This window comes from Podarcis pityusensis, assembly GCF_964106645.2.
Source record: "Podarcis pityusensis genome assembly, chromosome: 8".
NCBI lineage: Eukaryota > Metazoa > Chordata > Lepidosauria > Squamata > Lacertidae > Podarcis > Podarcis pityusensis.
In genome coordinates, this window is record NC_138033.1 from 14,192,006 (window position 1) to 14,297,627 (window position 105,622).

At 46.3% G+C, this 105,622-nt stretch overlaps 4 protein-coding genes across 11 annotated transcripts; 2 read left to right on the forward strand and 2 right to left on the reverse strand.

The window, feature by feature from the left end:
• Nucleotides 1-15,578: 15,578 nt before the first annotated feature.
• LOC308484145 (uncharacterized protein) lies at nt 15,579-32,232 on the reverse strand. Its single transcript, XM_081018777.1, has 7 exons — nt 32,084-32,232; nt 24,726-24,839; nt 23,546-23,692; nt 22,443-22,586; nt 21,929-22,063; nt 19,312-19,470; nt 15,579-18,596 (listed from the first exon to the last, which is right to left on the reverse strand). The coding sequence occupies exons 1-7, from the start codon at nt 32,130-32,132 to the stop codon at nt 17,179-17,181; spliced, it is 2,166 nt and encodes a 721-aa protein (XP_080874903.1). The 5' UTR covers nt 32,133-32,232; the 3' UTR covers nt 15,579-17,178.
• Nucleotides 32,233-51,166: 18,934 nt separating this feature from the next.
• Nucleotides 51,167-71,185, reverse strand: LOC308484158 (heat shock cognate 71 kDa protein-like). 2 transcript variants are annotated; one of them, XM_081018830.1, is made up of 9 exons: nt 71,027-71,185; nt 65,907-66,116; nt 63,620-63,825; nt 61,476-61,628; nt 60,148-60,703; nt 56,533-56,735; nt 55,437-55,635; nt 53,894-54,126; nt 51,167-51,613 (listed from the first exon to the last, which is right to left on the reverse strand). In XM_081018830.1, the coding sequence occupies exons 2-9, from the start codon at nt 66,109-66,111 to the stop codon at nt 51,422-51,424; spliced, it is 1,947 nt and encodes a 648-aa protein (XP_080874956.1). In that variant the 5' UTR covers nt 66,112-66,116; nt 71,027-71,185; the 3' UTR covers nt 51,167-51,421. The 2 variants fall into 2 exon arrangements, with proteins under 2 accessions (XP_080874956.1, XP_080874955.1); XM_081018829.1 differs by lacking the exon at nt 71,027-71,185 and adding an exon at nt 70,896-71,001.
• An 8,629-nt stretch (nt 71,186-79,814) lies between these two features.
• LOC308483639 (interferon-inducible GTPase 5-like) lies at nt 79,815-85,985 on the forward strand. The gene is made up of 2 exons (XM_081017693.1): nt 79,815-80,200; nt 83,069-85,985. The coding sequence occupies exons 1-2, from the start codon at nt 80,192-80,194 to the stop codon at nt 84,302-84,304; spliced, it is 1,245 nt and encodes a 414-aa protein (XP_080873819.1). The 5' UTR covers nt 79,815-80,191; the 3' UTR covers nt 84,305-85,985.
• Nucleotides 85,986-94,061: 8,076 nt separating this feature from the next.
• On the forward strand, nt 94,062-102,379 carry LOC308483640 (phospholipase A2 inhibitor and Ly6/PLAUR domain-containing protein-like). 7 transcript variants are annotated; one of them, XM_081017697.1, is made up of 7 exons: nt 94,237-94,678; nt 95,579-95,694; nt 96,351-96,487; nt 96,816-96,929; nt 98,213-98,371; nt 100,493-100,633; nt 102,087-102,379. In XM_081017697.1, exons 3-7 carry the CDS (start codon nt 96,430-96,432, stop codon nt 102,323-102,325), a joined length of 711 nt encoding a protein of 236 aa, XP_080873823.1. In that variant the 5' UTR covers nt 94,237-94,678; nt 95,579-95,694; nt 96,351-96,429; the 3' UTR covers nt 102,326-102,379. The 7 variants fall into 7 exon arrangements, with proteins under 7 accessions (XP_080873825.1, XP_080873826.1, XP_080873823.1 ...); XM_081017698.1 differs by having other exon boundaries at nt 95,584-95,694; XM_081017696.1 differs by lacking the exon at nt 95,579-95,694 and having other exon boundaries at nt 94,238-94,678; nt 96,356-96,487.
• Nucleotides 102,380-105,622: the final 3,243 nt, after the last annotated feature.

The following is a 105,622-nucleotide window of genomic DNA, read 5'->3' on the forward strand; positions in this document are numbered from 1 at the left end:
AATTGGCATTGATTTAAAGCCATTTGGTTTTTTCGCCTACCTCGTAGCAAATCATCACAACGCCTTTGGCTTGGCGGTTAGGCATTGGTAGGGGTATTATTATGCAGATGAGTTGGGGGGGAGGAGCGCCATCACCTCCCCCAAATATTTAAGGGGTAGTCCAATAAAGGATTCCGGGGAGCGTTGCCTCGTCCGAAACCTATAAAGGCTAGGGCCTAAAGCATGCCCCCAACCGGTGACCCCTTGGGGAGTGCCTAGGGATGTGCATCTCAGGGGCTCCCCCTGCTGGTGTTAACCCTTTCTGGTTCTCATGCCAGATAGTCTGATAGGACCAATGCCTAAAGCCAATACCTGTAACCAATAAAGTTGTGGCCATTTTTCACCCATTAACCTAAAATTATGGTGTCCTGTGTCTTTATTTATTCCAACTGGTGGGAGGCGGGAATCGCCACGCAATGGAGTCTGAATCTAGTGGGTTCCCTGCCCCCTATCTCAATAGTTTAGAAACTTTTGCCTTTTGTTAACTAAGCAACATTTTAACTGTCCGTGCATGTTTCCTGGCTGCTGCATGAAAAGCACATGAATCTGACCTTTGAACAGTTTTGTAAGTAAACCATTTTATGTTTTAGTAAACATGTGGTCTATCTCTGTACTAGGGAAGTGGGAAAGCGACGAGAATTTAAAAGGGGATATTTTGGGGACTTACTCGAAGGGCACACTTTAAAGGTTTTACAGATATTTTCACGCTTTTCTTTGCTGCATGTTTTGTAATGCTAAATCTCTGCTGGAGTTCTCTCCTCAAAGAGTGTATGGCCCAAATCTGAGTCTTGGCTTCCAGGATCCAACACAAATATGTACCATCCTTGCATGTTATTTTCATCAATATATGCATTCATACACAAACTGTATGTCTCTGTTCCCAGCAAGAGGACACTCAAATGCAGTCAAACTGAGCAGGATTGAACCCTCTGCTCACCAGCTGTGTTTGCCAGCTGGCAAAACTGCACTTAGCAGGATTGATGCTCCTGCGCTCTGAAGTGTGGGCAGTATTGGGGAAGGAGACCTGACCGTATGTTTTAATAGGGTTTAAATGAGAGGACTTTGAAACATACATATCTATTTTTATTGGATTTTAAGTTATATAGAGAGTTAAATTAGAGTTGAATTTAGGATTTATTCAGGATGTACCAGCCTACCCTATGTGCACATCTGATTTTGTTTTGGGTTTGCCCTGCTTTATCTATGATTCTATCCACCCTTAATGGAAGTGTATGGGCCAGACCCTCCAGCATTCCACAGCCGTTTGTACTACAACTCCCATCAGCATGTTGGCTGGGACTAATGGATATTGTAGTCGAACTCAATACCATCTGGAGGACACCAGGATGCAGGAGGCTGTACAGCTGAATCTGGCAGGCTTCCCTCCAACCTTCTTTTCTCACCTGAGTTGCCTATGAACAACCCTCAGGGATTGCAAGTCACATTCCAGAGAGGAACGTCACCGGGGTGGGCCAAGGAATGAGGCCGGGATTAGAGCAGGTATCTGAACGGGAGCCATGACGTAATTCGGGGGCTGAACAGAGAGGTGTTTTCACCCATCTCATAAGCATTTAAGGAATTTGCTGTATCACAGTGCCGAACCCTTAAGCGCCTCCTTGGTGGTTTCCAAACTCGCAGCTAAGCTTCCTAGAGTGCAGGAGAAACTACTGAATCAGAAAATAATGGGACTTCTATTATTTTTTCTTTTATTGATTGATTCCATTATAGCCCACCTTTCTTCCAAGATGCTCAAGGTGGCATACATGGTCCTCTCCCTCCCAATTTCCTCCTCACAACAATCCTGTGAGGTAAGGTTGGGCTAAGAGACAATGACTGGCTTGTCCTCTTATGTTCTTAGAGCCACAGCTTCCTCAGCCTTGGACCATACTGTTTCATCTGAATCCCTTTTGCTGGAAAGCAAAACCCCATTTCTTCCACTGAAGTGGAGTAGCTGCAAAATCCAGGAATGGCATGGTGCCAATGGTAGTTGCCTCCAGATGCCCTTTGGGTTTGGTGGCGTTTGGCTGCCTCTGCTGGCATGAGGATTGGGGGAGAAAATAGGCTGGTTACACCAAGCATCGTCCTCTTTCTCAGTGTCTTCAGATACACATGATCTGAGGGAAAAACAACAACCAGCTTGAATTAATCATCCTTCAAACTTCACCCTTCCTGGGGAGACTGATGGCTATTCTGCAAATGTTTCAACATTATTACTGGAAAGAGATGGCCGAGGTCACAGTTTCACACACCCATATAAGGAGGGGATGTGAGCTTTAGCCATTTGTCAAGTGGCATTCATAGTGCACTCCTAAGCGTATTTGCACTTTCCAAAGCACTTTAAACAGTTACAGCTTTCTGGAAATATTCCTTCAAGCTGTAGTTTGTTAAGGGGTTGAGAGCTGTTAGCAGACCTCTATTCCCCTCACAGAGGTACCATCCCCAAAGCGGTTTAACAATCAGTCCCTCTTCCTGGGAACTGTAGCTCTGTGGCGAGAACAGCCGTCTCGTAACAACTCTCAGAATCCTGTAACAAACTATTGTTCCCAGGATTCTTTGGGGGAAGTTATGACTGCTTAAAATGTGCGATACTGCTTTAAGTGCAGAGGGGGCCTCAGTTGAGCGTGTTTTACTCCCTAGCTAGAACTGTATTTAGAAATTCAGCCTTACTTTAGAATCTCTCTTTTTTTAAAAAAAAAAAAAATCTTTTTATTAATTTTCAATAAGCAAACAGAGGAACAAATGAACAGTACATAAAAAAAAGAGAAAAAAGAAAACAAAAACAAACAACAGAAAACCTAAACAGACCAAAAAGAAAACACATGAATTGACTTCCCTCCATCTCGGTTTTGGATTATATAAAATTGTAATTCCATTCTGCAGTTTTCATTTTATAGCATCTATGCATCGCAAGAATTATATTAAACCTTTTTTTTTTTTTTGAAAATAATATTTATTATTTTTCCAACAATTTAAACACTACAAAAAAAATGGACGATACAATACAATACAAAAACAGTTTAAAACCCATCAAACAATTTCAATATCTTATCTTTCATTCACTTATTTCAATGACCTCCTCACACCTCCCTTTTTATATTCCACTTCTATTAATTGTTTCAGCAATTCCTTTCCATCTTCCTCTGCTTTCTATCCTATAATTATCTTAACACGTTCTAACCTTATTTTTCCCTTTAATACTCTATTAATCTATTTATACTTAATTCCTTATAACATTTCTACTAAAGCCATATAACTTCATTCCAACATTTTTCTAACATTCATTAATTTTACAGTATTTCTGTAAATAGTCTTTAAACTTTTTCCAGTCTTCTTCCACCGACTCTTCTCCCTGGTCTTGGATTCTGCCAGTCATTTCCGCCAATTCCATATAGTCCATCAACTTCATCTGCCATTCTTCCCGGGTGGGTAAATCTTATGTCTTCCAATACTTCGTGATGAGTATTCTTGCTGCTGTTGTTGCATACATAAAAAAAGTTCTATCCTTCTTTGACACCAATTGGCCAACCATGCCCAGGAGAAAGGCCTCTGGTTTCTTCAGGAAGGTATATTTAAATACCTTTTTCATTTCGTTATAAATCATCTCCCAGAATGTCTTAATTGTTGGGCATGTCCACCAAAGGTGAAAGAATGTACCTTCAGTCTCATTACATTTCCAACATTTATTGTCGGGCAAATGGTAAATTTTTGCAAGCTTGACTGGTGTCATGTACCACCTATAAATCATTTTCATTAAATTTTCTCTTAGGGCATTACATGCCGTGAATTTCATACCTGTGGTCCATAACTGTTCCCAGTCAGCCATCATTATTTTATGTCCAACATCTTGTGCCCATTTAATCATAGCTGATTTCACCATTTCATCCTGAGTGTTCCATTTCAACAGCAAGTTATACATTCTTGACAGATTCTTGATTTTTGGATCTAACAATTCTGTTTCCAATTTTGATTTTTCCACCTGGAAACCAACTTTTTTGTCCAGATTGTATGCCTCCATTATTTGATAATAATGGAGCCAATCTCGCACTTTGTTTTTCAGTTTTTCAAAGCTCTGCAATTTTAATCTGTCTCCATCTTGTTCCAGAATTTCCCAATATTTCGGCCATTTGGCCTCCATATTGAGTTTTTTCTGTGCCTTCGCTTCCATTGGTGACAACCATCTTGGGGTTTTCTTTTCTAACAAATCCTTATATCTTATCCAAACATTAAACAATGCTTTTCTAACAATATGATTTTTAAACGCTTTATGTGCTTTTACCTTATCGTACCACAAATATGCATGCCAGCCAAATGCATTATTGAAGCCTTCTAAATCCAACACGTCAGTGCTTTCAAGAAGCAGCCATTCTCTCAGCCAGCAAAAAGCAGCTGATTCATAATAAAGTTTAAGGTCTGGCAGGGCAAATCCACCTCTTTCTTTAGCATCAGTTAATATCTTAAATTTTATTCGAGGCTTCTTGCCCTGCCAAACAAATCTGGAAATATCTTTCTGCCACTTCTTGAAACAGTCCATCTTATCCAAAATTTGCAATGTTTGAAACAAAAACAACATCCTTGGCAACACATTCATTTTTATCACAGCAATTCGGCCTAACAATGATAACTTCAAATTTGTCCATATTTCTAAATCCTTTTTCACTTCAATCCAACATTTTTCATAATTATCCTTAAATAAATTCACATTTTTGGCAGTCATGTTGACCCCTAAATATTTCACTTTCTTAACCAATGTTAGTCCTGTCTCCTCCTGAAACTTCTCTCTCTCATTCACAGTTACATTTTTCTCTAAAACCTTAGTTTTCATCTTATTCAACTTAAAACCTGCTACCTGTCTGAATTCTTGAATATTAAACCTACTGTGATTTTTAAATTTCTAGAATTTGTTTCCATATATGTTATAAATTTGATCCAATCGTCAATAAACTTTGTATCTTTTTGCTGTCTGATATTCTGCATCATTTTTGCCAGTTCTAAGTATTCAAATAGTTTAATTTGCCAATCTTTAACGGTCGGGATATTAGGGGTTTTCCAATTTTGTGCTAGTAAAATCCTAGCGGCTACAGTTGCATATTGAAACATTATGTAGTTTTCTTTTTTAATCTCGTCTCCGATCATACCTAGGAGGAAGGCTTCGGGTTTTTTAACAAAGGTGTATTTAAGTATCTTTTTCAATTCGTTGTATATGGCTTCCCAAAATTTTTTTATTTCTTCACACTTCCACCACATATGATAGAAACTGCCTTCTTTGGATTTACACTTCCAACACCTATTATCCCTGGTCTTATACATTTTTTCTAATTTCACGGGGGTGATGTACCAACGGTACATCATCTTTTCCATATTTTCTCAAAGGGTGGTGCAGGCAGTAAATTTCATACCTTTATTCCATAGCCTCGTCCAATTATCATAGTCCAAATTATATCCAATGTCTATCGCCCATTTTATCATAACTTCCTTGACCTCCTCGTCCTTAGTATCCCATTCTAGTAACAGGTTATACATTTTGGATAGAAGTTTGGTTTTACTTTCTATAATCTCTACCTGGAACCTAGATTTTTTCTCATTCATCCCAGTTTTTTTGTCTTCTTTCCATAAGGCATTAATTTGATGGTACTGCAGCCAGCCTGTTAATTTGTCTTTTAGCTCTTCATAGGGTCTGATTTTCCATCCTTTTTCAGATCTTTCCAGGAGGTCTTCATAGGTCCATCTCTCGCCTTCTATATTTGTTTTTTTTATGGTTAAGATATCAATGGGTGATAACCACCAAGGGGTGTTTTTCCCCCAACAATTTCCTATTCTTTTCCCACACCTCTAACAAGGATCCTCTGATGATATGATTTGAGAAGCCTTTATGCACCTTTTCCTTATTCTGCCAGAGATAGGCGTGCCAACCGAATCTTAAATCGAAGCCTTCTAAATCCATCAGATCTATGTTTTTTAAGACAATCCATTCTCTGAGCCAACAAAGGCACAAGGCTTCATAGTACAATCTCAAATTTGGGACCACAAATCCTCCTCTATCATTTCTGTCCATTAACAATTTAAATCTAATTCTCGGTCTTTTACCTTGCCATATAAATTTGGAGAGAATTTTTTGCCAGTTTTTGAATATAGAATTTCCTCTAATCACCGGGACATTTTCAAATAAAAATAGAAGTTTCGGCAGTATACACATCTTAATTGCTGCCATTCTACCTGACCAAGAGAGTTTTATCCTATTCCAGATATCTAGTTCCTTTTGAATTTCTTTCCAGGTGTTTATGTAATTATCTGCCATTAAATTTATGTTTTTCGTGGTTAGCCAGACTCCCAGGTATTTTACCTTTTTTGCTTCTTTGATTCCAAATTGAGATTCCAACTGTCTCTTTGCGTCTTCTCCCAAGTTCTTAACCATCATTTTGGTTTTGATTTTATTTAGTTTAAAGCCTGATACTGTCCCAAATTCCTCTAATAGTACTAGAACTTTGTCAACACTTTTTTGGGGTTCCTCCAACGATATTACCATGTCATCAGCATACGCTTTCAATTTACCGTATTTTTTGCTCTATAACACTCACTTTTTCCCTCCTAAAAAGTAAGGGGAAATGTGTGTGCGTCTTATGGAGCGAATGCAGGCTGCACAGCTATCCCAGAAGCCAGAACAGCAAGAGGGATTGCTGCTTTCACTGCACAGCGCTCCCTCTTGCTGTTCTTACTTCTGAGATTCAAAATATATTTTTTCTTGTTTTCCTCCTCCAAAAACTAGGTGCGTCTTGTGGTCCGGTGCGTCTTATAGAGCGAAAAATACGGTATATTTTTTCGGCCCAGTTCTGATCCCCCGTATCTCTGGTGTTTTCCTTATCTTGTTTGCAATTACTTCTAGTACCATTATGAATAAAAGCGGCGACAAGGGGCAGCCTTGTCTCGTACCCTTCAAGATCGCGAATGAATCAGTTAAGTTATTATTGATAATCAATTTAGCTCTTTGACTTGAGTAGATCGCTTTAATTCCTTTCAAGAAGGCACCTTCTATCCCTACTTCCTCCATACCCTTTAATAGAAACTGCCAGGATACATTATCGAATGCCTTCTCTGCATCGATAAAAATTAAAACCGCAGGGATTTAATTCTTCTTTTCCAAATATTCGATAATGTTTATTATGTGCCTTACACTGTCTTTTAATTGTCTATTAGGGAGGAATCCAGCTTGATCCGTGTGTATTACTTTTTTAGATATTTCTTGAGTCTATTCGCCATTATTTCAGCAAATAATTTATAGTCATTATTGAGAAGTGATATCGGTCTATAGTTTTTTACATTCAGTTTGTCTGAGTCCGCTTTAGGTATCAACGTGATATGCGCTTCTTTCCAGGAATCCGGTATCTTCCCTCCCAGTAGTATATTGTTCATTACATCGCATAACACCGGGGCTAAATATTCCTCCAAGACTTTATAATATTTGGCCGATAATCCATCTGGACCCGGTGCTTTCCCTGGTTTCATTCTCTTTATTGCCTCCTGGACTTCCTCTATTTTTATAGACTCGTTCAATTGGGCTTTCTCTTCCTCTGTTATAGATGTTATTCTATTGTTTTCTAAATATTTTCCTATTTCTATTATATCTTCTTCTCTTTTATATAATTTTTCAAAGAATTTAAGAAAGTTTTCCTTTATTTCCTTTGGGTCTTCCACAAGTCGATCTTCTATTTTTATCATATTAATCGCCTTTTGTTTCTTCCTTTTTCGTAGCTGCCACGCCAAAAATTTCCCGGTTTTATTAGCTGATTTGAAAATTTTTTGCCTCATTGATTTAATTCTCCATTCAACTTCTTGATTTATTATCATTGAGTATTGTGATTGGAGCAATCTGGAAATCTGTTTACTCTGTTCATCACAGAGATTTTTTATTAATTTTTTCTCACATTCTCTTAATTGTGACAGGATTCCCTCTTTCTTTTGTTCTCTTATTTTTTTCCTGTAACTGTTTTGTTGAATTAGGAAGCCTCTTAACACCGCCTTACTGGTGTCCCAAACTATATCAATATTTGTCTCTTTATTAAGGTTTAGGTCGAAAAAGTCTTTCAAGGTGTTTTTGGCCTTCTCGGTCACCTCATCATATTCAAATAGATGTTCGTTCATTCTCCACCTGTACACCCCCTGAATTCCACATTTAATTTCCAGAGTTATTGAATTATGATTCGACAGCGTTCTGGATTGTATTTCACATTTTTCTACTCTTGTTGCTAGCTCTCTTGATGCCCAAATCTGATCTATTCTTCCCCAGCTCTGATGCAGTTCTGAAAAGTATGTGAATTGTTTTATCAGCGGGTTTTTATATCTCCAAATATCAATCATATCTAGATTTTCTTCGAGGTTTTTAAACGATCTTGGTAATTTCCCTTGACTCAATTTTTTCCTTTTTGCACTTCTAGCTAGTTCTGGACTTGGTACTCCGTTTAAGTCACCGAGTAAGATCAGTTTATGCATCTCTAAGTCTAGTAGTAATTGTTCCAGTTTTTGGAAAAATTCTGCTTTATTCGTATTTGGGGCATAGACAGTTACCACATTGAATTTTTCTCCCTGATGATTAATTTGTATTCCTAAAATTCTCCCTTCCTCGTCTTTGCATATTAATTTGGGCTCCCATTTTTCTTTAGCATATATCACTACCCCTCTTTTTTTGTTAGCATCTGAATTAATAAATTCCACCCCCAACCTTTTGTTTATCAGAATATGTTTATGTTTTTTGGCCACATGTGTTTCCTGGCAACATATCACATCAAAATTCTTTTTCATCAAAACTTTCGAGATTTTATTCCTTTTAGATTTGTCATTTAATCCATTCACATTCCAAGATATAAATTTTAGAGTCATTGATATATATATATATATATATATATATATATATATATATATAACAATGACTCTAAAATTTATATCTTGGAATGTATATTTATACTACCCACGTTCTCAGGCTTATAGTCTAGTTTTCCTATTCCTTGTAATTTCTTCCTCTTCCTCTTCTTCTCCTCCCACAGCACCTTCTTCCTCTTCTTCTTCCTCTTCCTCCTCTACTTCTTTCCCTTTCTCTTCTTTCTCTTTTTCTTTCTCTTTCCTTTTCTTTTTCTCCTCAGTAATTCTCTCTCTTTCTTCAAATCTTTCTTCCACTTTTCCAAGCTCCTTCTCATATCTTCTAAGAAATTTTTCCACTTCTTGGATATTCATCAGTCTAAATCTCTTGTCCTTGTAATAGAAGGTAATCCCTTCTGGGAATTCCCATCTATAGGATATAGCATTCCTTTTCAGGACACTTACTATTTGTCTATATCTGTCCCTTTTGCGCAGGAGCCTGATTGGAATTTCTTTCAATATAACAATAGGTCTTCCTCCAATTTTTTTTTTTTTTATACTCGTTCTTAGAATCATATTTTTCATTTCAATTGAGCTGAAGACTACTAGGCAATCACCAACAAGTTTTTTCGATTTGGTTTGTTGTGTTTTCCCTCTAATCCTAAATGCATTATCTACCGTGTAAGCTACCTCTTCCTCTTTCAATTCTAGCCATTTAGAGAGCTCTCTAATCATTTTTTCTTTTACATTCTCATTTACTTCTTCTCCAACTCCTCTAAATTTTAAATTGAGCTGTTTCTGCCGCATTTCTACCATAGCAATATTATCCGACAGTTGGTCTTGTCTATTGTTCCATTCTCTTATTTCCTCTTTTATTTTTTTCTGTCTCTTTCTTTTGTTCTTTCATTTCCTTTTGGATTTTCCTATTTGAATCTTCAATGGATTTTGACCTAACTGTCAGATCTTGAATCTTACTAGAAAGTTCTCCTACGGCCCCTTCTATTTTCTTGTCTATCCTGTCTTGCACCTCTCCTAATTTGTTTTCCATATGTACCTCACTTTGTTTAAATTCCTCCTTAATCTTTAACCACAAAAAATCTAAATCTTTGATTTCCTCTTGTCGCAATGCTTTCCTTTCCCCAGGGGTCCCTAGCACCTTCTTTCCATTTCCCCCCGACATTATCCGTTAGTTTTTTCCCCAATTGTCAATCTTGTTACCTAAACTCTCCCTTAGAGGGCGCACAATCTCTCTCTCTTACTCTGACTAGATCCCATACTTCCCAATATCGTCCCCCCCAAAATTTCAGACCAGAATGTAACTTTGTTGCCAGTAGTACGTAACAGGGCAGAACACAGTCCACTCTAAATAAAAAGCATCATACAAGTACAGGAACAGATTATTTCATAATTTCCTCTCTAAATCCAATGGATATCTACTAAAGTTGAGATGTCTATTACCTTAAAGTGCTTAATATAGAGGTTGTATTTTACTTCAAGGCCTAAAAAATTAAATTAGAGTCTTAGCTTTGGAAGGCATCCAAAGTAAGTGTCTTTTCTCCGGCAAAACCCCCAAACCAAGTCCTCTAATAGGGCTTGACTTGTTTCCCTGATTAAACCAAGATGCTTTTAAACTTAACTGAGAAATAGACCTGTTTGCATCGTTTTCCCAGAAAGAGCGAATAGCAAAAAAAAGAAAAATAAAATTGAAGAGAAACAGTTTTTTTGCCCATAAGAAATAATTTTCAGTTAATCCTAATCAGTCTTAGTCAGCACTAATCAGTTCTGTTATCATCCTCAACTTGTCGTCTTAATCCATCTTAATCCAGTTTAGATATGGAGTCTTCCACGCTTATTATCTTGCCCAGGCCCAAACAGAAAACCTCAAAGTGTAAAGTCACGATTTGTTTTCACTACTCAAAAAACAAAGAGGTCCAAATAGCCAAATGCCCTCAGAGATCAAAGTCAATAAGTAAATCCAAAAATCATTCAATCTTGTACGGTCAAATTAGGTTGGTCAGAAAGAGGGATTTAAATTGTAATGAAAGAGGGGAGTTCAAAATGAAGTAACACGGAGCAGGGTAAATAGCTGTAGTTACCAATCATAGTCATTAGGGACAAATCTTGAATTTTCCTTCTCTTTCCAGCTCAGTCCATTTCAAAAATCCTCCTACACAGCCAGTCCCAGTCGCTTCAACAATTGTAAAAAAGTTTGGGAAGTCCCTCCAAGAGAAGAAAAGGCGATAGTTCAAAGTACCACAGTGTTGCCCTAATCTTTAATCTTATTGAGAAGAAGAGAATTAGCAATGGTTTCAACTACGACCTATTATGTAAGCAGATGGAAAGGTAGTCTTTTGTGAGGTCTTTATACGCTTCCTTCTTTTATCTGTTTAAAGTCCTTTGAAGTCCTTTGACAAACCTTATGCGTCCCCCCTCCAGAGAGGGTCTCTTTTAAACACACACAAACAAAAAGGGAGGGCAGGTTTTCATTCGTCCGTTCAATTCCTTCACTTTAGGACCTTCTCAGATCTTTTCACAGTCTTCTTAGCTACAGCTCTTTGAAGTGAGCGGACGTGGAAACTTTTAACTTCTTAGCTTTTTGCCTTCCCGGCTCTAAAGATATACAAAGTCTCTAAACATCTCCTTATTAATTACTTTATGTTTAGTAAGTCTGTCTGCCTCAGCAAAAAGTTGCCGTGGACTTTTGTTTTGTACTCAGATAGGGAGAAAGTCACTTCCTTTCTTGTTCTTGCAACTTTGTTTCCTGCACCATTTTTCCCCCCTCCGCCGGAGATGGAGATCTTACTTTCAATCTTTAAACATCTGAAATTCCCTTGATGTTTTCTTCAAGCTTTTAGCATGTAAATCTTCCACTTTCATCAGGGAATTCTGTCATCTGTCTCTGGAAATTCATCTCGCTTCTCAGGGGAAGCTAGAGGCATCGCAGCATAGGGTCGGTGCTTTCCCACTTGTGTTCGCAGTCTCGTCATCCTCGAGCTCTTCCGAAAAAAAACCCCGAGAAGACAGTAAAACCGCTCCTCCGCTGCTGGGTAGCCTGTCCCTCAAGGATCCCCTCCTTGAGATTTTTGGGGTGCGCAGTGCCTTGCAGCTCCCCCAAGCCCCCGTGCTGCCCAGGAAAACCCCACCGAGGTTTCCCTTGCTTCCTCGCTGTCCGCGAGTCAAACCGGAAGTCCTAGCCTTACTTTAGAATCTCAATATTAAACGTGGTGGAGACTCTTGTGCCTTTAGAAATAGAGTGGTGCCTCGGAAGTCAAACGGAATCCATTCCTGAAGTCCATTTGACTTCCAAAACATTCGGAAACCAAGGCACGGCTTCTGATTGGCTGTAGGAAGCTCCTGCAGCCAATTGGAGGCCACAGAAGCCCCGTCGGATGTTTGTGTTCCAAAGAATGTTCACAAACCAGAACACTCACTTCCAGGTTTGTGGCATTAGGGAGCCAAAACGTTCGACTTGCAAGGCATTCGGATCCAAGGTACAACTGTATGGTTTAATTACACATATTTACACCTTTAGTCTACACAGAGTGAGTTACAGCATGGTCATCTCAACAGGGGCTTGTTCCCTACAGTGGATAACTTAGTTTTGACACACACACCCCATATTAAACTGGGAGGTGTGAATCAGATCAATTCAATTCAAATGGGAATTTGTAAATATTACATTCCTCAACCATTCCCACTCTCTGCTAACACAGCTGTCTTTTCGGGGGTTGTTGATGTTTAGATCTTATGGTAAATATGTGCAGTTTGGAGTTGGAGCTTGGTACCACAATAATACACCCACACACCTCAGCAACAAGTGCTCACACTACAAGCTAAGAATGCCTGTGAAGGACTTCAGTTACACAGGTGCATATATGACTTTTGTCTAGATCTAGAGAAAACTCTGTTTGCTGCAGCACTTGCAAACTCATTGAAAGCAAGGGTTCTATAATTAGCAATCCGAGAATTTAGCTGGGTTTCCTCCTCCCTAATTTAAGTTCATTCCGTTATGGAAAAGCCTTGGAGTTATAAATAAACAGAGCCTAGTTTTGTCCCACAGCATGGAAACTGAACTCGTTATATCATGCGACAATTGTAAATTAATTAACGAAGATTGAAGTAGGGAAATGCGGTTGTGGTTCTTTTCCTTAGGGCAATGGGACATGAGGCCCCTATGCACACAACACATTTATTTATGCCAATTTCAGAGTCGGGGTTCCTCCAAAGGAGCTACTGGGAATTGTAGTTTGCTGACGGCACAGATAATCTCTGTCTGAGATTTGTTTAGATTGTTGGCATCTCCCCACGAAACACTCCTTTGCAGAGGTCCCTGGGGAAAGGGATTCACGATTAAGCCAGCTTAACTGTGGCCTTGTTGCCATGTTTCACTGAACACGGGTTCAGATTGTGTCTATACATGGAGACGTGTTTGCTTGAAAGAGTGTACACTTGCTGATTTGTACAGCTTAACTGTTATGTAAAGAGGTACACAGATTGTACATAGCTACATGTCAAAAACTGTATGAAGAAGAAGAAGAAGAAGAAGAAGAAGAAGAAGAAGAAGAAGAAGAAGAACCACCTAATTCACCATCTCAAGGAAATTTGCACATAAGGTAATTAAAACAGTTACAAACACTAAAACAAAAAATAAATTTAAAACAAGGAGACACTCATGGTAAAAACCCATTTATCCTGCTGGAAAAGCCCTGGCTGCATTTTAAACCAGTAACGTGTACACAGCTTGAATGTACAGCTCAACTACCGTATTTGTGTGAACAGGCATACAGACTGCACACTCTTTAAATGTAATTTAAACATAGCTATTTCCTCATAGAAGTCAAATTCCCTGGTGCGTAATAAACGTGAAGTAAATGGAGTTTGGTTGAGTTCTTGTGCCGTCTTGTGTTTGTGGCCTTCCAGCTGTTGCTGGATGCTGTCTCCCATTGGTTCTTGCCAAGGTGGCCAGGAATTATGGGAGTTAGAGTCCAGTAACATCTGGAGGGCCACAAGCTCCCCATCTAGAAGATTGCTGAACCTCTTGGGCTTCCAGAAGTTTAAAGAACCAATAGGAAGCTAGAGGCTAGATTTAAGCTCCTGGATCCAAAGTGGTTCTGAAAGTGCTGCGGACCATCTTACTTTAATTTAACATTTCACACACACAAAAAAAAACCTCAACAATTTTTGTGTTCAGATTTTCACTTTTTGAAATATGGCAACCCTACTACAATATCCATATTGAGGCCCAGCACTAGCAACCTCAGACAGCACCATGGAAGGTTCATTCACTGACACTTGTTCTGCCTTCTTTTTTAAAAAACAGCAGCAGCAGCAACTCTTGCCAGCTCCCAGTGGCCGCCATCTTTGTTTTTGACAACATCCTGAAAGCCACCTGAACTTCCAGGGAACTGTGGAACTTCAAATTGTTACGCACAATTAATTGCATGTGACTGGAGCATGGGTCGGATCCAGTCTTCAGTTGGTTCTCATCCCACTTGCACAGTCAATTTCCATATGGCAGCCAATGGGGCAATGGATGCTCTACATTGGAAAGCTGCCTTTTCACATGTCCAAATCTATCATGCACCAAGGTACGTAAGGAAGACTGTTACATTCCCAAGGAAAGATGCCTGGGCTGTGTGCAACAAATTGGTACATATTTACGTGAATCTGCCCTAAGATGAGTCATCGGGGGAAGGCCCTCCCTGGGCTTTCAGCCATTCAGTTGTGGCAAACCAACCAATAATTTTATCAAGCTGCTCCTCTGGGCAACGCTTTGACAGATGGCAGCTGTGTTGCAATAGCTCTTTTGATGACCTAGAAAACGAGCACGCAATCGTTTTAATTGCAGTGTTAGCGTGTTGTTTTTAAAATAACATTGTTTCTTAATTGCAAGGGAGCTTGAATACCCTGCCCATTACCAGGCAATGGGCAAGATGTTCTGCAAGGTCAAAGCTAGAAATGGGACGCTCCAAAGGCATCTGTGTTTAGGTTAGATCCATAGCAGTGAGAAAGGTGAGGCCTGCAGGTAGTGCTTAGTTAGTCTGTATCCACATCATATATTTAAAGCACTGTTATATGCCTTTGAACAGTCATGGCTTCCCCCAGAGAGTTCTGCGAGCTGTGGTTAGTTAAGAGTTTTGTGAGTCATTAGGAGACCTCTTATTCCTCTCCCAGCACTGCAATTCCCAGAGTTCCCTGTGAAGAGGGTTTGATTGTTAAACTACTGTAGGAACGGGAGCTCTGTGAAGGGGACAGATACGGCTGCCATATGTCTGGAATATCTGGAACGGTGAAATTAGCATCCAGGGGGGGAAATCTTAACAAGTTTGTGGTTGATTCCCCACCCCCACCCCCAAAAGCTCAGTTTTTGTGTCTGGATTTTTACTTCTTGAAATATGGCAAATATGGCAACCCTAGGAACATGGGCTGTCACCACAACTCTCAGCACCCTAAACAAACTTTGTTTCTGTTGGGGAGAAGGATTAAGGGGTAGTTTGTGCTCTGGCTTATGCACAAAGCGGGGATGGGAGGTGGGTTCCTCAGGATATGTGTCACATTTTGGATTTGGGTGATTTTATACCTCAGTACCACTGTGCAACCAGAGCTCCCCCCCCCCCCCGCCCCCTCGACCGGCATTTTATCGCAGGTGTACTTTGCAACATGCTTTTGACCCAAGAAAAGTGCCTTAGTGGTAGGTTCATTCTCCTTTATTAGATATTTCGCAATGCTTCCCCAATTCTACTACATGATTGCTCCTCGGAGGGACCACAGTGCAACGAAAATTGGTACAAAAATAAACCAGAACATTGGTGATATAAATAGTTAAGTGGTTTCACCAGGTAGTTACAGGATATGCACTGATTGGAAAGGAAGCTGTGTGATCGCCCTAGAACTTTTGCATGTACAAACGGTACTGAAAGCAAGATCATGTCAGACTGCCCTGGTAGTATCCTGAGCACAAGCCATCATGAATGCAGAATAAAAAATCATTTTAAAGCCGCCCCCCCCCCAAGTGGAATATGAATGCTCCTCTCCATTTGCTGTATTTTGCAATTAGCCTTCACAATGCCTAGATGGGACTGAATTGACCCTGGAGCTCAGAGTCACCTTCCTGAGCTTGGAGGAGCCCTGAGTTTTGCTTGTGACCGACTGAGCTTTGCTCTGTGTATCTGGAATATATATATAATTGTAAAACAAAACAAAACATCCCATTGTAGATTTCCTAATAAATATAGTGTGTGTCAATGTGTGCTTGCAGTTGCCCGTCGCTGCGCATTATTGGCACAGCTGAGTGAACTGTACAAACCTCACTAGCAGCATATGAAAACAAACAGACCTACCAATATGTTATGGGTTAACTGCTCTACTTGTGTATCCTGTTGGTTATGTGGAATATATACTTCTCTAACTACATGTTAATATGGCACCCCACCTCCCGAATCAGTCCAGGAGGAGTTCCCAGCTCAGCCTGAATATAAGCAAGACTCTTCTTTCAGCCAAGGGTCTTGTAGGGTATATGAAACACACGGAGCCTCATCCCATTTTTCCTACCAGGAGGGAGCAAGATGCCATTTGTTTTATTCATTTGTGCATATTCTCTCACACACCCATGCATACTTTCATGCAAAACCCAAGCATTCCAAATTTTATTCTGGATTACACTTCTCCTTTAAACCCTGTGTGGGTTCGAATGTTCTTTTACGAAAGGAAATGGCAGTAGATCAAGGGGTGGGAAGCTGTACTCCTTGATTCTAAAACCGGTGCTTTTTTCTGGGGGGACACAGGGGTACGTGTACCCCTAAACATTTTGTGAATCTAACAGAAGAAGAAACTATTTTTTTTAAAAAAAATAGTTTCTTCTCTAGCCCAGTGAATCATCAGTTCCATTGCTATGCCCAATGGTGGCCTCATTTCCTGTCACGGTGTTCCCTGAGCCTCAGACGGAAGTGAGTGTTTAATGTGTGAAGTAGGAGTTGGAATCTAGCACGGTGATTGGTCAGTTTCATTGTTACCACCTCCAATGGCAGCTTCATTTCTGTTCCCGGTGTCTCCTGAGTCTCAGACAGAACCTCATGCCAGTGTGGAAGTTACTGTGAGTTGACAGCTGTGTAATATGAGGTAATCCATGTTCTTTGTACTTTTGTCCATTTACTGTATTTATTTTCCCCTATTTGAACTATAAAATGGTGGTTTTCTTGAGTCAAAATGAGAGTACCAAAAGATTTTTTTTCAGAAAAAAGCATTGTCTAAAACAAATCAACAGACCTAACCCCAATCCCAGCCTCTGTGGGTTCAATGCAACAGGGCAGCCAACAGGAGAGTGAAACAGAAGAGGCCCAAGTTGGAGACAAGGCCCAAAGCCCCATTGTCAAGGCTGCCTTTCCCCCCTGCATTGAGCTCCGGATGCTTAGCATCACTGAACAATGAGGGTTCAGGGTTCTTGGTGGCAGTGTCTTCCACGCCTCGGCTCTCAGCTCCAGGTGCAGATGCCAGGTTCACGCCGGGTTGGCTTTGGGGCCTGGGCCGCTTGCATGGGATCTTCTTCTTGGGGCGTGGAGTGCCAGCTGCTGCTCCAGAAATGAGGACTGCTCCAGCAGGACTGCTGGTGGTAGCTGGTGCGTTGGCGGTGATCACAACAGGGGCACCTGCCTCCACCTTTCCTCCTGTGGTGGAGCCACTGGTGGCATGGCCTGGCTGGGGAGTGCTACCGTCAACGGTGACATGCTCGCCACTGGCATCTCCGTGATTGCCACCGACAGCAAAGGTTTCACTGCTAGTAGTAGCATGGCCAGTATGGTCCACATTGGTGTTTCCTGTGGTACCGGCAGCAGGAGAGTGAGCAGACCCATGTGGCCGGGTTTCACTTTCGTAGAACACACCTGAAGGGTGGGTGGCGGCCGAACCTTCACGGTTTGCCTCCTTACTAGCCATGAACTGCTGCCCGGTGCTGATGGCCTCTTCTTCTGCCTCACATTCTTCATACTCATCATCGTCATTGCTGGAAGCCACCACAACCATGTTGCCGGCGCTTGTTTCTGAGGAGGAAGAGGAGGTGGTGGTAGCAGTGGCAGAAGTGGCATTCTTCTTGGGGACTACGACGGGCACCAGCACAACAACACTGCCATGATTGCCAGAAGAGGTGGCGTTGGTGCCAGCGTTGCTCTCGTCCAAGTTTGTGGCAGCTGAGGAACTGCCTGCTGCCATGTCCTCAGAGTCTGCGGTGCCCGCAGGGGAGACGGTGTGGCCCTCTGTGTGATCACCAACGATATTCTCATTGACAACGTGTTCGCCTGCAGTCGTTGAGTGGTTACGGTCGCCTTCATTGACCAAAGACTCACTCCCTTCCTTCTCATTGACCTTGTAGGCCGTCTCATTATCAACATGGCTCCCAGGAGACAGGTCTGCACCAGCGGGGACGTGGGCAACCGCAACGCTGTCTTCATCCTCATCATCATAGATGCAGTCAGGATTTGGTGCAGTGCCAGATGGCGTGGGGGTGGCGCACTCTGCCACCGTTGTGGTGTCAGCGCTGTCCGCAGAGACTATGCGCTGCGTCACCACGCCATCCACGATGCGGTCATTGCAGAGGTTGCCTTGGCAACACATGACATCGGCGTTGTCCAGCTCTTGTACCAAAGCCAGGAGAGAGCTCTGGCACATGGCTGGGGAGGCGCAGCCTTTGAAGGTCACTAGGCCCAAATCCCTACCAGCTGCAGGTGAAGAAAAGAAAAGGGAACAGAGACAATTAGTCAAAAGGGTTTATTGCTCCCTACAAGGCTGTTGTGGTTACTCTCCCCCGGTGAGTGTGAACTGCAGCCCTTGTCGCACACCTTAAATCTCATATGACGTGTGGCTGGAAAACGATTTGGAGAGCTCCTACAATTTCTTTTAGAGTGACTTAACCTTTGCAGGTGGGTTTTGGTGCCCAGTGCATGCGACAGAACTTGCACACTAATCTCCTGAAACTAAAGCACCTCATTCTTTTGGTGTACCTAAACATTTAGCTCTGCAGCACATCGAACAACTCAGAGTTTTTCTTCTGCACCTTCTCCAGAGTGGCCCTAAGGGCCAATCCTCAGTGTCTGACTCACCCCCCCCCTTGCACTTTTTTGGACTGTAGTCAATGCAAAGGGTTGAAAAGACTTCTTCCCAGTGACTAAAAAATTCCCATTTTATGCTGGTTGGGCAGCTCTCAGATGCTGGAGACAGGGACCCTAACACAGAAAGAGTAACAAGTCTTCAACCCCCACCCGACCTCAGACTACTACACCTTTGGATACGAGAAGGGGGGGGGCGAGTGTCCTGCCCACTTTTGACTCTGGTTTTGCTGTTTCCGGAAGGAAACAAAAAAATGCTTGCCTCCTCTGCCTAACCAGAATGGCACCGGAAACTTAAGTGTAGGGAGTCTTGCAGATCAACACTCACCTTTACGGCTGTTGCCAACCCCCTCCAAGCACATGTTGTGGATGCCTGTGCATTGCACCTTGGAGATTGATTTTTTGGAGCACCCGGACCCAGAGCCGTTGTCATCCACACAGCTATAGCATTCTAGCCCGTTCGTTGCCTGGCTTTGGACATGAAGATCTGAAAGGAGAGAGAAAAGTGAAAGAAACAGCCATGAGGCATGCCTGCGTCGTAACAACCAGGAATCCTCCTGCCATTTGCACAAGCAGCAGGTTGTGGACTGGACTCGCTTCCAGCTACAAGGAGTGCATGTTATTTCCTTGCTGCAAGAGTGGACCTGGATGCCTATTTTCTACCAGACCAAGTTATTGCGTCAATTCACAAAGCCCTAAGCAATGGGCACAGAGTACCCAAAAGACTGCCTGATTCCTTTGTCAGTTTGCATTTCTTAGTGCAGAAGAAATCTTTCCTATTCTGATTAATTCAAGAGGGTTCCGGAAGCTTCTCTGTGTGGAAAAAAAAACAAGCAGAAGGTTCATGATGTTTAGGTTATTCCTTCAGAGAAGCTGAGTACAGCTGGCTTAAACTGGTTCTGTTATCTCTTCTTCAAGGTCATGCTGACTATAAAAGAAGGATCCTGGGTTTTACTTTCTCTATCTCTCTTCCTTCTGGTGTGGTGTTCTGTATATGGTGTTACGATTTAGACCTATTATAAGTTATTGTAAGTTTAAGTTAAGTCTGCTGCAAGTGGACACTGCCAATCATGAATGTATTAGATTTGTGACCATTATGCTCATTTGCTTTCAGTAGCAGTAAAGCTCTGCTGGATGAAATACAGTTGCCTCTGGTCTATTTTTTGGGAATCCTGCAACGTGTTTAAGTTTTTAGTCTGCTAACTATACATTGGAGTTCTGCTCTGGATCAATACTGAGTAGAATTCAATGAGTAGAATTTATGCTGAGGATCACCAAGATCCTCTAATGGAGCAGGCATGCTGCTGTGGTTTGGCTGACCTTTGCCAGTGACCAAGACTTCTGTCTTCACCAATAGAAGCCCAGCAGGAGCCACCCTTGCCTTCTCTGCCTGCCATGGTCCTGACAGAAATCACCAATGGATGTTCTGCCTTGTTTGGCCCAAAGAGACAATACATTCAAGGCTAGCTATACAAAAAACAACAAGACCAAGGTCACCTGTAGAATATACCAGTGTCCTAAGCATTTGACTGCATCCCTCATCTGTAGTCCTCTAGAAGTTGCTAGCAGCAAGATTGTTTATGTATGCAACAACAGCAGCAAGAATTTTATTAGCACAAGTATGGGAAAAAAGAGAAAACGCCAGCAAAGGAAGAATGGCAAACCAAGCTTATGGACTACGCGAAACTGGCTAAGCTGACAGAGAGGATACAGGAGAGAGAGAACACTGATTTCAAAAAAGAGTGGGAACCATTTATAAACTATATAAAAAGATAGTATAAAGTTTTGACTAAACTTTCACAACTGGTCAAACCAGCAGGGTATAGAAATTGTTGAATAAATCAGTACAGAAATACGGGGGAAGCCAAAGGGGGGGGGGAGAGAAATATGGATATATAAATTGTTTAATTAAGATTTGTGGAAAATTTGTTGTTATAATTTGAAAATTCAATTAATATTTTTTTTTAAAAAAATAGAAGTTGCTAGGCTACAACTCCCATCAGCCCTGAGCGTAGACCAGGTAGCCTGGAAGAAAAGGGGGCTAGAGGAAAGGACTTGCTCGTTCTCTCCTAACACTGGAACTCATGGACATACAAAGGAACTGAAAACTGGAAGATTCAGAACAGGGAAAAGAAGGTTACTTCTTCATCCAGCGCATAGTTAAACTATGGAACTTGGTCCACCAAGAAGCAGTGATGGCCACCAAGTTGGATAGGTCTAAAAGAGGTCTTTGTCCATGGAGTTTTCTTGGCAGGGATACTGGAGTGGCTTGCCGGTTCCTGCTCCAGGTGAGAGCTGGACCATAAAGAAGGCTGATTGCCGAAGAATTGATGCTTTTTAATTATGGTGCTGGAGGAGACTCTTAAGAGTCCATGGACTGCAAGAAGATCAAACCTATGCATTCTGAAGGAAATCAGCCCTGAGTGCTCACTGGAAGGACAGATCCTGAAGCTGAGGCTCCAATACTTTGGCCACCTCATGAGAAGAGAAGACTCCCTGGAAAAGACCCTGATGTTGGGAAAGATGGAGGGCACAAGGAGAAGGGGACAACAGAGGATGAGAAGGTTGGACAGTGTTCTCAAAGCTACCAACAGGAGTTTGACCAAACTGTGGGAAGCAGTGGAAGACAGGAGTGCCTGGCATGCTCTGGTCTATGGGGTCATGAAGAGTCGGACATGACTAAATGACTAAACAACAACAACACAACAAAAAAAGACTGGGGAAATTCATGGAGGAAAAGGAAATCAATGACGACTAGCTATGATGGCTGTGCTCTACCAAGAACATTGGGAGGACACAAGGCCACACCACCACTGTTGCAGATGTATGAGATAAGGACTGAGGGTGGCTTAGCATGCTGGGGAATCCACTGTCACAAGAAAACAAATTGATCCTATACCGTACAATTCTATATCTGATGCCCGGCTATCAAGTTTAGTAGTTACCTGGGTTGAAGGTATTGCAGAGGGCTGTTGAGCAGCAGCTGGCATGGATGGTACGGTCTGCAGAGTGGAAGCTCAAGGTCTCCTGGCACCGTGGGAGGTTGGTGCAGCCCTTCATCTTCATGTTGTCATACAGACCTGCAGGCATAATTGACAGCGAAAGACATAAGACACTGCAGAACCCATCATGGAGGAGGGGAAGTCTATCAGTGGCTGATGGTCATGGTGGCTATGTTCTGCAGTAATGCTTCTGAACAGCAGTTGCTGGAAACATCAGGAGGGGACATGCCCCCTTGTGGTTGAGTCCTGCTTGCAAGCTTCCCACAGGCCTCTGGTTGGCCACGGTGATCCAGCAGACTCTTATCCCCAGTTCTGATTTGCCAGGTTTCTCCCCTTTGTGTCTCCTCCCACATCTCCACGGGTCCCTCCCATCATCACCTCCCTCTTCCAAAAAACACCTCACCTCTCTCCCTCCCCCACACATCCTGCACTGCCTACCGCCCCCCCCCCAACTCACCCAGTTTTCCGGTGACGGCAAGATCCAAACACTGGTCCTGATCCCCAGCACAGCTGATCTGAGTGCGAGAAGCTTCGGGGCACCAGGCTCCTTGGGTGGCACAGCTGTGGCAGCGCATGTGATTGACAGGGGCAGGATGGGAGACTGGGGGGAGACAGGAGGTGGGGGTTAGCATGTGCTTAGGGAGGGAGAACACAGTGAGATGGCAAAGGAGGGCAGGGGGGGTGGCATCCTATGGACAATCAGCAAAGGAACCTGGGAGTGTTTTTTATTTAAAAAAACGACTTTCTTTATTTCATTTAAATCCTACGTTTCCTCCAAGGAGCTCAAGGCAGTTAATGAACTGAACAGAGTGAAAGGTTATGAGTCACGGGGGCGCAGAGATTGTGTGAATGAATTTAAGTGCTTAGTTTATATTTTCAGTTGCTATTTTGTGAATGTTTTTAATATTTAGAGATTCTAAATGCCTCATTGATTTGTTAATCACATGACTTGCCGTAATTGTGAGGTATAGCTTATTTTTTTAGTTGATGTTTTAAGGTTTTTTTATAGATTGCAACTGTTTTATTGATAATTCGTTAATTGTTTTATATGATGTATGCTGTATTCGCGATGTAATATTATGATTTATTATGTTACGGTTATTTATTGATTGTATGCCACTTTGAGATTCATTTGAATGAAAAGCGGAATAGAAATACAATCCATCAATCAATCAATCCCCATTCTATCCTCACAACAACCGTGAGAGGTAGGCCAGGCTGAGAGTGAGTTGATTGGCCCAAGGTGAGCTTCATAGCTGAGTGTGGTGTCAAATCCTGACCAAGGTCCTGGTCCAACATGCTAACCACTTTGCAGGCAAGGCAAGGAATGCAAACTTCACCCTTGTCATATTTATTCATTGCATTCATACAATAGAACAAGTTCCTACACACCTCAGGTGAAAATGGGTAACAATGGTAGACCTCTAGGTAACTCTCTCTTGGAAATTTCACGTATTGTCTCAATACGCTTTCAGCCTCCCTCAAAATCCAACCTCCCCCCCCCCCCAAAAAAAAATTCAACCTGGTTTCATTTTGGGTGCCGGCAGCCATGCGACTCACCAAAGTAGGTCTCATTGTTACAGCCATCCTCAGCACAGTAGCGTGCCTGGTACGAAAGAGACATGAGGTGAGAGTTGAGGGAGATGGATTCGTGGGGAAACAGCTGGGGGGCACAGCCTTTCCTCACCGACTGGAATTCCAGGAAGCCTGGACAGGGAAAGAAATAATGTTGTAGTTAACGCAGCATCTCACAAACTGGAACCCGAGCCCAGTTTTCCTTTTGCTGTATGAAACCCAGAGGTACCTTTCATTTCATTCCCACACTACTATATATTAGGGCAAATCAAGCAGGGGAACTCTCAGAAGTGTCTCTTTGTGAGTCAGGCTGGGCCGAGAAGGGCCCTGCCTTAAGCCTGCTATGGTCACACTCCGAGAAAGGTCTACTTGACCTGACCATTGGGCATCACTACCACCTCCACCTCTGCTGACCCACTTCTGCTGCCCATTGACACTTCTGCAAACCATGGATTTTCCCCAAGCTTACCGATAGCTTGCTCTTGTTTCTCATTGCCTCTTTTCACTACAATCCTGTTGGGGGCCCATGAACTACAGACCCCAAATTTGGGGTCCTTTGCAAACTTGTGCCAAAGTTTTGCAGGGTTTTGGGGGGGCAGCAAACCCCCCACATTTTGTAGCACCCCACAAACTGAGTAATTGATATGTCAAGCATGGGGTTCCTACTTAGCATTAACTACGAACCCCAAAGTTTGGGATTCCTGTTGGCACTCACAACTTGAGTTTTCTATTGCAAGGAGACACACACACACACACACATGCTCAGCTCCCATAACAATTGGCAGGCTTCAGGATAGGTTAGTTAGTATTGTTTTCTCATGCCCCAACCTCAAATTTTCCCAGAAAGCATGGTGATGGCATGGTGATAAAAGCAAGACCTGAAACCTCAGATTTCTTCTACTATGCCCTCTAACAGCAACATTCTGCCCACCCCAACACCAGACTTTTTATTGTTGATCACCAAGCCCAATATGAGGAAGAGTTCTGTGAAGCTCGAAAGCTAGCTCACTGGTTTGTGACTTTATTTAGCCCCGATCACGACATTAGAACGCTGTTCTAATCTGCTTGTTTTTAGAACGAACGTGTTTTTTTGTGTATGGATGACCCACAGTCCTTACAAAACAAACAAGAAGTACGCATGACCACCGCTAAAAATGATGCTTACCGACATAAGCCTTTCGGACAGATGTTGAGCAGCTGGCTGAAGGATCTTCGCACGTCACGTTCTCTCCTAAGCAATCGTACTCACCGTGACACGTGTTGCATTGCAAAGAAAAGGCTGGAAGAGGACGGAGAGAAATTGGTCAGGTCTAAGGCTGCTTCTTCCACTCCGCCCTTTAGCATCTGCGCAACAGGCAGATATTCACCAGGTGTGCTTTCCCCCCAATATGGGGAGGCTTTGGGCTCATCCATACTTTTGTTTGACTTTTACTTTGATGCATACTGATAAATTCCCCCAGATCCAGAATTGTAGAGTTGAAAGGGACCACGAGGGTCATCTAGTCCAACCCCCTGCAATGCAGGAATCTTTTGTCGAATGTGGGGCTTGAACCCACGACCCGGAGATTAAGAGTCTCATGTTTGTGGGTCGAAGCCTTTGCGAGGGAAAACTGTGCCTGTTGGATGCCATCTGCTGGCTGCTCAGCTGTGGAACTGAGTTACGCAACGAGGAGCACGTTGGGAATATGTCATGCAGGCTCATCAGATTTTAATCTTTCTCATTGCACACCACGAGTATCACTTCCACAGTTCTTTGCATAATGGATTTCGCTTGCATCACGTGCAGTTTAAAATAAATAAGCAAGAGTCGGCAAGTGCAAAGTGCTGATCTCTCCAAGATTTTTATTCCGGGACTGATATTGCAGGGTGTGTGTCGGTCAACAACAGGCATTGTAATCCTTAGCTGGCACCCAATGAACATCAAATAACTGCATTGAACCTCTGTGGAATGCCTTTGTGGAATGGTCTGAAAAGTGACAAGAAAATGCTATCCCAGAAAGCATGGGATAACCATCCCACTTTATGTAACCTCCCCACGATCAAATCAGAATGAATGCTGAAATAATAATAATAATAATAATAATAATAATAATAATAATAATAATAATTTATTTGTACCCCGCCCATCTGGCTGGGTTTCCCCAGCCACTCTGGGCGGCTTCCAACAAAGATGAAAGATACACTAAAATGTCACATATTAAAAACTTCCCTGAACAGGGCTGCCTTCAGGTGTCTTCTAAATGTCAGGTAGATGTTTATCGCTTTGACATCTGATGGGAGGGCGTTCCACAGGGCAGGTGCCACTACCAAGAAGGCCCTCTGCCTGGTTCCCTGTAACTTGGCCTCTCGCAGTGAGGGAACCGCCAGAAGGCCCTCAGAGCTGGACCTCAGTGTCTGGGCAGAACGATGGGGGTGGAGACGCTCCTTCAGATATACTGGACCGAGGCCGTTTAGGGCTTTAAAGGTCAGCACCAACACTTTGAACTGTGCTCGGAAACGTACTGGGAGCCAATGTAGGTCTTTCAAGACCGGTGTTATATGGTCTCGGCGGCCGCTCCCAGTCACCAGTCTAGCTGCCGCATTCTGGATTAGTTGTAGTTTCCGGATCACCTTCAAAGGTAGCCCCACGTAGAGCGCATTGCAGTAGTCCAAGCGGGAGATAACCAGAGCATGTACCACTCTGGCGAGACAGTCTGCAGGCAGATAGGGTCTCAGCCTACGTACCAGATGGAGCTGGCAAACAGCTGCCCTGTATACAGATTTGACCTGTGCCTCCATGGACAGCTGTGAGTCCAAAATGACTCCCAGGCTGCGCACCTGGTCCTTCAGGGGCACAGTTACCCCATTCAGGACTAGGGAATCCTCCACACCTGCTCGCCTCCTGTCCCCCCAAAACAATACTTCTGTCTTGTCAGGATTCAACCTCAATCTGTTAGCCGCCATCCATCCTCCAACCGCTTCCAGACACTCACACAGGACCTTCACCGCCTTCACTGGTTCTGATTTAAAGGAGAGGTAGAGCTGGGTATCATCCGCATACTGATGAACACCCAGCCCAAACCTCCTGATGATCTCTCCCAGTGGCTGCATGTAAATGTTGAAAAGCATGGGGGAGAGGACAGAACCCTGAGGCACCCCACAAGTGAGAGCCCAGGGGTCTGAACACTCATCCCCCACCACCACTTTCTGAACACGGCACAGGAGGAAGGAGCGGAACCACTGTATGACAGTGCCCCCAGCTCCCAGCCCCTCAAGACGGTCCAGAAGGATGTTATGGTCGATGGTATCAAATGTCGCTGAGAGATCCAGCAGAACTAGGAAACAGCTCTCACCTTTGTCCCTAGCCCGCCGGAGATCATCAACCAGTGCGACCAAGGCAGTTTCAGTCCCCTGATGAGGCCTGAATCCCGACTGGAAGGGATCCAAATGGTCCGCTTCTTCCAGGCGTTCCTGGAGTTGTTCAGCAACCACTCGCTCAATCACCTTGCCCAAGAATGGAAGATTTGAGACTGGGCGATAATTGGCCATCGTGGCCGCATCTAAAGATGGTTTTTTAAGAAGTGGTTTAATAACCGCCTCTTTCAGCGGGTCATGGAGGGAAGCATTCACCACCCCACGAAGCCCATCGCCCAGTCCTTCCCGGCTAGCTTTTATAAGCCAGGATGGGCAAGGATCCAGGAGACAGGTGGTTGGCTTCACTCGTCCAAGCAGCCTGTCCACATCCTCGGAGGTAACAGATTGGAATTGATCCCACACAACTTGACTAGACAGGACTCTAGCACTCTCCCGCCCTGGCCCTGCTCTCCCTGGAGTCTACTTCTTCCCGAATCTGAGCGATTTTATCTGCAAAAAACTTTGCAAAATCATTGCAGGAGATCATGTGGCCCGTACTGGGCCCCGATGTCGCAGGTGGTTCCGCTAAATTGTGAACCACCTGAAAAAGTCTCCTGCTGCTGTTTTCTGCAGATGCAATAGAGGAGGCGAAGAAAGTCTTCTTCGCCGTCGCTATCGCCACTTGGTAGGCTCGACGTTGAGCTCTAACCTGTGTCCGGTCAGATTCGGAATGAGTTATCCGCCACCGGCGCTCTAGCCGTCTCAACGATTGTTTCATTGCCCTAAGATCCTTGGAAAACCACGGGCTCTCCGGGCTCCATGCAATCGGAGAGGGCGCTTCGGAGCCAAACAGTCAATAGTCCTGGTTAACTCCACATTCCAGCGGGCCACCAGGGAATCGGCTGAAAGGCCATCAACATGGGATAGAGCATCCCCTACCACTCTCTGGAAACCATTTGGATCCATTAAGTGGCGGGGGCAGACCATCCGAATCGGTCCCACCTCCCTGCAGAGGGGATGGGTCGCAGAGAAGTCCAGTTGCACCAGGAAGTGATCTGACCATGGCACTTTTCATTTCACTTTTACTTAGTGTCAGATCACCAACATCCATAGAGGTAAACACCAGGTCCAAGGCATGTCCGCGGCTATGGGTTGGACCAGACTTATTCAGGGACAGCCCCATGGAGGCCATGCTTTCCACGAAGTCCCGAGCGGCCCCTTGTAAGGTCGTGTCGGCATGGATGTTAAAATCCCCTAAGGCAACCAAGCTAGGTGTCTCCAGGAGAACATCCGCCACAACCTGAAGCAGCTCGGGAAGGGAATCCTTGGTGCAGCGGGGAGGTCAGTACACCAAAAGGAATCCTGTACTGCCCCTATTGCCCAACTTCCAGAACATGCACTCGGAAAACTGGGTCTTCCCAATAGGACGCCTGGTGCAAACTAATGACTTCCTAAAAATCACTGCAACCCCCCCTCCCCGCCCACATGACCTGGGTTGCTGTGCGTAAGAGAAACCTGGTGGACAAGCAGCGGCAAGGACAGCCCCATCTGCTTCATCCAACCAAGTCTCTGTTACACATGCCAGGTTAAGTCCTCCATCCATGATCAAGTCATGGATGGCAGTGGTCTTATGAATCATTGACCTGGCATTGCACAGCAACACTTTCAGGTCATGTGGGTATCCCTTGCTGATTCTAGTATCCATCCGGTCAGGACCAGACCCGGAGGCAGGGATAGTCCTTAGACAATGACTAAACCTGCCTCCTCTGTAATGACATGGTCTGGTCTTAGCGTAACTCCTCCTCCTACCTGTGATCACTGAGATCAGTTGTCCCAGTGCATTCCCCCCTGTGGAACATGCCCCAGCCATTTTGTTGGCTGGGACCTACTCCCCGGCAGCCCTGACCCCTCCCCTTAAGAACAAAATAACACCTTTTAAAAAAACAAATAAAACAATACAAACAAAAAACAATAAAAATTACAAAAACATAAAATCAAACAAATTCCCAGGCCCAATAAACATCTATCCCACACCCCCACATACAAAAAAATTCAAAAGAAATTTTTTAAAACATTTTAAAAGTTTTAGTTGGCAGTTGTCTAGGTTCTACATAAAATGGCATCTCCTCCATGGAATCCTGGGAGCTGCAGTTTCTTACAGGTGCTGAAAGCTCTTAGGAGACCCCAGGGTTGCAGTCCCCTGGGAAGAAGTGTTTATTGTTAAACTGTTCTGGGAATTGTAGTTCTGGGGGTGGAATAAAGGTCTCTAACAACTCTCAGCACCAGTGCTATTTTTCTAGAAAAAGAGGTGCCGGAGCTCAGCATGAACCCTTGTTCCCATATAATAGCAATGGCAGTTCCAGTGAGTTCCGGCTGGGGGAAAAAGCCCTGCTCGGCACACTTAACAAACTACAGTTCTCAGGATTATTTGGCGGAAGCCAGGACTGTTTAAAGTCATTGGTTGTGTGCATGAGTCCCCCAGTTCAGTAGGACTTACTTCAGAATAAACACCCAGTGCAGGAAGATATTAAAGAGAAATTAATCCCCACATAGTGAACCTTTAACATGCAGCTTTGGAAATTTTGGGAGCAGAAACATGGCAAAGGCAGGCTCCCCCTTCCTTCTCAATTAGAGAGGGCGGGCATGGAGAAAAGGGGGGGGCACTCAAGATACTTGAAGCAACACACACACACCATCCCTGACCATTAGCCATGCCAGCTGAGGCTGATGGGAGTTTTGGTCCAACAACATCTGGAAGACACCAGGTTCCTTGTTTCTGCTATAGTGGCTCCTCCCATGAGGACTAGAAACTTCGTCTCCTTTTTGTTGTTGTTGTTGTTTCAAAGATTAGGCTCCAATTTTCAAAGACAACAACAACAAGAACAAAAGAGAATAAGTTTCTGGAACACATGTTTATGGGATGCATGGAACCGCACCCCACATAATTATTCTGGTCTCCAGAATTCCTGGACCAGAGAACCCAGGAAGCCAGAGGATCACGTTGTTTGCTAATTGTCCTCTTTCCGTCATAAGGTGTTTTGTAAAATCCCTGTCCGTGGAGGAGGAGGAGGCACCTTCTGGGTGTTTATGTCAAATTTGGGACAAGTCATTCTCAGGGTGGGACTTCCCCACGCTGCCTCCCAGTCCTCTCTCTCTCCCTCCCTCCCTCTCCTTGCTACAAAAGCTACAGAAACATTAAGGTGGATTTGGGGAAGGAACTGTGGGGAGTGAGAGGGAGGAAGTGAAGATTGCCCAGACTGAAAGATGGGGGGGGGGGGAGGAAAGCTCCCAGGCAAGAACTAGGAAGGTCTGCCATTTTCTGTGCAGTGGCTAGGATTAAGCCCTGTCTTTGGCTAGAGAAAATATAAGGTAATTGTGCACTGGTTTGTTTGTTTGTTTTTTTTTTTTTTTTTGCATTTTAGTTACCTGGTTGCTGATTTTTGCCTCCCTTGTTTTTGATGCTGTTGCTGTTACAATCATCTGTATTTTATTACGTATTTATTATAACACTATAATAATAGTCCTGCATAGGACTAGATGTCCCTTGGGATCTTTCCAATTCTACAGATCAGAGAATCACAACATTATAGAGTTGGAACGATCCTGACAATCGTCTAGTCCAACCTGAATATGCAGCTGTCCCATACGGGGATCAAACCTGCAACCTTGGCGTTCTCAGCACCATGTTCTAACCAACTGAGCTATCCCATGATTCTAACTCTTTCAGTATTTATGAGGTATAGGTATTACGTTGCGTGTTGACATTTGGGTTCTGTGTTGCAAACTGCCCTGTGGTCCTCAGACAAAGGGGGTCTAAAAATTTAGTTAATTAATAAGCTGCCTTAGACTGAGACAGACCTTAGGGTCCATCTTGCTCAGTATTGTCTACACTGAGTGACAGCTGCTCTCCAGGATTTCAGCTCTCCAGCTCTACCTGGAAATGCTGGGAATTGAACTTTGGACCTCCTGCATGCAAAAAGATGCTCTGACCCCGTGCTGTGGTTTTTCTCCTGTAAAGGCTGGTCCTCAATAGCACAATTAAAGAACTTTGAACTTTGCTGGAGAAGCAGGTCAGTCTCAATGCAAGAAGCCTCATTTCATGATTTAGCTTGTCCACCTCATTGCTGCAGCAGCCTGGAGTGAACTGCATCTCTTTAGCCTTGGTTCACTTAGTTAGGGTTGCCAGCAGACTGGAAAAGCAACAAAGCAGTGAGGTCATAGCTCCTTAAGGGAGATTTGAATTGCAGCAATCCACGTCTGCACTAGCTACATTTCAAGCACTATTATACCACTTAAAACAGTCCTGTCTTCCCCTGCAAAACCCTGGGAGCTGTAGTTTGTGTCCAAAGTGCTGAGAGCTGTTAGGCAGCCCATATTCCCTTCATGGAGCTACCGTTCCCAGAGTGGTTTAACCATCCATCCCGCTTCCCAGGTAACTCTAGGAATTTAAATGCATTTAAGTGTGGATGATGCCAAACTCTACTTGGCTAGAACTAAACAATATCAAGGGGCAATTGCTGTAGATCCAACCGCTGTTACAGGAGCAGCTACCATGGAGGGAATATTTTGGGCATCTCTGCATTACAGACTTACAGGACAATCCCATGCATCACTGAAATGTCTTATAGCAGGAAAAACATACTGAATGTAAAATTTAAGATGACGTCAAAAGGATAAAAGAGCAGGACTGACGAAAAAGCGCTCGTGATCCTGCAATATCAAACCTGCCCCCAGAGATGGATGAACCATTAAGCAAAATGAGCATGTGCTAGAGTATCAAGGGGCACCACAGAAATTTTCCACTGTTAGTTTTTCCATGGACCCGCAACTCTGCTTTTCAGTTTACAAATTCTGAGACAAAATTCATCTCTATTAATTAAAGCACAAAATTTGGCTGTAAACTGGTAAATAAATTGTTCGTATCATGGAATAAAGTAGAAGTATACGAAAACAAACATTATTTTCCATCTTTCCGTAGGTTTCCTTTTGAGAAATAAAAAAATATTTTACGGTTTGTTATTGTTTATGTTTTAAATCAGATATATATGGGGGCAACCGAAACCTTTAAAGTGCCTGGGGCCTCTAAAGGTCTTAATCCGGCCTTGCCTGCACCACTGAAAGCTGAACTAATTATAAAAATTAATAATAATAACAACAATAGTATTTCCTATCAATCCATCTTTAGTTTACCTTGGTAGAAGAGAGCAGGTAGCAGCAAAATTGCCCAAGTCTTGGCCATCTTGAAACAGCTCTAAGCTCCTTGCTGTGTCCTGAGCCCCTGTCTCTGACCTGCTGCCTGGCACTGCCTTTAATAACCTCCTAAATACTCCCACCCAATCCTGCCCTTCCGTAAGGACCAGCCCCAAACAAAGGTGCCACTTTGAACTCCCAATTGGTCCCAGGCTGGGCTCTGCTGCTTTCACAATGGCTGGGAGGGGACAGTGAACATGAGGGTTGCCAGGCACGTGAGCAAAAAGCGTGGCACCAGAGGACACGTTGGACCGGACCCACCTGGTATCAAGGTGAGTCACAGGCCAGGATTTCAGGAGGAGATGTTTGGAGCATCCCAAAGGATGGATGGGAAGGCGGGGATGTGTCAGGCTTCAGGAATCCAGCCAGTCGGGTTGGGATGGGAGGGAAAGCTGGAGGAAAGGATACAAAAAGCAACAGAGAGGGAGAAACTGAAGCAGGGAGAAAGAGAAAGGCAATCAGAACATAAGAAGAGACTGTTGGATCAGACCAGTGACCCACCTGGTTCAGTATCCTGTTCTCACATCAGCCAACCAGATACCTGGGGGGAAACCCACAAAACAAGACCCTAGCACTCTTCCCTCCTGTGGTTTCCAGCAGCTGGTATTCAAAAGCATTCCTGCCTCCGACTGCGGCTAGCAGCCATTGACAGCCCTTTCCTCCATGAATGTGTCCAGTCCTCTTTGAAAGCCATCCAAATTCATGGCCATCACCGCCTCTCCTGGGAGCAAGTTCCAAAGCTGAACTATGCACTGTGTGCTTCATTTTATCTGTCCTGAATCTATGAAGAGAAGCAATGAGAAGCAAGGCCCAGATTCTCCAGCATCATTCACCACTAGACAACAGTTTTCTTTTGAGGAAGAGCTATAACTCAGTAGTCTTGCAAGCAGGAGAGCCCAAATTAAATTCCCTGCATGTCCAAGTAGGGTGGGAAGAAGCTCCCTGTATGACACCCTGGAGAGGTGCTGTTGGCGAGTGTAGATGTTAATGAGCTGCATGGAGCAAAAATTTGACTCGGTATAAGGCAGATTTCTATGTCCCATGAGGGAGTCTAACTTCAGGCAACCAGGATGCTGTGTCTTGAAACACAATCAAGTGCATTGTGCAGTGGCTTCCCTCTGAATCTGCAGAACCTGCTGCCATTCAAGAAATGTAGCTCATCATCTCAAGGTATCTGAGCTCCAGAGATAAAAACTGAACTGCTCAAACACTGAGGTTGAACAGTTAGAATTATTACAGCTGTTGAGAAGATGAATGTCAAAATCTTGGGGCGTTGATTTACCTCTGGTGGGAATGTCCGAAAGAGGTTTTTGCAATCCTTTCCGATCTCTTCCACAGAGTTGTTGAAATAGAACTGGGATTAGTTTTGCTGATTTACAGGGTGCAATGAAGATGTCCCTTGTAAGAGTTTGATAAACCACCTTCTCGTGGCAGTGTCCACAGAGCTCTATTTACATTGGAAAGATCCATACGGATGTACTATCCACAAGTGGTATGATACTTTGGCATCCAACCAAGTCATCTCATTTGCGTAAGGACTTCCTGCTCCACAGCAGAACTTGCCCTCCTTATTTTCTCCTTGTGCCCCCCCTCAGATCTGCTCCAGAAGGTTGGGGTGACCCCAGAATAGATGGGGGTGCACAGAGGGAAGAGAGGGTGGGGAATCTTCCATTGCACAAGCAGAAGCCCTTGCAGGAATGAGATTACGTTTCTGGACACAACCCAGATTTCACCACTGCAATGAGATGTACTGGATTTCTATTTAAACTGTAGTAAGCATTTCTAAATGTGTAGCAGTCCATATATAAATTAGTCAATAGTGCAGATTTTAGACCAAGGTTTGGTTTGGTTTTCTTCCCTTTTTTTGGTGATTCCTCTCTCACTCGGGAATTTTGTATGGGCCACTCTTGGGGGGAGGGGAGATACTTTTGTAGCTCTCCAGTCCTTGTTTTTATCTGCCTGACAAAGCACTCCCAAATAGAAGAGGGAGAAACACTGATCTAAGCCAGCAAAGTTGGATCCTTTCCAGACAACCTCTTTGTTGAATATTTGTTCTAATTTGTTTCCACAGAGTTTGCGGGGAGCTTAGATGATGTGGGCTATCCATTGAACACCTATCCCAATTTATTTGTAGAGAAGTAAGATGGCATGGCCTCAAGCACACTTTAAATTGTATTCTCCCATCACCCTACTTACTACAAAAAAACCCCACACGTTTTTGGGTGGGGAACAGTAGGTTTGCTGCCCAAGGGCTCCAAATTAGCTTTAAATGTGCAACCAAAGTTTGCTGGGATGTGATTGAATCTCATCTGGATATAGTGACCTCATAGCAATGGCCTTAGAGGTCTGCTTGGATCCTGGTGTGGAGGTGGGAATTGGTCTCATCCCAGGCTCTCTTCCAAGTTCCTGGAAGGCTGTGTGGTCGAGTGGTTGGAAGTTGCAGTCATACAGACTCCTTCTCCCACCTCTGAGATTGGCCAGATCCTGACTCATTAATACAAGGAGGGTTGAGATGACTGAGCCTTCTCAGACTTCTCTTGCAAGAGAGGCATCTCTGGACCCAACACGAGTCTGTTCTCTGCTTGGATTGGGTGTGCCTGACTTTCCCAAGTTCTCTTCAATAAATAAGCCTGTCTTAGGATCCAAGGGAACACACAGATTGACTGTGGGGCAGTCCAGGACACATGGCAAGGAAGGTGAGCATCAAGCAAGGAGGAGGGAGGGGCAGCGAATGCTTTAGCAATGCAGATTGATAGGGCGGTGATGACTAAAGGATTGCAAGAAGAATAGCTTTGCCACTTTCCTGTCCCCAGCAGAAAGAAGTCCTGAACTTTTAACACTGGCAGGAATTCAACAGGGGAAGCTGTACTCCGTTTCTGCCCTTACCACGCTGGGAAATGCTTAACCTGTTGGATTTGTTGTTGTTGTTGTTGTTCATCTGCTTGCAATAAATGCGCAGTGACCTGCTAGGGGAAAGGAAAGGAAAAGAGAAAGGAGGTTGCGTGTAATAGGGATTAGAAGCATGCTCTCTGCCTGGCTTTTGAAGACCCCCTCAGGCAAGGGAATTGCTTTCTGCCATGGGCTTAGGAAAGCAAGCTGTGCCAGTTAGTGAATTATAGAGCTGGACGGGCGTTCATGGCCCATCCCTTGCTGAAAAGGCAAGGCCGTTTGTGCACTATCAGGTCTCCTACAAATCCACCTATTCACTCCTCTAGTTCAGGGATGGGCGGGAGGGAGAGCAGGTTTTCCTGGTAGATCTCTGGGTGATTTGCATGGGTTTCTGACTCTCAGTTGATTCTTACAGAGAAAACAAGAAACAGGCACCTTTCCCCCAAAGACTGCAAATCCAGAGTGAAGTCCCTAAGATGATTGGATGGTGCCTTGTACACCTCCTTTTGGCAACTTCTGCATCTGCCAGAGCCACACACCCCCATTCCTCTGCACCTCTCCCTCTGTCTCAGGCACCCATCCTTTTATTCGTAGGGGCAGCAGCCGTCCAGCCCCTCCTAGCTTTCTTCCAAGGTGGACAGGGGGAGCAATGACCACTCTTTAGCAGCAGCAGCAGCAGAGTCAACAAGGTTCTCTGTTTTAACCTCCTCCCTTCTGCCTTCTAGGAAGGACCAGGTGGGGTCCTCCAAGAGAGGCAGTCTAGGCAGCAAAGCTGTAGCTAGGTGATCTTGCGCCCCTGGCAGAACTGTCCAGATTACGCCCCCTAGCCACGGACAAATTAGCTCTTTGTTCCGCCTCTCCTCCAACCCCCAATTCAATTTTGCTTCGGCTGTCCCCTGGAAAGTTGTGTTGTGATTGGCTGAAACGTCATGAGTCTAAGTACGCAACGTGAAATAGTGTGTATTTTGAGTCTGTGAAATTTAAAGAAAAAAGGAATGTGGCAAGGGAAAAAATAGGGGGAAACAGGGCCCCCACATATCATATAAAGACCCTCTATTTAAAACCTTTTCTTATGAGGCAATAATTGGTATTTTTATTTATTATTAGGGCAACCCTGCCTGGAAGGCCTTGCTCTGAGGACCCCCTTGGTTCTTCCCAGAATGTGCAAATAATTCCATGCCACTCAAGTGAATGAGTCGTTTGCCTGCTCAAGAGCTGAAAACCCAAATAAAAAATTTCCAAATGCAGATTCAGAATGTGTGGCTTTCAATATGGAGTTTTGCCCAACAGCTGTATCAGAACTGCAGTGTTGCTCGACAACTGAAAGAGGAGTCAGGCACAGGAGTTGTCAGGAGTGCTCTGATGGTGTTTCCTGCTTGTCAGGGGGTTGGACTCGATGGCCCTTGTGGTCTCTTCCAACTCTATGATTCTATGATTCTATGAGTTTAAGATCAATCCTGAAGCATAAGAGTTGCGGCCGTCTCCATGATTTAAGAACAATCACACGTGGTGCAAACCGCTTGAGTGCCGTGTGGTAAAGACAGCAGCACTTATAATTTTCAGGTTGCAAAGAGACGCACAGCCTGGCATCGCCTATCGCTAATTGGGATTAAAATGCTCCTAAGTGGAGCTCAGGCATAGAATGAAGTGATCAAAGCAGCTAATAGGCATGCCACCTCCCTTGGAAAAGTATTGCATGGTTTCTGTAAAAGCTTATTCCAAATTCTCCAGCGCTGTTTATCACTTGCTGACTCACTTTGCCCCTGAGCTGCTTGCATTCCAGGGGCGCCATCCACCAAGCACATTAGATCATCCTTGCTCCAAAGCACAGGAGCTGCAGTTGTCCTGAAATGCCGCCCGTATGTCCCAAGATCGTTCCCTCTCTGGATATATTGCCCCAGATAGTTCTGCAAATAGATGGCCCACCATTCACAACCATTCAGAGGATGATCTGCCCCTTTTAGGCGCTTAGACCCATGCTTGCCTTGTCTCAAGCCTAGGTACGGATGAAAAATTTCTTTCTCATAATGCTAGAACTCATGGGCATCCAATGAATGTTGGAAGATTCGGGCCAGAAAAACGAAAGCCCTTCTTCATGTAGAGTGTAGTTAAGCTATGGAACTCATTGCCACAGGAAGCAGTGGTGGCCACCAACTTGGATGACTTAGAAAGAGGATCAGACAAATTCATGGAGGTCAATGACTACTAGCCACAGTGGCTGTGTTCTACCTCTACTGAGAAAGAGGAGACTGAGAAGAGATATGGTAAAGGTAAAGGGACCCCTGACCATTAAGTCCAGTCGTGGCTGACTGGGGTTGCGGCGCTCATCTCACTTTACTGGCTGAGGGAGCCGGCAAACAGCTTCTGGGTCATGTGGCCAGCATGACTAAGCCACTTCTGGCGAACCAGAGCAGTGCACAGAAATGCCGTTTACCTTCCTGCCGGAGCGGTACCTATTTATCTACTTGCACTTTGACGTGCTTTGGAACTGCTAGGTGGGCAGGAGCTGGGACCAAGCAACGGGGATTCGTAGCGGAGATTCGAACCACCAACCTTCCAATCGGCAAGCCCAAGAGGCTCAGTGGTTTAGACCACAGCGCCATCTTTAAATATCTTAAAGGATGGACGATGGAGCAAACTTGTTTTCTCCTGCTCTGGAGGGTAGGACTCGAACCAACGGCTTCAAGTTACAAGAAAGGACATTCCGACTAAACTTCAGGAAGCACTTTCTGACGTTAAGAGCTGTCCAACAGTGAAATGGACTCCTTCAGAAGGTTGTGGACTGCCCTTCTTTGGAGGTTTTTTAGCAGAGGTTGGATGGCCACCTGTCATAGCTCATAGAATCAAAGCATTGTGGAGTTGGAAGGTACTCAGGGGGTCGTCTTGTCCAACTCCCTGAAATGCAGGAATCTTTTGCTCAAGGTAGGTCTCAAACCCGCGACCCCGGGATTAAGAGTCTCATGCTCTACCAACTGAGCCATCTTGTTGAGATTCCTGCAGTGCAGGAGGTTGGACTAGAATGACCCTCGGAGTCCCTTCCAACTCTACAATGCTATGATTCTGTGATTCTATACTCCCAGTGGCATTATGCCTCTGAGTACCAATTTCTGGGAATCACCAATGCGTGCTATTGTGGCCAGGTCCTGCTTAGAGTCTGATTGGCCCTTGAGAGCAAAGGATACTAGACTAGATGGGTCATTGCCCTGGTCCAGCAGCCTTGTCTTACGTTCTTATGCAGCTGTCATCTTCTGTTTCTCATTTTCCCCCAGTCTTCAGTTATCTGCAATTCTGCATCAATTTGTGATTTATTTATTTTTTAAACTACTCAGGACAATTGGTCGGCATTTTAGTGCAAATTCCTCTCAACATGCACATTTTTTGGTATGCGATTTGCCAAATTTAACGCATCTTTGCAGGTAATCTTCTCCACACAGAATGCATTTTACATGCTTATTTTTGTGAATATGTGCCTTTTTACACACATTTCTTGCTTTGAGAACAAAATTCAGAGAATTGTGCATTTTGAAGGACAACTGCCTTTCAGATCACATATTGCAAATTTGTCAAGTTCGGCTTCGAATGTGAACTGAATTAAATTTCTCCTCCATTCCCAGCAACAAGTGATATTTACAAGCATTTCCAAGAATTTCAATAGTTGCCAAGCATTTCAATTTTACAAACGCAATCAGCTGCTCTCCTCCTTGGGCTTCCGATGGCCCTTTCAGCGATGGGCAGCCAGGAGCCAAGTTCAGTTCCCATCCGTGGTGGCGGTCTGCCATTTTAATTTACCCAAAATGCAATGCCCCGGCCCATTAAATCAATGAAATCTATTCTTGGGTTAAGACCTGGTTTGTCCTGGCATGTTTTAAGCAACATAGCACTGGCATAGCACTTCTGGCATAGCACTGCAGATCGAAACGTGTTTCCTCATGCGCCAAGACGAGAACGTTCTCACACATTTTCTCACAGGCATCCCTGATACCAAATTTAGACCTCGTGTCCCATCAAAACTCCCCTCCCATTAAATCTTCCCCCGCAGCAGACCAAAACCACGCAGTAGGCAGGGCGTGTGAGAGAGCTTTAAATAGCCGGTTCCATTGCCAAGGTGGGGCTGGAGGATCCCTAAACAGCTGTACCTGCAGCCGTGGTGGAATGTGGAAGGAATTTCAAATCAAAAGCAGAGAGGGCAGGCATGCACTATGGTGCTTTGAGGGAGGGGAAATGCAAAACGTATTGAGAAAAATTCTCCCTCGGCAGAAACAAAACAACTTCCAAAATACCCACCATGTACTTGGGGGGGGGGGGATTCTTCACTCATATCCACACCATATATTTAAAACACATGGCTTCCTCCCCAAAATTCCAGAAGCTGTCGTTTATTCCTCGCCAAACTACATTTCCCAGCAACCCTAAGAAATTACAATTCTCAGGGTTCTTTGGGAGAAGGCATGCACTTTAAATGGATGTTTATAAAAGGGCACCCTCGTTATAATGTTTTAGATGCTTGTTAAAAACATTTCTGCTGCAGGAAGCCTATCCGGTCATATAATTTTGGTGTGTGTGTTTTTTTTAAAAGTTGCTGCTTTTTATTTGTACATTACAGATCATTGCGATGCCTTGTTTTATGTACACCACTTAGGGATTTTTTAAAAATTAAGCATTGTGCAGATTTTTCTAAACAAATCAATGCAATGAACTCAGAGGTACTTAACAGGATTTCGTCAGCAGAATTTCTTGCCAGTTCATCTGAGGAGGGAACAGTGCAGAGTATTAATCTCAGTGCTTTTTTTCTAGAAAATAAGGTGCCAGAATGTTCTTCCCTCAGAAGACTCAAACCCAAAAGTTGCATCCTCTTTTGCGGTTTGAGGCTGCTCAGCTGAGGGGAGGGGAGCCTTCCATGCTTCAAATGAGCAGCTTAATGAGCCCCACTGCCTCTCCAGCTCGCATGTGCCAGAGCAGTAGAGGGTTTGTTCAGCTGAGGTGTGGCTTTCCCGCATGTCAGGTGTTAGCTTGGAGGCTGAAGACCCTCTCCAAAGCCCATAGACACAGTGGTGGCCATACGTGGCCCTCCAGCTGTTTTGGGACTACAGTTCCCATCATCCCTGACCACTGGTCCTGTTAGCTGGAAATGATAGGAGTTGTAGTCCAAAAACAGCTTGAGGGCCAAGTTTGGCCACCACTGCCCCCCCCCCCCGGCTCTGAAGAGGGTCTCCTCATGAACTGGAGGCACAGCAGGGCTTTGCTGAGGCTGGTCAGGTCTCTCTCCCTACTTCCAGGGCCCACCTGAGAGGTGCCAGAACACCGTTCTGGCACATTCTAAGCAGAAAAAAGCCCTGATTTAGCTTATTGATCAGTAGTGAATGATCTTTCTTCTGCTGGGGGATGCATTCCCTTGGGATTAATATTTTGGGGCAGGTACATTCCGTACCATCCAAGATGTTGCAGCTGAAAAATGGGACACACATTTTCTGTGCCGCACTCATTTTTGGGAGCTGTGCTCTTTTCCCAACCCTACCTGGAGATGCTGGGTTTGAACCTGAGGCCTTCTGCATGCACAGCATCTGTGCTACCACTGATGAAGAGAAGAAGAAGAGTTTGGATTTGATATCCCGCCTTTCACTCCCCTTCAGGAGTCTCAAAGCGGCTAACATTCTCCTTTCCCTTCCTCCCCCACAACAAACACTCTGTGAGGTGAGTGGGGCTGAGAGACTTCAAAGAAGTGTGACTGGCCCAAGGTCACCCAGCAGCTGCATGTGGAGGAGCAGGGAAGCGAACCCGGTTCACCAGATTATGAGTCCACCGCTCTTAACCACTACACCACACTGGCTCTCAGAGAAGGGCCATCTAAGAGAAGGGCCATAACTCAGCAGCAGAGGACCTGATTTCTGCAAATAACGGGGCAGAAGGCTGCAGCTTTATATGTGGGGTTTCCAGATGCCCTTCACTTTACGGGATCTTTCCTGTTATATAATAATAATAATAATAATAATAATAATAATAATAATAATATATTATTATTATTTATACCCCACCCATCTGGCTGAGTTTCCCCAGCCAAACACGGTAAAAGATCAAACATTAAAAACTTCCCTACACAGGGCTGCCTTCAGATGTCTTCTAAAGGTCAGATAGTTGTTTATTTCCTTGACATCCAATGGGAGGGCGTTCCACAGGGCGGGCGCCACTACCGAGAAGGCCCTCTGCCTGGTTTCCTCTAAGCTCACATCTCACAGGGAGGGAACTGCCAGAAGGCCCTCGGCGCTGGACCTCAGTGTCCGGGCTGAACCATGGGGGTGGAGACGCTCCTTCAGGTATACTGGATCGAGGCTGTTTAGAGCTTTAAAAGTCAGCACCAACACTTTGAATTGTGCTCGGAAACATACTGGGAGCTAATGTAGGTCTTTCAGGATACCGTAACACCATAAATCCTCCAAGGGGAAGATAAACACCTTGCTCACTTGCTACGATGAACCCTTTAATTTGGCACCTGTGATGTTAATGATAGGAAGATACCGGACTGGGAGCAAATAGTCATAGATGAGGAAGCCAGAGATGGGAAAGGCTGTGTTTGCCTTCTTCCCACTCTAGCAGGGCAGGAAGTGGGCAAAGAGGCGAGGTAGATCCATGCAAAATCCACTGGAAGAATTTTGCTTGGCCGTTCTGTTTCCTGATCATCCATTGACAATGCAGCTGCTGATTTGTGTTTCCAGGTTGCCCACCAATTAATTTCAGGGTCATCAGTACCTTGCTTTAGGAATGTAAGAAGCTGCCTACAGAGAGTCAAGTTACAGTCCATCCAGCTCAGTTTTCTTTACACTTTGTTGTTGTTGTTGTTTAGTCTTTTAGTCGTGTCCGACTCTTCATGACCCCATGGACCAGAGCACACCAGGCACTTCTGTCTTCCACTGCCTCCCGCAGTTTGGTCAGACTCATGCTGGTAGCTTCGAGAACACTATCCAACCATCCCATCCTCTGTCGTCCCCTTCTTGTGCCCTCCATCTTTCCCAACATCAGGGTCTTTTCCAGGGAGTCTTCTCTTCTCATGAGGTGGCCAGAGTATTGGAGCCTCAGCTTCAGGATCTGTCCTTCCAGTGAGCACTCAGGGCTGATTACCTTAAGAATGGATAGGTGTGATCTCCCCATGGGACTCCCAAGAGTCCTCTCCAGCACCATAATTAAAAAGCATCAATTCTTCAGCGATCAGCCTTCTTTATGGTCCAGCACTCACTTCCATACATCACTACTGGGATGTATACACTAGGGCTTCCCAAACTTGAGTCTCTAGCTGCTTGTGGACTACAACTCCCATCACCCTGAGCTAGCAGGACCAGTGGTCAAGGATGATGGGAAATGTAGTTCAAAAACAGCTGGAGACCCAAGTTTGGGAAACCCTGGTCTACACTTTCTAGATTTCAGGCACGAATCCTTCTCAGCCTTGCCCAGAGATGCCAAGGACCTGGAAACAGAGTTCCCCATAAGAGGGGTAGATTGTTAAGTCATTCTGGGAACTATAGCTCTGGGAGTGGAATAGGGGCCTCCAAACAACTCTCAGTCCCCTTTAACAAACTGCAGCTCCCAGAATTCTTTGCGAGGGGGGGGACAAAGTGGTACACAGTGTTTGAAAGGTATGACGTTCATGTAATCTGGGGGAGCAGCTGTGGCATCTGGGAGGGAGATGCCTGAGTTAGATTAAAAACCCAACTCCTTGCCTCATATCCTGCAGGGAGGAGGCCAAAGGAGCTGGCTTGTGTGGTTATTGTGGTTGTAGCAATAGCAGTTTGTGTAGGTGTTCTGACTCCAACAGAGTCTGGCTGTTGCTGGTCCTTATTACAACCTTATTACACTTTTGTGAGCCTGGTTGCATTTCTTCGATACATCCGGTTTGCGGGCGCCAAAAGAAAACAGCACATCCCCCTCCCACTTAAAACTCCCACTGGCATACCTGAGAGAGGTGTGGTGCATATCCAGCCAATAGACCGGCGCGGGGCCCTCTATCTGAGATCTACCTGGATCTGCGTGCCAGTCAGTCAACATTAGCCTGTGGGTAGGGATGCAGGGTTTAAGGGTTGGCACAACCAGTCTGCCATCCCAGCCTAGACTGAGCTCATTGCCTATCAAGGAGTCTTTAAATTGTGTTGTTGTTTGTCCTGTGAGTGTGTAGCTGAATTCCACCCCACCTTCCTGATGATAGCATCCTTAAACAGAGCACAGTGACTTCTAAGCTTCGGTTTATTGTGGGTAAATCACAGTTTTATTTGTTCATTTCTAAAATCAGGAAGTGCAGGCATCCTGGAGTCTGACAAGGGCAGACCACCTGAGATATGCTTTGCAGAATGAAGCAAATGACGCAAGCCCCCACTCTGCTGCCCTCAAAGTAAGGTAAGCACAATAAAGACGCAGGTTAATTCTGTGTCCAGAGCAGCTGTTTACCAGCTCCATCTGGTACACAGGCTGAGACCCTACCTGCCCACGGACTGTCTCACCAGAGTGGTGCATGCTCTAGTTCTCTCCCACTTGGACTACTGCAATGTACTCTACGTGGGGCTACCTTTGAAGGTGACCTGGAAACTACAACTAATCCAGAATGCTGCAGCTAGACTGGTGACTGGAAGTGGCCACCGAGACCATATAACACCGGTCCTGAAAGACCTACATTGGCTTCCAGGATGTTTCCGAGCACAATTAAAAGTGTTGGCGCTGACCTTTGAAGCCCTAAACGGCCTCTGTCCTGTATACCTGAAGGAGCATCTCCACCCCCATCATCCAGCCAGGACACACTGAGGTCCAGCACCGAGGGCCTTCTGGCGGTCCCCTCGCAGCGAGAAGTGAGGTTGCAGGGAACCAGGCAGAGGGCCTTCTCGGTGGTGGTGCCTGCCCTGTGGAATGCCCTCCCAGCAGATATCAGGGCAATAAACAACTATTTTACTTTTAAAAGACAACTGAAGGCGGCCCTGTTTACAGAAGTTTTTAATGTCTGATGTTGTATTGTTTTTAATATTTTGTTGGATGCCGCCCAGAGTGGCTGGGGAAAGCCAGCCAGATGAGCGGGGTATAAATAAATTATTATTATTATTATTATTATTATTATTATTATTATTATTATTACTATTATTGCTATTATTATTATTAGAATTTTACTAAACTGTTCTCTTCCCTTTTATCAAAGGGAAACGGGTTGTTGTTATGAAGGTAAAATTGAGATCTTCTGCATGACACTTTAACTGATGGAGAATTTTTTAAAAGAAAAGTAAAGAAAGAAGGGTTTTTTTTTGGGGGGGGGGACATTAGAAGAGGCCCCAGCTCTTCAGTTTTACACAAGGAAGCGGAAATGGTGAACCGACCTGGGTTGATGGTAGTGACAGAGAAGTTTCTTCATCAGTCACTTTACCCTATTGCATAAAGCAGAAACAAGCAATATTACGCACCTTAACAGATTCCTAAAAGTTAACTTATTTTGCACGATTTATCCAGAGCACAGAATTTCAGTTTCCTCATTGCTGAACACGGACACATTAACTTCTGAGGACTGCATAGAATTTACATAAACGAGCTCTAAAAACTTTTTAAAAAAAAAAACAGGGTGTGATTTCCGCAGTTAAAACTCCCCCACTCTGCTTATTGGCTCCTGCAAAATCCCCAGCCTCTGCTGCACCCTGTAGCAGCGGTGAGTTCCACAGGTTAATTATACAGAGGTATAATAGGAGTCTTTACCTGGCATTACGCATTGACTCATGGAGATGCCCTCCTCCACTACAACTATTATCCATCTCTATTATCTTGCGGTAGCTTGGCGACCGGATTGGAACACACCACAGTGCTGTAGAAAGGAAACAACATGCATGTTTGCTGCCCCAAACATCTGACACTGTGTGTCACGGTCGTCTTGGAAAACACCTGTGGCAAATCGTGGGCGATCCCCATGCTGTGTAAAATGAATGCACCCTCATGTAGGCTGTTAAAGCGGTTGGGACAGGAATCCTGCCTATTTGTTTTCATCACAAAAAAATTGGAGGCCTGAAGAGGACTGGAAATGTCACGACAATCTGGATCCAGCTGCCTGAGCAAGAATTTTGATACACTAATAAATCAACTGTATATGTATATGTTAATGTATTGTTGTTGTTATTCTTATTGGATTTCTTATCCACCCTTCACCATAAGGTCCCAGGGTTGCAAAAATAAGAGGATCAGCTTTGACTGTTTCACTGCATTCACTTAACTTCTCCACCCACCATATATTCAAAGTGCTATGATACCACTACGAACAGTCCTGGCTTCCCCCAAGGAATTATGATAGTTTGTCAAGGGTGCTGAGAGTTGGTAGGAGTCCCCTATTTCCTTCCCAGAGTTACAGTTTCCAGAGTTCACCAGGAAGAGGGATTGATTGTTAAACCATTCTGGGAATTGTAGCTCTGGGAGGGGAATAGGGGTCTCCTAACAACTTGTCGCACCCTTAACAAAAGACATATCCCAGAATTCTTTGGGGTAAGCCATAGCTATTTAAAGTAGCATCTTAGTGCTTTAAATATGTAGTGTGAATGTGGTCCAAGACTGTGTACACACTTCATTTAAAGCACATTCTTCCCCTCAAAGAATTATGTGGCTTATCCCCCCATAGAGTTAAAATTCCCAGCATCCCCTAACAAACTACAGTTCCCAGAATTCTTTGAGGGAAGACATGCATTTTGAGCGTGTGTTAAAGTTATGGTGAGTCACTGGCCACAGGCAAAATTGTTCCAGGTTGTTTCTGATGTAGACAGAATCAAAATAGGAAAACATTGATCATTTAGGTGCTTTCGCTTGTTGTCAGCAGGGGCACCGACTTGGGCCTCAGTTTATGGGTGCACAGCATGTGCATCGTGACATGATGTCATATTGCAACGTGACGTGATGTCTCACACCCTGTGGCGTCAGAACCTAACTTCCAGTGGCACCAGGTTCTGAGACCTTGCAAGGCTTCAGACAGTATCTCTGAGGCCTCAGACGTGATTTCCCGTGCTTCATGAGGCATGGGAAGTTGCGTCAGGGGTGCTGTGGTGTGGGTGCTGAGCGTTTTGTGGGTGCTTGGGCCCACAGGGCCTTCTAGAGATGTCTCCCCTAGTTGTCAGTCAGCTGACACTCTGGGGAAAGTATTTAATTTTGAACCTACCACTGCGGGGAAAGTTCTTGTGGATTCTCAAGAGCCAGTGTGGTGTAGTGATTAAGAGCAGTAGACCCGTAAGCTGGTGAACTGGGTTCGCGTCTCCGCTCCTCCACATGCAGCTGCTGGGTGACCTTGGGCTGGTCACACTTCTTTGAAGTCTCTCAGCCCCACTCACCTCACAGTTTAGTGTGGGGGGAGAAAGGGTTAGCCGCTTTGAGACTCCTTAGGGTAGTGATAAAGCAGAATATCAAATCTAAACTCTTCTTCTTCTCACAAGGAGGAAATTGAAGAATCCTTTTTGGTGCACATGGATGGGCAAGGATGGCAGGTGATGCAAGCGGTCAAATGACCACTGAGTCTAAAGGAGTCTCAGCCAACTTTGGTGGGCATGGATGTAGAGAGAGAGTTTTATAGAGAGTTTTATTTCAACAACTGAGCCTGAAATTCACCACTCCACATTTAAGGGCAGGTCACAGATGCCATCCATGCTTCAGGAGAGCTCGGTGATGACCCTGAAGGATTCTTCAAAGTGCTGTTTACAAAGCAGACAGAACATTGCAGCAGGTTTTGCAATACTTGTTCTGCCATTTCCCCATACCAGCACACGTTGCGGTTAAAGGAAACACTTGCCCCAGCCTGGGAACTTTCACTCACCTCTCCAGACCCCCCACCTGTTCCTTTCTCTCCTGTTAATTCCCTCCCCCTTCCTTATCCTCCAGCAAAATCAAAATCGGCATCACCTTTGCAGAGCCCACACGCAAACAATATTAGGCAAGTGTGTGAATTTCTCCATGTGAGTGCAGAAAACCTGTAGCGGACTCAGAACTGAATGTCCCTGATTGTTCAGCATTACGAAAGGAGGAACTTGTGCATTTCAAACCGTTAAGATTGCAAAGGCTGAATTCAAAGTTGCAGGCATGGATGGAAATGGTGAAATCCCAACTGTTGACAAGCTACACCTACCGAAACCCCAGATCTACTCAGTCCTGGTGCATCAAGAAGGAGGGGTTTGGAAGCTGCACTATAGCATGTGGGAGAACCTTGGGACCATTTTCAAATAGGAGTCTCTAAAACCCCACCTGGAGATGGTGAGGGTTGAAGCTGGGACCTTCTGCATGCAGAACAGATGCTCTGCCACTGTTTCTCTCCAGCAAACGCTGGTCCTCAATAGCACAATTAAACAACTTTGAACTTTGCTGGAGAAGCAGGTCAGGCCTTGATGCATGAAGCCTCATTTTGTGATTTAGCTTGTCTACCTCATTGCTGCAGTAGCCTGGAGCGAACCACGTCTCTTAGCCTTGGTTCCCTTTGTTAGGGTTGCCAGCAGACTGGAAAAGCAACAAAGCAGCCAGGTCGTCTTTGCGAAAAATACGACCTGCAGGAGCCCCTGGGTGTTGGACCACATCCGCACTATCCATTTATAGCAGTATTATACCTCTTTAAACAGCCATGGCTTCCCCCTCTGAGCTATAACACTTATTCATCAAGTCCTGCTTCCCACAATGACCTATTAAATGCTTCCAGGAAGCTCATGAGCAGGGTACAAAGGCAACAGCTCTCTCCCACAGCTGCTCTAGGAAACCACTGTCATTCAGTGGTATATTGTCTCGTCTGTGGAGGCTCCATGGAGGTCTGTTTATGGCAAACAGCCATTAGCAGACCTATCCACCTCAAGGAGTGTGTCACCTCCTTAAAGTCATCAGCACACCTTGTGTCAGCTAACATGTTGGGTAAAGAAACCAGGTTAGGCTACATCAATGGTCAGGAAACATCAGTGGTCAGGAATTAAGACAGGGTCACAGGTCTTCCATCCTTGGCCTACAGGACTATGTTCCTGAAAGATTGTCTCACCTCTTTAATACGGTCATGTTGTGAGGATGCCTGATGATCGTCTTCCTAAGCAACTACTCTATTCTGAACATAAAAATGGAAAGCGTAATGCTGGTGGTCAACAAGAGAAGTTTAAAGACACTCTCAAGGCAAATAAAATAAAAAAGTAGTATAAACACCGACAACTAGGGAACACAGGCGGGCAAGCACTCCAATTGGAGAACAGCCTTTACCAAAGGTGTGATGGGCTTTGAAGACACTCAAATTCAGGACGAAAGGGAGAAGCGTGCTAAGAGGAAGACACGTTTGGCAAACCCTCACCATGATCAACTCCCACCCGCAAACCTATGTCCCCACTGTGGAAGGACGTGTGGATCCACAATTGGCCTCCACAGTCACTTATGTACTCACTGTTAAAACCGTGTTTATGAAAGACAATCTATGAGTGATCATCAAAGAAAGAAGACCCAGCCATCTCTGCCCTCTGCAGTTGAGGACCTCCTGCAGAGGACCTCCTCCTATCAGGAGTTCCATTCTGAACAATAAAGGAACTGGGCCTTTAGTCATAGTGACTCTTACCCTCTGGGTTCCCCCAACCCCAAATGTTAGAAAAGCGTGATCCCTGTTCTTTCTGGTACCTACAGAAGGCCTTCCACTTCCAACAGGCATTTCAGTTAGCTGCAGCACCAGAATGGCTTTTAAAAATATTTGCATTGTTTTATCTGTTGTTTGCCATGCTAGGCAGCTTGGGGAGGAAGGGCAGGAAGTAGATTTACTAATTATCACCCAGTGGGCTCCCATAGTATGTTGGGAATGTACAAATATGACGTCCGATGTTTGCGGAGGCTTCCTACACGAGCCTCTCGTCTCACCCCATGAGTCAGAGATGCAAGAGCAGGCTTGCAGCAGTGACAATGATGCTCCAAAGGTAGTGCAAATATTTGACAGCTGCAACGAGATTCTGATCTGAGTGACAGGCAGGAGCCAGCAGTAAATCACTGTTGGAGTTAACTCTTTATTAGCAAGAACACAAACTGCACCGCCTTGGCAGAGTATCAGGCCAAATGAGCACAGCAGCTCATCCCTCGTAAGTTTTGCCCCCGTGGGTCAGTTGCTGAGACTGAAAGTACCAGCCTCTCCAGTTTCTCCCATGCAATCTGAGACTGTGCCTTGCGTGAAGCCAACCTCTCCTCCACCCTCTTCATGCCTCTTCTGGTTGTGGGAGACAAGCAGGGAGGGGACCCTGTCGCAGAAGGGGGAGACACCCATGACTCTTCAGCAGCCGGACTCATTTCTGCCCCGATTCAGCTTTTGGACTTACTCTTCCAGACTCACCCCACCCCACCCCCGTTACCGCCTCAGCTTGACACCACCTCCTCTTTCCAGCCTTCTCCCTCTTACATAGCTGTCTCACCACCAATCCCCGGGTTCCGGGCCTTCTTCCCTCAGGAATTCCCGTTGGCTCCTGCCACCGCTCCTCTGTGTCCAACCAGTCCACAACATCGATTGTTCAGACATCCAGATAGCGTAAGCACAACTGTCTAACTGCAACTCTTAACCCATTACCTTGCAAGCTCAGTGGCACAGGACAGGGCTATAGGGATGTGGGTGGTGCTGTGGTCTAAACTACTGAACCTCTTGGGCTTGCCAATCAGGTCGGTGGTTCGAATCCCCACGACGGGGTGAGATCCCGTTGCTCTATCCTAGCTCCTGCCAACCTAGCAGTTCAAAAGCATACTAGTGCAAGCAGATAAATAGGTAAAGCTGCGACAGGTACCCATTTCCATGCCCTCTGGCACTCGTCAGTGTCCCGTTGCACCAGAAGTGGTTTAGTCATGCTGGCCACATGACCCAGAAAGCTAGCTGTGGACAAATGCCGGCTCCCTCGGCCTGAAAGCGAGATGAGTACCGCAACCCGTCACCTCCGACTGGACTTAAACCGCCCACGGGTCCTTTACCTTTTTACAGGCAGGGCTTCCATGTAAAGCCCCCCAGGTTCAGTTGCTGTTATCTGTAGGATGGATTGGGAGACTCCCATAGATCTGTCAGTGTCATAGCTAGATGGGACTTATGGTCCCATCATTCAGCTTTGTTGAGACGTCCGCACAATGGCGCAATCGTTTTAACTACCCATGAAGTGAATTCCAGAGCCAATGTAATCACCAAATGCCGCTTCTCCTAAGATTTGTTCTTCCGGGGGGGGGGGGGGTGGAGCTGCTCCCTTCTGCATGATCTTAAGTCCTCAATTCAGGCACAGCCCTTGGGGCAAACAGGTAGGGCAAAAGGTTAACTAAAGGGCAAAACAGATTCTTTTGTTTTAGCAACAGAAAAGGCCTGCGTTTGGGGTGTGCCAGATACTGGCTTTACACATAGCTATTAGGATGAGAGGGGATCGCATGCACAGGTCAAGGAAGCTACATGGCCCCACCTTTTTTTGTTGTAGGCAAAAGTGGCTCAGTGGAATTCCCACCGTATTGGCTGACCCAGATCTTCCAGGAGGGAAGAGATTTTCTCCCTCTCGCACTAATACTAGAACACGTGGACATCCAAGGAAGGTAAATTAACTTTTTCATACAGTACATAAATTATGGAACGCGCTCCCAAAGGAGGCAATGGTGGCCACAAATTCGAATGGCTTTAAAAGAGGGCATGAGAAATTTAAGGAGAAAGCAATCAATGGTTACTAGCTGGGCCATCAGCCCAGTGCCTTCCAACGCCAGCTTTTCTTATTAAAAGACAGGAACAAAAGCAGTATGAATGCATGCCGCTGCTGCCAGGCATGCACACCTGTGCGCGCTGCATCATGGGTTATATGGTCTCTGACCACAGGGGCTGCAACTATTAACTACATGGGGCCCCAGAACCATCTGTTGGGCCTGCAAGGCTGCTTTGCCCCCAAGCCATGCCCCTGTGCCATACACCCGATGCCAGTTAAGTCTGGCTTGGCCCATACGGAATTTGCAAGCATCGATCAGCAGATTGTTGGCTCCCAACAAAGCCCTGTGGTTTTGCACTTGTAGTTCTTGGGCAAAAAAAAAAAACAGGTCACCCAACAACACCGGCACGTCAGCGATCTAACAGGCAACATATTGTAGACTTGAACCTTGTGAATTTGTACACAACGAAACACAAATACACAAAACGCACGGGCACCAAAGCGGCAGGGTGATGAAAGTGCAATAATTTATTCATGTGAACACCATCTCTGAAGTCTCGGATTTGGTGGTAAGTAAGGAGACATGCCCCACTCCATTACAGAAAACAGATGGGGAGGAGTGGTGGGGAGAGAACAGAGCAAGCAAACTCCATTTAAGTGCAGAGGCTCATGGGCAGAAGTTGGCAAAGTGAAGCAGAATCCAGGCCAGCTTGCATTTCTCCCTATTACCATGCAGGGCAGAGGAAGAGGAGGAAGGCTCTTAATCCACCTCTTCGATGGTGGGGCCTGAAGAGCCACCGCCAGCTCCTCCGGCTCCTGGGAAGCCCCCGGGCATCCCACCCGGCATCCCCCCGGGCATGCCCCCTGCCCCTTGGTACAGCTTGGTAATGATGGGGTTGCAGACGTTCTGCAGCTCCTTCTGCTGGTGCTCATATTCATCCTTTTCCGCCATCTGAGTGAGACAAGGAAAGAAGAGGTGCGATACCGTTAAGGATATTCTGAACTTTAACAAGCTCGTCTTTCGTTTCCCATTCTAACAACAGATTGTACATTTTAGATAGTAAGTTTTTCTTTCTTTTGTAAAAGTCCTTTTTCAAATCGTGAGCTTTGGTCCGGGGGAAAGCATTTTTCCTGTCTGTTTTAAACGTTTCATATAATTGATGATATTGTAACCAGTCTGTAACATGGCTCCTTACGTTTTCTTCTGATTTCAATTAAGCACCCACCCCCCTTCTGTAAAGTGTAGCAATTCCCTCTAAGTTGCCCATTGTCTATCCGTATTAACTCTTTATTGCAATAGCCTCAATGGGAGAGAGCCACAGAGGTGTTTTCCTTTCCAGCAAATTTTTATATTTCTCCCAAACACTATGCAAATGCTTCCTTAGAATATGGTTCATAAAGCCTTTATGGATTTTTGCCTTCCCATACCCAAAGGCATGCATGCCAACCTTATTATTCAATGGATTATTGAATGGTTTAGTTCATGTAAAATATGCAGGGATGTATGGCATGCAAAATGAACCACCGAAAGAGAAGAAGGGAAGTCATTGATTTAAGGTTGTTTAAATGAATATTTTGAAATGTAATTTAGAAAATTTAACAAAAATTGTGTGTATACACACACACACACACACACACAAAATCCTCAGCCAGTTCCCACCTCTATGAAAGATCAAAAGGGTGTATGCTTCGGCGTTTTGCTCCTGCAGGAAGAGACACTGATTTCTCTGCCCTTCCTTAGCAGCTAGCACTCTCCCCAGGAAACCATGTTTCAGGAAAGTTAGATTTGGCTTTTCAACCAATCTGCAAAGGGGAAGATCTATATTACGCCAAACTCATGCTCCATCACTCGGATGCTTTGGCTGCCCTCTAGTGGAACACAGCTGAACAACAACAACCCGCGATTCAAAGGCGAACTCAAAATGCCGCAATAAGGTTCCAACAGAAGTGAAACCGACATGTCAGTCACACTTCCACTTGTGCTGTGCCTAGAAAGAATGGGTCTGAGCAATTCTTCCACTGGCTCTGCTCCTGTTCTAAGGAAAGATCAGTGACAGATCAGAACCAACAGGAATCCGGGGGAAACCCGAATTGCATTTGCTCTGATTGAGCACTCAGCAGCGCTTTTCCCCTGTGGGGGAGCCGTGGAACAAGAGAAAACATAAGCCCTAAGTTACAATTCCCAGGAAAACCTGCAGAGAAGCCATCTTGCATCTACAGCAGTAAACAAAGCCTCGCTCGCCTGTAGTTTACTGTGCTATACCAAGGCAACTAAGGTTGTTTATCACTGGAGATCTGAAATCCAGTAAAAAAAACCTCCTTCTCTGCCATCACACATTGCTTTATTGCAGGCATGGGGGAGCACTGTGGCCCTGCAGAAGTTGCTCCCATTACCTCTTACTGTTACCCATCTGGCAAGGGAGCTGGAGTCATAGAAGCAGAGTGTCACAGAGTTAGAAGGGACCCCAAAGTTCATTTAGCCCAACTCCCTGCAATGCAGGAATCTCTCAACTACAGCATTCACGACAGATAAACATCCAACCTCTGCTAAAAAAAAACCTCCAAGGGAGAAGAGCCCACAACATACAAAGTGCTGCAGGTTCCTGAACCTCACATTATCATTTTGATTAAAGGTAAAGGGACCCCTGACCATTAGGTCCAGTCGTGGACAACTCTGGGGTTGCGGCGCTCATCTCGCTTTATTGGCCGAGGAAGCCGGCATACAGCTTCCGGGTCATGTGGCCAGCATGACTAAGCCGCTTCTGGAGAACCAGAGCAGCGCACGGAAATGATGTTTACATTCCCGCCGGAGCGGTACCTATTTATCTACTTGCACTTTGATGTGCTTTGGAACTGCTAGGTTGGCAGGAGCAGGGACCAAGCAACGGGAGCTCACCCCGCTGACCTTATGATCGGCAAGCCCTAGGCTCTGTGGTTTAACCCACAGTGCCACCCGCGTCCCTTCATTTTGATTATTATTTATTAAATCTGTATACTGCCCTTCACCCACAGATCTCAGTGCGGTTCAGTGTAAAACTGCGATATAAAAACCGCAAAATACGTAGTAGAAATAAGATCCGAACCTCCTCGATTGCTTGCCGTATGTGCCTCATGCAGTCCTATTTATCTTAATTTCCCCCTCCTGCCTCACTGTGGCTTCTTTTCCAAACAGGAAGTAAATTTCGAGACAAGGACCGCCGCTGCTCACACCTGCTTCCCTTTGTAAGCTCACCTGGTTCCTGTCCAGCCAGGAAATGACCTCGTTGCATTTGTCCAGGATCTTCTGCTTGTCCTCCGGGGACAGCTTGTCCTTGAGCTTCTCGTCTTCCGCCGTGCTCTTCATGTTGAAGGCCAGGGACTCCAGGGAGTTCTTGGCCGTGATCTTCTCCCTCTGGATCTCGTCCTCAGCCTTGTACTGTTCTGCCTCTTGGACCATGCGCTCAATCTCCTCCTTGCTCAGGCGGCCTGCGGCACGAGAGAGAAGCCACACAGGTCAGGGCAAACTGCTAAGCCGGGGTGGGGGGTGGGGGCTGTCTGCAGGTTATCTGGATGGCCAATGCTCAAGGATGGTAGGAGCTGGGACAGAGCAATCTGGCCACAGGTGTCTCCATGCCTGCTCCAAATATACTGAGGCTGACGGGATGACAAGAGACACATCAGTATACTGCAGGCCAAAATCCAGCCAGTACACTAACATTCACTGGATCCCAATCAAGGATTGATTTCCCCCAGTGGAAGACGGAATAAAACTTAGGGGTCATCCACACCTCTGTTTCTCCCATGATTTCTTTTTTAAAAGTTTTTATTTATACTTTTCAAGTTTATACATTTCATTAGTTTTACAATTAATTTAACATTTCAATGTTTGACTTTCTTCCCCCTCTTTCTGCAGTTCCTTAAATTTATTTTTTAACATCTGCATATCCAAACTCATTTAATTTGCTCCTTTAATTATCACCTTTAAATATATACTCTTATGAAACTGCAGGTTGTTACAATAATCCTGTCAATGTTTCTACCTGTTTGCAATTTATCTGTAAATACTCAATAAACCATTTCCATTCTTTTATAAATTCCCCCTTGATTTCTAGTCCTGAGTCTGAGTTGGTTCTTTTTCCTTTAATCTGCAGAAAACCCGGTGGACATTTGTTCCAAATCAGCAGTAAACAGGGGGGTTTCCAGGGAAAGTGGCAGGACAAAAAAAAGAAAGACAGAAAAAGAACCTCTCAGACCCGTGACTAGAAATCTTGTGGGAAAGAGACGTGCGGATGAGCACATTTAACCCTCCAGACTAGAACTGAAACAAATCTGGCTGCATTCAGGCAGCACTTCATTCTGTCTTCCCCCATGCTTCCTAATTCCCACATGTATTTAGGCGCCAGGCAAAAACATTCCCTCTTCTCCCAGCCCTTTGGCTAATGAAACCCTCTATGGCCTTCTAAATTTTGTGTGTGTGTGTGTGTTACTACGCTACGCATTTTTGTGCTTTGATATGGTAAGCCATGCTGTGACCCTCGGACAAAGAAATTTAATTAATAATAATAATATCGCTTTGTTTATTCATTTGCAGAGCTTCACTCCCTATTCCACTGGGCTACTACTGAACAAAAAAATTCAAACCTTCAATGGAATCCAAGCAGAGTTGGCACATTGGCCTGTTTGGGGCATATGTGCTGGTGTTGACTGGGTGCCCAGGTTAGCAACCACAAGGATGTGTTGTGACAGGCAAGAGCCTATAGCTGCTGTGCCCGCCCCCCTTCAGCCAGCGTACTCACCCTTATCGTTGGTGATGGTGATCTTATTCTCCTTGCCGGTGCTCTTGTCCACAGCAGAGACGTTGAGTATGCCATTGGCATCAATGTCAAAGGTCACTTCGATCTGGGGGACGCCGCGTGGAGCAGGGGGGATGCCCGTCAGCTCAAACTTGCCCAGCAAATTATTGTCTTTGGTCATAGCACGCTCTCCCTCATATACCTATTTGCGAAGGGGGGGTGGGTGAGAAGGAAGGAAGGAGAACACCAGGAGGTTAGAAAGCAAAGCTTGGTTCTGGAAGACACAAGAATTACCCACCCGAGAAGAATGGCAGATGAAAGTGATGGACTACATGGAACTGGCTGAGATGACTGGCAGAATTCAAGACCAGGGAGAAGGGTCGATGGAAGAAAATTGGAAAAAATTCAACATATATCTTCAAAAATATTGTAATATAAAAGACTGTTAGGAAGATGTGGGAAAAAGAAAATTAGGTCGTTTTGGTAGATATGATATAAAGGGTTAAGCAAAAATGAGTTGATGAAATTGATGAAACAGAGGATGTTCAACTACATTATTTTAAATTAAAATACGCCAATTAAAAAAGGTTAGAAGGATTTGCTGGAAATATGATCTGAACTAGAATACAAAATTGGGAGGTGAGAGGAGGTCATGGAAATAAGTAAAGGGAAAAGGTTATGTAAAGGTTTAATCTGTTTTTGTTCTATTTTAACTCAATGCATTTTTATATTTTTTGTTTCGTCTTCTTTTTTACTCTATTTTATTGTTCATTTTTTTTCTTGTTATTTTTCGCTTTGTTATGGTTAAATTTCTCTTTGTATTTTGTATTGTTCTTTTTTCTTTTTTGCAACTTTAAACTTGGAATAAATATTATTTTAAAAAAAAGAAAGAAAGAAAGCAAAGCTTGGTTCTCCCAACGCAACCACACCATGCAAGAAACTCGGGGTGTGCATCCTTCCGGCAACTACACAAAACCACCCTTAGCTTCGGTCAACTGAGTCTGCGCCATTGTTCTGGCAATGCTCGGCCTGCTAAATGCAGCGCTCAGCCAGCATCCCATAATGCTCCCTTGCCATGATCACAGTCACTTCCCCTTACCTGAATGAGCACCCCAGGCTGGTTGTCCGAGTATGTGGTGAAAGTCTGGGTCTGCTTGGTGGGGATGGTTGTGTTGCGCTTGATGAGGGCGGTCATCACCCCGCCGGCCGTCTCGATTCCCAGGGACAGAGGCGTGACGTCCAGCAGCAGCAGGTCCTGCACGTTTTCGGACTTGTCCCCGCAGAGGATGGCAGCCTGGACAGCTGTGGGGGAGAAGAGCAACGCAGGTGGTGATGGAGCAGTCAAGCCAACAGACAGGAATTTAGGCCTGGTTTAGCAGGCTCGTCTTATGCTCTTAAGAAGACAACTAGTTTCTCTCCAGTTGTGACCACTGGCTGTTCCAAAGCCCTCTGGAGTTTCCTCCAACCTTAGAGAAATTTTGTAAAACCACTCTGGAGAACTGCAGCTCTGTGAGGGAAGCAGCAATCTCCCAAAAACTCCTAGCACCCTTTGTCAGTTGGCATTTCTTAGTGCAAAAAGTATCAATCTGATGTGTAGAGATCCTTCCTATTCTAATTAATTCAAGAGCGTTCTGGAAGCTTTCTCTGTGTGAAAGAAACAAGCAAAAGGTTCGTGATGTTTGGGTTGTTCCTTCAAAGATGCTGAGTACAACTGGCTTAAGATTGGTTCTCTTATCTCTTCTGTCAAGGTGATGCGGACTATAAAAATAGGCCAGGAGGAGCCTAGGTTTCACCTTCTGTCTTTCATTCCTTCTGGCGTGGTGTTCTGCACACAGTATGCTTAGTGTTAAGGTTTTAGTCTTATTATAAGTTATTGTAAGTTAAAGTTAAGTCTGCGGCAACTGGATTTCTTATGGACTGAATGTACAGTGGTACCTCGGGTTACATACGCTTCAGGTTACACACGCTTCAGGTTACAGACTCCGCTAACTCAGAAATAATGCTTCAGGTTAAGAACTTTGCTTCAGGATGAAAATCGTGCTCTGGCGGCGCAGCGGCAGCAGGAGGCCCCATTAGCTAAAGTGGTTGCTTCAGGTTCAGAACAGTTTCAGGTCAAGTACAGACCTCCGGAACGAATTAAGTACTTAACCCGAGGTACCACTGTATTGGATTTGTGACCATTATGCTCATTTGCCCTCAGTAGCAGTAAAGCTCTGCTGGATGAAATATTAATTGCCTCTCGTCTATTTTTTGGGAATCCTGCAACGTTTAAGTTTTTACTCTGCTAACTGTAATTTGGGATTCTACTCTGGATCAATACTGAGTAGAATTCCACGACACCCTTAACCAACTAGAACCCCCAGGGTGCTTTGGGGGAGGCCATAGCTGCTTAAAGGGGCATTGTAGTGCTGGGTGTGGTAAAAAGATATGAGGACACCTCCTGGAAGATCAGAAGAATTACAACCTGCTTCTGTCCTGATGGGGCAGGTGGAAGCCAACGCGATTCTATCAGCATTCCCAAACGGTACTATCAACACTAGACTTTTAATGCTTTGTAGAATTACGTTGAATACTGCGTCCCTAGAAGCCAGGCGTGAAACGTGGCCCTCCAGGAATCTCTATCTGGTCCTTGGGACAGTGCCCAGGCCACAGCCTTTGCTGGCCCCATTTCTGCCTGGCTAGAAATGTATCCTTGGACCCTGCTGACGCTTCTTGCTTTCCTGGCGGGAGTGCGAGGAAACCTCTGGCTTCCACTTGGCTGGAGTATCACCCACTGATCACAGGTAGAGTCATGGCTCAGGACCATATGAACCAACCCAGACCCTGTGAGAGGTCTGGAGGACAGCAACACAAGGGCCTTTTCTGTGGTAGCTCCCCATTTATGGAATGCTCTCCCCAGGGAGGCCTGCCAGGCACCTTCACTACATATATTTAGGTGACGAGTGAAAACGTTTCTCTTCAGCCAGGCCTTGAACTGGTTAACATTATATATCCTTTTAAACGTGTTTGTGGAAAGAGGGTTATCCGTCTTGTTTTTGTTATGTATTTTGCAATTTTATTTTGTGAATCACCTCAGGATCTTTGGATGAGGGGAGGTATACAGATTTAATAGAGTGGTACCTCATGTTACGGACGGGATCCATTCCGGAGGCCCGTCTGTAATATGAAATGCCCACAACTCAAAGCGCTGCGTCTGCGCAGGTGCGTTTTGGCGCTTCTGCACATAGCGCGATTCTGCACATGCACGAGCGGCGGAACCAGGAAGTAACCCATTCCAGTATTTCCGGGTTGCCATGGGACATAATGCAAAAAGACACAGCATGAAGCAGACGCAACATGAGGTATGACTGTAAACAATAAAGGAGTTAAACGTGTTGCTCCACCCACTCAAGCCTCTGGCCTCACCCTTGACTGGCATGCAGCTCTTCGATTGAAAAAGGTTCCCCACCCTTTGCTCAATACTTCACTGCCCTTTCTTTGGTATGCAGCGCGGTTGAGTAACAAATCCCGATCGACAGCTTCACCCTTACGACGGTTCCAACTCCAGCGTGAACATTAAGAAGAGCTTGGCTGCTGCATCAGCCCAGTGGCCCATCTAGTCTAGAATCTTGTTCTCATAGTGTCTAACCAGAGGCTTATGGGAAACCCAGTGCTGTTTGTTTTTCTAGAAAAAGTGGTGCCAGAACTCACCCTGCACCCCTCCCTCATTGTCTTAGAATGACAGTGGTGCTCACCTGAGAGGTGCAGGAACTGAGTTCCTGTGAGTTCCAGCTGAAAAAAGCCCTGTGGGAAAACCCCAAGCAGGAAGCTGAGGACACCAGACCTCTCCCCATCTGAGGTTCCCAGCAGCTGGGAGAGGCAAGCATGCTACTGAATACCAACAACTGAGGCAGAATACATCCATCAGGGTTAGCGGGTAAAGCCAGGCATCTGGCTCAGGCCCCAATAACTGGCAGAGGGCCCTCTTCTCATTTTTCAGGAGGCAACTTAAGATGGTTAGATGATGGAAACCAGCTGCCTCAGAAAAGCTGCAGCAGTTACGGAAGAGGAGAGCCTCTGGGTCCCCTGCAGGGACCTGGGTTCTTGGAACGTACCTAAAAATACCAACCCCTGATAGCAGCAGCGCTGCCTGCAGGACTAGGCAAAAGTTTTATCTACTAGTCCAGCATCATGTTCTCAGGGGGGCCAGCTAGATGGGAAGCCCCAAAGCAGCACCCACTCTCTCTCCTGCCGTTTTCAGCAATTATTATTCTGTCTCCGACAGAGGAAGAAAAAACTTAGCCATCGGGCTTCCCCCCACTTGCGTTTCCTAGAAGGCTGCCACTTCTGTTCCAGCAAAATACAGGACAGGGCAGCTGGGGGCGATTCCCCACCCCCATGGTGCTGCAGTGGCTTCAAAGCAATCCACTAAAATCTACTGCAGCCTAACCGGGTGGCCCTGTCTGGAATTTGTCACACACACACAAATCTGTCCATCTTTCTGGGCTACATGAACCTTTCACATACCCTTTCAACGCGTGCATTTGGAAAGGATCCCTAACTTGGCACCGAGAGAGAAGGACCTGAAATACGGGACAGAACCGTATCAATACAGGACGTAGCATTTTACATCCAAGTATGGGGAAATCTTGCATTATATACAGGACAGGTGGCAACCCTCGTTTCCTAGCAACCAGCATTCTGAGGCCTACCACCTCTGGCAAGGCTCTCTTACCTGCGCCATAGGCCACTGCTTCATCAGGGTTGATGCTCTTATTGAGCTCCCTGCCGTTGAAGAAGTCCTGCAGGAGCTTCTGGATCTTGGGGATGCGGGTGGAGCCACCAACCAGCACAATGTCGTGCACCTGAGACTTATCTAGCTTGGCGTCCCGCAGGGCCTTCTCCACGGGCTCCAGGGTGCCCCGGAAGAGGTCGGCGTTCAGCTCCTCGAAGCGGGCCCGGGTGATGGAGGTGTAGAAGTCTATGCCCTCGTAGAGGGAGTCGATCTCGATGGAGGCCTGGGTGGAGGAGCTGAGGGTGCGCTTGGCCCGCTCGCAGGCGGTGCGCAACCTCCGGACCGCCCGCTTGTTGTCCGTGATGTCCTTCTTGTGCTTGCGCTTGAACTCCGACACAAAGTGGTTCACCATGCGGTTGTCGAAGTCCTCGCCGCCCAGGTGGGTGTCGCCGGCCGTTGATTTCACCTCAAAGATGCCGTCCTCGATGGTCAGGATGGAGACGTCGAAAGTGCCGCCGCCCAGGTCAAAGATGAGGACGTTGCGCTCGCCGCCAACCTACAGGAAGGATGGACCAGCAACATGTAAGGAGAACCGTGGCCTGTTTTGGGTGGAATCCCAGTACCTTCAACCAAAACTAAACACACAAACACAAATTCCACCACTTAACCATGAACCAAAGAACAGGACTCAATTGCAGACCTAAGCTTGGATTATTGTCAGGATTCTCTCAGAAGATTGCTGGGAAATGTAGTTTCGTGATAGCCCTTAGGACCACGTTCATATCAAACATGTAAAGCACTCCGATACCACGTTAAACGGTCGCCCCAAATAATTATGGCACCTGTAGTTTGCCAAGGGTGCTGAGAGTTTTTCAGAGACCCCACACTCTCTCAGAGTTAGAGCCCCCAGAGTTCCTTGGGAAAAGGGATTAAAAGTGCACCGGGAATTGTAGTTCTGGGAGGGGTATAGGTTGGTCTCCTGTCAGCACCCTTAAACTACAATTCCCAGAATTCTTTGGGAATTGAAAGTGCTTTAAAGGTATGAATTCGACCCAATAACTTTCTGGGATCTTATTGCCTAGAAGCGAGGGAAACCTGCGGTCCTCCAAGCTGTTGTTGGGACTCCCACTCCCATCAGCCCTGGCCAGCATGGCCAAGGGCCAAGAACGGTGGGAGCTGTAGTCCAGCAACACCAAGGGGTCACAGGCTTCCCAACCCTGCTCACGAAACCTAAGTGTTGTGTCCTCTTCCCTGCAATTCACTGTCCTGGGCTTAATCCAAACCTAGCAACATGTGGGGGGGGGGGGAGCAATGAAACCTCTCCTGACCTTTTTGTCCAGGCCATACGCTATGGCGGCTGCTGTGGGCTCGTTGATGATGCGGAGGACGTTGAGGCCCGAGATGGTGCCGGCGTCCTTTGTGGCTTGTCGCTGGGAGTCGTTGAAGTAGGCCGGGACTGTAATGACGGCATTGGCAATAGTCTGTGGCAGAAAGAGGGAGAAAGAACGGGAATTATAGGACTGATCTTGCCCCCATTGTGTTGTTGGTGGGTATTTTGTGGAAGGTAGAGAAAATAAAGGGGGAATTCAAATTTGCCTCATAGTCTTTTGCCTCTCCCACTCCACATTCCAAGCTTTTTCTATGTAAAAGGCCCAGAATCAATACGGAGCACTGACAGAAAGACCCAGAACCAGTGTACTGGAATTCTGGACAGCAGCTGCTGGTCTAATATATAGACCAGAGATTCCTGTCACCATTGCTCCCCAGTCATAACTAAACCAAAGTACAGTCGTACCTCGGTTTTCGAACAGCTTAGTTCTTGAACGTTTTGGCTTCTGAATGCCACAAACCCGGAAGCGACTGTTCCAGTTTGCGAACTATTTTTGGAAGCCAAACATCCGACGGGGCTTGCGACTGGCTGCAGGAGCTTCCTGCAGCCAATCAGAAGCCGCGCTTTGGTTTCCGAACATTTTGGAGGTTGAACAACCCTCCGGAACATATTGCGTGCTTTGGTTTCCGAACATTTTGGAAGTTGAACAACCCTCCGGAACAGCTTCGCGCTGCCCCCGGACCTCTTTTGAAGCAAGGGGCTGCGGGGAGATCGCTTCTCCCGGTGCTCCGAAGTGGGGCGGGGGGGCGGGAACACCTTCCCCCACCGCCCGGCTTCGGAACGGTGCTCCGAAGCGGGGCGGGGGGGTGGGAACACCTTCCCCCACCGCCCGGCTTCGGAACGGTGCTCCGAAGCGGGGCGGGGGGGTGGGAACACCTTCCCCCACCGCCCCGCTTCGGAACGGTGCTCCGAAGCGGGGCGGGGGGGTGGGAACACCTTCCCCCACCGCCCCGCTTCGGTACGGTGCTCCGAAGCGGGGCGGGGGGGCGGGAACACCTTCTGAAGGCGGACGGGGGGCAAAAGTCTTTGTCCCCCCTGCCTGCCTTCCCAGGGGCTTTTAAATCGCCCCGGATAGCGGAGAAGTCCTCCGCTGTCCCGGGGCGATTTTAAAATGCCGCCCGCCAGCATTTTAAGATTGCCCGGACAGCGGAGAAGTCCTCCGCTGTCCCGGGGTTTTTTAAAATGCTGGGGGTGGGAAGAAAAGCCCTTATCCCCCCCCCCCAGCCTTCAGAAGAGGTCCGGGGACAGACTGTCCCCGGACCTGGTCTGAAGGCGGTTTCCCTAGGAACGCATTAATTGATTTTCAATGCATTCCTATGGGAAACCGTGCATCGCAAGACGAAAAACCCGCAAGACGAAGAGACTTGCGGAACGAATTAATTTCGTCTTGCGAGGCACCACTGTATTTGGAAAACATAGCCTCTGTACTGATCTGATGTTTAGTAACTTTGATTATGGAGTTTACTTTTCTGAATTTTTCATTATTTTTTATTTAGTTTATTTTTATTTTTAAAAAAAGCTTTATAAAAATAATCTGGCATTAAGAAGATTGAACCCTCCACTGACCAAGCTGGTGAGAGGAGTTTTCAGTCCTGCTGGCTGCAGGGGTTTCCTCCACATTCCCAGCAGGATTGAACCCTACTCCTTGCCCATCCGGGTCAACTTGTTGACACCTGTAAGCTTCTTTTCTCCAGCTCTGGAGGGTAGGACTGGAACCAATGGCTTCAAGTTACAAAAAAGGAGATTCTGACTAAAGGTCAGAAAGAACTTTCTGACAGTAAGAACTGTTTGACAGGGGAACAGACTCCTACGAGAAGTGGTGGACTCTCCTTCCTTGGGGGTTTTTAAGCAGAGGTTGGGTGGCCATCTGTCATGGATGCTTTAGCCAGGATTTCTGCATTGCAGGGGGTTGGGGCTAGAGGACTCTCATTATCCTTTCCCAAAGCTACAGTTCTGTGATTCTATGAACTGGAACCCCCTGGCAAGCCCAAATTTGCCCACAAGCCAAAGGTTCAACCAGCCCACTGGCATAAGCAATAATCCGTCACTGCAGCTGGCGCCAACATCCCTCATGCTGCCCACCTTGCCCAGGTAGGCCTCTGCAATTTCCTTCATCTTGGTGAGAACCATCGACGAGATCTCCTCGGCGTAGAAGGACTTTGTCTCCCCTTTGTACTCCACCTGCACCTTGGGACGGCCCCCATCATTGATGACCTGGAAGGGCCAGTGTTTCATGTCCGAATGGACCACGGGATCATCAAAACGGCGGCCGATAAGGCGCTTGGCATCTGGGAAGAGGAGAAGCAGGGAAACAGTAATGAGAGCTTCCAAGGAATAGCAGCTTCCCTCAGGGAGCTAAGAGATGAGTAAGTCAAGAGCTCCGAACTTTTTTTATGTATGCAGCAACAGCAGCAAGAATACTCATCGCAAAATATTGGAAGACACAATTTGCCCACCCTGGAAGAATGGCAGATGCAACTGATAGACTACATGGAACTGGCAGAAATGACTGGCAGAATCCGAGACCTGGGAGAAGAGACAGTGGAAGAGGACTGGAAGAAATTTAAGGACTATTTGCAAAAGTATTGTAAATTGTATGAATGCTAGAATGATGCAGGATATAAAGATAATATGGCATTAGCGACTTAGCTGAAAGAAGTATGAAACTAACTGAACTATAAGAACAAAGGTGAAATTTGAATAATATTATGTCAAGCCTAAATATTTAAGTATTGGATAACAAAGGGTAAAATTGGAGACATAATAGTTGAAACGTATAATTTAAAATAAGTTTTGAGAGAAGGTGAAGTATTGCTGAACAAGATTTTGTAAATGGGAACACAGAAAAGGGAGATGTGAGGGAGTCAGAAAAGAGGGTTATGGAAAATTGGTTTATGAAATGGAATTATTTTTTATGTCTTCTTGTATGATTTTTTGTCTGTTGTCTCTTTTTTTGTATGTCTTTTTTCATTGGGGGGATGGTGCTTTTTTATTGTTTTTGGGTTGTGTTTGTGAATGGTGTTATACTGTTTAAAACCTTTAATAAATATTTTATATATAAAAAAAAGAGTAAGTCAAGAGCTCCATTATTCACATGCACTTAATCCACGTCCCCCTTCCAGGCGCTCCATGCCAGCAGGGAAAAAAGTGGGAAAAGCAAGAAATGTAAATTTTACCTAGGCAAACGAGGCTAATTTCTACACACCCCTCTCTATCCTCCCTCAAGGGGCTGCTTCAGAAAAGCCTGTGACTCCTGAGGGAAGGGGACCCCAAACCAAGAAGTCTGTGCCATCAGCTGCTTCAATCTCTGTTGCCTCTGGCCCCATCCACCCCTGGAAAGCGGCCCCTGGGAGGTTGCATAAGGAATTTGTGCTTTCAAGCTCACACACCTGATCAGCTGTTCTCTACATCAGCCAGCACTAGAATAAAGCCATCCATGAGATTGAGGTTGAATCCTGACAAGAAGTAGTACTGTTTTTGGGGGATAGGGGGTGAGCTGGTGTGGAGGACTCCCTGGTCCTGAATAGGGTAACTGATGCGCAGAAGGACCAGATGCGCAGCCTGGGAGTAATTTTGGACTCACAGCTGTCCATGAAGGCACAGGTCAAATTTGTGTCCAGGGCAGATGTCTACCAGCTCCATCTGGTACACAGGCTGAGACCCTACCTGCCCGCAGACTGTTTCGCCAGAGTGGTGCATGCTCTGGTTATCTCCCACTTGGACTAATGCAATGCGCTCTACCTTTGAAGGTGACCCGGAAACTACAACTAATCCACAATGCGGCAGCTAGACTGGTGACTGGGAGTGGCCGCTGAGATCATATAACATTAGTCCTGAAATGTACACTGGTTCCCAGTACATTTCCGAGCACAATTCAAAGTGTTGGTGCTGACCTTTAAAGCCCTAAATGACCTTGGCCTAGTATACCTGAAAGAGCATCTCCACCCCCATTGTCCAGCCCGGAAACTGAGGTCCAGGTCTGAGGGCCTTCTGCAGTTCCTTCCCTGCGAGAAGTGAAGTTACAGGGAACCAGGCAGAGGACCTATTCGGTAGTGGCACCCGCCCTGTGGAACGCCCTCCCGTCAGATGTCAAGGAAATAAACAACTATTTGACTTTTAGAAGACATCTGAAGGCAGCCCTGTTAAGGGAAGTTTTTAACGTTTAATGTTTTTAATATTCTGTTGGGAACCGCCCAGAGTGGCTGGGGAGGCCCGGCCAAATGGGTGGGATATAAGTAATAAATTTATTATCCTCCTCCTCTTCCTCCCAAAGGACCTCTCTGGGAGGATGCAGAAGGGTCCCTCAGCCCTCGGATGGAGCTTATCACCCCTCCAGATGGCGTGGCAAGGCCCGGCGTCGAGTTCTTACCGAAGACGGTGTTGGTGGGATTCATGGCCACTTGGTTCTTGGCAGCATCGCCGATAAGGCGCTCTGTGTCCGTGAAGGCCACGTAGCTGGGGGTGGTGCGGTTGCCCTGGTCGTTGGCGATGATCTCCACCTTGCCATGCTGGAAGACGCCCACACAGGAGTAGGTGGTCCCCAAATCAATGCCGACAGCTGGACCCTTGGACATTTTGGCTGCAAGGGGGAAGGCGACACACCGGTGACATCAATGCAAGAAGTGACAACAGCCCATTATTTGCTTAAACATACAGAAAAGTGTATTGGAGTTCAGCAGCATCTGTTCTAGCAAGGATCCCGCCATGTGTGCAAAACATCTGCATTGGCTGCGGGCCCCTGCTAGAAGCTTTGGGGAACGCACTAGACAAGGCTCTGGGGAAAATTTAACCCAGACATAATCCAACAAAATATTTCCAGGGGACCACAATGCAAACCGGCTACCGCTGTTCACGTGCAAAAATCTTGGACATGCTTGCAGGAGTCATTATGCCAAAATTTCCTCCTCTCCCCCTGCCCCCCCAAAAGCCTTAGGATCCTTCAGCTCCCAAGTAGGGAGACCAGGATGACGCAGGGAGATCGGCGTTAATGGGCTGGCTTACAATCCCAGCAAGAGTCTGATGCGAGATCGCTTTATGCAGAATGCAGACCTGAGAAATCACACTGCATTGGATCCATTGCTACGGGTTGGAAGACTGAGGAACCTCCGAGTATCCTGGTGGATCTTTAGGATAAGATACCAAAAAGTGTCCCTATTGATAAAGAACAAGGTAACGGGCAACTTTCCATGCCCAAAAGAATGTGACCATCGCCAACATTACTTTTTGTACTGCCATGCTCACGAAACTGAAATTGCTTTACTGTGTGGCGAGCGTCTTATGAGAGCTTAAGGGGAAGTCGCCACAGCAAAAACTCAGAGGTTGCAGTTCATTATAGCATTGGCTCTTCCTGTACCGCTCCTAGCACAGCACATGCTGGAAGCAGTATGGGAAGAACCCCAGAGCCACGTGAGCTGGAAATCAGAAAGCTGGCAGCAGATCTATTTCAAAGAATCAGAGTTGGAAGGGACCACGGGGGTCATCTAGTCTAACCCCTGCAATGCAGGAACCTTTTGCCCAACATGCGGCTCGAACCCACAACCCTGAGATAAAGAGTCTCATGCTCAACCGACTGAGCTAGGTGCCTGATAGAGCTATTTGGGGCTAAAGGGAAAAAAGCTTGCGTGCTTCCAAGATGCAGATGACTAGACCTTGCAGAGTGCTCTGCACATGCTCAGAGGCACCCTGTAGCCAGCTTGCCAATGCACAAGCACAGCCCCAGAGGTGGAAGAGCACCAACTTCCAGACAAGCTGGCTTCTAAACAGAGAAAGCGAAGATGGCACGTGGCGGTAGGGAGAAGCAATCTCAGCTGCAAATGAAAAACATAGCAGGAGATCTGAGGTGCTCCCCCCCCCCCCCAGCATCACTCCTAGCAGCTCCTACGGGAGGGCAAGGTAAGAAACACTGGGACTTGGCTGCAGCCAAGAAGGATCTGCTTTCAGATTAAGCCCTGCAGTTCAGAAGTCATGGTGTGGGGGTCCAAGAACGGGCAGTAGTTAAGCAAAACAGTACTGGGTTCTATTCTCGGCTTCAAGGCATGCTTGGCAGGGTTGCTGGCAGTCTGAAGGGCACAGCTGTTGCTCAAGATCAGATTATATATAAAAAACTACACACACCAGTGGCCAACTCTGCCCCAGGTCATTAAGGCGGGGTGGGGTGGGGGTGGAGACAGCCGTTTGGGGCTGGGCGGCTGGACTTTGCAAGAGTCTCGTGCCATGCTGCGCGCTCTCCCTCCTTGGCCTGTAAAGATTTTTCGAGAACTCTGCTACAGGGAGGGCTCCGAGACTGCGGAGGAGCGAAAGACGGCTGCAGTGAGCCAAGCCAAGAAACCGCAACAGGCGAAGGAGCTCAGAAACCCTCCTTCCTTCTCGCTCCCCAAGAAAGCCTCTGCTTCCAGGACCACCCTCTGGGAAAAAAACACCCCCACTAGACTCCCCTTCCTTTCCTGGAGCTTTTTTAAAAAAACCAAAACCAACCCCTGGAGGGCTAACTTTTCTACTCCCCTCACTCAAGATCCTAAATACCTAGAGAGGGAAAGTGTCAGGGCTTCAGCAGAGCCCTCCAATCTATTCTGGAGCAATTTCCAGCTTAGGGAACAACGTGGAGTGCCTCTGGGCATAGTTAAGAGTGTGTTCCCCTCATTTAAGTCTCATCTGCCTCCAGACATCTGGGTTTTCTTTTAGGGGTATGTGTGTGTGTCCTTTTATGTCAGTAGATCTGTGCCTCAGAACCACAGGTGGCAGGCAGCGTTTAGGGAAAGGATGGGGAACCTGTGGCCCCCCAGATGCAGCAGGACTACAACTCCCATCTTCCTCGGAGCTGATGGGAGTTGTAGTCCCATGATACTTGCGGAGGGCCGCAGGTGCCCCCAACCCCTGGTTTGGAGTGATAGAGCTAGGCCTGAGGAAATCCAGGTTCAAATCTCCAACCAGCTACAAGGTGACCCGGTAATCTCAACCAAATCACTCTCCAGTGGAATGCGAGACGCTGCCTTTCTCCTGACCATTGAGTGCCAATCTGTCTACACTGGTTGGCAGCAGCTCTCCAGGGTTTCAAAATGGGAGTCCTTCCAAGTCTTACCTGGAGGTGCTAGAGATTGAACCCAGGGCCTTCTGCACAGCTCTTAAAAATCAGTACTGAATGGGAAACCATGCACACGGGACAACAACCTCTTGCTGTATATGCTAAGCTCCTGAAACAAGGCCCTATGTTATTTTACATAAAATATTTCTGCCAGGTCGAAGGAGGCACACACCTACGTCCCACCATTTGACGCTTCTTTTGAACACCAGAAACCTATGCTTTTATGCTCGAGGCACAAAAACGTGTTCCCTTGCTCTATTCCAAGCGCGAATCGTTCCAGAGCAGTAGTTAGGACACATGAACAGCCGATGTTTGCAGATGCAGTCTTCTGGGCACCCAGCCAAGCCTAGGAATATCCCCAGAAGAGTAGAGGAAAAACTACTCTAACCACATTTAATTGGAGGATGGGATGGAGCACCGACTCCCATCTCCCTTCCAGAAAAAAAGGCACGTGTTCACACCTCCTGGGCAGCCAGTTTCCATTGGCTCCATTATTATTTTTTGTGGGGAGGGGGGAGCTATCCTACCAGGCTCTATGCCCCACCCACCCCTGCAACCCCAAAGAAGGCAAAGTCAGACAGGCACCTGAGGAAACCAAACACTCCGCCCCTTTCAAGTCCCTTCCAAGAGGTTTTAAGTGCGCTTGTCATGCACTCTGAATTCATCCAAATTAAGCTACCATCTAAGCAATAGCCAGCTTTAATCATACACTGAAATCAATGGGCTTAAGCAACCTGGCAGCAAACCTTAAACCCTGTTTACCTGGGAGTAAACTCCATAGAAATCAATAGGACTTACTGCTGAGTAGGAATGGTTCGCACTACGCAGTAAGTTGGATATTGCCCTTTGCAAATGAAGCTGCCATATGCAAGTATTCAAAATACGGATTGCACTTGTTGCAGGAAACTTCACCTGAGTCCTGTTGCCTTTAAATGCACAGCAACAGCTCCCTGCCCCCATCAGTTGGCAACTGCTATTTTTTTTAAAAAAAATTCCGCTTCAGTTCTAACGTGAATTGTAAGAATATACTCCCAGGGCAATCTAAGATGTACAGATCTACTAAGGAATCTAAGATGTACAGCTGTCTACAGGCAGATGTTTAGAGATTCAGAAGTACACACCTATTTTAAACTCCTAATTACAGTACTCTTTGGGGAAAAAACAAAACAGTCCAGTGCTCTTTTGAAGAACTGCTACCAGCCAGAACCAATTAGACAGAAAAAGATATGAATCAATCCATACTTTATTTATTTTAAAGATTCCAAACCACCCTAATGGATTCTGAGATGGTGGGTTGTTAGTTATTGTTATTAGTAGCAATACCACCAGAAGGAGCAATGAGTTAAACCTTGCAAAATAGTCACCAGCCAGTTCAATGGAAGCTGCCCAGAGAACTGCAAGTAACGGGTGTTGTCTGCCTGTAATTTTCCACGGTAAAGCTATAGTGGGCGCTTATATTTAGAGATGGCAAATATCCACCTATTTAAGTTGCTCCAAACTGAATGCCTCAACATCCAACGATGGCGTTCTGGTACTCGCCAACGAAAGCAGAACCCAGGCGTCCGGGCTCAGCCCTACTTTGCACTGAATTAGCTATAAATCCTAAATTCCAGGCACGCCTGCCTGCATTAAGTCCCAGAAAACGTAACTGCGCGATCCTAAGAAGATTTGCAGTCGCACAAGCCGGTCCTACGCATCTGAAGCGAGCCTTCAACAGCGGCCACTCCTAAATTAAAACTGCATATACGGTATAGGATTGCGTTTAGAAACAAGCTAGAAATAAAACCCGAGCTGCGTTTGCAAGGGAGCAAGCTTTGCAGAACGATCAAATGAGAGCAAGTTCTGAGTTGGAACACGATAAGGATCCTGTAAATAAAGCGTCTGCAAAGCCCGTAAGAAAAAGGCAAACAGGATCATAACTTCCGCAGCCCATTCGAAATTAGCGCACACAAAAAAGTGGCGAAAGATGCGTTCGTCGCCCCTCCCCAGTTTGGGGTGCTCGCTGGACCCCAAATTCCAGCGACTCGTTTCCAAACGCAACCAACGGCGAAGCTCAGGTCAAGCCCTAGAACCGAACCCGTGTTTTACGCCGCGGTGCAGCAAAGCCACTCTGCACTATGCTCAGGGGCACTCTTGCACTGGAAATGAACCCATCCGCTCCACAACGGAACTGCAGCAGCCCGAATGCACGCAGCCTCTTCGCTTTCGCGCGGTGCAATCGACAGGAACGACCCGCGCTTGGGGATCCCTCCTGCGAGGATCCGCCGCGATCCTTACTGGAATCCGAGGGAGCCCGCCCCAGACGCCTGGCTGCAAACGCGGGAAAAGTGCGCAGTTGTTGAGAGACGCCAAACTTCTGCTCCCACCCATGCATGCACACAAACAAGCTGCAATACAGCCATATATACCTTATGCAAGATGCAGCCCCTTTTCTTCTGACAGCAACTGGAAATAACAATTGGAAAAATTGCTATCTATATTGAAAGTGCGCCGCAGCTGCAAACAACTGGAGAGCGTCGGCACGCGCGCGCCCGCCTGCTACTCCCAGGCTTTATATGCAAACCGCCCTCCCCGCCCCTCTTATTGCGCGCGCTAGTGCATTTTTCTCTTCCCCACCCCGTTTAAGGGCACTGACACTTTGCAGAAGCTTCTCGACTTGGCTTCGAATCCGTCCAATCCGGGTCCGGCTCGGCTTGTCTGTCAAAGAGGGAAGGGGCGGGGCCGGGCTCCAGCTGTCTCGGCGCGGGAGTGGAACTTTCAAGAAGCCAAGGGAGGGGGGGATCCGGTTTCGCGCGCCCCCCGCCCCGTTTACACGGCAACCCGGAGTGACACCCGGCGCTCCATAAATAAAAAGTTTCCCGTTGGAGCTATGAGTTTAGTTTCTAATTTTGCAGTTGGGGTGCGTGGTTATTTTTAGGGAGAAGGGCAGGTGTGGGACAGGAGAGAGAGAATGAGGATCTGTATAGAAGACCACCTGGAGAGTTTATGGCCAAAGTTGGGGTTGGTTTTGTGTGTGTTAGGGGGCTGCAATGTTTGCTTCTCAACTCTGAAGGGTGTTGCAGAAGGAAGAATCTGCATCTCCAGGACATAATTTGAACAGGTGTGAAAAAGCACCTCTGAGCATATGCAGAGTGCTTGTCCAAAATAGCATACCTAAGCATATGAAGCATTAGGGGAAGATGGCCTCTTCCTTCCTCTCTGCTCCACCCCTTTGCTAATATTTATTAATTTGATTTATATCCACCTTTCCTTCAAGGTGGTGTACGTGGATTTTTCACCTCCACGGTTTATCCTCGCAAACAATGCTGTGACATAGGTTAAGCTAAGAGACAGTGACTGACTCAAAGCCACCCACCCAAAATTGCAGAGTGGGAAAGGACCACGAGGGTCATCTAGTCCAACCCCCTGCAATGCAGGAATCTCAGAAATCTCCTGCTCAGTGTGCCAGCCAAGTCAAGTGATATGTGACTATTGTAATGGATGAACATTATCCGGTCACTTCATTATTGAGTTCTCCGTGCCCCTGGGGTTTGGCTGGCCTTCAAGTCAGGACAGAGGTTTAAGAGTGGCAGACCCTGCCCTGTGGAACTCCCTGCCAGTAGATACTCAGCAGGAAACATCCCTCCCTTCCTTTGGAAAACTTTTGTTGTTGAGACAGGCCTTTACAACATGATTTCTGCTGCTCTCCCTCTTATAACCAAACAGTATTTATGTTTTAAATGACTGGATTACAGAATTGTAGAGTTGGAAGGGACCCCAAGGGTCATCTAGTCCAACCCCCTACAATGCCAGAATCACAGCTAATGTTTTTTCTGGCTCTTTTGTTGGTCTTATCCCCTATGTGCTGTACTCCACCTTCTTCTTATTGTTTTTCAGGAAAGTGCAGGTTTTGTGTGGCAGTGGTAGACACTTGGTGGAAAATGGGATGGATGGTGTTTCTATTTAACGCCCTCTGTGCCTGTTTTCCTGTTAAATGCACATCACAGGCTCCTTCAGCTCTAACATTTTTCTTTAGACTGCAGTGTCTATTAAGACTAGGTACATGACTCTCAAGCGGAAAAACACAGCCACCCTCAGGGACCATAATTTGAACTTTGATTACCATCGTGTATCTCAGTCTGTACTTTCCCACTCTTAGGTTAAAAACAACATCTTTCCTAGACTCGAGTTACAGATAGGTAGCCGTGTTGGTCTGCCATAGTCAAAATTAAAAAAATCCTTCCAGTAGCACCTTTAAGACCAACTTAGTTGGTCTTAAAGGTGCTACTGGAAGGATTTTTTTTATTTTTCCTAGACTCGGTTGTATTAAGAAGCAGTTGCTTAAGATTCCAGGGCTGCACCATTTTTATTTTTGCCTCTTATCTCAGGGGTGTTTCACTTAAAAGAAAGGACCCTCAGTAAATTTTGACATTTTGCTTCCAGGCTGATCATATTTAAGAGAAAAACTACAGCTAACCTTTTTCATGGGCTTTATAAACAAGCATGCTTAACCTGCCTGTTTTTATTTTGAAGGGGTGGGAGAAACCCATTCACAGGGCCCCAATCCAGAATAATAATAATATAATAATAATAATAATTTATTATTTATACCCCGCCCATCTGGCTGGGTTTCCCCAGCCACTCTGGGCGGCTTCCAAAAGAATATTAAAATACTATGATACATGAATGATACTATGATACTATGAGAATGCACTCCTGATCCAGACTGAGGGCCTGCACTAGTCATCTGCTGAAAACTACAGTGGTACTTCAAGTGACAAATGCCTCAGGTTACAAACTCCACTAACCTGGAAGAGTTACCTCGAGTTGAGAACTTTGCCCCAGGATGAGAACGGAAATCATGTTCCAGCAGCGCAGCAGCAGCTAGAGGCCCCATTAACAAAAGCACGCCTCTAATTAAGAACAGTTTCCGGTTAAGAACGGACCTCTGGAATGAATTAAGTTCGTAACTAGAGGTACCACTATTCAGTGGTACCTCGGGTTAAAGATGCTTCAGGTTACAGACTCCATTAACCCTGAAACCTCAGGTTAAGAACTTTGCTTCAGGATGAGAACAGAAATAATGCAGCAGTGGCGCAGCGGCAGCAGCAGCAGGAGGCCCCATTAGCTAAAGTGGTACTTCAGGTTAAGAACAGTTTCAGGTTAAGAACGGACCTCCAGAACAAATTAAGTTCTTAACCCGAGGTACCACTGTACCCCCTTACCTGGCTGCCATTCCTCACCAGCCTACCAGGAAGCAGCCAGGAGTGAGCAAATAGCAGTTGCAGCCAGTGTGTCAGGTGTCAGACTAAAGGTCTGGAAGGCCAAGGTTCAAATTTCCCACTCAGCCATGAAGCCCACTGAGTGCAAGTTGAAATCTCTCAACCTAACCAACCTTGCAATGTTGTTGTGGCACCAGGCTTGGCTCCAGGAGTTGCCAGAAGAGCAGAAGGTGCCACCCAAGTGCCTTAGAGACTCCACACTGGATTTGTGTACGGTTTACTCCTTAGCTTTTTATATGCCACAAAGCAGTGGAGGTTTAGGAGCAGAGTTTTCCTTCTTCTAGATGGGCTCCCTTCCCAGGTTGATGAGCCTCATCTAGGGGAAGTCTAATGCTTATGGCTTCTAGGAGCTACAGCTGAGAGCTGAGTGCTGGGTAGAAGAGTTTGGATTTGATATCCCACTTTATCACTACCCTAAGGAGTCTCAAAGCGGCTAACATTCTCCTTTCCCTTCCTCCCCCACAACAAACACTCTGTGAGGTGAGTGGGGCTGAGAGACTTCAGAGAAGTTTCACCCAAGGTCACCCAACAGCTGCTCGTGGAAGAGCGGAGACGCGAACCCGGTTCACCAGATTACGAGACTACCGCTCTTAACCACTACACCATACTGGCTTTTGGGTAGAGACCAAAAGTGGCCAAACTACCCCAGAAGAAGCATGACGTCTCCCCCTAGCCCTCCCCCTCCTCTAGCACCCCATAACTGTAATTATAAATAAATAAAGCAGCAGAACTGGGAGCACACATTTTTGAGCAGGGCCTTGCAAGCGTGTTGTTGTTTTTCCAAAGTAACAGCAGATGTCAGATGAAGCATGCTTGAATAATGTCACACGTACGTTGGAGCTCAGGCTGGTAATCTTTCCTAAATGGCCGAATGATGACGCCTGGACCAGGAAATGCCCAGTAAAGCCAAGTGGCCTTGTTTCACCTCTCCCTGACCTTCTCTGCTGGCGTAAACCAACACCATTTGCCTTCTGAAGTCCAAGGGGGCTGCCCTCTCAGTATACGAAACTAGCAGCCAAGAGGGGTGACACTACAGAGAACATGCTGGATCCCGTTTCTTGCCTTGTAACAGCAGAGACAAAAGTATGTTCATTTGTCGAGTTGCAGCCAGACACCTGTTATTAGTGCATTCATGGGGGCAGGAAGAGAAATAAAAATAACAATGCAGCAAACAGAAATTAAACTGGTGAAAATTTTCTCATTGCTGCATCTGCAGGTCAGGAAAAAACTCCACAATTTCTTTGGTGTGCGCCAGGGGAGAAGAGCCAGTTTAAAAGACCTACATTGGCTCCCAGTATGCACAAAAGGTCAGCACAATTCAAAGTGTTGGTGCTGACCTTTAAAGCCCTAAACAGCCTTGGTCCAGTATACCTGAAGGAGCGTCTCCACCCCCATCGTTCTGCCCGGGCGCTGAGGTCCAGCTCCGAGGGCCTTCTGGCGGTTCCCTCATTGAGAGAAGCAAAGCTACAGGGAACCACGCAGAGGGCCTTCTCGGTAGTGGCGCCCGCCCTGTGGAATGCCCTTCCAGCAGATGTCAAAGCGATAAACAACTACCTGACATTCAGAAGACATCTTAAGGCAGCCCTGTTCAGGGAAGTTTTTAACGTGTGATATTTTAGTGTATATTTGGTTTCTATGGAAGCCGCCCAGAGTGGCTGGGGAGGCCCAGCCAGATGGGCGGGGTATAAATAATAAATTATTATTATTATTATTATTATTATTATTATTATAAAAGGTTGTCAACTGTTTAGGGGAATTTTCCTTTTTCAATGAATTTCTATCACTTGCAGCCTGCAGGCTACTGGAAATACAGTAAAATGCTAGCAGTGCAGACACAAAGGAAGAATAAGTAAGCTCCCTGTTTAAAATGCAATAAAAAAAATGCATTAAAACCTCCTGAGATTATTCATGGATCCAATTTGCTCAGATTAATGCCTTTGCCTTTAGAAACCACTGATATTCGGTTCACGAGCCTCGCTCGGATTTTCTACGCTGCAATTGCAAACTGTGCAACTTGAGAGGATAAAGGAATGTGCTATCTGTACATACACAAGGTTTACAATACACACAGCAGTAGAAGCCACGTGTACATGGTTATACCACTGAGTTGCCCACAGCTGACATCTGGGGGAAGCCACTGCATCAAGCAACTCCTCCTGCTGAACTGTGCCAGCTGGTCAATATAAAAGCAACTGTGCCTGAGTTTTGATTTTCCTCTTCCCTCCCTGTGCCCCTTCCCTTGTGTGTCGTGTTTTTGTTTTTTTAATTGTAAGCCTAAGGGGAGGGATTGTCTTGTCTTGATTGTATGCAAGTCACTCTGGGAGCCTTTTTGGTTGATGAGTGGGGTAAAAAAAATAATAAATGCTCCAGATTTGTTTCCTGAAGAAGTTCAAGGTACTTTGGCTAAAATTGTTTACATTCTGGGCTTGGGAAACCTTAAGGGGGCATATTTTCCCAGTATGCACCTTTGCGCACGCTGAGATCTAGAAGCAACCATTAATTCTGAGTGCTATATAATGGGTTTTGGAGTGTGTGTGGTTTTTCTTTTGTTTTTTGCTGCTAGAGCCCTGAGATTGTGGAACACTACCTACAAGAAATCCACCAAAAGAAGATCCAAAGAGGAGGAATGATTTCATTTCTGAACTGTGTCCTACAAAGCATTTCACAAGATAATAAAAACACATATAAAACACTTGCATACATATTTAGAAAATGAAAACAAGCGTATCTGGGGTTGTTGTTTTTTTAAAAATTAAAATGACTGGAATACATAAAATCAATTTCAAATCCAATGGATACCGACTGCTGGAATGAAAACCTCCACTTTAGAAACACTTGTTGAAAGACCAAAGTCTTCAACGCAAAATTTGCAGCGCCTTTCGGATATGCAAAGCCCAACATTGAATTACCAATAGCTTCGCTGAACTTCGAGCTGCACGTCAGCGCGCAACAACCAATAGGGAAACAAAGAGGCGGCACCTTATCCTCCAATCGAAACGAAGTTCCAGACTTTTCCTGGGTCACGCCCAGCGGGAGATATGAGACGCTCGTCACGTAGCTTCTCCTTTCCTTCTCCTGCTCTGCTTTACCCGCTGCTCCCCCCTCCCCTCCGCGAGGCCCGGTAACCATGGAGACGGCAGAACTAGGGAAAAGACGGGCTTTGGGGCCTAGTATAGGCCTCTCTCGCGGGTGGCGAGGGCTGCGCTAAAGCAACGCGGGGATCTAACTTGGGGGGAGGACCCCCTGCAGCTCAACGAGGGGTATTCCCGGAAGTGAGCGAGCTTTATTATTGGCTCCGTAAATAGTGTTGCACAAAAATCCTTCCTACCTTACAGAAGTCGGAGCATAATCGGATCCCTGCTCTCACAGGGGAGAACCAGACGCCTGTGGGAAATGTGCAAGCAGGATCTGAGCACAGGAGCACCTTTCCCCTCCTGTGGTTTCCAACTTAATAAAATAAAATAATAATAATACTTATTTTGTTATTAAATTTGTATACTGCCCTATACCCATAAGTCTCAGCACAAAGTTACATTGCAAAAACGCAACATACATGATAACAATCATTAAAATGACAATGCTCATGTATGCAAACTAAAAAAAATGCACTCAACAAAAGCCCTGAGCAACAAATGCAAATACGAAAATCCAAATCAACATCTATCATTTAAAAACCAATTTAAAGCAACCCCACCTCCCAAATGAAAGAACACCCACCCAGCTATTTCCCCTTGCAGGCTCTCAAGGGGGCTTGCGGATGAAATAAGAACAGTTAAAAGCATAGAAAGAAACTCCAAACAATCATGCACACACAATCTATTAACCACACACACACATATAATACTGCCTCCACCGTGGAGGCAGGAGCTTAGCCATCATTGTTAGCAGCCATTGATAGATCCCCTTCTTCATTGGTTTGCCTAATCCTCTTTTAAAGCTGTTGTAATTTCTGGGTTACAACAAAACCACCAGAGTCGGTGGCCATCCCTGCCTCTCCAGTGGGAGTGAGTTCCATAGTTTTATGTGCCGTGTGAAGAAGCACGTTTCCTCGTTTCATTACACACATTTGCGCAAATGCATATTGAATTCTGTGGGTGTTGATCTTCATGTGTGCTCACTGTTCTCTTTAAGATCCCTTATCAATACTTGCCATTCCCTTAAAAGTAATTATTAACCTGGCCATTAATCCTCAATGCTCACATAATCCCAGCTGAAAATAATCCTGAATCCATGTAGCTGCATTTATACCCATGTGCATTTTGGTTGCCTCGTCCTCTGTTATTCCATGCTGCCGAAAGTCTGACTTTAAACTCATTTAAAGACAGGAAATGGCTCTCTTTTTAGGTGGTTGTTTGTTATACATTTTGTACTGCATACAGAGAGGTTGTTGCTCTGACAGCAAGAACTGCTAATAGTGAACTCTGGTGGTTAAACAGAAAATGCAGACTATGAAGAATCCGAAAATAAAAACAAAACTTGTGTGCTGGAATGGTGTGGTGGAAGTAGACATGTGGTGCAGTAATAAAACATTTAGCACATTTATGAAGCTAAGCAGGGCCTTGTATACTCTTGCTTTGGCAAGCGTATTAGAAGGCGGAAATTCACTGCAACATTATTAATTTTTTGCAGGTCCCACACCGATGATGATGTAGGGTTGCTATCTCGAAGATCTTGCTTCAGCAGTGCCTGCTCTGAGAGTCAGCAGTTTGGACAAAAGAATGATGTCCAGGATGTTCAGTGGATGTTTCTGAATGGGAGCTAATGGTTGGGAGATCACTGGAGAGCTTTCGGGAATATTCTGAATCAGAGAGTTATCAGGGCTGGGAGGGAACACATCACCCCCGCTCCCTGCCCAGTTTATGTGAAGTGTGTGGGAATGAATGACAGAGGAATTCGGGGGGGGGGGGGGGAGGGAGAGAGAGAGAGACTGGGAGGGAGAGAATTGAGTTGAGATTAAATTACGGAATCATCCTCTGGGGAGATGACATAAGACAGTAGATCTGTTGCTCTGTAGAAGTGCAAGTGGTGTTGTGTATTTGCACCTATATCAAATACTGGGAAAAAGCTGGTTTTCACTACTCATCAAAGGAACCAAATCCAGACAGCAGGACCCAAGGAACTTGCCAGTGCTAGTAGACAGTATAAACAATTGTTAATAACTCCCCTTTTTTCTGTTCTGAATGGGAAGTGGAGATAAAAACAATGTAGTGACCAGCAGACAGCTATCCAGGTTAAGCACCCCAGTGCTCCGAAGGGTCCCTCACTGGTCTGCCCCTGCCTGCCACTCACTGTGCAGGCATTGCTTGAGAACCACTCTCAGCTCCCATCTCTCTGCACCTGCCCCCTCCTTGTTGCCTCACCTGGCAGGTGCAAATGGGCCAAGGGCCAAAGCCAGGCATTCTGGGTCAGGTAGGTGGTGAGGGAAATGCCAGAGCCACTGTTGTTCTTTGTCACAGGGACCTGAAAGGCTTTTAAAGTGCAGAATTCTTAAAAATAAATAGATCCCGAGTTGAAAAAAATGTTTCTAGCCACTGTGAAATTGCAAACATCCCTTCCCCCTGAGCACCTTGGAGATTGCGTAATTGTGGAAGTTATCGTCAAGTAGGTTCAGGGAATTGGTATGACATATAGAGCGTGGAAAATGGCATTACTGTACTATAGAGTTAGGAGGCGTGAAATGGGCAGAGGGAAATTGCATGACGACCGCTTCCCTTTTAATTCCCCAGAGGAACCCCGAACACCTACATTTCATTTCACTTTTTGGAGGGGTCTGTGATGCCTTTAATTCTAGTCATTTTGCCATCAGTATGCATTAGTCAATATAATAACTTTTCCAATGTGGATCGTTTTTGTAAATCAGCTTCACCTCCCCCCTTTTCCATCCCTCTCCCCCTTCTCGACAGCTTGCAAAAATTCACAGACGGCGACCCAACAATCCCCGATAGCGCGTGCTCCTCCTCCCTCTCCGGTGCGCCGGCCGTTCCTGGGATCACCTTTTCTGCGCGCCACGCTGCCCGTATCCCCGGGTAGTGGCTGCTTTGCGATGTGACTCAGGCTGGTGCATCTGGGTCACCAAGGCGCGAATTAATTGCAGCAGCCACTCAGGACCAGTCCGGCTTTTCTTCTTATTTAAAGAGCCTGCTGTTTTGTCAGTCCCAACCAGCGCGTTTCTTGCACCGGCAGCTCCGCCTCTTCCCATGTGATGGTTTCTGTTTTGCTTTCCACCTACAGACGATCGGCAGGATCCCCTCCGGTTCGCCACGTCTGCTGCTCGCTTGCTTGCTGCTTCGCCTTAGGGAATTGGTTTGGGAAATGAATTCTGTGAGTATAGAGGAGGGCTCAAAGCTGGCGCGAAGGAGCGCACACATCCATCCGCCCGGTTGCAAAAAAAGCGCTGCGCTTTGGTGAAAACTCAAAGGAGCGAAGAGTCTGGTGACACTTTGAAGGCCTGCAGATTGGTTGCAGTAGGAACTTTCCCGAGCATCCGACCAGCTGGCCTCGAATCCTCAAGCTTTTCCCACAACGAACCGTGGCCGACTTCCGGGTGTCACAAGGCTCTTGTGTTTTTGCTGCAGCAGTCACTGGGTTGGCTACCCTTCTGAATATGGGAAGGGTGGGCTCTAGTGGTTAGAGAAGGGAAAGCCGGCAGCTGGGAGTCTTGTTTCTCTTTTGGTTTGCTAACAACTTGTTGGATTGGGTGAGGTGAGACATAGGGCTCCGTTCCACATTTGTGGGTGCAGAAGGAATCTTTCATGTTAAGTCAAAGCTACATTTGCTTGCTTAGTCATCTGCTGTTGGGGATCACTAGTGGAGAGATTGCTGTTGCATGCAGGTCCTGCTTTGGAACTCGCTTCCTTGGGAGGCAGTGATGTCCATTAACTTGGATGGCTTTAAAAAAGGATTAGTGAAATTCATGGAGGAGGAGGAGGAGGAGGAGGAGGCTATTAGTGGCTACTAACCATAATAGCTAGGCTCTGCCTTAACTGCCAGAGGCAGCTATGCCTCTGAATATTATTATTATTAATTAAATCTGTGTACTGCCCTGTACCTGCAAGTCTCAGGGCGGTTCGCAAGATAAAATCACAATATAAAAACGTAACCTGGCTGGCCACTGTGAGAACAGGGTGCTGGACTAGATGGGACTTTGGCCTGATCCAGCAGACTGTTCTTATTACTGGCGGCTATTTTGTAGCTTCTTGTAGCTTGCTCATTTAATTTTGTAGCATTTTTCTAATTTAATTGATTTCCTCTAATTATTCTGTAGTTTTAAGCACGTGCTGTGCTTGGAATGCTCTCTTTGAATGGAAGAGCTTAGTAGTAATAATAATAATAACAGCAGCAGCAACAACAACAACAATAATAATAATAAAACAAAATGGTCTGATTCTGATTCTTTTCCTGATTTGGAGGGATGCATGTGTGGTATGTTAAGTGGTATGTTGAAAATGGCTAGAGTAAAATACTCATTTAGATAGTTGTCAGAAAGGAAAAGTGGGATAGAATCAATGGCAAGGAAAAGAAAGAGGGAAGTCAGGGGCGGGCCAAGGGCCACATTGCCTTCTGGGCAAGCTTCTGAGGGCCACATGATAGTGGTGGGTGTGGCCAGAGTAAAAAATTAGCAGAACAATTACAGTGGTACCTCGGGTTACAGACGCTTCAGGTTACAGACTCCGCTAACCCAGAAATAGTACCTCGGGTTAAGAACTTTGCTTCAGGATGAGAACAGAAATCATGCGGCGGTGGCGCGGCGGTAGCGGGACGCCCCATTAGCTAAACTGGTGCTTCAGGTTAAAAACATTTCAGGTTAAGAACGGACCTCCAGAACAAATTAAGTACTAACCCGAGGTACCACTGTTATGTAAATCTTACTATTGTGGAGAAGTCTAATTTCTACATCCACTCATGAACCCTGCTGTGTTCTCCATCCAAGCAAGAGGCATGATCAGAGTTCAAGAACACATTCCAGCCAGGCATAAACACTCAAGGAAGAGTGCAAAGGAGGGTTTAGGAGGAGATGCAGCCGGGGGTGTTTTGTTTTGCTTTAAATCAAGCCCAACGCTTTTCAAACAGCTTTTCTTCTGCTTCTGAACAAGTAACTTCATCCTGCAAACTACAGTCATACCTCGGGTTATGAATTCTGCGGGTTGTGCGTTTTCAGGTTGTGGACTGCACCGAACCTGGAAGTACCGGAACAGGTTACTTCCGGATTTCAGCACATGCACAGAAGTGCAAAAGGACATCACACGCATGTCATCACACGCAGATGCGGTGCTTCAGGTTGTGAACACTGCGGGTTGCGAACGTGCCTCCCGCATGGATCACGTTCGCAACCTGAGGTATGACTGTATTGCGACAGTTTTGAAAAAGAACAACTGTTTGAAATGTATTGGGCATAATTAAACAAAAAATAGCTGGCATCCCCAGTGGCGGAGGAACCCTCTCCAGCACCTGGGGCAGCGCAGCCCGTACAGACTGCTCATGTGTGGCGACCATACTGGCTGCTGCTTGCACGCGAGGCAGCCCGTATGGCCACCGTGCATGAGAGCGGCAGCCCATACGGATGCCCATATGGCCGGCGTGCGAGAGCGGCAGCCCGTATGGACTGCGGGCGCCCTCAGCTGCTCTACAGCTGGGGGGGAGGCAGGGGCCATTTTGTCACCCCTCCCAGAGTGGCACCCGGGGTGGACCGCCCCCCTTCCTACGCCACTGGGCATCCCTCCCCATGATAGCGTAACTGGTCATGCTTTGCAGCCTTACCCGAGAAGTGTGAAGGTGCTGTTCACCATTTGCACATTGGGTGGCCATGGAAGATGTAAGGAAAGCCCTGGTGGAACAGGCCTAAGATCTGTCCTGTCTAGCATCCCGATCACAATAAGCTTGAAAAGGGTGCACCAGCTGTATGAGCCGAGTTGTGTGGAGGGAATTTTGTCAAGTGCAGTTTTTCTTACTCTGGGGTGACAAATGCACCAAACCAACATTCCCTCTTCCGCACAACTAATTGAAGGAACAGGAGCTCAGTCCTTTTTGGAAGCCGAAACCCCTGATTTCCTTCCCATACTCATTTTGGAAGGGCGCCAAGGATTAGCGGTTTAGACAGTGGCATTCAGGAGAAGGAGAAAACAAAGAACCTAGCAGACTTGGAACAGCAAAAACCCTGATTTTCTTCTTTCCCCCTTGTGCTCCTACCAGAGCCTCCGCCACAAAGACACAATGGAAATCCAGGAGATGGACCTCAGAGAGATGGGTTCTGTGATCCAATCCCGCGTGGTCTTGGAGGTGTCCAGCCAGGTCCAGTCTCTCCTAGATTCCCTGGAGACCACCAAGCTAGAGATCGCCGTGACAGGCGAATCCGGCGCCGGCAAATCCACCTTCATCAACGCTCTGCTGGGGCTTAGCGACGGAGACCCCCGTGCTGCCGCTACCGGCGTCATCGAAACCACAGCCGTACCCACATCGTACTCTCATCCTCGTCTGCCCAGCGTCCTCCTGTGGGACCTGCCGGGCATTGGCACCCCATGCTTCCAAGCAGAGCGCTACCTGGAGAAGGTGGGTCTCGAGAGGTACGATTTCTTCATCATCATCGCCTCGGAGCGGTTCCGGGAGAACCACGTCAGGCTGGCCCGTGCCGTGGGCTCCATGGGCAAGCGTTTCTACTTTGTCCGCTCCAAGGTGGACCAGGACCTGAAGGCTTCACAGCGACGAAGGCCAGCCCGTTTTGAGGAGGCTCAGGTGCTGCGGGAGATAGAGGCGGACTGCCTCCGCCAGCTGCGGAATGAAGGGCTGGATTCCCCCAAGGTCTTCCTGGTCTCCAGCTTCGAGCTGCACCGGTTTGACTTCCAGCGCTTGCAAGACACTCTGGCTGAGGAGCTCGAAGGCCACAAGAGACACGCCTTGCTGCTCTCCTTCCCTTGTGTCACGGCAGCAGCTGTGGAGAAGAAGAAGGCATCGCTGCGCAAGCACATCTGGAAGAAGGCGTTGCTGGCCTGCGCCGTCTCGGCCTTGCCTGGCCAGAACCTCCACCTCAACATCCCCATGCTCATGAAAACCCTACACTCCTACCGCAAGAGTTTCGGCCTGGACGACGAGTCCCTGGGGGTCTTGGCCCTCGTGGCCTCCAAGCCCCGCCATGAGTTGACCAGTCAGGTGTGCTCGGCATTGGGGAAGGATCTTTCAGAGAACGCCGTGCACGCTGTCCTGAGCCAAGCCGCCTTGTACGGCCAAGTGGCTGCCCGGGTGGTGAAGAACAAAGTGCCTCTTTTTGACAACATGGTAGCTGGGGCCATCTCTTTCGTGGGTGCCTATTACCTGCTGCACACCGCCCTTGATAGCTTTGCACAAGATGCCCAGAGGGTCCTAGGACGGGCCTTTGGTTTGGAGGATGAGGCTCAGGGCTACCCTCCGGAACCAGGATTTATTTTTGATTGAAGGTGGAGCAAGAGAGCTCCTTAAAAGTGCTTGGGGATCATAGGTGCCTTTCCCCACACTCTTTTATCCACCAGTCCTGCTTCTTAGTCACTTAGGTCCAGCTAACCCAGGAAAACACAGTCAAAAGTCTTTGTGGGATGAACTTCACGTTGGCAGTTCCATACAAAAACCCTGATGCACCCTTCCAAGGGTATAACTGATATAACTGCCTTCCAAGAATGGTGCTATGCTAACTGGAAAGATCTTCTGCAGTTCTACTAGTTATGGTGGGTTACTGTTATCAGAATCCTACATACAACGTCCAGTGATAGAACTTTTTGTGTAAAATAATAAATTGCCAAATAATAATAATAATAAAATCCCAATGCAAATTAATTCAGTTGGCCTTGGAAAATTTCCTGAGCCCCTCGAGTCATTGAATTCAGCACGCTTGCTTTTATTTGTGTTTCATAAACATAGCTAAAAACATTGATTAGAAGTCAGGCTTCCCTAATGCCATATTTGCAGTTGGCATCCACTGTTGCTAATGAGCTGATGAAGTGGAAACATTTTTGACCCAAATCACTGATGGTGAGTGCAATCACTTTGTTATCCTCCTGTAGCCAGGACAGTAGAACCCTGCAGATTTCGAAGCATTATAGAGCATTCACAGAAGGTCAGACTGGACGTAGTACCAATGGGATCATTCCTTCCTTTGCAAATCACAAGCATGGTACACATGGGTGCAATTCTGATCAGGTCCGCGGATGAAAGTCGTTTTCCACCCATGCCATGGCTTTGATTTGGCTCACCAGCTATTTGCAACAGGAAACACAACAATCTGAAGGGCATGCCACATGACAGTGACAAATCCTAGTTCAGCCATAACTGCGGACAGGGTACCAAACTGGCTAGACAGTTTTCCAGTTGACTGTGATTGCAGGATGGGATGCAGAGAAGTACCATCACTGTCTCCCTTTCTTTGCAGGATCTCTCCTTCTCAAGTGGCTACATCTGGGAGGACTGGGAGAGATCATAACTCACAGAGACTGTGTTTGCTTCTGACTTGGCTTTAAATGCATTTAACAGAAAGGAATCTAGTGGGAGGCAGACCACAACATGATGGATTGGAGCCAGGAATGTGAAGATTGTGCGGTGACTCTGCCAAAGCACAAGGTTTTGATTGTGTGAAGCTAGAAGGAGAAGCAGCCCTTTAAATGGTGCAAACTGCCTCTCCTGTGGGAATCACTTTGCAAATGCAAACTTCAGGTGCACTTTCTGTAACTCCACTCGGCTTGTTACCTTAACTTCAGAAGTGACCAGTTCTAACATTGCAGACCCGGGACTGCATCGTCTGTGAGCAGATTTATTCTTAATAAGAGTCATCTTGTATTAAATAAAGTTGTGTGTGAGTGCGAGTTCTGGTCATCTTGTTCAGGTGCAGGCAGTAGCAATCTTCCTCTGATGTTCAGTAGATTGTGAGCCATTATCGTAGCGTGCCAGCTATCAAATCGTACTGACCATCTCATGAACTTTTTGAAAGTAATAATTGATTTTCAAGTTAGCAATCTCTGTATTGTGAGTCTTAATCCAGGGCAATCGCTTATTAGTTTGATCAGCAAGGAAAATATATTTCTATAACATCTATGTTTTTACAAAGTAAAGGGCATGTCTAACCAATAAATTTTTCTATTTTTCTGCATATGCTGCCTTTGTGACTTGTTCATTGTATCCTTGGGGTCAAGGAGACTCTTGTGAAGTAAACAAAGAGGCAGTGTGCAACACACAGGGAACATCTGAGAGATCACGTCCTTCTCCACAGACCCCCTCGGGTGGTGCGATTCGCTGAGGAGGCCCTCTTGTTAGCTTGACTGCCTTGAAAGCTTCAGGGGGGGGGGTGCCGCCCAGCAAAGGGCCTTCTCTGTGGCACCCCCTAAATTGTGGATCTCCCTCCCCGCAGACGTTCATCTGACTCCTTCACTGTATGATTTCCATCAAATTCTGAAGACGCACTTCCTTATACTGCTGTTTGACATTTGAGATGTATAGTTTTAGTGCTTACCGTTGGCCTGATCCAATGGGCTTGTGTTCTTAGTTACCAAAAAGTAAAGCAGAAAGTTCCACGTTACAGGGCTTTCCTGCTGCCGGTTAGCTTAGACGGGGACACCTCAGCAAATTCTCCTGGTGAAAACGTAACTCCCATTTCCATCAATTCCACAGCAAGTTGTGATTCTGCTTCAAGCTTAGGTCACCACTAGTGTCCAATGCTTTAAATGCAGGTGTGCAAGAGGACTTCTCTCCCTTGTCCTATAGCACTGCCATTTCTCCTCCTCCTGATGTTGAGGCTGTGTGTGGTGTCGCTTATGAAGTCTGAATGACACCAGTGCACAGGGCATCAAACCCCTTGGTTTGCAGAACAAAGCTATGTGGGGGTAGCCACAAAGGGGAGGAGAAACCCGTAAAATAGCACAATGGGTACTGAGAAGACTTGGTAGCCATATTTTGCTAAATGAGTGGGTTAGGGAATGGGAAAATCAGCCTGGGGAGGGAATGGAGTTCTTGTAATCCTAAATAGCAGAACTTCATACTGCAACATTTCGTTGCATACCCTGTTTTAGGTACAAGGAAAACGACTTCTTTATAGATATCAGCCATAGAAGCCTCCGTACAGAAAAGGGTAGTTCCCCAACCCTGTTGTAAGTTTGTTTTGCCTTGTGCAAGGGTTTCTGGAGCTCGCTAGATGGCAATCTTTCCTTTGTTTACTGCTGATGCTATATTATACATATAATCACCAGGGGATACTGTGCCACTTTATTTGGGTGACTGTCAGTATCAGGGTTTCCCCCCTCCCCCTAGGTCTTATTTTTTCCAATCCTAAATTCAGTACTCCACATTAGTTGTTCTTTTTTAATCCTCATGAAAATTCACCAGCAGTTTAATGCAAATTTCTAATATATCACTTTTGGTATGCAATTCTTCCTAGTTAATACGGGGAAAAAAATGTTTTGCAAAGCACTGTTCCCTAATCCAATGCATTTCCTTGTTGTCGTCCGTCGGCTCCCCCCCCCCCTTTAATATTTATATGCATACAGACCAAAGAACAGGGAAGAGATCTTGTTCCTTGCTGGCATAGGATTCTGAGGGGGAGAGCTTAACACTCACAGAAGGCACAGATCTCAAATCCCTGATTTCACGCTCTGTTTGCTCCTAGATCAGGTATACCCCTCCCTTCCCTTATTTTTCTTTCTCTTAGCCTGAGTCCGTGGAAAGTTGCCGTGATCACTCTCCAGGTTTTCTTTACTCCATAGAATGAAGGGGTGTGTGTGTGCTTAACAACTATTTGCTGCCTGCATATCTGTAACCTTGCCATGAAAAGCAAGGTATATACCCTGCCTCTTCCTTGTAATAAACCATTTTCTTCCTACTTTCTGGTGTGGCATAGCCTTAATTGGGCCTAAGAGTTGAAGGTGTACTCACATTTTAAATGGATGCACAGTCTGACTAAGTGGATGCACAGTCTGACTCAGTGCAAAAGGTTCCACTCCACTCAGAGTTGCACACTGAATGCACACGTGTGGTCAACAGACAGGCCGTAAGTTCAAATGTACACGCCTTGGAAGCTTCCCCATTCCATGGCCAGAAGCCAATCACCCTGACAGCTGAATCTTGCTTTGGATAGCTGGCTAGCTGAAAGTGCTGGCTTAACAGACACTGATGCTTTGTTTGGTGTAAGGAACATAGGAAGACGCTTTCAGGGCCGGCCCTACTATTAGGCGTAATGAGACCCTGCCTCAAGTGGTGAATGTTGCTGGGGCAGCAAGTGATAGAAAGGTGTTGAAGATAAAACTGAGCTTGCTACGTGGCCTTCTTTGCCCGCCCCCAAGCTAGGTTGCCCACCCTCAGGGAATGGCATTGTCCCATTGCTGTCTGGTGGGCTTTGAATACCGGAGCATCATATTGTCCTTTGCCTCAGGCAGCAAAATGCCTTGAGCTGGTCCTAGCTGCCTTATACCAAGCCAGATCATTGGGCGCATCTAGCTCACTGTTGTTTTCCACTCTGATAGGCAATAGCTTTCAGGTGAGGATCTTTCCCAGCCCAATTAGGGGCTGGGAAACATTTTAAGCCCAAGGGCCACATTCCCTTACAGACAGTCTTTTAGGGGCCATGTGTTGGTGGTGGGCAGGGCCAGAGGGAAAAGTGGGCAGAGCAACTGAACTTTACCTGTGCCCAGTTGGCTTGTTTCACATGCACTCCCATGTCTCTCTCTATCCTCCACGCTGGGAAGCAAGAGACATTAGCAGAGTTTGAGACTGCATTTGAGCCAGGCAAAAACGATCAAGAGGTGTGTACAAAGCAGAACCAGACCAGGGGATGTCATTCTGGGTCTAGAGAGAGTCCCAAGGGCCATATAGCAAGGGCTGGTGGTCTGCATCTGCTTGCTGGGTCTGAGGCCCTTCATCTCTGGTGTATGTGATAGTAGTAGACTGGAGCATAGCTGTCAACTTACAGATTTGAAAATAAGGGACCAGCAGCCAAAATAAGGGACCTGCAGCCTCACCTGTTCCAGGCACTCCAGTCTTCCTGTCCTCCTGCAGTCTGGTCAAACTCATGCTGGTAGCTTCGAGAACACTGTCCAACCAACTTTGTAACCAGAGGTTCAACTGAATAGAATCTGAATCACATGCACCACAAGGCCTATGCAGCCTCAACTTAAGATGGCTCCCTGGCCTGGCTTTGCACTGCAAAGTTTGCAGCAGCACGTGCAACAAAATGGCGTCCAGCATTCAAAAACCCCCTCAGCTTGCATTAACTAGCCACACATAAGGCATGCAAGCTCCACCCCCCAGTCGTTCTTAGACTTCTTATTGGGTGAGCAACACAGCCAAGCAACACAGTTGGAGCCTCCCTCCTCCCTGGCCGGCAGGGAGGGAGGGAGAGGAGCTGCTTCCTTTGAAATTTAAGGGACATTTAAGGGACATCCATCAGTAAGGGACAGCAGCGGGACATGGTGCTGGAATAAGGGACTGTCCCTTCAAATAAGGGACACTCGACATCTGTGGACTGGAGTCATAGATTGGCTGGAGGCAGAGCAGTGGGAGGCAACTGTTATGTACTGAAGTTCTCACCCTGGGCCAGCAGGGGGATACTGTAGATAGTTATGCAAATGAAGGATCGAAAAGTGACGTTCAGTGATTGGATAGTTTTAGAAAATGGCAACAGTTGCATTGTTCTGGAGCTCTATATAAGCAGGCTGACTGAGCTCCTCAGCCTAGTTCTGTTCTGACACCTGAATAAAGAAGCGCTGTTTGAAGAATTGCTGTGTCGTCTGCTATGTTCGCCCACAACTTAACAGCAACAGCTAGGAAACCCCCAGGGGGAGAAGGCTCAGAGCCCAGGGAATGGTAGTGAGACAACGATGCCTGGTCACAGGGAAAAGATGGAGCAGACTGGGAGGAGGAAGTGTCAGAAGCTGAAAAGGCAACTGGGTTTCGTGAGCAGAAAGAGACTCTGGCAGAGAGCGGTCCAGAATCAGAGGCAGGAGAGGAGGGGGGGGGCAGGAGACAGAGATGAGGCAGGCTGCCAAAGAATCCAGGGAGTCTCCCCCTCCTGCTGCGACCATCTCTCCCCCCTAGTGTTCCAGCACATGAAAAGGAATGAAGAGAGTGGAGCAAAGAGAGACAAGACACAAGAGCTTCAAGTTGCTAGAACCAGGGGAGGAGTTTTAGAAAGCTGTGAAAGTTTAGGGACCTTCAGTCCCCGCAAGACCTACTGGGTAGAGTTGCTGCCATCACTAGGCCTGAGTTGTTTTGTGGTTTTTTTGAATAAAGAGTTAACTTCACTGACACTGGTGTGTTGAGAGCCAGTGTGGTGTAGTGGCTAAGAGCGGTAGTCTTGCAATCTGGGGAACCGGGTTCGCGTCTCTGCTCCTCCACATGCAGCTGCTGGGTGACCTTGGGCCAGTCACACTTCTTTGAAGTCTCTCAGCCCCACTCACCTCACAGAGTGTTTGTTGTGGGGGAGGAAGGGAAAGGAGAATGTTAGCGGCTTTGAGACTCCTTAAAGGGAGTGAAAGGCGGGATATCAAATCCAAACTCTTCTTCTTCTTCTTTATTGCTTACCGACTCTTGACTCTGGCTCCTGACAACTAGATGGGAAAATAGTCTGACCAAGCATATAAATCTCACACCCTTCATTTCTAGCCAGTGGTCTGCTAGTGGGCCATTTGGCTATAATTTGGGGGGGGGGGGGAGAATGTATCATCCATCCAAATGACAAACTGGCCTTGCTTGTGATCTATTGCTGATCATGTATCATGATGACTTTTCCTTTTCAAATAACGCGGTGTGTAGGTAGGAATTAGGAAATCTCCATTTCTTAAAAAGGGCGTGCACACTTCTTGTTGCCTGTGAACTCTGGTTATCCCCGGTTAGCTATGTTCTCCTAATTTTTACAGCTTGTCCTTCTGTCACAATGGTGCTCTTTATGAGAGGTGAGAGTGTTTGCCGTGAACAAATGTTTGCAGAAAGCTGCCAAATGAGTCCAAAGTCTCCTTTGCTATTTTGGTCTTCTTCCAGCTATCCTATGACCATTATGCTGCCATTAGAGTGCATGTGCCTTTGCTTTCAAGAACAATGGGGGAAGAGATGCCAAAAGTCCTGGTCTTCCCACCCCATCTTTCCTTATTCAGAGATAGGATTTGGAAGATGGGAGACAGAACATGGGAACTGCAGATTCACACCCTGAGCTGACCTGTGAAGTCTGATCATCCCATTGAAAACCTGGTAATAAGGAGTGAGAAAGACGGCTAAGTCTGCAATCTAACATCCCTTTCTCAGGGGGCAAGTCCCATGGAACTGAATGGGATTTACCTCTAACTCAGAGATGGGGGTCCTTTGGCCCTTCAAATGTTGCTGGACTACAATTCTCATCATACTTGGCCATGCTGACTGGGGCTGATGGGAGCTGCAATCCTCCAACAACTGCAGACACTCCAAATGTCCCTATTTTCCAGGGACAGTCCTGGATTTCCAACCCAAAAATAGCTACAGTCAGGAAGCAGCCTCAGTGGTGCCTCTAACCATAAAAATGTCCAGGCCAGAGCATCAGCTCTCTGCAAAGTTAAAATGATTCAGGATGCTTCTATGTTTGGAGGACTGTGGTAGAGTGGATTTGGGGTTAGGAAACACGCCCCGCCTCTTTGCAGCCAGAGCAGAATGCTTCTTTGCCCCACGTCTGTAGGTAAATGGGTGTTCATCCCCTTACACATACACCCCCAGATAAAATCCTGCCATTCTTCCTTGTTTTCAATGCCTTGTATTTGTGTGTGTGTGTGTGTGTGTGTGTGTTTAAAGTGTATGTAATGTACATACAACCTGCTTGTAAAAACAAGACGTCGTGTTAGTCATAAACTGGGAGAGTCAGGTGTTTTTCAAGCACGCAATGGGTCGCAAGGTTATGCTTTTTGCTGTAAATTACTTCTCCAGCTGACCGCAGTGACTTTCCCCTGAAGACGCAAGGGAAGTACAGCGGTACCTCGGGTACAGACGCTTCAGGTTACAGACTCCACTAACCCAGAAATAGTACCTTGGGTTAAGAACCTTGCTTCAGGATGGGAACAGAAATCGCGTGGCGGCGGCGGGAAGCCCCATTACCTAAAGTGGTACCTCAGGTTAAGAACAGTTTCAGGTTAAGAATTCCTCCAGAAGGAAATAAGTTCTTAACCTGAGGTGCCACTGTAATCCAGAATGTGGCAGATAGACTGGCGACTGGGAATGGTCGCCAAGACCACATAACACCGGTCCTGAAAGACCTACATTGGCTCCCAGTACGTTTCCAAGCACAATTCAAAGTGTTGGTGCTGACCTTGAAAGCCCTAAATGGCCTCAGCCAGGTATACCTGAAGGAGCTTCTCCACCCCCATCATTCAGCCCAGACACTGACGTCCAGCTCTTAGAACCTTCTGGCAGTTCCCTCCCTGCGAGAAGTGAGGTTACAGGGAACCAGGCAGAGGGCCTTCTCGGTAGCGGCGCCCGCCCTGTGGAATGCCCTCTGACCAGATGTCAAGGAAATAAACAACTATCTGACTTTTAGAAGACATCTGAAGGCAGCCCTGTTTAGGGAAGTTTTTAATGTATGCTGTTTTATCATATTTTTAATATTTTGTTGGAAGCCGCCCAGAGTGGCTGGGGAAACCCAGACAGATAGGCAGGGTATAAATTATAATTTATTATTACTGTTGTTGTTGTTATTATTTAAGATGGATGCAGAGCATAGAAATAGCATCTTCCACTATTGCTTCTAGGCTCTGCAATGTTCTTTCTCTCATCCATCAGTCGCTTCAGGTGGTTTGGGCCACATTCACGCACTGTGATACCACTTTAAACAGGTGTGGCAGAGCGTTTTCAGGAGACTCCTATTTCCCCTCACAGGGATATAACTAGCAGGGTTTCCTGTCAAGGGATACTGATTGTTAAACCATTCTGAGAATTGGGCCTCTAGGAGGGGAATGAGGGGAGTCTCCTAGCAACTCTCAGCATCCTTAAGAAACCACAGCTCCCAGAATTCTTTGGGGGAAGAGCCATAACTGCTTGAAGTGGTGTCATAGTGCTTTAAATGCATGATGTGAATGGGGCCTTGGAAACACATTGGGTTGTACTCAACTAACTTTTGCTCAGAGTAGAGTCATTGAAATATACCGTATTTTTCGCTCTATAAGACGCACCAGACCACAAGACGCACCTAGTTTTTGGAGGAGGAAAACAAGAAAAAAAATATTCTGAATCTCAGAAGCCAGAACAGCAAGAGGGATCTCTGTGCAGTGAAAGCAGCAATCCCTCTTGCTGTTCTAGCTTCTGGGATAGCTGTGCAGCCTGCATTCGCTCCATAAGATGCACACACATTTCCCCTTACTTTTTAGGAGGGAAAAAGTGAGTCTTATAGAGCAAAAAATACAGTAAGTACCAAGGTTAGCCAGGCCTATTCATAGCAATGGGTCTAAACCCGTAGTTCCCAATGTGGGGCAATTTGATTTTTAAGGGGGGCAATTTGAGAATGTTTAGACCAAGTTAATAGCCTTTCAGGCTTCCTCCACATGAATAGGAGTTCACTTTTTGAATAAGAAGAATTATATGTTGGGGTGTGCGTGTGTGGCATCAGGATTTTGGTGGGGCATGGGCAAAAAAAGGTTGGGAACCACCGGTCAAAACTGAGCAGGATATGTGCAGTACATCTCCTATTTCCCCCCAGCTTTCCCATAATATTGAATCCTGTTATTTTATGTGTGTGTGTGAGTCTGTGCATCCCTAATAATATGCAATTGGGAGAGAAAGAGAGAGAAACTCACCCTCACCCCCACAACAGGTCTTCCATACCTGAACACTGGTTCTCCCTTGTATATTAAGGGTTGTGAACACTCAGTTTCTAGTAGAGAAACTGGCAGGTGGAGAAAAGTGCTTTGCCCTCCCTCAGCCTGCTATATTTCATCCTCCCCTGCTACTTCCCCCCTTCAGGACTTCCAGACTTCCACTTCCATTGCAAAGCAAACACAGAGACAGAAGAACAGTCAGGAACAATCTCCCTCTGGAGGTTGTGGATTCTCCTTCTTGGGAGGTTTTTAAGCAGAGGTTGGATGGACATCTGTCATGGATGCTTTAGTTGATATTCCTGCATAGCAGGGGGTGTGACCAGATGACCCTTGGGCCCCCTTCCAGCTTTATAATTCTATGATTCTATAACCCTTGCCAGAAAAAACACCCAAGCCTTGTGTAAAATGGCAGTTTCCCCCCTGTGGGTACAGCCTGCCCACTCCCTTTTTCCTAGACAGGGAAGCTGAAACCATAAACCTTTGTCCCTCTGGGAGCTCCCCTCTTTGTCCACAGGCAGAGAATCTCTTTCCCTGATGAGGATGAGTTGCTTCCAGCACTTTTTGTCATTCTTAGCTACTTCTATTCCACCTGAGAGGCCTGGCCCGGCATCTTCCCTTCTCTACTCCAAATATTATCCATATCCGACCATTAATTATTTCTAACATTCTCTAGTGGTTATGAGTGTCCGTGCACCTCCCCAAACTCTGTTAACCCCAGATCTGTAACAATATATATCAATAATTGCATATCCGAAACCTGTTTTGAATCTGGTATGGATCCAAATAGTAGTTTTAAAAAATGCGCTACTGTAAATTGAAAGAGGAACCCCCCCCCAACAGGCATTGAAGAGGCAAGAAAAGAGGAGCCTGTCTTATGTGTTGCATTCAGATGTTGTCATTTTAAGCCAATCAGAGACATACATTTTTGGTATAGCTTTTCTTGTAGGCCTTGCCAGCCTGGTGGTAGGAGCTTGTGAATTCCCAGAGGCCTAGTTTCTAGAGAGAGAGAGAAGGTCCTTTGGTAGTCAGTGTGAGTCTTTGTATTCTTTTTATCAATCTCATTTATATATTTGCGGAAGGATTTTTTTCCAAGTTCCCTTCTCCGGCCTCTGTTAATATGGTGGGGGTAACTTTTCCAATTAGCTGCTGCCTCCTAATCTCTCCCACGCAACACAATTTCTGTATAATTTTAAATCTGCTGGTGTATTGCAACACAGGGAAGCACTGGCTTCGTTGGCAGTCTGCAAACCAATTAAAAACCCTTAGAGGGAAAACAAATCCCAACATCCTTAGAGCTGCATATACGCCAGACAATAGAAGCACGACCCAAGAATCCTGGGAGCTGTAGGTTCTTAAGGGTGCTAGGAATCGCAGCTCTGGGAGGAGTAAACTGCAGTTCCCAGTTTTGGGGGGGGGGCGTGTAGGATGTGCTTTAATGTATGGTGATTAGACAAATTCATGGAGCCTAGAGCTGTCAACAGCTGCTCACCACAATGGCTGTGTTTTACCCCCAGTCTTGGAGGCAGTATGAATGAGTACCAGTTGCTGTGAATGACAAAAGCGGAGGGAGGCTGTTGTGCTCAGTTTCTGTTTGTGGGCTTCCCATAGACATCTGATTGGCCATTGTGAGGAAGAGGTTGTTGGGTTAGATGCAGTGCTAAAAACTCAGGTGTATAACCTAAGCGCCAAACGGCCCCTTAAACCTGGCACCTGGGCATCTTCACTTGATCACAAAGGGGCCAATAGCTAGCTGCAAAATGCATTTCAAATGCTGATTAGATGGTTTTGGGGGGCCTAATCCAGCAGCCAGGCTCATCTTATGGGTCAGCCAGGTTAATACCAGCCAGGTTATCCGTTTGCTTTTGTTTTGTTACTGTGTTCTCATTTTGCCTTTCTGCGTTGTGAACCGCCCTGTGATCTTCGGATGAAGGGCAGGAAACAAATTTAACAATAAGTAAATAAATATTCACACTTCCAAGAAACGATGACGAATCAAGAGTTTCGGGTGGGTGGAGGCATCTCTCCCTCCTTTGTATCAAACTACAGGTGAGTGATTATTACTCAAGAACAAGTGATGTGTTTGACTACAGCTGCCTTCATCCCTGACCACAGGCCCTGTTAGCTGTGGCTGATGGAAGTCAGAAACGAAAGCTGCTCTCCTGCTCTTCTTCCCCCTGATTCCTTCTTTGTTGTTGGGGTGGGAGCTTCTCCCAAACACTGCTGGGAAACACCCGCAAGGAAAACTACTTACTCTTGAAGCTCTACTTCTTGGAGGGGGGGCAAGCGACAAAGTTGGGCCTGAATTGTGATTGATTGGGACGGAGTTAAGGAAAGATGTGGTTTCAGCCATGCTGCACAGAGAAGCAGAACCTCAGAACAGCCCAGGTGGATCAGGCTAAACACCCATCTAGGGCAGCTTCCACTTCTCACAGTGACCAGCCAGATGCCCATGGGAAGTCACCAATCAGGGCCTGAGTGCCACAGCCCTCTCATGACTTGTGATTCCCAGCAGCTAGCTGACCATGTATGCCAGAGGCAGCCAAAATGGCACCCTCCATATTTTTGCCATACCCTCATTCCCACCAGCCCCGGTCAATCCAGGAATGACGCAAGCTGTATTCCGACAATATCCAGAGGGCACTATGTTGGCTAACCTTGATGTTATACACACACATATATAATATCTAAGTTTACCTTTGCAGTGCAGGCGTTAAACCTTGCAGTTTTTGAGGCCTCTCAGTTTCTCTGCGCCGGACTTGCCCGTTCTTTCTCTAAAGAACGATGAAAATAATCCTGTTCCACTGCCTTACTTGTTGCATTCTTCTGCTGCCTATTAATGGTGAGTGGTCTTCATTAAACCTTATTTACATGGGCAGATCCAGGCTTCGGGATGGGGAGCTTCTTGGGCAGAAAGACCATAAATGGGGCCCCAGCTGTAACCCCTATTTTTTGCTCTCAGGCTTTCCTCTGCAGTTGACCCATCTCAGCTACAGAGGCATAATGTGCATATGGGTCTCTGTTTCCACTCCCCCTCCTGCCTCCAAAGTGGGTCCTCCTGACTTCTGTGGACCCAGGGCCACCACCCAGCTGACCCACGACAAAGCCCCCAGGTTGGAGCCCTACAGTTCCTTCTGTAGCGATCACCCGCTCTTTCTTTCTGCTTCCAGAAGCTAGGAATTTATCATGTGCAAAGTGCGACCTTGGAGAGGCCACATGCAAGATGATTCATTGCCCGCATAAAGAGCTAGTGTGTGTTACCCTATCGACGTTCAACACGTTAGGTGGGTGCAATTGTTGGCAAATGCCGTAGGTACTCCCTGAGTAGGCTTCTGGTCCTTCTCCACTAGGGAGGAATGAGTTCAAATCCCTGCTCAGCCTCAGCGTTGGTTGGGTGAGTGACTTAAAGCCGTAAGAAGAGCCTGCTGGATCAGGCCAATGGCCCATCGAGTCCAGATTCCTATGGGAAACCAGAAAAAAGCACAAGAGCACTCTCCCGCTCCTTTGGTTTCCTGCAACTGGTATTCAGAAGCATTGCACCCTACTAGGAAAGCTAACCGACACGAGCATGAGGACAAGCAAAGGAGGACCCCTTCACCCCGGTGTGGCTCCCCTGTATCACATATACAACACAACAAGGCAGTGACCTGTGCCCCACAACAGCATATGCATCGATATGGCTAATCTGACCCAACAACGCCCCTGCCTGGCATACATACAAAGAAACTACACTGCAACCAACCAGACACAACTGTCCAAGCTCTGGACCCCATAATCTCTTGCAATGACAATAAAAATGAACAAATTTATAAATAAAGGACCTACCCGTGTGATGCTCACACAAAGACCCTGCACAGGCATTACGCAATAGAATGAAATATCATTATTATCCCCCCATCTCTCTCCCTCCCTCCACTCCCCTCTCTTTTCCTCCAATGCCACAGTATCTGTGGCAATAGTGTCTGATGGCACTCTCTGAATGGAAAGTAGAGGTGCTATATGTGTTTGTTTATTGGTTTTGTGGCACAAAAAAGCTGCAGTAAAAACCAATGAAAAGATGATGATGAAGAAGAAGCACAATCTGCTTCCGATTGTGGAGCCAGAGCATAGCCATTATGGCTAGTGGCCATGAATTTGCCTAATCCTCTTTTAAAGCCACCTCATTTTGTGGCCATCATTGCCTTCTGTGGGAGCGAGTTCCATAGTTTTAACCACGTGCTGTGTGAAGGTGTACTTTCTTTTATCCGCCCTGAATCTTCCAAACAAATTTGTGAGGGAGAAGCCTTTCAGCGGTTGCTGACTCTGATGGGAATGTTCTACCTCCTCTGTCGGAGGCGGTGTGATCCTGAATTCTAGTTGCTGGAAACCTCAGGAAGGGAGGGTGCTCTTATGCTCAGAGCCTGCTTTCAGGCTTCCCATAGGTTTTGCCCCGTGAGAGCAGGATGCTGGGCTACACGTGCCATTGGTCCGATCAGAGAAGGCAGTCCCTGCTGATAGGCTTTTGATCCAATCAACATGACATTTCTCCCATGCTCAGGAGGAATAGTCACATCCTCTTTTTCTCCAGGCAGAGGTGTCAGCCCCACTGGAATGTACAAAAGCTGCATCAACCGCAGTGCCTGCAAACCAGGAGCCTTCACGCTGAGCACATCCACGGAGAGGCAAATCCGGAGCAACATAGCCTGTTGTGGAACTGCTGGATGCAACGAAGAACTGGTTCTAAGTAGTGAGTGTTGATTGAGCTTGCAGAGTGTTTCAAAGCGGGGTGTGTGTGTGAGAGTGTGTGTATGTGTGCCTTTGGTAGCTTCCCTTTTGAGGACAGTGGTGGGCCATGAGGTTCGAGTTGGCAGGTTCATAAAGCAACCCTAATGTGGATGCAAATCTGCAATGAGTGACCTTGAACCAGTGACCTAAGGGAGTTCTCAGAAGACGTCTCCCCCCCCCCCCCAATGAGCCACCATCCAGATCTGGCCAAAGAAGGGAATTTATTATATTATAAATGCAAGGAAATATTATTATTTAAATGCAAAAATTGATCTGTGAATTTAATTTTAATATATTTCCAAAGATTATATAAATATATCTAAATAGTTGCACAATGAAAGATGCACAGTTTCCTGTTTGTACTCAATATGCCATTGATCAGGCTTCCTCAACCTTGGCCCTCCAGATGCTTGGCCTACAACTCCCTAGTTAGCGGGACATGTGGTCAGGGATGATGGAAATTGTAGTCTCAAAACATCTGAAGGGCCGAGGTTGAAGAAGCCTGCCATTGATGAAGCTACAATGCATTCTGTTCTCCTAGTTAAACTTCCTGATCTGCACTCCCAAATAATACCTTATTTTATTATACTTCTATCAATAAATATGGGTTTGCTGACTCCTGTCCTTTATTATTCCAATACAAGGCAAACCTCACATCACAGGAAAGAAAGGAGTCATGTACTACCTTCCATCCTTTTTTTGGATTTCAGGGCTGTGTAACAACAAAAATTAATGCCACAGTTCAAGAACCAAAGCAGGACCCCACTAAAATCAAGCAGCGAACAGACCCCTTGAAAGCAGGCTAGGATTTGCAACTGGTTAAAATGCCCGGGTAAATAAAAAAACCTGTATTTTCCTGATGCTAAAAAGATAGCAAAGAAGGTGGCATGCAAATCTCGTTGGGGTGAGTGTTCTGCAACTGGTACCTCTGCTGAGAAGACCATCTCCCATGCCACTGAAGAGCATTTGTTTGGTGAAGGAGGCTTTCGGAGAAGGGTCTCAGCAGAAGACCTCAATTCATGGAAAAGTCCTTAGTTCAGTGGTAGACCACTTTCCTTGCAGAAGGTCCCTGGTTCAACTCCTGGCATCTCCAGGAAGGACTTGGGAATGTCCCCTGCCTGGAATTAGGACTGTGTGATATCTGGTCTTCAACATCACGATATATCACCAACTAAACATAGCAACATACCGATATTTCCTGACGTCTGAAATAAGGATGGAGCTATGTAGAGGCATTAACTGGCTTCTCGGTTTTCCCCACATTGAGATTTTTGCATAACTCACACAAATCATGATTCGTGATACATCATGAAACCAATATCCTGATGTGGACTTCAAACCAGTTTGGGACAATCTATCACCCAGCCCAAGCTGGAACCCTGGAGCACCTCTGGCAGTCAGTGCAGTCAGTGCTAAGCTAGATGGTGCAATGCTCTGACTATATGAGGCAGCTTCCTATATCTGCAGACACTACTGGTCTGTTGCAGTTTGGGCTTTTCTCATGCCCCCTGGCACTGTGTCCTTCTCAGGCATCTCCAGACATGCCTAAAACCCCAGAGAGCTTCTGCCAATCAGTAGACAATCCTGAACTAGATAGACCAGTGGATCTGGCTCATTCTTGGGGGCAACCTGGCCCATGGAGTGTCATGTGTTGGAGGCGATCTGTTCTCATCGCTGGTCCACCTGCAACGTTCTTCCCTAGCTGAAGCTTCCAGGCCAGATCCAAGGGCAGCCCCATATAGAGTATGCTGCAGTAATCTAGCCTCGAGACTACCAAAGCACAGACTACAATTTACGTGGGTTTTAGGTTCTGGGGATCACAGCTAAAGCCAAAATTGCGTATGGTCAGGACACACTGAGTTTCAATGGCAGGTGGGATTGCCAGAGTCTCTTTTCCCTCCCCCTATTATTATTATTATTATTATTATTATTACAAGGCTCATAAAGCTGAAAGTGCACAAGTTAAATGTGAATACGTTTGGGGCTTACCGTGTTTGCTTAGCTCCATGGGCTGAGTCCGTTTCATCAGAGCTACCTCTCGCTGCCCGCACTCACGTGAGATCTTCCTCTGATTGTTTTCCAGTGACTCCTGCGAGTTCTACCAAAAACGGGTTGACTTGCCCAGGGTGTGAGAGTTTTAACCGGGGCCCTTGCCAGGCCCACGAGCGCGTCGAATGCACCGGAATCGAAGAAAAGTGCATTTCCCTTGTTGGGCTATACGCTGGTATTTCTTCACACACACACACACACACACACACACACACACACACACACTGCTGTTACTGGGAGCTTTCCAAGGAGCTTTGTTGAAAGCCCTTAAAGATGGCTTCTGCCTTACCCTTAATTTTCCCCTTTTCCACCTGGGTTGTGGGTGGAAAGTAGGATGAACCTGGGAGGGGGGGCAAGGAGGAATCTTTTATCCACAGCCCTTAGCTTGTGAAAAAGGCAACAGGACTCTGTGAGACTTAGGTCAAAGCCACACCCTGCATTTCAAGAACTCTTGTACCACTTTGACAGTCGCAATGAGTCTTTGCAACTGTAGTTTGTTAAGAGTGCTGGGCACTGTAGCTCTTTGGGGTCAATATGCTTAAGAAACTACCGTCCCCAGGATTCTTTGGGGGAAGGTACAACTCTTAAAGTGGCATATGCATGTGTTAAAAGTAAAGTAAGGAGTGGATGTGATTTCACTACACACCCTCAAATTGACTTTATGATCACTGGACACACTTATGACCACCACTCTGTGTGTGTGTGTGTTTAAAAAAACAGTCACCCCATGTCCCTCTTTGCCTCCTACTACCAAACGGTAAGGCTGGGATGAAACTTCTCCAGAAAGAATGTCCAAATCAAAATTAAGGATGGGAGGCAAGTGTAGACAGGGAATAGGCTTCCCAAAACTTTGCCCAGCCTAGTACTTTTCACCACAGACAACACTTCCAGGGGCTGGTGCATGCCATTTCCCCCACAGAAATCTCAGAAGTCCCCTCAGAGTGACTATTATTCTTTTCTTTTAAGTTTTAGATCCCACCTTCCTTTTATTTTCACTTTATCATTATTTTTGCTTCCTGTCCCATCTTCCTTTTCTTCCTATATACATATAAAAGTAAGGCTGTCGTCATGCTGTAATTTGCACGGCCGCCCATAGGCAGCATGATGACAGAATGAGAGGCAGGAAGTGACGAAGGAAGCAACACGGGTGGTAGTGGCCCAGGTGAGCTGTTTAAAGGGGCTTCAGAGAGAAGTTGGACAAACTGCTGTCTTCCCATCGCTGCAGCCGCACGACCCCAGTAAGCGAGATTTTGGAGGGGAGGCAGGGGCAACATTTTCCCATTTCGCCTCAGGCAATGAAATGAGAGGGGCCATCCCTGCTGAGTGGTGACCCAGAAAGAGCTCCAGGTCCATTCCTGCTCTTTCTCCCGCACTTGGCTTTCTAAGTCTATCTGCTTTCCAAACCTATGCTTCACCTCTGGCTGCTGCCTTCTCCCTGACTTCTTCCCTCTTTTATAGTATGCTGTTGGGGGAACCTGTGAGCTGTGAGGCTCTGCAGACACCAGATTCAGCTGGGTCAAGCCCCCGCTGCAATTAGACTCTGACACAAACCGTCATATGCAGGGGAAAACAAGCTAGGTTAGAAAGGGGACCTTCTCTTCCTCTCATTTGCTCCTCTCTCTCTGCAGGTTTACCGGAACAAAACTTCTCCGTCAAAGGCTGTGCAACTGATTCAGCTTGTTCCTTGGATGTAAATGACCTTGTGCCCTATGCAGGAAAACTCTACATTGTGACTGAGTATGCAGTTTGCACTGATGGGCAAACTGAGGATTATGGCCCTTCTGCAGCCATCCAGCTAACTGGGTCCCCCTTTGTAAACGTTATTGCTTTCTTGAGTTTCTCTGTGTTTGCATCCTCACCTGTGTAACAATCCTATGTGCCGAGGTATCGAGAATTATAACGTTACATTTTTTCTTACTCATGATCAGTGTCTTCATCTTTTTTCTTCAAGGAGGAATGCACTAATTTTCAGCATGAACTTCCATTCCTCCATATTTCTCTAAAATCTCTAAAACCTTACACTTGCCTGCCAAGGCCCCGTGACCTCGCTGCTCCCTAGATAATAAATTACCAGACAAGACAGCAGCATATAGTTTGGGTTCAAATAGGCCACAACTTTTATCAAGTACAGGTGTGAAATGTTTGGCATTGGGTGAAGCCATTTTTTCCCCCTCAGACCATCTGTTGAAGTGCATCTAGGGGTACTCCTGAGAGGGTCCCCATTAGAGGAGCTTGGACGCGGGTGGCACTGTGGGTTAAACCACAGAGCCTAAGACTTGCCGATCAGAAGGTCGGCGGTTCGAATCCCCGCGACGGGGTGAGCTCCTGTTGCTCGGTCCCTGCTCCTGCCAACCTAGCAGTTCAAAAGCACCTCAAAGTGCAAGTAGATAAATAGGTACCGCTCCGGCGGGAAGGTAAACGGCTGGACCTAATGATCAAGAGTCCCTTTACCTTTACTTTACGGACCTAGCTGCCACCTGGGCGTCAGACAGATGCAACTCCTTGCGGATCCCTTTATAACAGGATAGCCTTAACCAAGGTGGGGCAGGCAGAGTCTATAGCCTCCCCTCTAGCCAAGACTAAGGCTTACCCAATGCCTAATGATTGATTTGAGTTAGGTGAAAGCCAGTTGGCTGGTGCCAACTGCCAGGTAAAAAAATCCCTGTCCGGCCCTGAATACAGCGGCCCACGAGGTAAAGAGCAAGGTCATAGCTTGAAAGGAAAAACATAGGATAAAGGGAGGCAGGGTGGGAGATGTGATGAAAAAACAGGCAGTAGCAAACAGGAGGAAGAGGAGGACCAAGGGGACCCCGGGGTTAGCCATGGGACCCTGGCTGGGCTGTGGACTTGAGTAGGTACCCAATGATGCCAACTGCAGATGCTGACCCTTCCAGGGGCTACAACCCTGCCATCATTCGCAAGAAAGCCAGGGAGCTGTGATATGGGAAGCACCAGTGGTTTTTATTGCCAAGCAGTAAACAAAGCACTTCTGGTTTACGAGTTGGACTACGGACCTAGAGGAAAGGTCTTAATTCATACCAGCTGAACAGCAGCAGCAAGGACCAGGGAGCCACTGCAGCTCAGCTCTCTGCGACTGGAGGAGGAGTTGACTGGAGATGAGTTGAGCCATCGATAAATTCAATGTCAAGGGAGACGCTCCTTTGGTTCAGCCCTCTCTCGACTGTGCCAGTCCAAGACATCCCTGAAGCAAAGCCCCAAATGGAAGGTCCCCCACCTGTTGGGGGTGGAGTTGGGGAACTTCAGGCTCAGGGGATAAATGTGGCCCCTGAAGTCTCCCTCTCTGGCCCTCAGAACTCTCCCCTGGCCACGCCCACCCCTGGTACTTCTTTGCACCCCAAGAGCTTTTCCTAGGTGGGACGTGTCCTTGAGCTCTGAACGCCTCTTGCTCATCTAGGTGGGAAAAAGGAAGGGGTGTGCCACTAGGGGGGGAAGGAACCAGCCTCCACTACAAAGCTAAAAAATCCTCTCTCGTGCCCCACCCACACCTGGCATGTGGCCCTTGGCAGGTTGCCCAGAAGATAATGCAGCCCTTGGGATAGAAAAGCATCTCCATCCCGCACTGGGGCCAGCTTTAAAATCTTGCTATCCTTTTCATGCACCAAATCCTGCATCTGCCCACTAAGGTGGGCAAATGTCCTGTTTTAAAGAACATGGTCCTCAAGTGGAAGGGCTCTCAGACAACAGGACTTTGCTCTAACCCTTCATTGGAGGTTTTAAAGCAGAGGTTGGAGGGCTATCTGTCCTGGATCGCAGAATCGCAGAATTGTCGAGCTGGAACGGGTCCAACCCCCTGGAATGCAGGAATCTCGGCTAAAGCATCCATGACAGATGACCATCCAACCTGTGCTTAAAAATCTACAAGGAAGGAGAGTCCACAATCTCCCGAGGGAGACCATTCCACTGTCAAACAGTTCTTAGTGACATAAAGTTCTTCCTGATGTTTAGTCGGAATCTCCTTTCTTGTAACTCGAAGCCATTGGTGTGAGTCCTACACTCTGGCGCAGGAGAAAACAAGCTTGCGCCATCTTCCATGTGAAAGCCCATGAGATAGCTGAAGATGTGAGATGTGTGTCAAATAATATGTAAGAGGTGTCTCAAACGGACCTAAAGGTTTGCATCGTGCATCATGTTTGCCATAAATTTTATTGTCAGAATCCACCATTCATTCCAGGAAGTCCTTGCACCCTAGGAACGCATTGCACAACACAATAAGACAGGCATCTCCACCCAGTTGCTTTACAGGTATTTATACTACACAATTACTGCATTTCATTGGAGCCATTGCCTCAGTTACGTTATTGCAGACGCTATCTATAAAATGCCCTCTACACATAAATTTGGGCACCAGAAGCACTCAAGCTCAGCCTTGTCCCTAGCCCTACCTTTTGACACCATGGAGCCTCTCCTTGTGCTCTGCCTTCTTTCGCCACTCTTAGTTGCCTCTCAGGATCCACGTAAGTTATTTATCATTGATCACATCCATTCTCCTACTATGCTGTTAGGGACAAAATGGAAGGCCAGGGCTTTGGAATGACATATCAACTGGGCCATTTGATGCTAATCTAGGAGGGTTAAAAACTGTCTTTCTTGGGCCTGCCCATAAAAAGCAGCTCTAGAGTGAGAAACTAGGGTGATATCTGCTGTTCCCATAAATTCTTCTTGTTGTGAGACTTTTATGGGTTTGCTGAGAGTTTGTTTGGACCCTGGGTGAGAACCCGGAGGCTGAGGGGAAGGGTGTGTCAGAAGGAAAATGAATGTGTGTTTTTGTAATATTTTGTTTGTCTGTTTTTGCCTCAGCTTTTTGTACACCACTTAGATATATTTTTAATATAGTAAGTGGTATAGAAATTCAATAATCAATCCACCAGTAATCAATCAAGGGCTAGTGTCTGTGTTTGGACTTCAAGACTAGCACTTCAGTGGGCGGATTTGGCAACAAGGAGACTGGTAGTAATCTGTCTGGAGATCAAACCACTGCTATTAGAACAACTGTTAAGCTTGCTGTAAATTTTAAAGGCAGTGGCTCAAATATGCAGTGAGTTTTATTCAGCTAAGTCCTGCTCAGAGTATATCACAACAAATGAACCTAAGTTATGTCCACTGACTTCAATGGGTCTACTCTGAGTAGGACTACCACTCAAGA

Excerpts from the sequence above, each read along its gene's own strand:
- LOC308484145 (XM_081018777.1), bottom strand. The coding sequence starts at position 32,132 with ATGGCCAAGACTTGGGCAATTTTGCTGCTACCTGCTCTCTTCTACCAA. Across the intron at positions 23,693-24,725 it reads TGTCCGAAAGGCTTATGTCG|GCTTCCTGGAATTCCAGTCG; the intron begins GTAAGCATCATT and ends TTCCCTGTCCAG. Across the intron at positions 22,587-23,545 it reads TAACAATGAGACCTACTTTG|TCTCCCATCCTGCCCCTGTC; the intron begins GTGAGTCGCATG and ends GTCTCCCCCCAG.
- LOC308484158 (XM_081018829.1), bottom strand. The coding sequence starts at position 70,992 with ATGCATGGGTGGGAGCAGAAGTTTGGCGTCTCTCAACAACTGCGCACT. Across the intron at positions 66,117-70,895 it reads GCGGGCTCCCTCGGATTCCA|CCAAAATGTCCAAGGGTCCA; the intron begins GTAAGGATCGCG and ends TCCCCCTTGCAG. Across the intron at positions 61,629-63,619 it reads CAGAGGCCTACCTGGGCAAG|ACTATTGCCAATGCCGTCAT; the intron begins GTGGGCAGCATG and ends TTTCTGCCACAG.
- LOC308483640 (XM_081017697.1), top strand. The coding sequence starts at position 96,430 with ATGAAAATAATCCTGTTCCACTGCCTTACTTGTTGCATTCTTCTGCTG. Across the intron at positions 96,488-96,815 it reads TCTTCTGCTGCCTATTAATG|AAGCTAGGAATTTATCATGT; the intron begins GTGAGTGGTCTT and ends TTCTGCTTCCAG. Across the intron at positions 100,634-102,086 it reads CCTTGTTGGGCTATACGCTG|GTTTACCGGAACAAAACTTC; the intron begins GTATTTCTTCAC and ends CTCTCTCTGCAG.